General features: G+C 41.5%; 6 protein-coding genes across 10 annotated transcripts; 4 read left to right on the top strand and 2 right to left on the bottom strand.

Annotated features, from left to right (window-relative positions):
* Window positions 1–15,577: 15,577 nt before the first annotated feature.
* Window positions 15,578–23,904, top strand: Apela (apelin receptor early endogenous ligand). The gene is made up of 3 exons (XM_026395810.1): window positions 15,578–15,653; window positions 16,950–17,039; window positions 23,839–23,904. Exons 1-2 carry the CDS (start codon window positions 15,578–15,580, stop codon window positions 17,036–17,038), a joined length of 165 nt encoding a protein of 54 aa, XP_026251595.1. The 3' UTR covers window position 17,039; window positions 23,839–23,904.
* Window positions 23,905–33,903: 9,999 nt separating this feature from the next.
* Trim61 (tripartite motif containing 61) lies at window positions 33,904–35,325 on the top strand. Its single transcript, XM_026395806.2, has one exon. It carries the CDS (start codon window positions 33,904–33,906, stop codon window positions 35,323–35,325), a length of 1,422 nt encoding a protein of 473 aa, XP_026251591.2.
* A 16,977-nt stretch (window positions 35,326–52,302) lies between these two features.
* On the top strand, window positions 52,303–55,371 carry LOC144250128 (centriole, cilia and spindle-associated protein-like). The gene has a single exon (XM_077792592.1). The coding sequence runs from the start codon at window positions 52,303–52,305 to the stop codon at window positions 53,035–53,037; it is 735 nt and encodes a 244-aa protein (XP_077648718.1). The 3' UTR covers window positions 53,038–55,371.
* Trim75 (tripartite motif containing 75) lies at window positions 54,469–100,037 on the top strand. Its single transcript, XM_077792460.1, has 2 exons — window positions 54,469–54,533; window positions 98,445–100,037. The coding sequence occupies exon 2, from the start codon at window positions 98,649–98,651 to the stop codon at window positions 100,035–100,037; it is 1,389 nt and encodes a 462-aa protein (XP_077648586.1). The 5' UTR covers window positions 54,469–54,533; window positions 98,445–98,648.
* On the bottom strand, window positions 71,182–72,600 carry Trim60 (tripartite motif containing 60). The gene has a single exon (XM_026395850.2). It carries the CDS (start codon window positions 72,598–72,600, stop codon window positions 71,182–71,184), a length of 1,419 nt encoding a protein of 472 aa, XP_026251635.2.
* A 4,255-nt stretch (window positions 100,038–104,292) lies between the features above and the next one.
* Window positions 104,293–133,842, bottom strand: LOC113187812 (transmembrane protein 192). 5 transcript variants are annotated; one of them, XR_013342401.1, is made up of 7 exons: window positions 133,732–133,842; window positions 127,727–127,873; window positions 122,090–122,354; window positions 112,486–112,620; window positions 110,048–110,150; window positions 108,928–109,239; window positions 108,087–108,281 (listed from the first exon to the last, which is right to left on the bottom strand). XR_013342401.1 is itself a non-coding variant. In XM_077792583.1 (6 exons), the coding sequence occupies exons 1-6, from the start codon at window positions 133,756–133,758 to the stop codon at window positions 104,837–104,839; spliced, it is 690 nt and encodes a 229-aa protein (XP_077648709.1). In that variant the 5' UTR covers window positions 133,759–133,842; the 3' UTR covers window positions 104,293–104,836. The 5 variants fall into 5 exon arrangements, 4 of the variants coding, with proteins under 4 accessions (XP_077648709.1, XP_077648708.1, XP_077648706.1 ...); XM_077792583.1 differs by lacking the exons at window positions 108,087–108,281; window positions 108,928–109,239 and adding an exon at window positions 104,293–104,849; XM_077792582.1 differs by lacking the exons at window positions 108,087–108,281; window positions 108,928–109,239 and adding an exon at window positions 104,870–105,252.
* Between the last annotated feature and the right edge of the window lie 10,337 nt (window positions 133,843–144,179).

Raw genomic sequence — 144,179 nt, 5'->3', positions numbered from 1 at the left:
TACCAGGGATTGAACTCAGGGGCACTTGACCACTGAGCCACACCCCATCCCTTTTGTATTTTATTTAGAGACAGAGTCTCACTGAGTTGCTCAGTGCCTCACCTGGCCAATACTGAGACTGGCTTTGAACTCGCAATTCTCCTGTCTCAGCCTCAGGAACTGCTAGGATTACAGGCATGGGTCACTGCACAGGGCTCAAGAAAATATTTTTAAAGGAAAGAATACTCCAAAACAGTAATAGTTACTGCCTAGAAGTAATAGGATTATAAATCATTTTTTCTTCTTCCTCACTTACACATTCTATGAGCCTGATTAAGTTTGGAGTGGGTGCAAAAAGATGTAACATTCTGAAATTACCAAATGTAAAAGAAAAAGTTCAGATATTTGGGGTTGGGACTGGTAATGCCACTTGTAAGGTTACTATAATATATCACATTGGACTCTTTGGTTAGTTCAGAAAAATGTCATGGAAGATAACACAAGCAGTTTTGTCAATATGATAAAATAGTAATTGGATTAAAATACATCCTAATGCTTAAACATTAAAAATTCCAAAGAAAACAAAAATAACATGAAAGTATTGACCTTTTCAATACCCCTTCTGTGAGTTTGTTATTTTAAAAATCCGGACACAGTTTTTAAATCAAAGTAGCAATTAATTCCAATAGACCAAGGTGTTTGAGTTTCTCAAGGTTTACAAAAATCCCCAGAGTGCATACTACCAATCTAATTTATAAAGCACACAGAGCAAAGTTTATACATTTGCGTAAAATAAATCTACTGGTCATTAATCCAGAGGTGACTTTTGTCACTTGGCAGCTGTTTTCTGATCTCTGGACCCAAAAAGAATGGACAGTAAATTTGAATGGCTCCCTCTGACTGGCATTTTGTGATCTACCAGGCAGGTCTTGATTCAGCCCAGGGCGGTATTGTCTGTTCTGTATGGATACTAACAAAGTACTTTGTGGGAATTGACCCCTACCTTTGTCTGAAAGCTGCACAATTTAGATGCTTTCACAAAAGAAGAAAAATAACATCCCAACTACATTACAATAGGAACATTTTCCCCAGAACTTAATGCTGAGCCATAAAAATGGAGTGCTTCATGGGTGGTCAGAATACAGAAGCAATACAAGGAACCGAAGTTTGTAGGTACACGCCTATAATCCCAGCTACTAAGAGGCTGAGGCAGGAGGACTGCAAGATTGAGGCCAGTCTCAGCAATTTATTGATGCCCTGTCTTAAAATAAAAAATAAAAGTACTAGAGATAGGGCTGGGGAGAATGCTTGGTTGGTAGAGTGCCTGCCTTGTATGCACAAGGCCCTAGGTTTGATCCCAATACCACACACACACACACACACACACACACACACACACACACACACCACAAAATAGTACTGCAGGTGGAGCTCAGTGGTAAAGTGCCTCTGGGTTCAATCTCCAGTACCACCCCCCACCCTGCAAAAAAAATACAAAGACAAAAAAGAAAAATTTTGAAAAGACAATAAAACATTAGCAAAATGAAGTAGTTCCAACATGACTCAGGATGCAGAGATCTGAGATCTATTTACCAGAAATATTATGAAAGGAAAATGGTCTTCCCATCACACAGGTGCTGAAATGGAGATTGTGATTATGGAAAGGACTTTTTAATATTTGAATTTTAAATATGGGTAATAGAACTACTTCAATAATATGGACTCTATTTATTAGACATGACTTGTTTATCCTATTTTTGTAACCAAATGTACCCTCTCTTACATAGAAGTCCCTGTAAAAATGTATACGAGCTAATCAGTTTTAGGCCACATATAAGCTCTTGTACCATGTTATGATGGTGCAGGTTTCAACTATAAAACCCAGCCCTTGTTTAACTCAGTATAAAAATGTACTTCAGGGGCTGGGGATGTGGCTCAAGCGGTAGCAAGCTCGCCTGGCATGCGTGCGGCCTGGGTTTGATCCTCAGCACCACATACAAACAAAGATGTTGTGTCCGCGGGGAACTAAAAAAATAAATATTAAAAAAAATTCTCTCTCTCTCTCTCTCTCCCCTCTCTCACTCTCTCTTTAAAAAAAAAAAAAATGTACTTCAGGAAGTATGAAGCATCCCCCCCCCCCCCCCGTTTTTGTTCTTCTTTAAAAGATGTGATTTTGCTGTCATCCAGACTGGCCCTTAATTCCTGGGTTCAAAGGATCTTTCCTTAGCTCCGGAGTAGCCAAAACTACAGGTGTGTGCTAGGGTGCCAGGATTTCCATTCTCTTTACCATTTTACCCTCATCTCCCATGGGCATTGAACCGGGGACTTCCTGCATGCTAGATGCTAGGCAAGTGCTCTTTACCACTGTCCTACATCTCCAGGTTTTTTATTTTTTCTTTGGTACTGGGGATTGAACAGGGTGGGGGCGGGGGTGTTTACCACTGAGCTACATCTCCAGCACCCCCCCCCTTTTTTTTCTTTTAAGACAGGGTCTCACTAAATTGCTGAGGCTGCTGCTGGGGTTGTGGTTCAGGGGTAGAGCACTTGCCTAGCATGTGATGCACTGGGTTCAATTCTCAGCACCGCATATAAATAAAATAAAGGTTCATCAACCACTTAAAGAAGAATTTTTTTTTTTTTAATTGCTGAGGCTGACCTCAAACTTGCTATCCTCCTGCTTGCCTCCCAAGTCACTAGGATTTCAGGCATGTGCCACTACACCCAATCTAATTTTATTCCTTTTTTTAAATTTTTTTTTTGTGTGTGTGTGTGTGATTGTGTAACGACAGCATGCCTTTATTTTATTTGTTTATTTTGTCTGTGGTGCTAAGGATCAAACCAGTACTTCACACACACTAGGCAAGCACTCTGCCACTGAGCTACAGCCCCAGCCCCCCATTTCATTCTTAAAGTAGAGAATAAGTATTTTTTCTCACCTCAGGCACTTCCTTTCTGATTAGAGTTACACTGTTAACAAGTTTCTCCAAGTATATAACTTTTAAAAATCATCAAAAGTAAAGAAATATGGTCTCGGGCTGGAGATGTGGCTCAAGCGGTAGGTAGCGCGCTCGCCTGGCATGCGTGCGGCCCGGGTTCGATCCTCAGCACCACATACAAAGATGTTGTGTCCGCCGAGAACTAAAAAATAAATGTTAAAAAAATTCTCTCTCTCTCTCTCACTCTCTCTTTAAAAAAAAAAAAAAAAAGAAAAAAAAAAAAAAAGAAATATGGTCTCCAAAAAATAGAGGAGATAGTGCCCTCCATAGTAATTCTTTCCTGAAATTCTCTTTCCACCTGTTTTGGTGATATAAATTCTCCTGCATCAGATGAAAAAGAAAAATGAGGGAGGCTAAAAAAGAATCAGAGAAACACAGCAGAGATTCAGTAGAAAACTTAAAGGGAAGACGTTTATCTCCTCTGTCAATTTTATTTTTAAGGTGACTTTAAGGAAAATAACACTCCACTGTCCTTTGCTATACACAGGAGGAAACACTGATCTGTTAACCACCTTCTTTGCCTCTCAGTCTAAGGTGTGATCAAATGACTAGCAAAGAATTTCTAAAAAAAAAAAATTAAGTTGTTTGTATGACATGGTCACCCTAGCTCTGCAGATTCTTCAAATGCATTTAGCTTGTGCTATTGTTTCGGTGTTAGCTTTTACCAGGGACACTCAGGTTGTGTGGCATTTACATTTGCAAAATAGATCTTCCTTAAAGTAAACAAGCAAAGAACCATTGAAATTCCTTCACACCAAAGTGCTCTCTTTTAGCTTCCCTTTGTCCTGCTTCCTCTTCTTCTCATTCTGTCTTCCCACTTTTCCCTTTTACTTCCCACTTTATTCTTTTTCTTTTCAAATGACTAGATCGCCACACACATTTTACCCACACCATGCCACACTCACTGCATCTGCTACTGATCGGCTTCTTCCAAAAAGGACACAGGGTCATTCAGAGGAGGCATCCTTTAGTTTGCATGCAGAGATCTGGCAGACTGGCTGAAATTGGTAGGAGTAACTATCATTACAACTCTGCAGAAAATTAAGTAATTGGATCCATATGTTCTGGCTTACATGCTTTTAAAAAGAAATTAACTTCAACATGTAGTTCTGGCTTCAGTAAGAAAGGGTTCAAAGTAAAAGTACACACCTATGACTATTAATCTAACTTACTTCTTGACAAGTCTTTTATAAAGACCTTATATTCATAGATTTTTGCATTTGTGCTATTGAGTAATTGGATGTTTAAAAGCTATTTAAAAGAAAGTAGTAGCCTAACCTAATAATGAAATTGTTTTAAGTTCATACATACATACGTGCAGTCATATTTATAACACTGTAACAACATTATTTCTGAAAAATAGTATTTGACTGGGAGTTGAGTCAGAAATCCAATATGAAACTTAAAATTTAGATAAAACTTTAATAAAAGTACAAAATAATTTTCACTCCGAATGCCAAGGGCAACACCATAAAGTTTAAAGTGTGGTAAGTATTGTTTTATGCCTACAGAGAGAGATAACTAGCAACTAAGAACAGAAATTCTGGGGTCTTCCTATCTGGTTCCAAATCCTAACTGTTTTTTCCTACTCCTGTAACTTTGGAAAAATATCTCTTCTCTCTGTATCTCAATTTTCTAATTTGTTATATAGGCACATAGATGGTTATTTTTAAAATATTAAAGAAGTTAATTCAAGCAAAGTTCCTGTAACAATGCCTAGCATATAATAGGGGCTAAAAAGATGATCTTTCACATTAAGGTTGCTTCTAACAAAAACCACTGCTATGCACAGTTTTTCTATCATTAACTTGCTCTGGCCTTCAGCAAGTCATTTAATGCTAGTTTTCTCATTTGTAAAAAGGAAGCAGATTAAGCTTAATTTCTAACATTCCTCCTAGATATATTTATTCTATGACCTTTACTGGACTCTAAAAGCACAAAAGGTAGTTTAAATATGCTGTATATGATATAGGCTAAATAAAACTAAAACAGTTACAATAATTGAATAACTAATTATAAACATTTGTAGTTCGGGGACCAAATCTGGGGAATACAGAGATAACAGAATAATAATAAATAATAATAAGACATCCCTTCTAGCCACATTAGGAGACATGACAGAAAACTGTATCCAACATTCTTTTAAAATAGCCAGTTAACACACAACAAGGGGCAGGGGGAGTTCAGAGGATTAGACAAAGGGGAATGAAGGGAAAGGAGGGGGATAGGAATAGAAGAAATAGTGGAATTAATCTAACATGACTTTCCTATGTACTTGTACAAGTACATAGTGAATCTTCACATCGTGTACATCCACAAGCCTAGGATCCTTATTAGAATAAATTATATTTCATGTTTGTACACATATGTCAAAACATACTCTACTTTCATGTATAACTAAAAATAAGTAAATAAAATAAAATTTTTTAAGTAGCCTATGTTGTCATTCACTGTATAAAGGAGAGAGTTGGCAATTATTCTGGACTAGTTATCAGGATGAAAACCAGAGTGGCAATGCCAGAATATCCTGGGAAAATATTAAAAGGATAGAATTCTCTGTCAAAATCAAAAGGATGAAACCCTGGAAATTAATCAAAGATTTTTTTGCACTTTATTAACTATGCATTAATTACAATGTTACCACTCTAATGTATTTGAGATATGGATATTTTATATTTTTCTTTTTCATAAAATGTAATGAAATCTCTGGGACTGGGTTTGTAGCTCAGTGGTAGAGCACTTCCTAGTATGTGCGAGGCCCTGGGTTCACTCCTCAGCACCACATAAAAATAAATAAACAAAATAAAGCTATTGTATCCAACTATAACTAAAAGCTAAATATTTTTTAAATGTAATGAAATCTCTGCATGTGTTAAGTGCTCATTTCATGTTTATTAAATGAATTCATAAACCCTCTAAAGTTTCCAGCTAAAGGAAATCAAAGCAGACCTAAAAGTTAGTGATTCATAGAACTCTGGAATCTGTCAACACAATATCTAAATGACTCACCTTTTTTTTTTGGTGGGGCAGGCACAAGGGTTAGAGGGATAAGGGGTACTGGGATTGTACCAAAATTGCTGAGGCTGGCTTTGAATTTGTAATCCTCCTGCCTCAACCTCCCAAGCCACTACGATTACAGGCATGTGCCACTGCACCTGGCATGTCATGTTATTTCTATGACACCAAATCACCTTCACTTTTGATCATGAACAAAATCATCCAACAGAAGATTCAAATACAAAGTTTCTGTTCTCTAGTGCTAAACTCTAGGCCCTTCAAACTCAATAGTTATACAAAGATTAAAATTTTTATGAGTCTCAAAACTTTAACCATTTCCTTTAATAATTTCCAGCGCAGCCAAGAGTGGTGACGGTGCAACTGTAATTCCAGAAAGTTGGGAGGCTGAGGCAGGACTGCAGATTTGAGATCTACCTCAGCAATTCCTTAAGCAACTTAGTGAGACACTCTCCAGGAAAAAGAAAAAAAAAAAAAGACCCGGAGATGTAGCTCAGTGGCAAAGCACCTCTGGGTTCAATCCCCAGTACCAAAAATAATAATAATATTAATTAATTAATTGATTATTATTATTATTCCAGCAAAGCTAGGCCTGGTGGTGCAAGTCTGTAATCCCAGCTACTCTGGAGTATGAGGCAAGAAGGACAGCCTCAGCATATAGTGAGATCCCCCATCTCACAGCAGAAAAAAAAATTTTTTTAAAGGGCAGGGGAGGTAGCTCAGTGGTAGAGACACCTGGGTTCAATCCCCAGGACCACAAAAAAAAAAAAAAAAGAAAGAAAAGAAAAAGAATTCCAACACAGTTTATTAGCAGTTTTATATATATATAATGATTCCAATAAATGATAATTGTTGCTTAGGAGTCAGTTGGGTTTATTATGAAAATTCCCAAGTCTGTTTTTGACAAAATATGCCTATAAAAAAAGTTTAAAGTAGGGATGGAAAGAATAGACCCAAATGTGTTTCACTGATTATTTTTTATTTATTTATTTTTAGTTTTAGTTTTTTTAAGAGAGAGAGAGGTAGAGAGAGAGAGAGAATTTTTAATATTTATTATTTAGTTATCAGCTGGTACAACATCTTTGTTTGTATGTGGTGCTGAGGATCGAACCTGGGCCGCAGGCATGCCAGGCGAGCGTGCTACCGCTTGAGCCACATCCCCAGCCCTCACTTATTATTTTTTAGAGAGATATATTACTAAGTAGAATCTCTTCTATTCAATCAAATGGTTCTTTTTTATCTTTTTGCTCATTATAAAAATACACAAAGATCACCAATCTCCCTTTTAATGTAATAAAATAAAGAAAAGTCTTCTTGATATTATTCTGTCAATTACTTTAGGTCAGTAGCATGGATAAGAGCCACCACAAGGTAGGGGCAATCTGAAAACTTCATATAAGCTGTTGCTACCTCTGTTATTTTTGTATTCGACATAGTTGAGAATCCGTTACATCCATGACTGTGTTATTTTTTCAAGTTTGCCAGACATATGAGGGTTAGGAAGATACCCATACTCTCAAAAATGTGTGTCTTTTTTAGAGTTATGGGTTCTTATGAAAATATATGCTTTGGCTCAGATATCAGCTTGATGCAGCATTTATGAGGACTAATGTTTTTTCAGCCAGCACATATGCTCAAAGAAGATCCTGGGAAATTTTTCAGTATTAAATTAAATGTTTGACCATACTCAATATTCTAATTTTATGCAGTTGAGATCTCCAACATGTCTAATTCACCATTTCCTCTAATCAGGGGTAAATACAATTTTGGTTACACAGTATTTGAAACTAATAAATTTTCATTTACTATGATTCTATCGTCTATAAATTTGGATGTTAACTTCCTCCTTAGTGCTAATTTAAGACCACAAAATGGCAGCAGATAATTAATGTAGTCTTAAGAAAACTAAAGTAGGGAATGAAAACTAAAAAGCATTGGATTGGTCTAGATCCAGAGTGGTCAAAATTGAAACAAGGATCAAAAGAAAAATGTATACCTAGCCACCCACACCTGTACACCTGTCACCCTAGCAACTCAGGAGGTTGAAGCAGGATGGTTGCAAGTTCAAGACCAGCCTCAGTCAGCACTCAACAAGATTCTCTCAAAAATAAAAAAAAAATAAAAATAAAAAAGCCGGGTGCAGTGGCACATACCTGTAATCCCAGCAGCTCAGGAGGCTGAGGCAGGAGGATCTTAATCAGCCTCAGCAATTTAGCAAGGCCCTAAACAACTCAGTGAGACCCTGTCTCTAAATACAATATAAAAAGGGCTGGGGATGTGGTTCAGTGATTGCATGTCCGAGTTCAATCCCTAGTATCAAAAAATTTATATATATATATATATATATATATATATATATATATATATATATATATATCCTTAATCCAGTTACTTAGTAAGCTAAAGAAGGAGCCTTGTCAATTCAAGGCCAGCCTAGGCAACTTAACAAGACCATGTCCCAAAATTTTTTTTTAAAGTTTAAAATAAGGGGGTGTGGGTGCTAAGGATGTTAGTGGTAAAGTGCTTGCCTGAAAAGTGCTGGATTCAGTCCCCCGAAGAGGGGGGAAAAACAAAACCCTCCTGATTCCTATACTCAATGAAATTGAATATGAATTTGATAGTTCTAAGCTCCAGTGAAGATATCAACAAGAGAAAGTACAAGTCTCTCCATCCAAGAAGTTTTTATTTCTGCAGGATTCCACATGCACTAAAGAAACTGTCTGAACAGGAGGAAGGTATTATGGCCCACAAGGGAGGCATTCAGTACTACAATGGTGAAAAGGCTATGATAACAGAAGAAATTGTCTGAATCCCCAGAACAAAATTAAAATCACTTTCAGTTGGCAGGAATCAGGAAATGCTTATAGAGGAAACCTAATGAATTAATTAGAAAATGTCATTAATTGGATAAAATCTGATGAATAAACATTAAATCAGCAAGACAGGGTGTTGCATGTTTGTAATCAAGATTAAGGTCAACTTCAGCAATTTAGCAAGACCCTGTCTCAAATAAAAAGGACACAGGATGTAGCCCAATAGTAGAACACACCTGGGTTCAATCCCCAGTACCACAAAAATAAATAGACGATAGATAGATAGATAGATAGATAGATGATAGATAGATAGATAGATAGATAGATAGATAGATAGATAGATAGATAAAATTCAAGAGTAGAACTATGGCCAATCTTATAACTGAACACAACGGGGAGTACAAGCCAAAATGCACAATCAGGAAATAAGAGTGGAGACTTCTTAGCTGAAGTAAGAACAACATTGGGCTATTTCCAAAGTAATGATCCTCAAGGAATGGAAATGGGTGTTTATTCATATTGCTGTAGGAAAGCACTTTAGAGGCCACACATTTCTGAGCATGCTCCATTTAAGGTCACAGTTTAAAAAAGGAAATATGGCAGATGCATTTCTGGGCATGCTCAGCTCAAATTCATAGAGCATGGGTTCAAAAGGTTAAGATGGCAGACACAAACACTTCTGGGCATGCTCAGTTCAAAATAATCTGAGCCAAAGTTTACCTTAGATCACCTAAAAGAATGAATCAGAGTGATTTGGTGACCTTGGCTGGTCTTCCACAAGTTATTCCAACAAAACCTCTCTATTCAGTCCTGGGCCTCTTATTCCTTTGATTTTATCTTTGTTTCATCTAAGAGTCAAAAAATAAAACAAACAAAAAGGACAACTCTGAAGGTAGCAGCTTCCCGAATTAGTTAAGGATCCCTCCCTACTTATATACCTAGTACCAAGCCTAGAACACAGTAGTGGTTTAAGGTACTCAATTAATATTTGCTGAATTTATACCCCACCTCCTCTTTCTGAAGTACTGGAAATTGAACCCAGGTTCTTGTGTATGTGAAGCATGTGCTCTACCACTGAGCTACAAGCCCTTCCCTGTAGACCTGATCTGGAATGACTGAATTAAACCCTGAAAAAAGGAAAATTGGGACCAACAGCAGATCTTTCCAAAGGAAAAAAAAATACATAGCATGAACCAAACAAGAACAGAGGAAAAATGAGAGCAAAGAGTAGTCTAATTTGGATAAAGTGATATGTTCATAGAAAAGATTGTATTTGAAAACTTAGTGATTTTGGCCTGGGGGCATAGCACACTGGTCCAGTAATTGCCTAACAGACACAGGCCCTGGATTTGAATCCCAGCACTGGGGGGAAAGAAAAAAGTTTAAAGATCCGATTTGAGACACACCAGCTTCAGTAAAGTGGTGAAAACTAGTCAAGATCAAGGGGATGTCCTATGAAAAGGTGGTGAAGGAGTAGAACAATCAGGGTAGACTCTTATTTCAGACATCTGGCAAACGGAGGCTGAATACAAATGAGCAGAGAGAGAATTTTAAGTTGAACGGAGTACTTCTGTAGGGAAGGAGAGAGGTGCAATGAAGAAAGATCAAACACTCAAGTGGGAAAGAAGATGAGAGCTAGGGAAAGATCTCCTAGGACAAAGGAGAGCACAAGATCAAAATCAAAGGGATAAGAGGCCCAGGACTGAACAGGCTTCATATTAACTTTGATATTAAATATTTAATTTGGGGCAAGTCACTTAATTTTCTGAGTTCTCTCATCTGTAAAGTGCATATAAAACTTATAAGAGTACGATGTGGGGCTGGGGATGTGGCTCAAGCGGTAGCGCGCTCGCCTGGCATGCGTGCGACCCGGGTTCGATCCTCAGCACCACATACAAACAAAGATGTTGTGTCCGCCGAGAACTAAAAAATAAATATTAAAAAAAAATTCTCTCTTTCTCTCTGTCTCTCTCTCTCTCACTCTCTCTTTAAAAAAAAAAAAAGAGTACGATGTGTAAATAACATAACTTTGTTAAATACCTGATAGACAGTATACCACTGTAAAATAAGTATGTTTTATTAAATTTCGTGTGTGTGTGTGTGTGTGTGTGTGTGTGTGTGTGTTTGTGTGTAGCAGCCGTATAGAAGTGGAGCACCCTTAGCCTTGAGTGGTGGAGGTGTGAGACAGGTTTCCCCTGAGTAGAAACAGGTGGATCTCCCCTCCCTCCACAGGGAGTGGGCGTTACCCAATGGGAGTGGGCTGCCTTCTTGTTCCTATACCTTTTTTGGATGGAATGTTCTATCGAATGGCTCTCTTCAATAAAAACCAGGGTTCAGGGTGTGCTCACTCTCTCTTGCCAGCCTTTCTGTGTTTTTCTATTGTCCCCCCTGTGGGAGCTTACAGTTGGAGGTGGAGAAGCCATCCTGAAATGCCCCAAGTAAAAGGTATTTTCTGTGTCTGTGTGATTCCTTGGTGCCAGCCCAATTCACCCAAGTGACCCTCGTTCCAAAGCCCCCACAGGACGCGGGCTACAGGGCTACATATATATACACACATCTACAGAATTTATGTATTATAGAATTGTATAGGTTTCCTAGGGCTGCTATAACAAAATGTCACAAACTGGGTGGCTTCACAGTAATTATTCTTTCACAGTTCAAGAGGCCAGAGGTCTAAAATCAAGGTGTCAGTAGGACTGATTCCTTCCATTGACTGAGAAGGTGAATGAATCTGTTCTGTGCCTCTGGTAGTTGTTGGCAATCGTTGGCTTTTGTTCCTTTGTTTGTAGCAGCATAACTCTAATTTCTACCTGTGTCACCTGGCAATCGTGCTGTGTAGCCCTGCATGTCTCATCTTTTTCTAAGGACACCTGTCGTACTGGATTTAGAATCCAACCTATTCCAGCTCAATTTTGACTAATTACATCTGCAAAGACTCTATTTCCAAATGGGGTCACATTTTTAAGGATTTTGTTTGTTTGTTTGTTACCAGGGATTGAACTCGGGGACATTTGACCACTGAGTCACATCCCCAGACCTATTTTGTATTTTATTTAGAGACAGGGTCCCACTGAGTTGCTTAGCACCTCACCATTGCTAAGGCTGGCTTTGAATTCATGATCCTCCTGCCTCAGCCTCTCGAGCCGCTAGGATTACAGGCTTGCGTCACTGCACCCAGCACATTTTTAAGTTTTTAAGTTCTACATTGAAATAAATTTTTAAGGTTTGAAGGGATACTATTCAACCTATCATAAGAAATATATTGTTAATATCTGTATTTTGCCTTTTTTTTTTCTTGGTACTAGTGATTGAACCCAAGGGTACTTTACTATAGAGCTATATCTTCAGTCCTTTTTACTTTTAATTTTGAGATAGGGTCTCACTAAATTGCTGAGGCTGGCTTTGAACTTGTGATCCTCCTGCCTCAGCCTCCTGAGTTATCAAGGAGATTACAGACATGTACCACATGCTTGGCTTTTATCTCTATTTTTATAATAGCTTCAATAGACTACTAGACCTTATAACAAAAGATAATAGTTGAGAGCTCAGGTCATGGAATTTGGATCCATCTATTACTCTTTCCTGTCAGTTTTCTCATCTGATGAATAGGTGAATATTGCTTCCAAGTGTTTTGGGGCCGATTATATGATATATGAAACACACTTAGCATGATACCTGGCCCAGAGGGCAATATTGGGTTCATTCATTGCAGGTTGACACATGGTAGAAAGGTGGAAGTTGAGATTACTGTTCCAAAAAGAGTCATGTTTTCATATATTTACAGGCTAAACATATCATTTGCAGAGCCAGCTGCATTGCTCTGACTTAACACTTTCCTGCCAAGATTTCTCCACACCTGGTTATTCAATGCTAAGTAAGATGAATGATTTACCACTATTGTTGACTCACATTCCACAGAAACACTGGATCACTTACCATTGTCCCTCAATGTTTGTCATTTCAGTTTGTCCATCAACTCTATAATCATTTTACTACTACACTTTAAAAAGTAACCACTTAAACATCATCATCTTCTTGTTTTTTTTTTGTGGTGTTGGGGATCAAACCCAGGGCCTTGTATATTCGAGGCAAGCACTCTACCAACTGAGCCCATCATCCCCAGCCCCCATCATCTTCTTTTTTGAACAAATAATTTAAAATATATAAGATAATATTTAAAATTTCATAATTTTAATATATTAGCTCACTAAACCTTTATAACTCTTTCTTTTTTTTTTCATGCACCATCTTTTATTCAATAACATGTCTTGAAGAGAATTTTAAGCTATTAATAAGCCAGCCTTTAAAGAGATTGCTTTTGGTAATGGGGATTGAATCCACAGTACAACTCTTTCAGTAGAAAACTGAGTGTTTTGCCTGGTGCATGGCACACACCTGTAATCCCAGCAACTCAGGAGGCTGAGGGAAAAGGATCCCAAGTTTGAGGTCAGCCTGGGCAAGTAAGGAACACCATCAGCAACTCAGCAAGACATTTGCAAAATAAAAAGTCTGGTGATGTGGCTCAATGGTAAAGTACCTCTGGGTTCAATCCAAAGGAAGGAAGGAAAGAAAGAAGGAAGAGAAAAGATCAGAAAACCAAGTGTTTTACTACAGTTTTTAAAAATGAAGAAATTAATGTTCTGTATGGTTACATAACTAAAACACTGTTTTTGTTTTGTTTGGTTTGGTACAGGGATAGAACCCAGGGGTGCTTAACCATTGAACCACATCCCCAGCTCTTTTTTATTCTTTACTTTGTGGCAAGGTCTTGGTAAGTTACTGAGGGCCTCGCTAAGTTGTTGAGGCTGGCTTTGAACCTTCAATCCTCCTGCCTCAGGCATGTGCCACTATGCCTGGCGCAAGTTCTTTTATCTCGAGTGGTAGAGATGTGATATAATTATAACTTCTATAGCACTTATATATATTAGCCATTTTCTAGGAATTCATTGCAGATAACCTGGTAACAAAATTAAACAAAAAATTAATCAATATTCGCTGTTGGTGGTAAGTTATTGTCATATTTATAAAAAAGACTAGCTACTATACCTTTGAATAAAGTTAAACTTGACTTGACATATAGATTACTAAAATCTATGTCTTCTATTGGTTTGCTTGAATTAACACTCAATTCTTTGCCATTCATAAAGCCCTTCTGAATCATGAGTTCTAATTCTTGTATTCAATTGATTTTATGGAGAGTGTACAAATATAGCAAAGTAGTATTCTTTAACACTGTTCCTAGTCCTCAAACAAGCAAAAATTCTCAAGACTTTAAGACAGTGATTTTTTTTTTTTTTTAGAGAGAGAGAGAGAGAGAGAGAGGGAGAATTTTATATTTATTTTTTAGTTTTCAGTGGACACAACATCTTTGTTTGTATGTGGTGCTGAGGATCGAACCCGGGCCGCACACATGCCAGGCGAGTGCGCTACTGCTTGAGCCACATCCCCAGCCCCAAGACAGTGATTTTTAAGAAATTTTTTATGCTCTTGCTTGTTATAACTGCATGGATAACTAGGCAGATAGGAAATTTTTTTATAAGTCAATTTGTAAAATCAAGACAAAATTGCATTAATTTAAAAACTTAGGAAGCCCAAGCTTGTGTACCAACTACCTGAATCTAAAGAAAACAAACACAACAAAATTCTTGGCAGTTAATTACAAGTTACATATGCTTTAGATTTAGTGTTTTGGATCTATTTGTATTTCAGAGTGTAGCAACACCATCCTTTTGGTTTAATTTATAATAAGTGCAGTAATTTCCATCTATAACAGCTATATATTACATATAAGGAAATACTTAAAAAGAGGTCTTGGTGCATATACACAAAAGACAAGTCTAAACTGCTTTTCTTTCTTCTGAATTCACTGGGAAATGAACTAGAAAGTTCTACATCTCTAATTCCTGTGACGTGATATGTTAGCCTGGTCTTCCACCACATATAAATTTATAACAGAACACAGATTTTATGAGTTTGTGGCTTGACCAAATTTCCTTTTTTAAAATCGTGGGCATTTGCAGATGAAAATAATTCCCGTTACTTTTTAAATTGCACTGTAGAAAAATAAAAATATAAACACTTTGCAGATTTCAGAACATTCTAAACCCCAGAACTCTTTAATGATACAAACCCACATGAATTCAGCAATTTGGAGATTTAGTATAAATAGTCACCCCTTTGTAGTAGGTTTGTTAGAGATAAAGCAGTTCAGCACATGTTCCCACAAAGCATTTGGGAGTCTTAAGTTCGAGCTTCAGAATTCCTTCTGAAAAGGACAAAAGAGAGACTTCCTGTCATTTCCATTGGTTTCTGCATGTGGGACCAATATGGGCAATGCAAAGTTTAAACAGATGCAAATGGTGAGGGGAGGAGGCAGTGTCATGCCTTGTTTTACATATTTCTCCATATCCAGGCTGAATTTAAGTCACTCTCCGCAGAGCTTCCAGAGTAGACTTCCCACTGAAGTTACTGCATGCTTGAATGGTCTATTTCACCAATATTTGCTTATGGAAATAAAGGGGAGTGACTGGGGAGGGGGCAGGGAGGAGGAGATGAGTGGAGGAGGGGTTAGAGGCTGAGGGAGCCTCTGACCACAGCACAGCGCACCAGTAACCTTGTCTGATGTGATCATTAACCTTTCTGGAAAATGCAGCTGGCAGTCCTCTGAGGTTTGTCATTAGAATGTGAGGAGAGCCACACAGATATTGCACAGACTATTTACAGATTGTTTAGTTTACTTTAAGAGCTATTACTCCACTTGCTTGTGGCAGGAAAATGAGATTTCAACAATTTTTGTGTGTTTTTTTAATTTTTGTGATGAGTCTTCTCCTAATCAACGGACAGAGACCAGGTAGGACTTTCATACATTTGTATGGAGTAACTTGTTTTTATGCCTGTTTATGTCTCTGGTTCTGAGTACAACTGTGTTTATGTTGAGAGAGTTGCTTAGGCGTGTTTGCAATAATATTGGGGGTAAATGTGTAGGATTTCTGAAGTAATGCCATCCTGCTGGTGACAGGATAGATCTGAATATATGAAAAAGCAATTGTATGTTAAAGTATTGCTAAATATTTTACCACTATTTTTCTAAATGCAAAGAAAATCTAAATCTAAGCTATTGAAGATGGGTTGTTCTTACAAATAGAAAGAAATGCAAATCTTAGTTTATTCATTAAAGAGTTTAATAAATCAACAACTTTTAATTAGAATGCAAAATTCAGAGCTGTTTCATTCAAAGAGCATGTAGCTGGCAGAGGAGAGCAATGTTAATTGAGTGTACAACATGTAAAAATCATAGCATGGCAAAATGTAGATGAAATCATAAAATGAGTCAATAGTTGCAATTTCTAGTTACATAATAGGTAGATCACCTAAAACAAAGAAAGCACAGTTTGTAGTATTGTGTTTATAGAGCCAAAAATGTGCATGATCAAGACATATAATATTAAATTTACCTGACATCTTTTTCAAGAATGTGTTATATTTAACCAACAGGAATTTAGTAGACAAAATTATTTGAATGTATTTTTACTTCAAAGCCAAATGACTTAGATTTTAAAGTACCAGTAGGTAAAAAATTTAGAAAGTTAAAGTTTTCTGACACACAAAAACTGCAAACCCAAGCTTTAATAGAAAGGTGATAATCCAAATGTTATATTTACTTGATAATGTACTTCTTCAGTAGAACAGAAATGGTACATAACTTGTTAAAAACTCAGACTTTTAGTTAATTAGAAGTTTGATTGGCATGAGGTTATTTTCAAATGATGTCCCAGGCTGTCCTTTTACATAAGAAAAACAGACCAAGTCAGCAACTCAGAAAGCAGCAACTGCTATTCAAACCATTTCTTCTTTTCCAAAATACCAAACACTGGGCAATGTTCTATGACTAAGTTCCTATATAAAAGAATATTTAGGAAGAAATTACATGAAAGGAGGAGGATATTACTATTAAGATCTTGCTATTAACACTGTTAGGAATCTACTTTGTGTATATGCATCAGATTATTTATGCTACAATCATCTATGAACAAATGGCAAATAAACACAGAACAGTTTGACTGCAAATATAATTTTATATTCTCCAGATTATACAAATTGATTTTTTTTAAAAAAGGCTCCTAATCTTTCTTTTTCCTTCCTTTAGCTAATTTGGCCCTGAGAAGAAAACTGCACAGACATAACTGTCTTCAGAGGAGATGTATGCCTCTCCATTCCCGAGTCCCGTTTCCCTAAGGTATTTATGATAGAAAATTGTTTTACTGCATTTAGTTACCTATTCCAAAAAATGCATTTTTGTATTTTGTAATATGTAATTATAGCTTATGATGACATAAAAGTTTCAGGAATGTGTACTAATGAATGAAAGAGGGAATTGATATGATGTTTGGGAATTACTTTTATAGTTAAAGAAGAAGATAGACTAGAGTAAAAAAAAAAATCCTGATATTGTTGAACCTAAGTGATAGTCAATACTCTTGTATGTGGTTGAAAATTTTCATAATTAAAAAATCAGACATCAGGAGAATTTAATTATAAACAGTATCTTTCAGGGTTTTTAAAAACATTGAAAAACACATTTTCCATTTAGACCTCTATGTACTTGAGAGCATATTTACCGAACACCACTATAACAATACCAACACTTCCAAATTTCCAGCCTCAACACTTCCAAATTTCACATATAAATCAATTTAATATTAATGGCATGGCAGCTTTCCAGCCTCACTAACAGTACTGGTCTTGATGACTGCATCTTTAAGAATAAATTCAGAATAGAACTTTGCTCCTCCTTTTTGTTTTATACTCACTAAAAAGCCAATGATTTTACCACCTCACTTCAGTAATACTACTGGCATCAGTTTTCAAACAGTGCCCAAGTTTAAGTCATTTCACACTAAAAACTAACTTGACATCCTATTGTAATTATTTTAAGCTCTTTGATTCATTTAAAATATGTCTTCCTAAAGAAAATACATAGAAATATCCCACAGCTGGTTAACATACACAGGCATTTGCTAAATTAGCTTTTTCAACTGGTCTGTAAACTCTAGCTTTTATGGCTTTGCTCATTCAGTGCAAAGAATATGTGCTTTTCATACCCAGTGGAAGCCTTGTAGTAGGAAATTAAATGAAGTGATAAGCATTTATCAGAGGACTGAGACAAAAAGCCAAGATATCTATGCCTTATCTGCAACAAATTACTCTTTGCTATCGAAAAATGTAAAGTAGGTTGGGTGGAAGAATCCAGAAGAATACAGTGGGGGTTGCTAAGAAGAAGGCAATTCACAGTGACAGAAATATGCTTTAAAAGGATTACTATGTTAAAATATCCTTTGGTGTGCATCAGCATTCCAGCAGTGTTTTCACCTATGTAGGTGAGACTGAAAAGCTGGGCTTATAAGGAGTGAAGAACTTCCAGATTTTCCCAGCACTCCTCTGTAAATAACAAAGAGGAGAGGAGGCATTTCACAATTGCAAGAGAATTCCTGTATATACAAAGATGCCTTGCAAAATACAAACACAAGTCCTTAGTTAGCCATAGGTTATTTTGTCTTTCACCTCACACAACCTACCATAAAAACTGAGCTCCAAGTAAACAAGATAAGAGTAGTGAAATTTGAAAACCTAAGGGAAATTTTGACTTGCAAACCAAAGGGGAATTTAAATACAAGCTATATAAACCTTTTAATAATAACAGTCCTTCACAAAAGCTAGCTGATAGTTTTGTAGAACTGCTCAGGTTACACATCCATTTTTAGTGTTTAGGCTAGTCCTAGATCCAGCTACAGTTCTGTGAAGACTATATGAAAGTCACCTGTTGGAATCTAGTGATTATTATAATAGTCAGTGGAAGATAAACATTAAGGTAATTCCTCAATGTGTTAGTCAGAACTAAAAAGTACTGCCTTCAGATTTGACAACACAACACACTTCTCACTGTCCTGAATACTGTCTCACTTTCCATGTCTTGAAAAAGCCACTCTGACAAGTAGGTAAAGACCCAAATAGGATCTAAGTAGTGGACTCTAAGGCAAAAACCACCCTTTCATTTCTCCCTTTTTCTACATTTTTTACATAAAATCACATGTGGTTGATTCAGCTGGGTTAAGTGAGACTGTAAAAAGACAGATAAACAATTGACTTTGGAAGTTCTCCAGATTAACCCATTAGAGTGATTTAGACCTTTAGCTCATTTGATCAAATGACTTATCTTTACTCTGTATATTGTCCTTTTTTTTTTTTTCTTTTGTGGTGCTGGGGATTGACCCCAGGGCCATATGCACATAAGACTGAGCTACATCCCCAGTCCTGCTCTGCATATTATCTTTACTCTGTTCCTTTTGCAGGCTCCTGGAGTCCTTCTCAGTGATCCTCAGCATGATTTCCTACTTTATATAACTGAGTCAATTAAATAGAAGAACTATGCTGTTTACAGTGCATTTCCTTGATATCTGTTTTTCAAATAAATGTTTTAACATTACCTTCAGCTCTAAGTGAGAAGAGCAATGGGAGAAAGGATGTCAGGAAACGGGAACTCACAGATTAATGAGGGAACTACAGAGTGGGAAATAAAATAGGGGCTTAAAATTCGAGTATCTTCCCTCTGCCAACTGTACTTTCTCATTACATCAATGCCTTTATTTATAAATATGCACTCTAGATAACTACATATCTTATTAGTAATACTCTATTCAGTTCTTTTTTTTTTTTTTTAAGGTACCAGGGATTGAACCTAGGGACATTTTACCATTGAGCTATGTCCTCAGCTCTTTTTATTTTTAATTTTGAGACAGTCTCATTAAGTTACTTAGGGCCTTGCTAAATTGCTGAGGCTGGCCTCAAACTTGTAATCCTCCTCCCTCAGCCTCAAGAGTCTCTGGGATTACAGGCATGCACCATAGTGCACAGCCTCTATTTTTTCTTAATATTTATTTTTTAGCTAGGATTATAGCTCAGTTGGTAGAGTGCTTGCCTTGCATGCACAGGGCCCTGGGTTCAATCCCCAGGACCATCAAAAAAAAAAAAAAAAAAAGAAAAGAAAAAAAAAGAAAAGAAAGAAAGTTATTTTATCTATTTTTATGTGGTGCTGAGGATTGAACCCAGGGCTTCACATGTGCTAATCGAGCACTCCACTGATAAGCCACAACCCCAGCTCCTCTCAATTTGGCTTTTTAATAACAGTTGTAATGTTATGTTCATGTTAGAAAAGTTTATTTCTAACAGTATAAAAGAACATAAAGTCAGAAGTTCCTTGCCCTCGCCTATCGTTCATTTTCACTTCCTAGGCGTAATGGCTTTGAAAATGTACATGGTAATACACCATTTTAAATTACTTTTTTTTCAGACTTGCTTTCCATTCAAAATGTCTCTAATTCTCTATTTTGTATCTTATTCTCACCTCCTTGACCAGACCTCTGCTCTGCCTCCCAGCTAATTCTCCAGTCATCCTGTTGTCCTGCCATTTCTCACCCCATTCTGTCTGTGGGGCTTCCTGAAGCCCAGCTCTGCCTTCAGCACAGATTTCCACTTCAGTGAAACACTTCATCTCCAACTTTAGCAGGACTCTTAGGAAGAACTCTTCTGCTCATTTTTTAAAACCTATGATATTCAACCAGCTATATTTCAAACATTTGGTCACCTCTAGTTCCCTCTTTTGTTTTTGTTTGTTTTGAAAAGCTAGGGCTCAAACAATCCAGGGGCCCATGTGCTAGGTGAGCACTGTTATACACTGAGCTGCACCCCCAGCTAGCTTTCTTATAGCACTTCTAACTTCCTCTTCCAACTCACAACAGGAAAAAAAAACTCCTTTTCGTGGAGAAAAGGAAGATTATGAAGCATCTGTGACCCCATAGTGCTCTCTAGTGACCAAAATTAAAAATAAAAAATCTTCTCACAGGCAAATTTCTTGAAATAGAGGCTGTTTTCTTTTCCTCGCATTTCACTCTGAGAAAATTCCTGTAGACTTCCTTCTGACTACAGTTCAGTTCTGATTTGTTACATCACTATAGATCAAATGGTGGAACAGATTTTCCTTGGCTTCCATGATACCATGCTTCCTTTTGTTTTTCCCTGGAATAAATGACTATTCTTTTTAGGACCCATACGGGTGGCCAAATGCCTCCTTGGAATCACCTTAGCTGCTCTATAGGCACCTCGGGCCCATGTCTACAGCATATGTGCAAATCTCTACTATGGCTTCTCTCAGACTTTCTCGAATCTGTTCCCTGTTCCATTATCATATTCAGGAAGACCTTCCCTGATAACTCTTCTTGTGAAATGACAATACCTTGCCTCACTCAAGATACCCCATCCCCTGGTTTGCTTTCTCCATAACACCCATTGTCATCTGGCACATGTAACATATGTTTACTTTGTTACTAGGTTTAGTATTTGCTTCTCTTCATTACAAGATAAGTGCTATGAGAACAGAGATTTCCCTCTGGTCCCAGCTGTGTGCCCACTGACTATAGTAAGCTTTCTAGATATATCTGATGAATAGGGCTGGGGCTGTGGCTCAGTGGTAGAGCACCCCTAGTACCACAAAATAAGTAAATAAAATAAACTGTAAATCCAATCATGTTACATCTTGATGAATATTGTTAACTTCCCCCACGACTTTCAGAACAAAGAGAACTGACATAATTTGGCAAACATCTCTGATAAGGTATACCTCTCCAGTCTCATCTATCACCTCTTTCTTTTCCCCTCCTGTTTACCAAAGGGGACAAAAACAGACTGTTTACACCATCTGAATTCAAGCTCTGGCCACATAGCTCATTCTGGTGAACACTGGCAATTCACTGACCTTCTCCAACTCTCCTTCCCCTTCTACATCTGCAGAATGGAACTAGTTATGTACCTGTCTATCATAAGACTCTGTGGGCACATAATGAGTGCTAAATAAACAGTACCTAGAGTTCTTATTATTGTTACTTCAAAAACAATCCATTCTCCACCTCTTGCTGCTCTTCAAGCTACACTTCTGCCTATTCTTTACTTTACTATCATTCATCCTACAGGATAATTCCCTTGATTTTTATACCCCACCAATTTTATTAAATGCTCATTTTTTGCTTTCAAAGCATTATTTGCATACTTTCTGTCATAGTGCTTGATCCGCTGCATAGTAATGTGTTAACTGACTGTAATCTACTCCTACTCCTCTACCCTGCCCTCTGTATACTGTGAATTCCCTGAAGGGTGGGTTTTATTTATTTTCATATCTGCAATCCAATAAAGTGCCTGGAACACAGTACACATTCCATAAATGTCCCCAAAAGGAATAAAATAAGGCCAGGCACAATGGAGCCTACCTGTAGTGCCAGCTACTAGAGAGTTGGAAGTGGGAGGTCAGTTTGGGCAACATAATGACCATGTCTTAAAAAAAGAAAGAAAATGAAACTTTTTCTTATTATGTTAGCACTTAAGACTCACTGTTATCATACCTGAACACAATTTTCAGTTTTAATTTCTAATATTACCTGCCAAGCCACACTGATTTCCTATTTATATGCTGGAGACCTCTTGTTTTCGTTGTTTTGTTTTTCCAACATTTCACCACATGTATTTAGAGACCTTTTGACTTCTATGAATTCCTTCCCTTACTTTATCAAGTCCAGACTCTTCCCCTCCCCCATGTTCTCTTCAAATCCCATTTTCTTCATGGGGACTACCTGGCATTAATTAAAACACTGTTCAGTGCCAGCAGGGTGGCACAGCCCTGTAATCTCAACTGTCAGGAGGCTGAGATAGGAGGATCCTGAGTTCAAAGCCAGCCTCAGCAAAAGCAAGGTGCTAAGCAACTCAGTGAGATCCTGTCTCTAAATACAAAATAGGGCTGGTGATGTGGCTCAGGGGTTGAGTGCTCCTGAGTTCAATCCCTGGTACCCCCCCACACACACACACAAAAAAAAACTTCATTCTCCCAATGATAAGTTTATGAGATTTGTTGTTGTTCTGAGCCACATCCCTAGCCCTGTATATTTTCATTTTTGAGACTGGGTCTCTCTAAGTTGCCCAAGCTGGCCTCAAATTTGCCATCCTCCTGCCTCAGTCTTTTGAGTACTTGGAATTGCAGGCATGTGTCATCAACACCCAGCTCATTCCAAGCCTTGTTTTTTTTTTTTTTTTCTTTTTATTGGCACATTATAATTATACATAACGGTGGGGGGATTTGTTATAATATATCCATACGTGTACACAATAAAACAGTATAATTTGATCAGTTTCAAACCCCAGTACCTCCCCTTTCCTTCCCCTCCCTCCCCCTGGTCCCCTTTTTCTATTCTACTGGTCTTCCTTCTATTTTTTTTTTATTTGTTCTAATTAGTTATACATGACAGTAGGATGCCTTCTGACACACTGTACACAAATGGAGCACAACTTCTCCTTCCTCGGGCTGTATATGGTGCAGGATACACCAGTAGTGTAATCATACATGTACATAGGATAATAATGACTGTCTCATTCTACTGTCCTTCCCATCCCCACAGCCACACCCCTCCCCTCACTCCCCTCTGCATAATCCAAACTTCCTTTTTTCTTCCCTACCTTTCCCAACTTTGGATCAGCATCCGCTTATGACAGAAAACATTTGCCAAGTCTTGTTTTTGGTTTTTGTTTTTGTTTTTTTGAGACTGGCAGCTTCTAGTTAAGTTGCTCAAACTGGCCTTAAACTTGCAATCCTCTTGACTCCGCCTCCCAAGTCACTGGTATTATAGAGTATATCATCACACCTGGCAAAACACAGAATATTAACAGAAATTGTTCAGATTGCTAATGGAGACAACTGAGCAAATAAAGATTATTAGGTGAAAAATAATGTACTGTACTAATTTCTTTAATATCTTAAATTCAGGCTTCTAAAGAAACAGGAGCTATATTTATACCAAAGGTAAGGATATATAAAGGTGCTTCAAACACTGAAAAACACGTACTTTTAGAACTCTTTTGTCTATTAAAAAAAATAGCAAGGGTAAGTTGGTTTACTGGATAATACATCTTATTATGATGTGTTTTCTCGTGTCTTTCAGATATAGAACTCTGCAGCTGATTTCATTAGGTGTACCAGAAGAAGAGTGAAGGAGAGATCTCAACCACCCAAAAGAACTTCACTGTGGCAATAGGGGGATTGGTTACACTTCATCAGACAAAAAGGAATTGTTTGAAAGTACCGGAATGGTATTTTAGTTCATAGGACTGCCTTCTTCCTGGTTATTCATTTGCCTGCATAACAAAAATCACTCATCTTTTTTCTGCAATTATTCTTACATTGATTAAAAAGAAAAACATCTTTTAATGTCTTAGAACACTCTATAGGTAAAAAGTGCAAGAATTTAAAATATTTTTTTATATTCCTATAATCTCCAAAAGTGTGTTGTATATGTTTAATTCTTAAAATAAATGCTAAATTGGTGAAATGAGTTAGACATTATTACCCTAAGTACATGTATGAAGACACGAATGGTGTGAAAATACTTTGTGTACAATCAGTGACTTGAAAAATTGCGCTCTATATGTGTAATAAGAAATGGATTGCATTCTGCCATCATGTATAACAAATTAGAACAAATAATTTAATAAAAAAAAGAAATGCTAAATCTAAAATCAAGTGCACTGACTGGCTTTGAAGAATATGAAGAAAATTCTTGATTAATTATTTATACTGAACGACTAAGAAAAAAACTATTTGTATTATATGATAAATTTTAGTGTTTATAAAAGTACGGTTTTTATTTTATGAATAATATTCACTAGAAGTCCAGAAGAAAGCATAAAATACTAATTGTAGTCCATGTTATTTTAAAAGGGAAATGTTTATTTCTCAAAAATTTTTTCTCATCATGTAATTTTAAGAAGCCACTTTATTTTCCTTGAATGTTTTGTTTTATGGCCTGGATCATTTTGTATAGATAGTTCCTTAAACAGCCTGGCTTAGTTAACATTAAAATAACAGTTATGCAAGCAGGCACAGTGGCACATGCCTATAATCCCAGCAGCTCACCAGGCTGAGGCAGGAGAATCATGAGTTCAAAGCCAGCCACAGCAACTTAGCAAGGCCCTGTCTTAAAATAAAAAAGGGCTGGGAATGTGACTCAGTGGTTAAGTGCCCCTGGATTCAATCCCCTATAAAAAAAAAAAAAAAAATAGTTATGCCAATGATGCCCTAACATGACAAAAATCTGTATCTAATAGGTGACTGTTTATCATTCTGATAAGCTTTGTTTTGATGCTGTTCAACCTGTGATAGATATACAAATAAAAAAATCAGAAAAAAATTAGAAATATGATTACCCAAAAAGGAAAACTATTATCTAGATCTGAATAACTAGGTATTCCCAAGTGGTTAAATGTTATTAGTTTGTATTTATTGAAAGACTGTTAGCTTAGTGACACAAAGTTTAAGTTAATTCCAGATGATGAGTTTACAAAATCATACCTTGAAACTTGTAAACATTGTAAACATTATAGAGTAAGAAAAGATATTAAATTAGTAATCTTTATTTGCTAAAAATAGCAGTTTGGCATTAATGTTAAAGAAAATGAAACAGAAAAATCTCAAAATATCATGGAGTTTGTCTTCCTGTCAAGGTTTATTTAAAAATGTCTTTTGGAATAAAAGGTACTTAAGGCACTGAAATTAAACTTATATATAAAATTGTTTATCTCATTAAGTTAGATGTTATTGGGGAACTCCTAAATAATTTTCTGGATAAATTATAATTCCTTTCCACAAGTGCACCTTGAGTAGAAACATAAGCTATTGTCAATTATATGTATATTTAAAACAAACTCACTTGTATACTATACATATAAAACACTTTATACAATTCAAATACATCTCATTCAATAAAGCCTGTATTTTTCAAGTATGAATTCTCATATTCACAGAAGAACAGTTAAAAATCAGCCTTAATAATGTAATTAAGTGGCTATTGATTTCTGCTCCTAATAATTTAATAAAACACTTGGTGACTTGAGTGTCTGCTCTGTGTGTGTGTGTGTGTGTGTGTGTGCGCGCGCGCTTGCAATCATGACGAATGCAGGGTGTGGATACTAGTGATTAAACCCAGAGGTATTCTACCACTGAGCTATATCCCCAACCACTTTAATTTAATTAATTAATTTACTTAGTTTTGGCTATGGAGATTAATTTAGGGGTGCTACATCCCAGGTCTTTTTATTTTTTATTTTGAGATGGGGTCTGCTAAATTGCTGTGGCTGGTCTCAAACTTAAAATCCTTATGCCTCAGTCTCCCAAGACACTGGAATTGCAGGCATGTATCACCAGGCCCAGTCCTATTTATTTAGTTATGTATTTGGGTACTAGGGATCAAATCCAGAGAGGCTTTACCACTGAACTACTTCCCTAGCCCTTTTTATTTTCTGTTTTGAGATGGGATCTCGCCAAGTTGCTTAGGGCCTAAATTGCATCCTCCTGCTTCAGCCTCCCAGGCCTCTTGGATTACAGACATGCACCACTGCATCCAGCTCCTTTTACTTTTTTTTTTTTTTTTTTGAGGAGGTACTGGAGATTTAACCCATTGGATACTTTCCCAACTCTTTTTTTTTTTTCCCCAACTCCTTATTTTGAGACAGGGTCTCACTAAGTTGCTGAGGCTGGCCACTGGTCTTGACTTGTGATCCTCCTGTCTCAGTCTCCCAAGCTGCTGGTATTACAGGCATGTGCCACCATACGAAGCTATTTTGTATTTTGAGACAAACTGCCAAAATTGGACTTGAATTTTTTATTTCCCTACCTCAGTTTTCCACCTAGCTAGGATTATAGGTGTGTATCACCACACCTTGCTTTGTTATCTTTTCTCAGTATAAGAACTATTCAGTCTTACAGCTGGGCATGGTGATATGTGCTTGTAATCTTGGGAGGCTGAGGCAGGAGGATCACAAGTCAAAGCCAGACTCAGCAACTTAGCAAGACTCTCTCTCTAAATAAAATATAAAAAAGAACTGGAGCAATCCAAAAAGACCAAAGGCCAAATGTTCTCACTAATATGCAGATGCTAACACTCAATAAGGAGTGGCGGGGCAGAAGAGAACAGAAGTTTACTGGATTAGACAAAGGGGAATGAAGGGAAGAGATGGGGAATGGGAACAGTAAAGATAGTAAAATGAATCAGACACGCCTGTAATCCCAGCAGCTCAGGAAGCTGAGGCTGAGACAGGAGGATAATGGGTTCAAAGCCAGCCTCAGCAACTTAGTGACACTCTGTCTCTAAATAAAATATAAAGCCAGGAGCAGTGGCACACACCTGTAATCCCAGTGACTCAAAGGCTGAGACAGGAGGATTGAAAGTTCAAAGCCAGGATCAGCAAAAGTGAGGCACTAAGCAACTCAATAAGACCCTGTCTCTAAATAAAAAACAAAATAGGGCTGGGGATGTGGCTCAGTGGTCGAGTGCCCCTAAATTCAATCCTCAGTACCAAATAAATAAATTTAAAAAATTATAAAAAAGGGCTGAGGATGTGGCTCAGTGACTGAGTATCCTTGGGTTCATTCCCTGGTACCAAAAAAAAAAAAAAAACAAAAAAAAAACAGCCTTTCTCTTTTAAAAATTGCTTTCAAGTGACAAGAAAAACACAAATTTCAGAGTTTTTAAGTTTTACAAAGAATACAAAAGCAAAACACTTAAATTTTGCTCACTCTAAATTTTAGTTAATTATTTCCTAGTGCTAAAGATCTAACCTGGGACCTTTACATCCTAAGCAAGTGTTCTACCACTAAGGCCTTGCTCTAAATTTAATTTCTGCCCTCAAACAAACAAAGACATTTTTAGATGAATTAATAGATAATGTGTAATACATATGAACAAAACACTTTTTATATGTATAATATATATACATGTGTGTATATTTATATATCATTTATCATGTCTGACACTGTTCAAAATGCTTTAACTTATGAAAACTCATTCAATACTCAACAATTTCAAGAGATATGCTGTACTATTATTATTTTTTAAGAGAGAGAGAGAGAATTTTTTAATATTTATTTTTTACTTTTCAACGGACACAACATTTTTCTTTGTATGTGGTGCTGAGGATCCAACCCGGGCCAGACGCATGCCAGGTGAGCACGCTACCGCTTGAGCCACATCCCCAGCCCTGCTGTACTATTATTATTGCTCCACTCTTCATTTTATTTCTAGATAATAAAACAAGCACAAAAAGATAATGTGTAAAAGGTCCAACGAGGTAAAGGAGCCTAGATTTGAATTCCTGGAAGTCTGGTTCTAGATCCTAGTCTTTTTTTTTTTTTTTTTTTTAACATTTTTACTTTATTTATTTTTTTTATTGGTTATTCACAACATTACAAAGTCTAGATCCTAGTCTTATCTACCATTCCTTATCTTCACAGAATTGCAGACATTGAGAATGTGGACTCATATATATACAAATACATTTCACAACACAAAAATAAGTCTGTTGTGTGTCCTTGCTAAAAACCATATGGAATTACCAGAGACAAAGATTACAAAGCATCTCAGGAGTAACAGGTATGAAACATATTCCTTGGCTGATAAACTAGTTTACACTCTAATAAACTGAGAACAGTTTCTGTGGAAGAGTAAGAATGAATGCCAGATTGCTTCTGAACTCCTCATGCCAACTCTAAAAACAATTGGTCCAGAAGAAGACTCGAGTCAATAATAATCAACTCTATAGGTTAATTAGCATCTATCAGCTAGTCTGGCCCCACCCCGTATAATTACGAGGGACCCTACAAAGCATAATCAGCCTTTCAAGATTCAGGGCCATACTGATGGGGTTCCTATGTTAAGTAAATTTTATGCCATTTACTGTGACAGGAACTTATTTTCCATATGATGATATTTAAGTTGAAACAATTCTCTCATCCCACAGAGAAAGAACAGAGATGAACTGCTACCACTAGTATTTCAAAAGGTCTAGCAACCAGGACTTAATATCTTTTGACTTTCTAGTTCACACTTGTAACTGCTCATGCCCCCTCCTTCTAGGATCTCTTAAAGGTAACAAAAAAAACCATTTCCTTTCAACTATAGCTAGTCATCCTTTCAAAGATGTGTGACATCATGTTTAAAATATTTCACTAAGCTGGGTGTAACGGCAGATGTATCGAGTATCGATTCCAGATACTCGAGGCTGAGGCGGGAAGGTCACAAGTTCAAAGCCAGCCTGGGCAACTCAGTCCAGAGACCTCATCTCAAAATAAAACATAATAAAAGATGCAGCTCAGTGATAAATGGCTCCAGGGTTCAATCTCCAGTACCGCCTCCCCCCAACACACAAAAAAGAAATCCTCAACTTTGTCTCAAAGGCCTTGCACTGACTCGGGCCTACCTCACCCCCCACCCAAAGCCATTTTCTACGCCCTGCCCCTATTACCCTTGAAAGGTGCAACCAATTTACAGTCATTCCTCCAATTCGCTTAAAAAACGTGCCCTCCTTAGGAGAGACCAGAGTGAACTGGAATTGGTGGGAGGGGGCTAATCCAGGAGTCAGGGGACAGACACACCCACCCATTGAGATGCAAACTAATCCAAAAAGGGACTGGTTCCTCCAGGATTTTCTGGGTACACCCCGCATCCAGGTGACCTTGCTCCAGGCTACTGAAGCAGCTTCTCTGCTCAACTCCACTCCCTTACCCTCTGAGAGAAGTCTGAGAGAAGGCCGGGCGAAGCTTTCAAAACCAGCCTGCAGCCTTCCTTTGGGCCTCAGGTTACACACAGAGATATCATAGTACGAATCTGAAATGGGTGTGCCAGGAATGAAACCGTCACTTGAGGGCAACCGGGAGATCCTCACTGAGCCACCCGGCTCTGCCCAGGAGCTCCTCACGCTCTCCCCCGCCACAGAGGATCATGGAGCATGCGCAGGCCCAATCCCCGCCCACTTTGTAAGGAACAGCCAATCACCGCGCGGGTTTAACATCGAGCCCTGCTCTGGGGTCCTCGGGGTTCCCATCACACGCCCCTGCGCGCTGCCGGCTTACGACGGGTCCCTCCAGAGCTGCGGAGCTGCGGAGCCGTTCGCTCCAGGTAAGTCGAGGGGTTGGCCGAAGGAAGCCAGGCAGTCCCTGAGGTGAAGCCTGTCTGAGCAGTGGCTTCGTGGGCCGAGACCACGAGCCAGTCCGCAGGGTCTGGTGGAAAATCAGCCCAGACAGACAGCCGGGTTCCAGATCAGTGGGCTAACAGCGAGGGTAGGGGGCCTTGGTAATTCAACTTTCAAGAAGACTTTTGAACTGAATGAGAATTAGTGAAGTGATCACCTTCAAAGAATTACTGTACGCCTTTGGAGTTGGGGCCGTGGAGGTCAGGGAGTGGGGTGGTAGCCGCCGTTTGAGAACCCACCACCCTCCATCACCTGCACCTCTCGAGTCATCCTTCAGTCCTCGCAGGGGCCTTACGGGTAGGAATGACCTTTTCACATTTATACATGAGCAGGTTTAGGATCGGTTGTGGTTTAAACAGAACTGGGAATCCGCCACAGATTTTATTTATTTATTTATCGAACACTTAAGCCACCAAGAACTTCATAGTCAAGTGGGGGTTTGGACCCGCTAGATAATGAACGGCAAAAGTAGCCAGATATGGTAGTGCACGCTGGTCATCTCTGCACCTCTGGAGGCTGAGGCAGGAGGGTGGCGGATTTGAAGCCAACCTGGGCAATTTGGCGAGATCTGTCTCAAAATAAAAAGAAAAGAAGGATTTTGGACGTAGCAAAGATCAAGCTGTTGTGTGGTGACCAAGGCCTGGAGGCTGAAGCAGGAGTATGGAAAGTTTGAGGCTGCCTGCAATTTAGTGAGACCTTGTCTCAAAATAAAAAGGATTGGGGATGTGGCACAGTGGTTCAATCCCCAGTAGAGAAAGAAAGGATTGATTCTGCTACATAGTTAGGAATTGATTGGAGGCACCATTGTGTATCCAGGAATTAGAATGGTGATAGTGCCTACAGACCGGTTCCGTTTCTGCTCACTTCATGACATTAAAAAGGAGGAAAGGCTGATTTGTGTGTGTGTTCTAGGAAAGGGTGACACAATAATCCTGGGAGTGAGTGTGTTTTATATCCTTTGCACTATGCCAGAGTTCCTTTTCTATACATACTTTCTTTAAAGTATTGTATTCTGATTTTATACGTTTTCCACGTGTTCCCTATGTGACAATGAGCAAGATTCTATTTTGGTAGTGGGGATTGAAACACTGAAATGAAGATAATGAAATTCGAAGGTTTCTGAATGATAGGCTAAGGGAAGGAAACTTTGTCCTGATTAGGGGAGTTATCAGCAGGAAAGATTTAATGGGTTTATTAGGGTACTGAAGACTAAACTCGCCCTAAGGACTTGGCAAGAGCCTGTCTCAAAAAATAAATAAATAAAAAGGATTGGTATTGTGGCTCAGTGGTTAAGTGGCCCTGGGATAAATCCCTGGTAATGAAAATAAAAATTAAAAATAAAAATCACTCATGGAGAAAAAAAAAAAAGACTAAACTCGGGGATGCTTTAGATGCTTTACTACTAAGTTTTATTTGCCCCCTCCCCCCAGTCCCTTTTATTTTCAGATAAGATCTTGCTAAATTATTGTGGCTGTCCTCAAATTTGCAGTCCTCTTCCCCTAGCCTCCAAAATGCTGGGCATTATGGGCATTTGCCACCGGCCTGGCAGATTTAATCAGTTTTACAAGTGAAGGCTTCAACCCAGCATGGTGGCTCACACCTGTGATCCTGAGAGGCAGAGGCAGGAGGATTGAAAGTTCAAAGCTGGCTTCAGCAATTTGGTGAAGTCCTGAGCAATTGAGACCCTGTCTCAAAACAAACATTGAAGCCAGGCATGGTGGCCCATGCCTCTAATAGCAGCTGAGGCAGGAGTATTTCAGGTTCAAGCCAGCCTCAGTAATTTAGTGAAGCTGTAAGCAACCTAGCGAGACCCTGTCTCAAAAAAAAAAAAAAAAAGTAAAAAGGGCTGGGGATATGGTTCAGTGGTTAAGCATCCTTGGGTTCAATCCCTGCTATCAAAACCAAAAAAAAAAAAAATTTTTTTAAGTTAAAAAGAGCTGGGGATGTGGCTCAGTGGTTAAATAAAGTGCAGGCTTGAGCCTAGAATATGACTAAGTGGTGGAGTGCTTTGTGGGAAGGGGGAGAAGCAATGGGCAAATCTAGAACTTGGGTGGACCTTAATTGGATCCAGATTGCATTATATGCCAAATGAAGGCTTCATTGGCCAAGAACGGTGGTCATATATTAGCTACCATTTACATTATTTTTTTTTTACAGAGAGAGTGAGAGAATTTTAATATTTATTTATTTTTTCTTAGTTCTCGGGGGACACAACATCTTTGTACGTGGTGCTGAGGATCGAACCCGGGACGCACGCACGCTAGGCGAGCGTGCTACCGCTTGAGCCACATCCCCAGCCCACCATTTACATTATTTTTTAATAACAAAGTGTTATAATTTTTATTTTACAGTTTAAAGAAAGAAGATTCAAAAAAGATACATAGATTTTCCTGAAGATAGGTAAGTAAGTGAGCCGGGATTCAAACATGTCCTGTGGGGTTTTTTTGTTTTTGTTTTTGTTTTTGTTTGTTTTTTTCAGTACTAAGGATTGAACCCAGGGCCTTCAGCATGCTAGATAAGCACCTAGCCACATGCTTAGCCCTTAGTGTTCTCTTAATATTAGACTTTATATAGCCTTTTGCTCTGATAGCTCTTGCTTGTGCAGATCTGAGACACTGAGTCAGACCATAAGTTTGGAAATAATTTATAAATGGAAACTTTCTAGTCCCGTGGCGTTTTTTTTAATTCTGCTGATATAAAGAGAAAGTATGTATAATAAAAACAATTTACTTAAGAAACAAAACAAAGCCAACTTCACTTGTCACAACCATGCCCATGTTATTACTCTTACTATAATAAGGAAAGTTATAAGGAAGGGGAGAAGAATAGAAAAAGCTGAGAAAGTGTCTGGTAGTGTGTGCAGGAAGGGGAGACTGTTGTGTTGATGGTGAGGTAGCTTGTAAACTTGATGGAAGGTTTTTTTTTTTTCTAATTTAGTTTTTGTTGTTTTCTTAATCCTTTTGGAGGAATTTAATTTTTCTTAAATTTGGGTTTGGAGTTTGTTAGAAATAAGCCAGGGAATTTTCTGCCTTGGATTTTTATTTGAAAATGATATCTGAAAAATTCAAACCTATAGAAAAGTTGAAAGTATATGCAGTAAACCTCAGCATATTTTTGCTTGGATTCACCAATTGTTAACTTTTTCCACATTTGTTCTCTCTCTTCCTTTCTCTATTTATTTATTTGTGGTACTGGGAATTGAATCCAGGGGCACTCTGAGCTACATTCCCAGTTCTTTTTATTTTTTTTTTTTTTTATTTTGAGATAGGGTCTTACTAAGTTGTTGAAGCTGGTCTTGAACTGTGATCCTCCTGCCTCAGCCTTCCAAGATGCTGGAATGATAGGTAAGTGCCACACTGCACTGGCCTCTTTTTGTTGTTGAACTTTATGAAAGGGAGTTGCAGCCATCTAGATGGTACCCACCCCACATGCTTTAGTACATGTGGGGACATGAACAAGACTTTTATATTTCTTGCCTATGATAATTGTATTATACCCAAATAACCATACAATGTTATATTTTATAGTCCATACTAAAATTCTCATGTTTGGCTTATTCCATGTGAATGTTTTAATGCATTGATGATTATAGAACAAATTTTTAATTTAAGCATCTTTTCTCACCCATAGGAAGGATTCCTCATTGTGAACCAAGGTTACTTCTTTTGAGCAAGAAAAGTCTTAAGCTTGACTTCAGATCATTGAGTGGGATGAGCAGCCACCCAGCTAATATGTGCTAATATGCAATAGGTTGTAGGCTCAGGAGCATACTTGGTAGTAGATTCGGGGGCTTGGGTAAGTCACAGAAGGCTAAACAGGTTTTTAAAGGCTGCCATCAGCGAGCTGAGGCAATTGAACCCAAAAGCTAGTCAGTTTTGAAGTTCTAAGGGAAGATTTCTACCGCTTACCAGGTCTTGAACTCTATAGAGCCAGGCCCTCCTGAAGGAAATACTACTTTGTCCACCACCTTTGTTTATCCAAGGCTAATGGAGTTTACAACTGTCCTGGCAGACCTCCACATGGAGGCTAAGTGTCCCATCTGTCTGAAGCACTTGAAAAACCCAGTGACGATCCACTGTGGGCATAACTTCTGTCTGTCCTGCATCAGTCTGTCCTGGAAGGATCTAAAGAATAGTTTCCCCTGCCCTTTTTGCCACTTTGACTGTCCAGAAAGGAAGTTCAGGAACAATTACCAGCTGAGTAACTTGGCTGAAATTGCTAAGCTACTCCCATTACGAAGAAGCAAGAGAAAAAGACAGGAAGGAAAGTTTATATGTGAGAAGCACAAACAAGCTCTGACTTTTTTCTGTCAGAAAGACCTAGAGGTTTTATGTCCGCAGTGTCGTTTCTCCATTGATCACCAGCATCACACTATTTGGCCCGTAAAGAAGGCTGCCCTCTATCACAGGAAAAAATTGGAGTGCTGCATTGACCCATGGAAGGAGAAGGTGGAACAAATTGAAAAAACGATTAGTATGCAAAGTAGAAAATCCCTGGAAGTGAAGAAAAAGGTAGAACATAGGAGAGAAGAACTCAAATCTGAATTTGAACAAATTGCATTGTTTCTTCAAAATGAGCATGAGACTGCTCTTAGGCAACTACAAGATGAAGAGATGGATATTTCAGAGAAACTGCAGGAAAACTTGACACAGCTTTCAGATCATGCCTCCTCATTAAAATATCTATTGAAGGAGATAGAGAGCAAATATGTAAAATCAGAAGTGAAATTACTGGAAAATGTTAAGAGTATCTACCACAGATGTGAATCCTCAAAATGCCCTGAAACTTTTTCATTCAAATTAAAAGATTATGTTTACCAGCTTCCTCCACAATATTCTGGCCTAAGTAGAATTATCAAGCAATTTCACGTAGATATAGTTCTAGATCCTGAAACAGCCCATCGGAACCTTATTATCTCTGAAGACAGAAAAAGTGTGCAATATGGAAGTATGAGAATAAGACCTGATCATTCCAGAAGATTTTATCTCTGCCCGGCTGTTCTAGGTTCTGAGGGATTTCATTCTGGCAGACAGTACTGGCAGGTAGAAGTGAAAGACAAGCCTGAATGGATTGTGGGTGTCTGTAAACACACTCTTTATAGAAGAAGGAAGATTCAAAGACAAACAGTTGTAGTACAGGATGGATTATGGGGAATTGGGCATTGTAGTCAGACTAATTATGTTGCATTGGGTTCTGAGGAAATTAGTATTCTCCCAAAAGTTACACCTAGTAAGATTGGTGTTTTTTTAGACTCCGAAATGGGTGAGGTTTCCTTTTATAATATGGATGATAGAACTCTTCTCTATACTTTTGATGATGATCTCACAGAAACGCTTTGGCCTTATTTCTGCACTGGAACTGACTCAAAACCTCTTAAAATCTGTACAGTAACGGATTCTGATTGGTGATGTATTCGAAGATTTCTTTTTCTTTCAGTTAGTGGATATAACTGAGCCAGTGAATCTTGTTGACAGTTGCTTTTTAAAAAAATGTTTTTACTATAAAAAAAAGTGACTATTATTTCATATAAAATTTTAAGCAAGTTCATAAAAATGTAGTTCCTGATTTATAGGCATATTATGGGGTCTAATTAGGAAATGCTTTAGAAATTCTTAGATAAACTATTTGGGGAAAAAATGTATTACTTTGGAAAGTATTACTTCAATGATTGTTAATAAAAGTGAATTAGATTTTTTTTTCCTGGTATTTGCCTACATATTTTCCCTATAAGAAAAATAAGGCCTTTATTAAATGCAAACATAACCATGCATGGACCATACCTGCTCTGTAAAGGTCACCATTTTCAACTTTTATCTGTTTACCCCTATATTTTTGAGTCATGTTTTTAGTCTTGTTAGCTTGCAGTGCTGGGGATAGAACCCAGGGGTCCTTCACATACATCAATCATATTGTCTATTCTATTCTGCTGCCCTTCCTATCTCCCCTACTCCTCCCCTCCTCTCCCATCATTTCTCTCTATCCAATCTAATGTGACACACTATTTTTTTTCTCATCACAACATCATATATGTGTTCTGTATAACGATGAGGTTTTCCTTCCATCATCTGTGCAATTTCCCTTCTCCCTCTTTTTCCCCTCCCACCTCTCTTCCCTATTTAGTGGTAGTCTTCTCATGCTCTTCCTCCCTATCCTATTTTGAGTCACCCCCCTTATATCAGAGAAGACATTTGTTTTTTAGGGATTGGCTAACTTCACTTAACATAATCTGCTCTAATGCCATCCATTTGCCTGCAAATGCCATGATCTTGTTATTTTTTAGTGCTGAGTAATATTCCATTGTGTATAAATGCCACATTTTTAAAATTCATTCATCTATTAAAGGGCATCTAGGTTAGTTCCACATTCTAGCTATTGTGAATTGTGCTGCTATAAACATTGATATGGCTGTGTCCCTGTAGTATGCTCTTTTTAGATCTTTTGGGTATAGTCCAAGGAGGGGAATAGCTGGGTCAAATGATGGTTCCATTCCCAGCTTTCCAAGCAATCTCCATACTGCTTTCCAAATTGGCTGCACCAATTTGCAGTCCCACCAGCAATATATGAGTGTACCCCCCCCACCATCCTGGCCAGCACTTATTGTTGTTTGACTTCATAATGGCTGCCATTCTTATTGGAGTGAGATGGTATCTTATTGGAGTGAGATGGTAGTAGTTTTAACTTGCATTTCTCTGATTGCTAGAGATGGTGAGCATTTTTTCATGTATTTGTTGATTGATTGTATATCCTCTTCTGAGAAGTTTCTGTTCAAGTCCTTGGCCCATTTGTTGATTGGGTTATTTGCTTTTTTTGTTTAACTTTTTGAGTTGTTTGTATACTCTAGAGATTAGAGCTCTATCGGATGTTTGAGGGTAAAAATTTGTTCCCAGGATGTAGGCTCCCTATTCACCTCGCATATTATTTCTCTTGCTGAGAAAAGACTTTTTAGTTTGAATTCGTCCCATTTGTTGATTCTTGGTTTTAACTCTGTGCTATAGGTGACTTATTAAGAAATTTGGGGCCTGCCCCCACGTGATGAAGATTAGGGCCAACTTTATCTTCTATTAGATGCAGAGTCTCTGGTCTGATTCCTAGCTCCTTGATCCATTTTGAGTTGACTTTTGTGCATGGTGAGAGATAGAGATTCAATTTCATTTTGTTGCATATGGATTTCCAGTTCTCCCAGCACCATTTGTTGAAGATGCTATCCTTTCTCCATTGCATGTTTTTAGCACCTTTGTCTAATATAAGGTAGTTGTAATTTTGTGGATTTGTCTCTGTGTCCTCTATTCTGTACCATTGGTCTACCAGCCTGTTTTGGTGCCAGGATCACAGGCTTTTTAAAAGTATTTTATTTAGAGACAGGGTCTTGCTAAGTTGCTGAGGCTGGCTTTGATCCTCGTACCTACCTCAGCCTCCCAAGTCAATGGCGTTCGAAAGCACATCTTTTTGTCATATTTATCCCTGAATATTCACTCTGCAGCCATACTAGAGATTGAACCTAGGTGCACTCAACTGCTGGGATACATCCCAGCCCAATTTATCTTCAGACAAGGGCTCCCTAAATTGCCCAGGCTGGTCTCAAATTCCCAATCCTCAGCCTACCAGCTAGTTGGGATTACAGAGGTACACCACACTCCTGGCTTTTGGTTTTTGTTTCTGCAGTACTGGGGTTTGAATCCAGGGCCTCTCGTATGTTAGGCAAGTGCTCTACCACTGAGTTATATCCCTAATCTAAATTTATTTTGAGAAAGCTAAATTGCCCAAGCTGGCCTCCAATTTGAAATCCTCCTGTCTCAACTTCCTGTGTAGCTTGGATTACAGGCATGTACCACCATGTCTGGTGTGCACCCATGTGTGGGACTGTGTTTGTGTTACTGGGGATGGAATCCAGGGGGCACTCTACCCCTGAACTTCATACCTAGTCCTTTCTGATTTTGATATCGGATCTCACTAAATTGCCCAGGCTGGCCTCAACCTTTGGATCCTCCTGCTTCAGCCTCCTAAGTCTGGAATCACAGGTGTGCTCCACCAAGAGCTAGGTCTGGGGTGTGCTTATAGGCCCAGCTGCTTATGAGGCTGAGGCAGGAGGATCACTTAAGCCCTAGAGTTAGAGGACAGCCTGAGCAATACAATGAGACTGTCTCTCAACAAAAAAAGTTTTATTTTTTGTTTTGTTGCAGTACTGGGGCAGGGCTGTGTTTTCTCTCCAGAATTTGGAAATTTCCAGAATTCTTTTTGTTACTAATTGCTCATTTCATCCCATTATGATGAAAGATTATCTCTTAAAATTTGCTAAAGTGGTGGCACATCACTACAAGGGAGGCTAGGCAGGAGGATCTCGAGTTCAAGATCAGCCCAGGCAACTTTCGAGACCCTGGTTCAAAAATAGGGGTTGGGAATGTAGCCAGTGGCTCAACCCATAGTACCACAAAAAGAAAAAAAAAAGGAATATTTGTGCTAAAGTATAGCTTAAGTGATAGAATGTTTGCTAGCCTGTGTGAGGCTCTGAGTTTGAGCCCCAGCACTACAAAAAGGAACAAATAGAAACATTTGGGTCTGGGGTATAGCTTGGTGGTAGAGTACCTGCCCAGGAGATCCTAGGTCTGATCCTTTCAGCACTGAAAGGAAAACACAGTGAAGAACGGAAAATAATAATCACCCATGCCCCAGTTCGACACATTGCAGTGTGCAGAAAGACCCCTTTGACTTGGAGAAGGGAGGGGCAATTAAACACAGGCCTTAGCTGGTAGGCACACCTATAATCCCAGTGGCTCAGGAAGCAGGCAGGAGGATTGTGAGTTCAAAGCTAGCCCCAGCAATTTAGCTATCTCTAAATAAAATATAAAAAGGACTTTGGATGTGGCTCTCCTGGGTTCAATCCCACTATCCTCTACCTATCCCCGTCAACCTCCCCCCCAAAAAAAAACCCACCACAGGCCTTAGGCTTAGAGCTCAGTATTAGGCCCCTCATAGTAAAGCCCAGTGATGGGCAGAGTGCCACGGCCCTTGGTCCAGTACCTATAGACAAAGCCTCTAGAGCCTCCCCAGAGCCAGGTAAAAATCTTGATTTCAGGGAGCCAGACTTGTATTTCAGACTGCAGCACTGCTGGCCACGTGATGGACCTGTATGGTGTCCTCAGCATCTGCCTTGGTGATCAAGGAATGGCTTCCAACATCCACATCGGGCACAGCATGGAGAAAGACTTATCTACTGATAAGACGGATGAGGGCTGGGGATGTGACTCAAGCGGTAGCGCGCTAGCCTGGCATGCGTGCGGCCCAGGTTCGATCCTCGGCACCACATACCAACAAAGATGTTGTGTCCGCCGAGAACTAAAAAATAAATATTAAAAATTCTCTCTCTCTCACTCTCTCCTCTCTCACTGTCTCTTAAAAAAAAAAAAAAATCTTAAGACGGATGTGAGTGGAGGACTTTCCTTGGTACTCAGTGCTGGGCCAGTGAAACTCAACACTAGGCAGAACTCATTGGTCCCTTCCCCAGGCTAGCACACAAATTTGGTCTCTGGATCAAGCGCAACACCTTGCAGAGACTGCAGCCCCAGTAAAATGTACTTATGTTCCAGCCTAACATCACCCCTCCTGGCTGCAGTGGTCTCAGGCCATAGGAGATGACAGTAGCAGGCAGGTCATAGCATCATGGGCCTTGGTCTCTGTAGCTTCAGGTTTCTGGGTATGATCTAGCATTTCAGTGGCTCTGGTGGCAAAGGGACTGCCCACCTCCTTTCTCCTCCCTCCTCCCACCCAATCAGCACAACACAGTGATTGTCCATATAGGGGAAGAACAAGAATGTGGACACAGATATGGCTGTGAGTCCCAAATAGTATATGCCATTGAGGCCCAGTGCTGGTCAGAATTCCATAGTACCAGACTGCAGGCCAGTGACTGTAGACAAGGCATCAGGGTCCATCCTGCTCCAGGTGGAGACACATGGACCCAGTGGAGATGGACTACCCTCTCCAGACACTCCTCAGATGCATCCTGAATAATAACACTGCAGATTCAAGGCGAGTGTGTGTGTGTTGATGGGAATTGAACTCCTATACATGCAAGGCAAGCACTCTATCAACTGAGCTATTTCTCCAGCCCCAAGGTAAATTTTGACTTGGGGCTCCCACTAACACTAAAATGGTTGTAATATACCAATTGTAGTATCAGGGCAAATCTGGAAATTCTTTTTCTTTTTGGTACTAGGGATTGAACCCAGAGGCACTTTACCACTTAACTATATCCATGGCCCTTTTTAAATTTTTTTGTTGTGAGACAAGTTCTCGCTGAACTGCTGAGGCTAACCTGAAACTTGCAATCCTCCTGCTTCATCCTTTGGAATCCCTGGAATTACAGGCCAGCATCTATGTGCCCTGCATAAACGTGGATTTAGAGCACCATCTAGTGATCAATAGTAACAATGATCACGGGCTCAGAGAACATTAAACAGCTGGCTTAGATTTTTATGGAAGGACAGATTGAAAGAAAGTCACGCTGAAGACTGGAATAAAAACCTGGTTCTTCAAAGCCTGAATAACATTGTGTGCCAATAAAGGATCTAGCAATTTCTGTGATATCATGAAAATTTAAGAGAGATCAGTAGAATTGAGGAAAGGAACCAGAGGAAAAGAAGGGAAAGGGGAAATACTGGGGAATGATATTGGCCAAATTATACTGTTATATTGTGTGCATGTACAAATATGAAACAATAAATCCCACAATTACATGCATCTATAATACACCAATAAAATATGTGGAAAAAAGTTTTTTAAAAAAAATTCAATTCTGAGGAAAAAAAGTTTCTGGGAACTATTACCTCACTGAAGGGACAAAACACCAGAAAATGATGGTGATGGCTATGTGTGATCTCTTTCACAGAAAATTCAGAATAGTCATTTTAAGGGGAAAAGCACAAGATTTCCTGAAATCAGTTTAATTAAGGTTTATACATTACCTTAATGACGCTTCACTCAAGATGTGGTGGCACACACCTGTAGTCCCAGCTACTCAGGAGGCTGAGGCAGAAAGATTACTTGAGCTCAGAAGTCTGAGGCTAACCTGAGCAACATAGCAAGATCTGACCTTAAAGAAAGAAAAAGATGGGGCTGGGGATGTGGCTCAAGCAGTAAAGCGCTCACTTGGAATGTGCGGGGTGCTGGGTTCGATCAAGATGTGTCCACCGAAAACTGAAAAATAAATAGTAAAAAATCCTCTCTTTAAAAAAGAAAAACAAGACACTATATATTCCTGGTTCATAGTTCAAATCCTGCTAGCTCTTTGAACATGGCGTTGGCACACAGGTGGTAACCACTTTTCTTGTCACACCTTTCTCCAATGTCCTCATAACCCTTCACATTCAGTCTCCCAGAGTCCTAAAGCAAGCTGTGTGTCCTTGATATGGCCATCAATCTACCTCCTCGGTATTGAGATCTGTTTTTAAGTAGGGAATATTCCTTTTCATAGTGAGAATAAAGCAAACAAATGTCAAAATCTTTGAAAAAGTCACAACATGGTGTGTTAGCTTTTCATTGCTGTGACCAAAATGCTCCACAAGAACAATTAAGAGGAAGGAAATTTCCTTTTATCTCACTTTCAGAGGTTTAGTCCTTGGCGGGTTGACACCATTGCTCTGGGCTCAAGGTGAGGCAGAATATTCTGGCAAAAGGGTGTGGTCGAGGAGCACTGGATGCAGAAAGAGGGAATGGGACTTCAAGAAGGCACCCTTCCAGGGCATACCCCCCAGTGACCCACCTTCTCCAGCCATGTCCTGCCTGCCTAGTTACCACCCTGGTAGTCCACTCAAACGAGAATGGACTGATTAGGTCCAGCTGTCACAATCCAATAAATTCACCTCCCAACATTCCTGAATTAACACAGATTTTGAGGGACAGCTCATAACCAAACTATAAGACACAGGTAGAATCTTCTACCATTCCCCTGTGTTATTTTGGAGAGCGATCAAATTACCTAGACACTCGGAAAATGAGCATAACCTTAGGGCAAGGAAGAATTCTGTGAAAGTTTGTTTAGTGATTGAGTTCTCTGGATCCTAGTCTGAAGAAACTAAAAATGGGAAAAGAAGAAAAATATTAATTTGGTTTGCATGAGTGTCCCCCAAGGATTCTATGAATATTTAAGAACATTTAAGCCCTACTGGAAGGTCCTTAGGATGTAGGAGGGGACATGCCCTTGGAAGGGAAAATGGAACCGCAGGCTCTTCCTCTGAGTCTTTTCTGCTTCCTAGCTCATCATGTGAGAAGTTTTCTCCAACACATGCTCCCCACCATTGTTATCTAGCACCTCTCCTGAGGCCCAAAATAACGATGCTACTCAATCTTGGAATGGAACTTGAAGAACCATATGCTAAATATGCTTACATTAATTGCCTCAGGTATTTTGTTATAGTCATATGAAGCTGGTTGATACAATTAACCACCAAAGATCCCAAATGAAACAGCCAAAAGCCATGTGTATGTCTCCATCGAAGAATATAGAGTATTACAGAAGGTGCTTGTGTGTGGTGGGGGATGCAGGGCAGAAAAGGACTCCACCAAAGACCACAGGGTTTTCTTCACAAACCTAGAGGGTGTCTTCTCTTGAGGCTTTCTTTGACATCTTTTTTTTTTTTTTTTTTTTTTTTTGAGAGAGAGAGAGTGAGAATTTTTTAATATTTATTTTTAGTTTTTGGCGGGCACAACATCTTTGTATGTGGTGCTGAGAATCGAACCCGGGCCGCACGCATGCCAGGCGAGCGCGCTACCGCTTGAGCCACATCCCTAGCCCTGACATGTATCCTAAGAGTAAGTTGGAGAAGGATGTTGGGAGGCCAGATGGGAGGCTGCTGCAGTAGTGCAGATGAGAAATTATGTGTACCTGATCTAAAATGATGCAAATGAAAAATAAAATGAAATAAATGATACAAATGTATCACACAGACTTGAAGATATAGGAGTTGATTATGAAGGGTGAAGGCATGGAGAGCGGCTGTGTGAACATGGTATGGACCTCGGGGTAGCTGGAGATACTTCTCCTGGGGTAGGAAACACTATAAAAGCGTAGGTGTGGGGAGAAAGCAAAGTCAAATATAGGCCATATTGGGATATTGGAGCCACTGCAGGGAAATCCCAGCAGAAAAATTCAGCATAAAGTTGGAAATTCTGAAACTTAGGGGAGAGGATTCCTATAGAGGCAAAGGATAGGAATCTTTCACCAGGTGTAGTGATGCACACAGGTAATTCCAGCAACTCAGGAGGCTGAGCAGAAGGATTGTGTATATTCAGTGCCAAATGAGGTAGCTTAGTAAGACCCTGTCTCAAAATAAAAATAATTAAAAAAAAAAAAGACTGGGGATATAGCTCAGTGGTAAAGTGCCCTTGGATTCAATCCCCAATACTGCCACCACCAACAAAAATAATAATTGAAGCTGAGCATGGTGACACATGCCTGTAATCTCAGCGGCTCTGGAGGCTGAGGCAGGAGTTTGCGAGTTCAAAGCCAACCTCAACAAAAGTGAGGTGCTAAGCAACTCAGTGAGACCCTTTCTCTAAATAAAATACAAAACAGGGCTGGGATATGGCTCAGTGGTTGAGTGCCCCTGTGTTCAATCTCTGGTACCCCAAAATAATAATAATTTAAGATCTTTAACTAGATCAACTGGTATAAATACTTAGAACTAGATTGAGTTCAGGCCTGGCTATAAGACCTGGGGTATTATGGGGAGCCAATCCCAAAAGCACTCCAAATTTTAAATCAAAAGCAAGCTTTATTTACCTGACCAGAGACTGTCACCCACCTATAGAGATTCAAGCTCTGTGGGAGGACAGCAGCTTGCTGGTACATCCAAGGAGAATGTAAGCACAAAACCCACAACTCAGTGACTTGCTTATCAGCATGTAAACTAGCCAATCACAGAAATTAAAATATTAATAAGTGGGACCTGTGGGCTCTAGGCAGGACTGGAATTTTCCAGTCAGCAAGCAAGTGATAAACAGAAGCTAAAAAAGCATTAGCTTTATAGTTCAGTTGACCACAATCCCGGGTTCAAGCTGGTGCTAGAAAGTTGTATCCTGAATTTGGGTGGGGGTCGGCAGGTGAGAATCTACTTCAAAGTCAAGTAGACCCACAAGGGCATTCAAACCCAGGATGTAGCTTGCCACGACCACCCCTGTACCCTGAGTAGGGTAAAAATTGTGGGGTACAAAGTACAGAAAAACAATTTTTATAAGAAAACAGCTTTCATTTCAGTTTCTTAGAAACCGCTCTTATAACAGTTTTTTATAGAAGGCAGCAAAATGGGTCTTGGGCCTGTCTGACTATTCTTGCTTTATAATTGTCTTATCTCACTTGTCAAAATCTTATATCTATAATCTAATTTTTTACTAATCTATACCCTATAACTTACACTCTTATTGATTGAATTTATCAGTTCACACCATAACAGGGGATGTGACTTAGTGGTGAGCACTTGCCTAGCATGTGCAAAATCCTGGGTTTAATCCCTAGCATCACCCAAAAAAAAAAAAAAGTTACAGTACTAATGCTCTGAAGATTAGTGAGTTAATAGACACCAATTATTTAAAATAGTGCCAGATAGTACTTCTTGGGGGCTGATCCTTTTCTTGATTTGTGATGTGGTGCAGAAACTGTACGTAATATCTCTAAAATGAAATTGAGAGCCACTTTATGTTTCCCATGACCCTGCCTTCAAAACAAACAAATGTTCCATGTTAAATACATCCTGTAGACTAAGAGACTTCAGGAAAGAGTGTGTCTTTCTCTACCTGTAATATGTAGTCAGTCATTTGACTCCACCACGGCTCTGAAACTCTTTTTAAATTTTAATCAGTGATCTGGTGTCCAAATACACTAGTATGCATTCCGTCAGAATTTCAGTTTTCTCAGATTTTTCAGGAACTTGCTGACTGGTATCGTACTACATCTTCTCAGCTTAGCAGATTACTTAACTCTCTGTCTTCTCTCTTTCCAGTTGACTCCTGGAATTTTAAATTTATTTTTAATATATTTATTTATTGGTACTAGGAATTTAACTCAAGGGGTTTCTACTACTAGGCTATATCCCCAACCCTTTTTGAGACAGGATCAAGCTGTTGCCCAGGCTGGCCTTGAATTTGTAATCTTCCTGCTTTAGGCTCCTGAGTTGCTAGAATCCAGATGTGCACCCGACACCAGAGAATTCTTTATTCCAAGTCTCCCAGGCAGAACAGGCTCTATCAGGCAGTTGCATATTGCATGACACTGCAGGGATATTTTATTGGGGGAGGGGGTAGATCCAGGCTTCCCTTCAGGCCTAATAGCAAAACCTTGGGCTTGGAATAGTCTGGGAATTCTGACATGTTACACCCATTGCTTACAGAAAACCCATTCATAGAGGAGCTGAACACTGTCAGATCTGCATTTCTAAGCCACGTCTCTTTGATCTCACACACCCCAGGTAGGCATCTATCTAATTTAACTCTTCATCCAGCTGACTTTGTGTGCTGTCACTAGACATAAGGCATAAGGCACTGAAATTAGAAGTTTGTATTGTGAAGATCCCATTCATAGCTCCTGCCATGGGAGAAGTCCAAGGGCCAGAGAAGAGAGTATGTGGTTGGAGGACTTCCTCCACGTGGATGGCTATCCATTTAGAATATAAGAAAGGTTTTTATTTAAAGAACAGGAACAATAAAAGAGCTTAGAGCAACTCATGGTTCAGTTTCCATGAAGCATGAGAATAAGTTGCTGAAGCCTATACAATAATGTCCCTAGAGGTGTAGATTAGAAAAATTAGATAATTATCTAATATTATTATCTAATAATATTATTATTAATATCTAATATTATTATCCAGATGTGCACCCGACACCAGAGAATTTTTTTTTTTTAAGAGAGAGAGAGAGGGGGACAGAGAGAGAATTTTAACGTTTTATTTTTTCTTAATTCTCGGCGGACACAACATCTTTGTTGGTATGTGGTGCTGCTGAGGATCGAACCCGGGCCGCACGCATGCTAGGCGAGTGCGCTACCGCTTGAGCCACATCCCCAGCCCCAGAGAATTCTTTATTCCAAGTCTCCCAAGCAGAACAGGTTCTATCAGACAATATTGCAATCCAGATTCTGGAAGATTCTAGAGCCTTGGGAGGCCAGACATTAAAAGTGGACTGATTTGTAAATAACAGCACAAATGGCCTTAAGCAAAAAAAAAAAAAAAAAAACCTTTTGGGGTGTACTCAGGATTGAACCCAGGGCCTCACATGTATTAGCACTTTCCTACTGAGCTATATCAACAGCCCCTTAAACAAATTTTATATTGTCTCCAGAATCCAATAATGTCCAAAAGATGTTAAGCTCATCTTCACATTGGGATGCTGAGAGCCACAGCCGAGTCTGTATGGCCCCTGGCATTTTGCCAACAGTATTGATTGACAGGCAAGGCGTTAATATCCGCCTCTGCCGCTACTTTTGAGTTCTAGCGCTAATTTTGAGTTCTCGCGCTATTTTTAGTTCTCACGGGGATTCCCCGGGAGTTCCCATTGGTTGGCGAAGTGCAGGAGGAGGGTTTTCCCGGAGAGAATTTCCGGCTGGGGGTTCCTGGAGGAGCCTCGTGGCTTTCGGGAGGATTCCCCAGGAGTGTGTGTGAGGTTTTTTCTTGCAGTAGAAAAAATAAAATTTGTTCCTGCTTCAGTGGCTCGTGATTTGTGCCCAGCCAGACTGCGGCATTGGGATGTTGAGTCAAAGGTATTTCTTGACAGTGTCAGGGATAGAGGTGCTTTTAATTTACTAATGTTCAGAAATTCAACCAAATAAAAGAGAAAAAAATTCCCCCTTCAGTACTGGAGATAGAACCCAGGGGTGTTTCACCCCTGAGCTACTTCCCCAGCCCTTTTTATTTATTTTGAAACAAGATCTCACCAAATTGCCTAGTCTGGCCTCAAACTTGCAATCCTCTTGCCTAACTTCAAATTGCTTGGATTACAGGTGAGAGAATCTTGTACCAAGTGTGAATCAATGACCCTTTGTATAAACTCCTTTATCAGCATACCTGGGTTTTAAATGAGTGTCTCCAATGAATCTTTTTTCTTTTGTGGTACTAGGGATAGAACTCAGGAGTGATTCACCACTGAGCTACATCCCCAGATTTTTTTCTATTTTGAGACAGGGTCTTACTAAGTTAATGAGGGTCTTGCTAAGTTGCCAAGTCTGTCTTAAATTTATAATCCTCCAGCTTCAGCCTCCCAAGTCACCGGGATTATAGGGGTGCATCAGTGTGCCTGGCACGTAGAGCACTTGCTTAGCATGTGAGTCCTTGGGTTCAATGTCCAGCACCACAAAAATATATAAAAAAGAAATAATTGAATAGTGATGGCTTTTCACATATTGACTATTCTTGCTTAACATAAGTGACTTCATAATGAGCTCACATATGAAACGGGGTATATTCTAACACCCAGGTGCTCTATAGAACAAGAGCCAGTGCCAATCAGTCACAGCTTAGATTCTTCCATTAGATTCTACATTAGTCACACTTAGGGAGGAATCTAGTCACACTTAGGGAGGAATCTAGACACAGTTAGTTCAAAGCCAGACATAGATCTGAACTGATATAGGACCTAGAGACACATGATAGACCTGAATCCATACTCTTGCCCCCAAATGCCAAGAGTTATAGAAACTTCATAGATCAAAGCTGGGAGCTATGGTACATACCTATAATCTCAGCAATTTGGGAGTCTAAGGTAGGAGGATCACAAGTTCAAGGCCAGCCTCAGCAACTTAGCAAGACCCTGACTCAAAATTTGAAAAAGTACTAGGGACGTTGCTCAGTGTCCCTGGGATCAATTCCCAGTGCCAAGGCCAGAGAGAATCTGTGTATCTGTTAAATCTCATCCTCTGCAGAACTCAGCAAATGCAATACAAAGCAGCAGAGCTAAAGTGCACTCTTGTCAGACACTGGAGCCAGTTAGCAAGTTCAAGTCCAGTCTCAGCAACTTAGCAAGACCCTATCTCAAAAAATAAGAAGAGGGCTGGAGCTGGAGCTCAGTGGCAGAGCACTTGCCTAGCATGTGTGAGGCACTAGGTTCAATCCTCAGCACCATGAAAGGACAGATGATGCCACACACAAAACATGACAAATTATTCCCAAAACGGTTATGGGGAGATTAAGGTGGAAAGAAAGAAAAGGAAGGAAGGAAGGGAGGGAGGGAGGGAAAGAAGACTCAATGGGGTTGTTATGGAGATCACAGCGTGGGCTGGTGTGAAGATTTAGACCTCCTACCTGTGCCCAAATAGGGAGCACCTAGACTTTGTTTTGCCCTGGTGCCTGGTGTGGAGCAGAAGGGAGGGTCCTGAAAGATTAACAGCCAGCCAACAAAGTGGAATCAAAATCTTTATTACAAGTACCCTACAAGAGCATAAAATAAAATATAAACATAGGAAATGGTCCTCCAGGCCAGTTCATAATTCCCGACAATAGTTAATTCCTCTCTGACAATAGTGATTGTAAGAGATTCTGAGGAACATTCAATAGAGAAAAAAGGCACAAGTGTTTCTCTAAAGTCTTTAGTCAAAGTACTCATACATGATCTGCTATTCAAATTATAAAATGAAACCTCTCCCAACTCATAATCCAGAAAAACTCCAATCCACCTGACTTGTTTGACTTGTGATACATCTGTGGACTGCACAATTTGCCAGAAACCATTGCTGGGACAAACTGATGTCAAATCTTTTCCAGAGGATTCACTATACACACCTAAGGACCATTCATTCACCTGTGCCTCTCACTTCTACTTGCCAAAAAATGTCTCCCACTTTCAAATCTCTCATGACTCCAGGCAGCTGCAAAGAAAGTAGATGGCTGGGGAGATAATCGTTTGAGTTCATCATTTCATATTTCAGATTAGGGTGGGAGGTTTGAGAACTTAAAGTCAAATTTATTTGAAATGTGCTGATCATTTTTTTCAGATCAAAACAACGTAGAGGGGAATCATAACTCTGTCTTGAATTCATATGAAAAAACTGCTGGGGGTTTTATGTCGTTGTACCTGCTGTTAATGCTTCTAATACTTCCAAGTAAATCCGGGTCTGCTTGTATATATTTCTCTCTTACTTCATTTAATAGGCTTTCTAATGTGGCTACGTGGGCTAAAATTTGGCTTTTGTTTTCAACTAATTTTTCTTCGACAATCGTCTCTTCTATAATTAGCCTTAGCTGTGTTTTAATATGTTCCTTTCTATAGAAGTCTTTAAGTTCTTCAAATTCAGTGTGTAATTCCTTCTTCCAATTTCCCATCTCCCATCTCCCTTTAATGCATTTTGAAACTTGTAGTTCACACCCAATTTCAGCACCTTCAATTTGCTCCCTGGGGAGCTTAATGTGGTTTTTGAGCTTTGTCCTGAGAAGGAGCTGCAGCTTGATTAATGGGTGTCAGGTCGTGATCCTGGTGGTTGGAGGAGACTCTGCACTGGGGACACAAGAACTCCAGGACCTCCTCACAGAACAAGTCCAGAACCTCACTGTGCTTCTCACCCAGGGGTCTCCTCTTAACTCTTGGATCAGGCAGCCTCATGACAGTCTGAACCATGTTGCATAACTGGGTGTTTTTTTTTGAGGTTCTTGGTACAGCAGTGATGGAAACAGACAGGACAGGGGAAGATATCCTGTAGATCTTTGCAGTGCTGGGAGATGCAAGAGCAACAGAGGTTGTGCCCACATTGAATAGTCACTGCATCTGTTAGATAACCCTGGCAGTTGGGGCAACTGGCTGCTGTATGAAGCTCTTCCAGGAGGGCTTAAAGGCCATTGTGCATAAAGATGCCCGAGGTGACCCTTTCCAGTAGGTCTCCAGGAACTCTGAAGTGAGAAGCCAGCAACCCCTCAGCGTTCTCTCCTGAAGTCAGCCAGAGTCCCAAGAGACTATGGCCCTATGATATCTGACAGGTCAGCTGACAAGGTTTCTTCAACATAAAGAGAAAAAAAGTAAACAATCAAGCAATGAGTAGCATATATTTCAATCACAAACATATCTCCTTTTTTCCTAATTTAAATATGAATCTTTTAGTAGGTGCACTGGTGAACACCCATAATCCCAGTGACTTGATAAGCTGAGGCAAGGAGGATTACAAATTCAAGGCCAGATTTAGTAATTTAGCAAGGCCCTAAGCAAGACCCTGTCTCAAAATAAAAATAAAAAGGGATGGGGATGTGGCTCAGTGGTAAAGTGCCACTGGGTTCAATTCCCAGTACCAAAGAAAAATGACACACCAGGAATAGTAGCATCCTCTTGTGCCAGGCTGTGAGGAGAATCACAAGTTAGAGGCCAGCCATGGCAACTCAAAGAGACCCTGTCTCAAATAAAATACTGGGGGTAAAGTTCCACAGTAGAGCACTTGACCAGCATACATGACTACTTAGGTTTAATCCCCAGTATTTAAAAGAAAAGAAAAGTGGCTCTATACTTTAGACACTCATACTGCAGTATTTAAACATAAAATTGTATATAGTATAGAATTCCCTTCAAAAAATTAAGGGGTAGTCCAGCCACAGTAGCACATGCCTGTAGTAGTGACTTGGGAAGCTGAGGCAGAATTACAAATCTGAGGCCAGCTTCAGCAACTTAGCAAGACTCTGTCTCAAAATAAAAAATACAAAGGGCCAAGGTGTAGCTCAGTGGTAAATCCCCAGTACCAAAAATGACCAAAATATTTGAGTGGGTAGGGCTGGAGTATAACTCTGGAACAGCACATACAGAGTGGATCAGCCCTAGATGCAATCTTCAGCCCTTCCCCAGGGAAAAAAAATTATGGATAAAAAGACTGGAAACAAAATTTTGTGGATACATATTGGACTAATAAACCAATTTTTCAAATTTTATATATATAAAATCATATATATTTAATATTTTATATATGTGTGTGTGTATATATATATATATACATATATATATATATTACACACACATACATACATATTTCTTTTTTTGTTTGTACCAGGTACTGACCTCAGGGATGTTTAAGTACTGAACCACATTCCCAGACCTTTTTATTCTGAGACAGGGTCTTGCTAAGTTGCTTAGGGCCTCAGGCTGGTTTTGAACTTTCTATCTTCCCCCATCGGCCTCCCACCATGCCCAGCTCTAATTCATATTCTTTAAAACTTTGTTAAAGGCTGATCATTATTGTCAACGTGGTTGCCTCCATTCCAGCCAGTTTAGCTCCTTTTGCTTTCCATCTCAAAGCTCCCAGCGACAGTGAATTATTATTATTATTATTGTTATTATTATTCTCCTCCTCATCCTCCTCCTTCCCTCCTCCTCCTCCTCACAGTAATCATAATTGGGCCACTTTTTCTTCTATCCCAACAGTGTCCCTGAACATCCCCAATCCCATATTTCCCAAATTAAAATTCCCCTAATTGCATTACATTTGTGATAATAATAATAATAATAATAATAATAAGGCTAGGCACTAAGGGTCTACCTGCTTATACCTTATATGGGTTTAATTCCAGTCCTGACCTCAGACTGTGACTTGGGGGCTGATTAACATCATCACCCATGCATTCAGGGACACAAGGAACAAGGATAACATCTCTCATTCTCCCTTTTAGTTTGGTGTGAACATAAACACCAATGGAGATAGACTTGAAATATTTCAATTTTGAACATGGGAATGTAGTATGGCACATAATTCAAGAATTTTTTAAAAATTGTATCCACTTGTCTTGTTTGACTTAATTTTAGATTTTCTGATAATTCTTAAACACTTTTCACAAAATTTGATTAAATTTAGATTATAAATTCAAGGCCAACCTAGGCAATTTAATGAGTGTATGTCTCAAAAAATAAAAAGAGCTGAGAATGTGACTCAGAGGTAGAGTGTCCTTGGGCTCAATTCCCAGTCTAGTTTTTAAAAGGGGCTGGAGCCAGGCATGGTGGCATATGCCTGTGATCCTAGAGACCTGGAGGGTGAAGCAGGTTCACAAATTCAAGGCCAGCCTTAACAACTCAGCAAGGCCCTAAGCAATTTAGCAACACCCTGTTCCAAAATAAAAAATAAGGGCTGGGGATTTGGTTCAATGACAGAGTACTTACATGAGTCCCTGGATTTTATCCCTTACATCAAAAAACCCACAAAAGTTTATCATTAATAATTCAGGTAGGAGAAAAGGCCCCAAAGCTGAGCATGGTGGCACACACCTGTAAGCCCAGAGATTCTCACTCCGAGTTCAATTCAGATACTAAAAAGAAAAAAGAAAGACCAAGGCTGGAGTGGTAGAGTATTTGCCTAGTATGTGTGCATCTCCAGCTCTGCAAGAATTGCAAGATAAAAAGGGAACCACGGAGCGGCGCAGAGCGGGCCGGCGGCGGATCGCAGCACCATGTCACCGGGCAGCGGGGTCAAGAGCGAGTACAGGAAGCACTACCGGGAGCCGCGCTGGGACGAGTACGCGCCGTGCTACCGCGAGCTGCTGCGCTACCGCCTCGGCCGCCGGCGGCTGGAGCAGGCGCACGCGCCCTGGCCCTGGGAGGCCTGGGGCCCGGACTGCGCCTCGGACGACTCGGCCTCGTCGTCGGCGTCGGGCCCCGAGGAGGCCTCGGGGGCGCGTGAGGAGCCCGAGCGGCCTGTTGGGGAGCGGGGCGCGGAGGCCGGGGACGAGCAGGACGCGGCGCAGCCAGTGAAAGAAGTCGACGAAAAACCCGAACAACAAACCAGAGGGAAGGAGGCGGACAGGTTACCGGCTGGTGCCAAACCCCGACAGCAACCAAGTGCCTTATTTGCTAGAGGAAGTAGGAAAGCCGTCAGAAGCCCCCAAAGGTCATCCACTAAAATAAGAGAAAACCAGCACCCCTTTGCTCTTTACGGCTGGGGGGAGAGACAGACAGACACCGGAAGCCACAAGACCCACAACGTCTGTGCCTCTGCCTCGGTGCAGGAGATTCACGAGTCGGCGCTGCGGGCCCGGAGCCGGAGGCAGGAGGAGAAGAGGAAGCTGGCTGCTCAGCGGCAGCGTGCGCACTCGGTGGAGGGGCCGAGGGGCAGGACAGCGAGGGCCCCCCCTGCAGAGAGCCCCTGGGTGACGGAGTACATGCACTGCTTCTCAGCCAGGGCCTAGAGCTCCCCAGGGGCCAGTCTGTCTGTGACCCGGATCTGGCCGAGAGACCTTGACCATGCAGGGCCTCTCGGAGAGCTGTCCTGTCCTGTCCTGTCGTGAATCTCATCACCTACGTCAGCAGCAGGGCAGAAAGCTGAAGCCAAAGACACTTGGTTACCTGTGAAGACAAGCCCCAGGCCCCTGGTATTCTTGTTAGAGTTGTGTCTGAGCATCTTAGCTTTGAGGTACTGACACCAGATGCCTTTAAACAACTATGAGGCTTCCGTCCCCCTCTAGGTGGCACAGGTGGGATGTGTCACCCACTTTAGGGGCCTCCAACTCACACTTGCGAGGTCCCCGTCCTGCACGAGATTTGTGTTTACTGACACATGTGGTTTCCTTTGTGAGAGAGTATCCAGCAAGTATCACTCCCTGTGACCTCGGGCCCAGTTCTCCCCAGGATCTAGCGTCCATCTGTGGTGAAGCAGGGCTGTGATGGCTACTGCAGGTACAGAGGTGCTTGTGTTTCAGCTCACACCAACCTTCACACGGGTGGTGTGTTCAAGGATTGGGCTGGCGAGGCCTGGCTTCTCTGGATGATCTCCTGGGTGCTCCCTCAGCAGTTTAATAGCCACACACATTCTAGTAGACAAGGCCACTGTGTGTAGGTGGTTATGCAGTTGCTGTGAGCCAGTTCACCTCTCTTTAATGCTGTAGCATTTCTCTTCAGAACATATAAGATATAGCTGGCCACGGTTACAGGCTGTGGATTCTAGCCTCTTCTGCAGTAGCTGGCAGGACATGTAGAATTCGGGCCCTGGAATCGCATGGAATGAACTGAGACACTCTCAGAGACACTGCCCACCTGCCTTCTCCACTCTTCCTTCTGCAGAACTTGGTCTTGGTGGTTTGTGGTGTTCCTGCTTCAGGTTGAACTGATTGTGTTTGGTTCCTGGCCAGATCTTACCTACACCTTACAGGAGCTTGGGGGCCTGAGCACATGCAGCTGTGTCTCAGCAGGGCTGATCCTTTTGTGCATTTGCCTCTAGGATGGAAAATGGTCTTCACACTGATTTCTCAGGTGCTGGGTGGGTCTCCCTGCTGACGAGGCCTGTCCAGGAAGGACGAGGGCAGGTGCTCTAGGGGAACGAGCAGGTCCTGCAGCTTAGCCCCTGCGGGCGTGAGTGGAAAGTTGGTGTTGGACTTGAGGCTTGACATGCCTGGGTTTTCACTCAGGGTCTCTCAAGTCCGCTGGCACACAGACTGGTCTCACTCCACATAAATTCACCATCTTGTCACTGTGTCGAGCTGTGAAAGTGCCTCTTAGAGCCTCCTGAGTGCTGTGGTCCTGAGGTGAGTCCTGTATGGAGAGCGTGCCTTGTCGTGGAGGAGTGTGCTTACCAAGAAGTTCTACATGGTATCTGACACCCTGGCTATGAGTTCTAGTGAACTTTGATTTAACCAGTCACACATCTTCAAACGCTGTGGGAACCTGTGGGTCACAGAACCCTGGCATGGTGACAGTGTGGCTCAGGTGGTTTCACCCACTGGCTGAGCATCATGTTGCATCTGACTGTGTTGGAAAGTCAGCTGGGCATGGCACCTGGCACCCCACTCCTCCAGCCTGTGTCTGCCGGATGTCTAGGAAACACACTTGTCTGTGCGTTTTCCCCAACTCCAGGCCTGGAAGGCAGATTGGCAAGTCTCCCTTCTTTATTAATGAAGATGGATGGACAAGGTAGTTAAGGGACTTCTCATGTGCATGAACAACCAGTGGCTGAGTGTGGTAGCTGTGGTCCCTCCTGTCTGAGCCCTCGATGGTCGAGATCCTCCTCTTCCCTTTTCTCAAGGGCACAGTTACCTTTTGAGCCTATGAATTTTTAAAAATTGTGACAATGTGACATTCCTACTTTCTTCTTTTAATGGGAACTGATGTGGTGGTGATCATGTTCCTAATTCTTAGGACATGTTGCAAGACAGGGAGATAGTGTAAAGCTGCCTTCAGGTTGGAAAAGTAGAACTGGTTGGACCCAGTGTTATTTAAATGCTACATAAAGTCTTTTTAAAATTTTGGCTTTAAGTTCTTATTAAAATAATTTGCCATAAAAAAGGGAACCACGTATATACTATACATAAAAGATTAGCATGTATGTAATCTTCAATAAAAATAATAAAAATCAGATACCAATATATAAAACCTAAACTGTAGAATTCATGATTAAGAAAATGGGTTAAGAAAACTAAGAAGGAGCCTGTCAATGTCACATCCCTATAATCCCAGAGGCTCTGGAAGCTGAAATGGGGGGATCATGAGTTCAAAAGCCAGCCTCAGCAACTTAGTGAAGCCCCAAGCAACTTAGCAAGACCCTCTTTCAAAGTAAAAAAATAAATGAATAAATAAAAAGGACTGGGAATAAGTGACTCAGTGTTTAAGGTTTAATCCCTGATATAAATAATAATAATAATAAATATAATAAAGGAAGAAGGTCTAGGGGCAAACTCTGTGATAGAGCACCAAAAGAATAGAGTACACTTCTGGTGTGGGGCAAGTGCTTGCTCAGAAGCAATGTGTGCTTTCCTATGTCACCTCCCATCGAGTCCATGGGACCAAGAAACATACAGAGATCTTGGGGCCACTGTCCACAGTAACAAGTGGATTTTCCATCCACCTCCATTTATTACAACCTCCTCTGGACACACTCACACTGTCCATTGTGCTAGTCAGGTGTCTTTAAAATGAATCAAATCTCCACTTCTCAGAGCAGCCTCCCATGTCAACCCAATTAGGGCAATCACCCCATTTTTTTTCCTTCATGGAGGGTGATAAGGTATGTATATCAAAGGATTGCATACCTTCAGCCTAGACCTGCAAGATTTCCTCCCAGGTGTGGTCCCAGATCACTCAGCTGATGTCAACACTTTACTGGGGATCCTGGCACTGCCAAGCAGGGAGCTGGAACTATCTTTTGGGTTTTTTTTTTTTTGGGGGGGGGAGGGGCTATCAGGGATTAAACTCAGGGGCACTTAACCACTGAGCCACATCCCCAGCCCTGTTTTGTATTTTATTTAGAGACAGGGTCTCACCGAGTTGCTAAGTACCTTGCCATTGCTGAGGCTGGCTTTGAATTCATGATCCTCCTGCCTCAGCCTCCCAAGCTGCTGGGATTACAGGTGGGGGCCACGGCACCCTTGCTGGAGCTATCTTTTTATCCTCAAGGTATAAGGGCATTAGAGCAGGCACATCGGTATCCACAGCTACTCCTATCCTTGCAGATCAGCAGTGTCCTCCTTGGTTCAGGTCAGTCCACACAACACATTATAACCTTTCCTGTCACCTTGGTTTCCCAAACTGGCCCTTTTAGGATTTATAATACTATGGGATGTTTCCTTTCCTTTACCCCATTGGACACACTCCAGATGCAATCAGTATGGGGGAAATGTCAGTCTCCCACTGACATTTCCCACATTCCTCTCTGATAGCATCTTTACACTAGAGGTAGGGTGAGGGTGAGAAGGGCCTCAGGAATGGGCCACTGAAGCTCTGACTCCCCACTGGCTAACTCTATTGAAACAGTTCTAGGACTTACTCAAACTAAAAAGTTTTTTCTCAGCAAAAGAAACAACAAGAAAGGTAAATAGGGAGCCTACATCCTGGGAACAAATCTTTACTCCTCACACTTCAGATAGAGCCCTAATATCCAGAGTATACAAAGAACTCAAAAAATTAGACAATAAGATAACAAGTAACCCAATCAACAAATGGGCCAAGGACCTGAACAGACACTTCTCAGAGGAGGACATACAATCAATCAACAAGTACATGAGGGGCTGGGGATGTGGCTCAAGCGGTAGCACGCTCGCCTGGCATGCGTGCGGCCCGGGTTCGATCCTCAGCACCACATACAAACAAAGATGTTGTGTCCGCCAAAAACTAAGAAATAAATATTAAAAAAAAAAAAAGTACATGAAAAAATGCTCACCATCTCTAGCAGTCAGAGAAATGCAAATCAAAACCACCCTAAGATACCATCTCACTCCAGTAAGATTGGCAGCCATTATGAAGTCAAACAACAACAAGTGCTGGTGAGGATGTGGGGAAAAGGGTACACTTGTACATTGTTGGTGGGACTGCAAATTGGTGCAGCCAATTTGGAAAGCAGTATGGAGATTTCTTGGAAAGTTGGGAATGGAACCACCATTTGACCCAGCTATTCCCCTTCTCGGTCTATTCCCTAAAGACCTAATAAGAGCATGTTACAGGGACACTGCTACATCGATGTTCATAGCAGCACAATTCACGATAGCAAGATTGTGGAACCAGCCTAGATACCCTTCAATAGATGAATGGATAAAAAAATGTGGCATTTATACACAATGGAGTATTACTCTGCATTAAAAATGACAAAAATCATAGAATTTGGAGGGGAATGGATGGCATTAGAGCAGATTATGCTAAGCGAAGCTAGCCAAGCCCTAAAAAACAAATGCCAAATGTCTTCTTTGATATAAGGAGAGTAACTAAGAACAGAGTAGGGACGAAGAGCATGAGAAGAAGATTAACATTAAACAGAGATGAGAGGTGGGAGGGAAAGGGAGAGAGAAGGGAAATTGCATGGAAATGGAAGGAGACCCTCAGGGTTATACAAAATTACATACAAGAGGAAGTGAGGGGAAAGGGAAAAATAATACAAGGGGGAGAAATGAATTACAGTAGAGGGGGTAGAGAGAGAAAAGGGGAGGGGAGGGGGGATAGTAGAGGATAGGAAAGGCAGAGTATGGCAATATGTAAATCAATGGAAGTGTAACTGATGTGATTCTGCAATCTGTATTAAAAAAAAGATTGGAATTACAAAAAAAAAAATATTTCCTTAGTTGTAGATGGACACAATACCTTTATTTTATTTATATGTGGTGCTGAGGATTGAACCCAGTGCCTCACACATGCTAGGCGAGTGCTCTACTGCTGATCCAAAACCCCAGCCCTGATGGTTACTTCTTAATTTCATTTTCTCTGAATCACCTCTTTAAAAAGCCCCTGAATACTCTCTTTAAAAAGCTGATGGGCAGACTCACATCCTTTGGGACAGGAGTCCCCTGTGTTTCTCCTTTGCTAGCAAAGCAATAAACTGTCTTTTTCCTTTTTCTCAAAAAAAAAAAAAAAATGTCACAAGTGCCCAAGTTGATAAACCTGCCTTAGAGGATCATGGTGATGACTGCAGTGTTCACAGGAACCAAGAACACTCAGGTGCAAAGCCCTGGAGGGGAAGGACTTAGTGCGGTGACTGGTGACCAGGCTGTCAGCCCTTGGTAACACTGGGCCATGCTGTGTTGAACTTGGCACAAGTGTCCCTGCCAAGTATGAGGAGTCTATTGGAGGACGTGTGACAAGCTGATATTTACCCTCCTCATAATAGGAGGAGGAGGAGGTGCTGTCAGGGCCTTTTTAATCAGGCCTCATTGGTATGCTAATGAATCCTCCATGTAGTAATTGTCTTATGTGCTGTTTTGTAAGGCCACTGAAGTTTTTCCGGTCCCAGGCGAATTATCAGCTAACTTCTGTGTTCATTCAAATGGAAGGGTAACTGATGTGATGCAGCAATCTGTATACGGGAGAAAATTGGGAGTTCATAACTCATTTGAATCAAACTGTGAAATATGATGTATGAGGGACTATGTAATGTTTTGAACGACCAACAATTAAAAAAAAAAAAAAAAAGTTCACACCATCTTTATAGAGAGAGAGTAAACATTTCCTCCTCTGTAAAAAGACCACATGACAAGATGAGGGCATGCTGGTCTCTGTCCTAGAACCTCTACAACAGAATGACCCGAAGAGCTTTGGAAAACTCCAGGATTCTAGGATAGACTCCTGGCAATTTGCGGGTTGGAGGTAGAGGCGCTTGGGAGTCTGTACTTTTTTTTTTTTTTTTCCCAAAACTTCACAAAGTTATGAGTAACTGGGTTTCTGAGCCACTGGACTCAATGAGTGATAGGACCTTGTTACAGTTTGGATGGAAGGTGTCCCCCAAAAGCTCATGTGCGAGACAATGCAAAAAGGTCCAAAGAAATGACTGGGTTGAAAGAGTCTTAACCCAATCAGTGAATTCATCCCCTAATAGGAATTAACTGAGTGGTAACAGGTGGTAGGGTGTGGTTGGAGGAGGTGGGGATTGAGGTGTGGTTGGGGGGTATATATTTGTATCTGGAGAGTAGATTTCTCTCTCTCTCTCTGCTTACTGATCGCTGTGTGAGCTGCTTCACTCTGCCCATTCTTCCTCCACAATGTTCTGCCTCACTGTGAACCCCCCCCCCCCCAGGAATGGAGCCTTCTGTCTATGGATTGAGACCTTTGAAACTGTGAGCCCTCAAATAAACCTTTCCTCCTCTAAAAAAAAAGAAACAGTTCTAATTTAATCAGTGATCTCATTTCTAGGTCCCTGGAGTACTCCAAAAAGCCCTGATCTTTTTCTCTGGCAGGCAGATGCAGCATTTGCTGACTTAACTTGCCAGTTCCTTCTCAGAAACAGCAGGTTTAACTCTTTCTGCCCCTTAAAGGAAGTACTTCCACCTGGCATGGGGCTAAACCCCTGTAATCATGGCCACTCTGGGGCTGAAGCAGGAGGATTCCAAGTTCAAGCACAGAGCTCTGGGCAGTTCTTGCCCTCCTTCACCTTCTCCAGCAGGCCCAGCTCCCTCTCCCTGAGCGCTTGAGTGCTTTGCATAAGCAGATCCCCCAGTTCTCTCCAGTGCTGTTGCCAGCTCTCAGCTCCTTTGTCACCTCCTCCTGATCCAGCCAGGAATCATCCTTTAACTCTCATTTCTACCAACATACACACACCTAGAGGTCCCCGTTCCTCCATAACCATGACCACCAGTCATGCGGGCCATGACTGTGTGTCCTCATTGCCCAGCCTAACCGGATGCAGATCTTAGCCAGGTTCCAGTGTCTCTGAGCATCTGTTAGTAGCCCTCTGGGTCGATTAAGGAAGTCCAAGATCTTACAGGGCCTGAGGACTAGGGATATCAGGGCCCCCAGGGCTCTTATCCCCATTATCACAAACCTCCCTCACAACCACATGCTGGAGGGTCAGACCACAGTGGCTTCTCATCAGCACTCCGAGCATGGGCAGACATGGATGAGTCCCTCTCCCCACCCTATATTTTGGGCAAGATAGGATCTGGTTATATCTACTTCAGCCATTTTATGTTTTCAGGCAATGCTCATTGAAGAGCAGGAAATCATAATCAACAGCATGTGTCTTATATAATTAATTCGGTGCTGGGAATCAAACCCTGGGCCTCAAGTATTCTAAGCACATGCTCTACTATGGACTTATACCCCCCCCCAATCCTACCTTTTTTCCCCTGTGGTACTGGGGATGAACCCAAGGATGCTCTCCCTTGAGTCACATAGCCCCACCCTTTTCATTTTTTATTTTGAGACAGGGCTGACTAAATTGCTGAGGTTAGCTTCAAACTCAATGCTCCTGCCTCAGCCTCCCAAGTCACAGGGATTACAGGCATGTGCCACCACATCCAGCTTCTAGCATGTTTCCAAATAACCCGTTTCCATGCATGGCTATAATCCCAGTACTCTGGAGGAGTCTGAGGCAGGAGGATGGCAAGTATGAGGTCAGTCTTGAAAACTTAGCAAAAAAGTTTCAAGAAAAAATAGGGAATATAAGTACTTTGTATTAGACAAAGGGGAATGAAGGAAGGTATGGGAAATGGGGATAGGAAAGATAGTAGAATGCATCACATATTACTATACTACGTGCATATGATCATGCGACCAGTGTAATTCTACATCATGTACAACCAGAAGAATGAAAAGTTATATTCCATATATGTATAATGTCAAAATACATTCTACTATCATATATAACTAATAAGAACAAATAAAAATATATTTTTAAAATTTTTTAAAAAGCACTGGAAATGTAGCTCAGTGGTAAAGTGTCCCTGGGTTCAATCCCCACTAAAAAAATAAAATAAAAACAAGCTGGGAATAGTAGCGCATGCCTGTAATCCCAGCAGCTTGGGAGGCTGAGAGAGGAGGATCAAGAGTTCAAAGCCAGCCTTGGCAAATTAGCGAGGCATTAGGCAACTCAATGAGACCCTATTAATAAAACACAATAGGGCTGGGTATGTGGCTAGGTGGTTGAGTGCCCCCAAGTTCAATCCCTGGTACCAAAAATAAATAAAATAAAAACATGTCAGGTACAGTGGCCCATGCCTGTAAGCCCAGTGGCTCAGAAACCTGAGGAAAAAGGATCATGATTTCAAAGGCAGCCTCAGTGATTTAAGAAGGCCCGAAGCAACTTAGCAAGATCCTGTCTAAATAAAATATAAAAAGGGATGAGGATGTTGCTCAGTGGTTAAGCTCTCTGGATTCAATCGCTGGTACCAAAAAGTTAAAAACAAAAATAAATAGAAAACAAAATAACAGGACCCTGAGTTTGGATCCCCCTTGACAGTTTTTCCTGGCACAGGGGGCACTCAGTAGCCTCCAGGCCTTCCCACACCCCAGCCTCACACACCACAAGGGCCCATCTCTCCACTTACCTCCAAAGGGCAGCTCTGGGAGGGTTTAGAAGCAGTTCTGCCAGACAAGTCTGTGAAGCAGGGCTTGTCCCACACTGAGTCTTCAGTGGTAGGAGCTCGGCCTATATAGACCACTAGGAGAGTGGGTATTAGGTCTCCACCTGCTGAAGATTGGTGGCTCCTCCCTCCTCAGACTTGTCTCAATCTACCAAATTGCTGGGATTACACCAGCAGCTGAGGAGAGTTCAGAGGCCCTGGTTGGGTGGGGAGGGAAACTCCTGTGATCCAATCAGGCTGGTGGGCCCACCACTGTGTTGATCTCTTTTACATCTTCCTAAATCTGCATTAGTCCTCTCAAAACACTCACATCCCAGCCCAATTTAGTGGTTCATACCTGTAATCCCAGCTACTTGTGAGACTGAGATAGGATGGCAGATCAGGGTAGCCTTGACAATTTATTGAAATCATGCCTCAAAATTGAGCCACATCCCCAGACCCCCTCCACATCTTTTACTCTTTGAATTTTCCCCCCAGTACTAGGGCTTGAACGCACAGACTCCAATGTGCTAGGCATGTAGCCTACCACTGACTAACACCCTTAGTTTTCCTACTATTACTTTTTTTTTTTTTTTTTTTTTTTTTTTGCAGTACTTGGGACTAAACCCAGGAGTGCTATGCCACTGAGCCACATCCTCAGCCCTTTGTATTTTATTTTGAGACAGGATCTTGCTAAGTTGCCCAGGCTAGCCTTAAACTTGCAATCCTTCTGCCTCAGCCTCCTGAGTAGCTGGGATTACACGCATTACTGCTATGTCCAGCTCAGTTTTTCTAAAAGGTACTTATTTTCTACACTGAGAGGGTCTGCAGAAATTAAACCATAAATGGAAAACAAATAATTTTAGGTAGCATGAAAATCAAGTTGTTTCTTGTCATTGAAACACAAATCTGAACACACACACACACACACACACACACAAAGAGGCATTGCATATTGTTTTCAGAGATTACATCTAGCAAAAAAGAAAACACATCTAGCAACGTACACATTAAAATTTGTGTAATAGGGCTGGGGATGTGGCTCAAGCGGTAGTGCACTTGCCTGGCACGCGTGCGGTTCGGGTTCGATCCTCAGCACCACATACAAAGATGTTGTGTCCGCCGAAAACTAAAAAATAAATGTTAAACTCTCTCTCTCTCTCTCTCTCTCTCTCTCTCTCTCTCTCTCTCTCTCTCTCTCTCTCTCTCCCTTAAAAAAAAATGCATAATGTTGCTAGGCATGGTGGGAAGATGCCTATAATCCCAGTGACTTGGGATGCTGAAACAGGAGAACGGCAAATTCAAGGGCAGCCTGGACAATAGTGAGACATTATCTCAAAACAAAATAAAATTAAAAGGGCTAAGAATGTAACTCAGCTGGGCGGGCGGTGGCACATGCCTGTAATCCCAGTGGCTCTGGAGACTGAGGCAGGAGGATCGCAAGTTCAAAGCCAGTCTCAGCAAAGGTGAGGCTCTAAGCAACTCAGTGAGACCCTGTCTCTAAATAAAATATAAAATAGGATGTGGCTGGGATGTGGCTCAGAGGTTGAGTGACCCTGAGTTCAATCCCCAGCACCCCAATAATAACAATAATAAATAAATGGCATAATGCTAATTTCTTTTTTTTTTTAAGAGAGAGTAAGAGAGGGGAGAGAGAAAGAGAGAATCTTTAATATTTATTTTTTAGTTCTCGGCGGACACAACATCTTTGTTGGTATGTGGTGCTGAGAATCGAACCCGGGCCGCACACATGCCAGGCGAGTGCGCTACCGCTGAGCCACATCTCCAGCCCCTAATGCTAATTTCTAATATCCTATCTTCCCTAAGCAAACGTCTTTGAAGCAAGAATCATCGGCATTTTACTGTTGTTTTTGTTGTTGTTTTGGCACTGGGGTTTTTAACCCAGAGGTGTTTTGCCATGGAGCTACACCACCCAGCCCTTTTTATTGTTTATTTTGAGATAGGATTTCACTAAGTGACTTAGGACCTCACTAAATTGCTGAGGATGGCCTGGGACTTGTCTCAGTCTACCAAATTGCTGGGATTACACACAAATACAATTGATTCAGCTGAATAGAATCTTCCCCATCTTAAAAAAAAAAAAAATTGAGATTAGTTTTACTGTGTGTGTGTGTGTGTGTGTGTGTGTGTGTGTGTTGTGTTGCTGAGGATTGAGCCCAGGACCTCACACATGGTGTAAGCAAATGTTCTACTACTGAGCCACATAACTCAATTTCATTTCTTCTTTAAAAATTTCTTCTGTTTGTCCCCCCCACGCCACTTCTGGCACTGGGGATTGAACCCAAGGTACTTTACCACTAAGACACATCCCCAATCCTTTTATTTTTTGAGACAGAGTCTCATTAAATTGCTGAGGCTGGCTCGGAACTCAGGCTCCCAAATTGCTGCCACTGTACCCATCCACTGTACCCATCAAAGATTTATTTTTGAAAGATTCCAATGCTTGAGAATGCTGACCATGCAAGCATCCCTTGTAGACAAAAATCAATCCATCCATCTTCAGGAAGCAGAAGACAACCCTTCACTTTTTTTTTTTTTTTTTTTTTTTTTGGTACCAAGGATTGAACCTAGGGGTGCTTAACCATTGAACCACATCCCTACCCAACCCTATTCCTCCCCTGCTCCCCACCTTTTTTTTTTTTTTTTTTTGAGACAGGGTATCAATTGCCTAGGGCCTCACTAAATTGCTGAGGCTTGCCTCAAACTTGCAATCCTCCTACTTCAGGACCTCAGGGGTTAAAGGCCTTTGCCCCTGCCTGGCTCAAACTCTTTACTCTTTTTCTTATCTCTCCCCTCGAACTAACTCCCAGGCTATAGACAGGCTATAGACGATGTGCTGTATTTCAGGCTGCTAATCAGTGTCGAGATAATGAGCACTCCAATTTGTTGAATATATAAATCATCTGTAGTGGTCCTGGTCTATGATCCTAGCTGCTCAGGAGGAATAGGAAGGATTCCAATTTACCCAGGGCAATTTAGAAGCATCCTGTCTCAAAAGTTTTTAAATACAAAGGGCTAGCTGAGCATGATGGCACACACCTCTAATCTCAGCAACTCACAAGGCTGAGGCAGGAGAATCACAAGTTTGAGGTCAACCTCAGCAATTCAGTGAGACTCTGCCCTAAAAAAAAAAAAAAAAAAAAAAAAATACAAGTACAGTGGTGTATGCCTGTTATCTCAGCAGCTCTGGAGGCTGAGGCAGGAGGATCAGAAGTTCAAAGCCAGCCTCAGCAACTTAGTGAGGCCCTAAGCAATTGAAGGAGACCCTGTCTCTAAATAAAATCTTAAAAAGAGGGGGGGTAGGGATGCGGCTCAATGTTTAAGTACCCCTGGATTCAATCCCCAGCACCAAAATGAAAACCAAAAAAAAAAAAGGAAAAAGAAAAAGAAAAGAGCTGGGGATGTAGGTAAGTGATAGAGTCCCCTGGGCTCAAACTCCAGTACTGCAAAAAAAAAAAGTAAATAAATCATAAAATGCAAATTTCACATATTATTTATTGAAAGTTCACTATAAAACAGAAGCACTTTACCATTGAGCACTATCTCAGGACATTTTTCTTTTCTTTTTTTTTTTTTTTCGTACCAGGGATTGAACTCAGGTGTCCTTAACCACATAACCACATCCCAGCCCATTTTTTATATTTTATTTTGACACCAGGGTCTTGTTAAATTGCTTAAGGCCTCACTAAATTGCTGAGGCTGGCTTTGAACTTGTTATTAGCCTCCCTCAGCCTTCCAAATGGCTGGAATTACAGTCGTGTGCCATTGCACCTGACTAGGACATTTTATTTATTTCTTTTTGGGGTACTGGAGATTGAACTCAGGGGCACTCAACCACTGAGCCACATACCCAGTCCTATTTTGTATTTTATTTAGAGACACAGTCTCACTGAGTTGCTAAGTGCCTTGCCATTGCTGAGGCTGGCTTTGAATTCATGATCCTCCTGTCTCAGCCTCCCAAGCTGATGGGATTACAGGCATGCACCACTGTGCCTGGTTCTTTTTCTTTTTTTTTTTTTTTTAATATTTATTTTTTAGTTGTTAATGGACCTTTATTTTATTTATTTGTATGTGATGCTAAGAATCGAACCCAGTGCCTCACACATGCTAGGCAAGTGCTCTACCACTGAGCCACAACCCCAATCCTTATTTCTTATTTTGAGACAGGGTTTCACTAAGTTGCACAGACTGGTCTTCAATTTTCAATTCTCCTGCCTCAGCTTCCCAAATGGCTGGAACCACCTGCTGACACAACATTGTATTTGTGTATTTATTTATTTACACAGTGACACTGGGAATTGAACTCAAGAGTCCTTTACCTCTGAACAGTACCACCAACTCCCTCTGCCTTGCTCCCTGGCCCTTTTTCTTTTCTTTTCTTTTCTTTTTTCAATACCTTTATTTCATTTTTATATGGTGCTAAGGATTGAACCCAGTGTCTCACATGTGCCAGGCCAGTGATCTACCAGTGAGCCATAGCCACACAAACCCCACTCAGTTGCTTAGCACATTGCTGTTGCTGAGGCTGGCTTTGAACTTGCAATCCTCAGGCCTCAGCCTCTCCAGCTGCTAGGATTACAGGAGTGTGCCACTGCCCCGGCGCTCCATGTGGTTAATTGTTTTTATTTTGGTTTTTTTTTTTTTTTAAAGTTTTCGTTGGACACAACATCTTTGTCTGTATGTGGTGCTGAGGATCGAACCCGGGCCGCACGCATAGCCAGGTGAGCGCGCTACCGCTTAAGCCACATCCCCAGCCCCTTAAGTTTTTTTTTTTTAAATATTTATTTATTTTTTTTTAAGTTTTCGTCGGACACAACATTTTTGTTTGTATGTGGTGCTGAGGATCGAACCCGGGCCACACGCATGCCAGGCGAGCGTGCTACCGCTTGAGCCACATCCCCAGCCCCATGTGCTTAATTTTGTGTGGATGGCTCACATCATTCAGCTCTTACTTGTGACCCATCTTACAGATTCTGATACTTTAATGACATGTATATGAAAGTTTTTCACACTGAAAGTATACAATTATGGAAACATCTGATGAAAATAAAACTTTGTTAGCTTGACACTTTCCTGAAACAAAACCTAACAATCTTAACATTTGCTGTCATTAACCAGGTTCTACCAGAGGTGCTGGGGACCCATGTAGAGTGTACTTAACACACCACTTCAAGCTGATGAAGTGGTGGTTGTAGAGCTGTGGTTTTTACTCTATGGGAAATGTGTCAGGGCTTCTTTACACTGAGAGGTTTAGGGCTTAAACCAGTGTTAAGTCTGGTGCCAAACTATAGTGGAATTCAAATTCACATGATGTGGATTTAATTAACAAGTTAACTTACTAGAGTAATCCACTTTGCTCTATTGAATTGTCTTAAAATTTCCTGTTTTATTTATTTATTTTTGAATTTTTTAATATTTATTTTTTAGTTATTGGCGGACACAACATCTTTGTATGTGGTGCTGAGGATCGAACCCGGGCCACACGCATGCCAGGCGAGCGCGCTACCCCTTGAGCTACATCCCCAGCCCAAATTTCCTGTTTTAAACAGCTACATTACTTGATTAAAACAATGTTAATTTTAAAAAAAATACAACTTAGACTATATTTCAAAATAAAAATATAAAAGGGGCTGAGGATGTGACTCAGTGGTACAGTATCCCTGGGTTCAATCCCCAGTACCAAAAAAAAAAAAAAAAAGAGGAGTTTCAAAATATTCAATGGAAGCCAAAAACATCCCTTACTGGGGCTGGGGATGTGGCTCAAGCGGTAGCGCGCTCACCTGGCGTGCGTGCGGCCCGGGTTCGATCCCCAGCACCACATACAAACAAAGATGTTGTGTCCGCCGATAACTAAAAAATAAATATTTAAAAAATTCTCTTTCCCTCTCTCACTCTTTAAAAAAAAAAAAAGAAAGAAAACATCCCTTACTAGAGAATTTTAGTTGCCGGAAGAGGAGATGGAAAGTTAAATCAGATCTGTATAAAATGTGCAGAAATGGGTACTGCCCTCAGAGTCTGTACAATGGGACAAAGAAATCTCCCTATTTATAAGCTTGAGTGGGTTCTGATGTTACCATATTGGTGAGCCAAGAAAGGAGACCTGGATTGAGGAAGACCCATCTCTACAATGTCAGGAGTTGTAACTCATGACAGGTGGATATTGGGCACACATAGACTGATGGAGCAAAACCCATAACCCTGATTCCCTTTAATATGAACAGAATAACAGACAAAACCAGTCTATGGTTTTAGCAGCGGGTATAGTGGTTATCTTTGGGGAAGAAAGTGGTGGTAATAATGGTGACTGACCAGGAAGTAGTGAAAGAGGACAGATGATCCTTTATATTCTGATCTGGTTGGTGGATACAAGAGTGTGTTCTGGGCGGGGGTTGTGGCTCACTGATAGAGTGCTTGCCTAGCACATGCAAGGCACTGGGTTGGATATTGTGCCCATCTACAACTAAAAATATTAAAAAAAAAAAAAAAAAAAAAAACTATTCTTTGTGATCATGAATCAAGCTATACAAAATGACTGGTTTGTGCTGGGCATGGTGGTTACCTCAGCAATTGGGAAGCTGAAGCAAAAGGATCACAATCTTGAAGCCAGCCTGGGCAACCTTGTGAGACCCCATCTAGAGATTTAAAAAAAAAAAAAAAAAAAAAAGGAAGGGGCTGGGGATGTAGTTCAGTGGTAGAGAGTGCTTTGGCTCAATCCCCAGCACCAAACAAACAAAAAGTATCCATAGGTAAAATGGGGAGATTTGTATCTTCAAATAGGATTTTGGCAACTGTGATAAAGCCAACCCCACTTTTTTGGGGGGTGGGGGTAGTACTGGGGATTGAACCCAAGGGCACTTAAGCACATCTCCAGCCCTTTTTATATTTTGAGACAGGGTCTTGCTGAGACTGGTTCTGAACTTGTGATCCTTCTGCCAGTCTCCAAGTTGCTGGGATTACAGCAGTGCACCGCTACACCCAGCTTAAAGGCCTTTTGTACCAGCACCTGGAAACCCATGGTTAAAAAAGAACCAACTTTAGCTGAGCACGGTGATGCAAGCCTTATAATGCAGCTGCCTGGGAGGCTGAGGTAGGAGGATCACAAGGATTCTCCAGGTCAGCCAGGTCAAATTAGACTCTGTCAAAATTTAAAATGGGGTAGGAATGGTGGGGATGTAGCTCAGTGGTTCAATACAGGATGGGGTTGGGGTGCAAAATAAATGGTTTCAACATGTTACTTTGTGTTACTTCAACTTGTAGTAACATAAAATCGAACCTAGATTCCTGGTTATAGATTAGTTATATGATCATACATGTGGCACATGGTAGGGCCTAAGCTTCTGGTCTTGATGATCCTTCAGGCTAAGGAACCATGCCTTGTGGTTACAAGTGTGGACATTGAAAGAAGATCTGGATTTGAGTCCTGGCTCTATCACTTTGTAGTATAACCATCCTGGACCTCAAATTGCTTTCACTATGAGAGGACAGAACAGACAGTATAGGATAGTTGAGGGAATAGAGCTAAAACCTACACTTAGAACTTTCTGTGTTCTAAAATACAACCAAAGCAGTCAAACCAGTCAATGCTGAGATCTGAACAGTGTGGGCTATTATGAAGGTAGATTCTACAATTGACTTTACCTCTTACCAACCCTGGGCCTATATTAAGTGCCACACCCATGTGTACACAGCTGCAATTTGGCAGAGAAAGTGATGGGACATAGAATCTGAACTCAGTTTGCCTTACGGCTCACCATGTTTCCAATGGCAGGCTCTGTGGTCACCTTGGGGTTTATAAAAATACATATTCCCTGGGGCTGGGGATCTGGCTCAAGCAGTAACTCGCTCCCTGGCATGCGTGGGCACTGGGTTCGATCCTCAGTACCACATAAAAATAAAGATGTTGTGTCCACTGAAAACTGAAAAATAAATGTTAAAAAGTTCTCTCAAAAAAAAAAAAAACATACATATTCCCTGACTTTGTCTATGGAATCAACATGGAAAGATGGTAGGAATCCAAAGTGGGTGTTTGCCTTTTTAAATATTTTTTTTCATGGAAGCCTTACATATATACAAAAATATGCGGAATCATTATTATACAGCTTGATATAAGAACAAAGCTCTGAAATCACCAATCACAAGTTCAGGGGCTGGGGATGTGGCTCAAGCGGTAGCACGCTTGCCTGGCATGCGTGCAGCCCAGGTTCGATCCTCAGCACCACATACCAACAACCAACAAAGATGTTGTGTCCGCAGAGAACTAAAAAATAAATATTAAAAATTCTCTCTTGGGGCTGGGGATGTGGCCCAAGCGGTAGCGCGCTTGCCTGGCATGTGTGCAGCCCGGGTTTGATCCTCAGCACCACATACCAACAAAGATGTTGTGTCCGCCAAGAACTAAAAAATATTAAAAAATTCTCATTCTCTCTCTCTCCTCTTTAAAAAAAATAAAAATAAATAAATAAAAGTTCTCTCTCTCTCTTTAGAAAAAAAAAAAAAGTGCTTCCTTTAAAAAAAAAATTTTCAAAGCCAGCCACAACATCTTGGCAAGAACCTGTCCCCAAAAAAGTAAAAAGAGCTAGGGTTAAGCTCTCAGTGGTTAAGCACCCCTGGCTTCAATCCTCAGTATCCAAAACAAAACATTTTAAGCAAGAGTGATTTTTTTTTTTTAATGAATGCAAAGAACAGAATGTGAGGGAGATGAGAGCAGCAATGAATGGACCAGTTAGATAAGGGAACAGTGGACCAGGTGAGAGATGCTGCTGCCCTGGTTTCAGAAGGGGAACATGAGACTGAACAACAACAACAAAAAAATCATTCTCTTTGACCCAGCATGAAGTACTAGTATTGGTGACACATTTGCAAGTCACCAAAAGGCAGCTGGACATGCTGACTTGCAGCTGGAGAAATCTTCATGACAGCTACATACTGAAAAATCTTATGGGGCTGGGGGTATAACTCAGCAGTAGAGTGATTTCTTAGCAAGCACAAAGCCCTGAGTTTGATCCCCAGCTCTGCTAGAAAGAAAAAAAGTTCTATTAAAAAGGTAGGAGGTGAGGGGCTAGGGCTCAGCAGTAGAGGGCTTGCCTAGCATGTGTTCAATCCTCAGCACCACATAAACAAATAAAATAAAGGTTAAAAAAAAAAAAAAAGGAGATGGGCTAGGGATACAGTTCAATTGGTAGTGTTTACCTCACAAACACAAGGCCCTGGCTTCAATCCCCAGCATCAAACACAGAAAAAAAGGTAGGAGGTAAGCATGACACTTAAATCAGGTCGTACAACTTTAATGATGATTTGCTTAAAAAAAATGTACAAGCAATTTTAAAACAAAATATTTTATTGTACATGTTAATTCTCAAATATTTAAAATTAGAATTCAAGGAACTTGACAACTGCTATCCAGAACATCTATGAAATTGCATTACTATCTGTTTTTTTATTTGCTGAAAATAAGGGAGGAAAAATCTATTCTGGTTTTCAGTTGTAAAGCCCATAAAGATTCTAGAAATGAGATTAAATTTACTGTTAGTCCTAAAAACTAAAAAGAATAATCTACCAGGTTCTTTATCTTTCATGATCCACTGGTAAGATTTTAAGAGGTTTAGAATCTGTTCCAACATAGAAATAAGGCCATATGGTTTTGATTTTGGTTAAAGAATCACTGAAACTATATAGGAGAGACCTATCATCCCCATTATAAAAGGAAACCTCACCCAATTCAAAATCCAAAAAAATGCCTATTTTACTGGGTTTGGGTACTGGCAAAAGCTGGGTTTTCTTGGGACCAAACACCACATAACCACTCTCAATATACCGTCCAATTGCCCAGAAGCCACTTAGGACTGATGGCAGATTCCTCCAGTTCCAAAGAAGATAGTCTTGACAGACACCTACTGTCCATTGAGGTTTGTTTCCCACGTCAACCTCCCAGTAATGTCTACCAGAGTTAAACATCTTAGAACCCAGGACAGCAGGGCAGAGATAAAATCTCCTTGAGTTATAACAGTCAGTCTGTTTTGTTCTTCCGAACGTCACACTTTTTCTGTCCTCAGAGACAATAAGCTGGGGATATGCTGTGTTGGGGTCTAAACTCACATCTCTATGAAATTGCTTTATGATTCTCTTTAAGCCAGAATACTGTGGAAGAAGACTGAAGCCATAGTTGTTTAATCCGAGTGACGAAAGTTCAGGGTGTTTTAGGTTTTGATACCTCTGGCGTATGCTCTTAACATCCTTTAGTAATGCCAGGTCTGACTGCACACACTTGCCCTTTATTTCCTTCATTAAGCGTTTTAATGTGGACATGTGATCTGAAAAAGTTACAAGGTTTTCATTAAGTTTTGATAAAATATCCAACTCTTCATCTTGTATCTGCTTAAGCAGAGCCTCTTGCTCATTCTGTAAACATAGTTTAATTTGCTCAAATTCAGTATTTATTTCTTCTCTCCTATATTCTACCTTCTTTTTCAGCTCAAGAAATTTCCTACCTTGCAGAATTAGCACTTTTTCAACTCGTTCCACATTATTCTTCAATGGCTGGATGCTAGATTCTAGAAAACGTCTTTGGAAGGTGGCAGCTTGCTTAATGGGACAAATGTAGTGTCTCTCATGTTCAGCAGAGAAACTGCACTGGGTACACAAAATCTGCAGATCCTTCACACAGAAAAGGGTCATAAATTGATTATGTTTCTCACAGATAGCATATTCTTCTTGCCTCTTCCTCTTGCTCTTTCTGATCCGGAGTAGTTGAGCAATTTCAATAAAATTACAGAGCTGGGGGTTCCTTCTGAACTTCCTTTCTGGAAACCCAAATCGGCAGACAGGGCAGGGAAAGGCATCAGTTAGATCCTTCCAGGAATCATTGAGGCAGTCAAAACAGAAGTTATGCCCACAGCTAATGGTCACTGGGTCTTTCAAGTAATCCATACAGATTGGACAACTGCAGTCCCTTTGGAGGTCTGCCAGGGCGGACACAAACTCCATTGAGCTGTGAGTAAAGTTGGTGCACAAGATAATACTTCCTTGGGAAACCTGCCTCAGGTCTAAATGTGAAGTATGAAGTAGATAACCCTCCAAACCCACGCACACAGACCAGATGTAGATTTTACTGGCCTGGCATGTTGGTGGATGTCAAAAGTCTTATTTAGATCTCAGCACTTTAGCTCAGAGGATAAGAAGAATTCACAGCTTATCATTAGCCCATCTGCACTCAAGTTTAATGACTTTCTTCAAGAAAGCAGCCACAGACCTAATGGACCAATCATTCCTGTGGGTGAGAAAATATTTTTAATTTCAAAATGTCCTGGATTTGAAACCATGATACAACAGTTGATTGAGACAAGAATTATCAATAACTGTTACCTTTACAATGTAGAGATGGAAAGAATGCCACCATAACCAATGAGAAAAACTGATGACCTAAAATAAGAAAAACATTACCATCAATAAATAATAAAAAAAAAATTACCTGTATCTAATCATAGGGAAACAATCACAAAAATCCAAATCACAGTGATTCAGTAAGACAATGATATTGGACTGCATAAGTGACAATGATGCCCAAAAAAATGAGGCAGGGAGGAGCTGGGGATGTAGTTGAAAGGGAGACTGCCTGCATAGCATGTGCCAGGACCTGGGTTCCATACCCAATAAGACAAAACAAACAAAAGCTTGGGGCTGGGGATGTGGCTCAAGCGGTAGCGCGCTCGCCTGGCATGCGTGCGGCCCGGGTTCGATCCTCAGCACCACATACCAACAGAGATGTTGTGTCCGCCGAGAACTAAAAAATAAATATTAAAAAAAAAAAAGCCAGGTGTGTTGGACTCCACCTATAATCCCAGCCACTTGACAGGCTGAGGCAACAGAATCCCAAATTTGAGGCCAGTGTGAGCAACTCAGTGAGAGACTGTCTCAAAATAAAAAAAAAATAATAATAAAGGTATGGGGAACACCGAGTTCAATCCTCAGTAACAAGAAAAAAGAAGGGCTAGTACAGCACTCATGACTTCAATCCCCAATACTGATATATATATATATCAATATATATATATATTGATATATATATATATATATATATATATATATATATATATGGTAGAAAGTATCGGATACTGGATATACTCATTATTTATTATTTTTTCAGTACTTGAGATCAAACCCAGGGGCACTCTACCACGAGTTACATCCATAGACCTTTTTATTTTGAAACAAGTTCTAAGTTGCTGAGGATCTCATTAAATAGCTAAGGCTGGCCTTGAACCTGTGATCCTCCTGCCTTAGGCTCCCAAGTAGCTGGAATTACAGGGCACCTGGGCAACTCAGTAAGACACTGTCACAAAATAAAATGGTTCAGGGATGGGGTATAATAAGTTCAATCCCCAGTACAGAAAAAAAGAGGAAAGAAAATTCATCAGGCACTGTAGTCCTATATATAGTGATATCTGCTTGCCACATTAACCTTTACCATAATCCTTTCTTGCTAGAGTGCATCTACGATTAATTTGTATTAAATAAGCCAGGATCACTGCTGTGGATGTGAACTCCTGTTCTGTAATCTTCCAATACCTGTCTTTTCCTCACAGCACCTCACAGACCTTGTCTCCTCAGGGAAACTGTCTCCACTCTCCAATCTGACATTCTCCCACTTTCCTGCTTTCTTTCATTCTCCCTTCTCTCTACTTTCAATCATGGGACTCAAACATAATTCTGAAATTGTCTTCTACATGTATTTGTTTCTCTTTTGGCCTTCACCAGTAAATTGAGATAGATTGGAAGTTTGTAGTGCATCTTACTCCTTGGGAAATGGCAGAAAATTACTTTTAAGAGAGAAAGCCAGATTCAGTGGCCCATGCCTGTAATCCCAGAGGCTGGGAAAGTTGAGACAGGATTTTGAGTTCAAAGCCAGCCTCAGCAATGGCAAGGCACTAAGCAATTCAGTGAGACCCTGCCTCTGAATTTATTGTTATTCAATAAAATTGACATTGTGGACAGTCACATCCATGTTTCAGCAATCTAGCAAGATGTTGTCTCGACAAAAAAAAGGAGGACGAACTAAGGTTGTAGCCCGTTGGTAGACTGCCCCTAGATTCAATTCCCAGTACCTACAAAAATTGATCAAAGAATTTTAAAAACACCCTGTTAGAGCTGGGGCTGTGCACTTGCCTGCCTGTGAGGCACTAGGTTTTGATTCTCAGCACCACATATAAATAAATAAAGGTCTATCAGCGACTTTTTTAACAAACAAACAAACAAACAGCCAGGTGTGGTGGTGTACGCCTATAATATCAGCAGGGGGGGGGAGGGAGGGAGGGGGAGAGGGAGAGGGGGAAAGGGGGGAGGGGGAAAGGGAGAGAGGGAATGAGAGGGGGAGGGCAGGGCGAGGGGAGGGGGAGGGGAGGGAGGGGAGGGGGAGGGGAGGGAGAAGAGGGGGAGGGGGAGGGGAGGGAGAAGAGGGGGAGGGAGAAGAGGGGGAGGGAGGAGAGGGGGAGGGGAGGGAGGAGAGGGGGAGGGAGGAGAGGGGGAGGGGGAGGGAGGAGAGGGGGAGGGGGAGGGAGGAGAGGGGGAGGGGGAGGGAGGAGAGGGGGAGGGGGAGGGGAGGGAGGAGAGGGGGAGGGGGAGGGGAGGGAGAAGAGGGGGAGGGAGGAGAGGGGGAGGGAGGAGAGGGGGAGGGGAGGGAGGAGAGGGGGAGGGGAGGGAGGAGAGGGGGAGGGAGGAGAGGGGGAGGGGGAGGGAGGAGAGGGGGAGGGGAGGGAGGAGAGGGGAGGGGGAGGGAGGAGAGGGGGAGGGGAGGGAGGAGAGGGGGAGGGGAGGGAGGAGAGGGGGAGGGGAGGGAGGAGAGGGGGAGGGGAGGGAGGAGAGGGGGAGGGGAGGGAGGAGAGGGGGAGGGGAGGGAGGAGAGGGGGAGGGGAGGGGGAGGGGAGGGGAGGGAGGAGAGGGGAAGGGGGAGAGGGGAGGGGGAGCTGGGGATGTAGCACCCTGGATTCAATTCCCAGGAAAAAACAAACCAACCAACCAGGATACAGTGTGCATCAAAATAAATCCTGGACACCAGAGGGGCATGGTGGTGCACGCCTGTAACTCAGCAGCTTGGAAGGCTGAGGCAGGAAGATCCCAGGTCTGGGGATTTGGATCAGTGGTTAAGTGCCTCTGGGTTCAATCTCCAGCACAAAAAAACATGGACACCATTCTCATTTTCTGGCTCCCTATAACCACCAAACCACCAAAACTACATTTGTTTTTGTCAACCTTTAATTGAGAACACTATTGAGTGTGGCGGTTCATGGCCTGAATTCTTCCCTATTTCTGATTCTTGTAACTACACACCTTGGGCCAGTGGGAGCTCGGAGCTCATTAAACATTATCTAATAAATTAAACCTGTTGTGAATGCCCTTGCTCCCAGGCTTCAACCTTTATTACTTTAGACGATACTTAACATAACTGACCTAAACTTTCTCATCTGTAAAATTACTACTAACTTCCTACCTAGAAGACCCCTGAGCAGAGTCAAGGATCCGCTAGGGTAGTGCTGGCACTGTAAGGTAACAGATCCTTCCCTAACACCTGAAATAATTCTTTGACGATCACGTGGCCACTCCCCAAATTGGTGTTCCTCCAAACCTCTCCTCCAGGCCCTGTTGGGGAACAAACCCAGGGCCTCGCGCACACCGAGGGCCAGCATTCTACCACTGAGCTTCACCTCCAGTCCTTCACCAGTTTTTTAAAGTTTTGCAACAGGTTCTCGCTAAACTCTCCAGGCTGGCCTCCAACTTTGTTCCTCCTGCCTCGGCCTCCAGGGCACCTGGGATTACAGGCTTGCGCCACCTGGAATCCTGAATTTCCCAAAAGAGGATTCCACAGAACTAGAGGAGACCCAGTGGGGAACAAGCCGCGAACCCAAGGCTTAAGCAGTTTGTTAAGCTTCCCGCCAAGTTCTGGGGGCCTTCTTCCTACAGCTTCCCCCCCCCCCCTTACCTGGAGCGAGTAGAACCGCGGATCCCAGCCGAAGGACCGCCGTCAACTCTGAACCGACCCAGAAAGGGACCACAGCACCACCACCTCCCCCCTCGGAAGTGCACTTCGTGCGCACAGTGATTGGCTTGTCCCTGGAAGTGGGCGGGCAAAGAACTCGCGCATGCCCAATGAGGCTAATTGGAGTGGAGCCTCCCATTGGAAGAGATCCTTAGGAGGTTTAGGCGTACCTCCTTCAGTGAGGAGGTCTCGGTAGGTCTCAACTGAGCCTCTCAGTCCCGTTGGGCTGATTGATCATTAATTGATGCTGAGCTTAGAATCTTGAGGCCCTGGATTCAATCCCCAGCACCCCTCCACCCATCCCCCATGATATGGTCAACTTTTTCATTACTGTATTCTTCTTTTTGGGGGGAGTGAGTATCAGGAATTGAACTCAGGGGCCTTCTACGACTGGGCCACATCCCCAGCACTGCTTTGTATTTTATTTAGAGCCAGGGTCTCACTAAGTAGCTTTAGTGCCTCACTGTTGCTGAGGCTGACTCTGAACTCGCAACCTCCTGCCTCAGCCTCCAGAACTGCTAGGATTACAGGCTTGTGCCACCGCCCCGGCTGGTGTTTTTATTTCTATGAGACCAGCTGGAGGGTCAAATTAAGACCAGGACTACTCCTAACAGGCTTGTTTGAAAAGCCTTATTTCTATAGAGCCATCTTCCCATATGGCTAGAAAGTTGGAGAGTTCTAATCGCCGCTCCTTCGCTGGTCTGGGGTCACATGGTAGGGTAGGTGAGGGAGTGATTGGTTTTGAAAAGCTAGAGGAACAATCAGCTCTTTTTTTTAAAGAGAGAGAGAGAGATTTTCTTAATATTTATTTTTTAGTTATTGACAGACACAACATCTTTGTATGTGGTGCTGAGGATCGAACCCAGGGCGCACGCATGCCAGGCAAGCACGCTACCGCTTGAGCCACATCCCCAGCCCACAATCAGCTCTTTAAAATGCAAGAGGACCGATCATCATTTAGGTTGTGGGAACCAGGGACAAAGAATAAAATCCTCCAACCCATTGGTGCAGAAGATGCCGACAGCATAATGGATATCATAGCCAGAGGCTGAGTGGGTGGATCTGTAGTGTAGAATTAGGTGTCACCCTAGGAATTTAGGCTTCCCAAGGTCTCTCCGAAAGAAGTGACACTTAAGGTGGATTTTAGGGATCAAACTTGAAGACAAAATTTTCAAGGCTGCAGTATGAGAACTTGGGGAGTGCTGGGCACGGTGGTGCACTGTAATTCCAGAGGCTCTGGAGGCTCAGGCAGAAGGATTGCAATTTCAAAGCCTACCTCAGCAATTTAGTGAGATCCTAAAACAACTGAGTGAGACCTTGTTTTGAAATAGAAAATAAAAAAGGGCTGCAGATTTGGCACAGTGGTCAAGGGCTCCTGGGTTCAATTCCTGTTACCAAGAAAGAAAAAAAAAAAAAAAAAGAACTTGGTGGGGCACGCGGTCTTCTTAATTTTTTTCCCCCCTGTACTAGGGACTGAGCACAGGAGAGCTTCACTGCTGAACACATCCCCAGCCCTTCTAGGATTTTTATTTTGAGACAGAGTCTGGTTAAATAGCCCAGGTCATCCAGGAACTTGTGATCCTCTTGCCTCAGTCTCCTGAGTTGCTGGGAACTACAGATGCGTGCCACCACACTCAACTAGGAGTGTCTTAATTCTTATAAACTGGTACATGAGCCTGGAGCAGTGACTCACGCCTGTAATCCCAGGGGCTCAGGAGGCTGAAGCCAAGGTCCAGCCAGCACCAGCAACTTAAAGGAAGGAAGGGAGGGAGGGAAGGAGGGAAGGAAGGAAAGGAAGAAAACAAAAGAGAGAGAGAGGGGGGAGGGGGCCTGGAGGTAAGAAGAATAGTAGAATGAACTGTGTACATATATGACTATACAACCTGTGTGATTCTACACCATGGACAACCAGAAGTGTGAGAAGCAATACTTCATATAAGTGTGATGATGTGTCAAAATGCATTCTACAGTCATGTATAACTAATTAGAACGATTTTTTAAAGAGCATTAAAAAAGAAAGAAAATTAAAACATGGAGAGGAATTTATGGATTAATGTAGAGTTAAGCTATATACTATAGATTTAGAATGTGGCTCAGTGGTAGAGCACTTGCTTAGCATGTGAGTGGTCCTGTGTTCAATCTCATATCACACACACACACACACACACACACACACACATTTTTAATTAAAAAATTTTTTAAAAAGGGCTGGGTATGTGGAATCCGTGGTAAAGTGTCTGGGGGTTCCATCCCAGTACCAAAAAGTAAAATATATGTACCGGCAAGCTGCTTTTCCATGTGGCTACCCCTAGCTTAGGTCAAGCCAAAGGCTCCAGCCTGTAACCCTCACTGGTTCTTATTAGCCTGTGGCCCCTCACTTAGATGCTCTGCTCCCAGTAGCAGCTTCATGATATCAGAGGGATAACTGGAGACTCTCAGTTCCTCTTTTCCCTGTAGGCAAAAAAGCAAAACAAAACAACAACAACAACAACAACAAAAACAACCTGGGTTCAAAGATAGAGACTCTTTGGTTTAAGTTAAGAAGGGACAGGCCAGACATGGTGGCACATGCCTGTAATCCCAGCAGCTCAGGAGGCTGTGGCAGGAGGGTCTCTAGTTCAAGGCCAGCCTCAGCAAGGAGGCACTAAGCAACTCAGTGAGACCCTGTCTCTAAATAAAATACAAAACAGGACTGGGGATGTGGCTCAGTGGATAAGTGCCCTGGGTTCAATGCCCAGTACTGAAAAAAAAAGCAATGATGTTGGATTTTTTACCCTTTTGTACTTGATTTTTTTTTTTTCTTTTTTATTCTAGGGATTGAACCCAGGGCACTTTATCATTGAGTTACATACATACCCCCACCCACCAGATCTTTTTAATTTTTAATTTTTTGGTACTAGGAATTGAACCCAAGGCCACTTATCCACTGAGCCACATCCCTAGTTCTTTTCAAAAAAATTTTAAGACAGGTTTCCCTAACTTTTTTAGGGTCTCCATAAGTTGCTGAGGCTGGCTTTCAACTTGCAATCCTCCTGCCTTAGCCTCCTGAACAGTTGAGATTGCCAGCATGTGCCACTGCCCCTAGGGAGCCCCTTTTTTTATTTTTTGGTACTAGGGATTGAACCCAGGGGTGCTTTACCACTAAGCCACATTCCTGGCCCTTTTTTTTTTTTTTTTTTTTAAAGAGAGAGGGAGAGAGAGAGAGAGAGAATTTTAATATTTATTTTTTAGTTCTCGGCGGACACAACATCGTTGTTGGTATGTGGTGCTGAGGATCGAACCCGGGCCGCACGCACTCCAGGCCAGTGTGCTACCACTTGAGCCACATCCCCAGCCCAATATTGTCTGCTCTTAACAGCTAGTTCATGAATCAATCCTTGACCAGCTACAAGTGGCCCTGGAACTCCTGGCTCCCTGTCTTTTGTCACTGAGGCCAGTGGCCTCTTAGAACATCAAGACTACCCTTCAGTGACAAGGAGACCTTCAGACAGGAAAGAAGGTGAGATTCAAGGGTGTATCTACTTCTCACTCTAGAGTACCCACCAAGCTACCTCCCAAGAAAGTCCACCTGAGTCCATACCATCAGTAACAGTATGCTGGTGCAGATCTCCAGGCAGAAGCCAAGTGCCCCATCTGCCTGGATGACCCGAAAGACCCAATCACCATCGAATGTGAACACAATTTCACTCCTGCATCCAGCATTACTGGGCAGATCTGCAAGACGGTTTCCCTTGTCCTATCTGTCATCATCATTGTGAGGAAGGGCACTGTAGGAGCAACACCCAGCTGGGAAGGATGATTGAAGTTGCCAAGCTCCTCCACCTCAATATGAGCAAGAAGAGGGAGGACGAGACAAGCTTATGGAGAAGCACAATGAGGCCATGACCCTTTTTTGTGAGGAGGACTTGGAGCTGTTGTGCGCCCTGTGTGCTCAGCCCCCTGACCACCAGGACCACTACATGAGGCCCATCAAGGAGGCTGCCTCTCACCACAGAGAAACACTGAAAAGTTATATTGAAGCCCCGAACAGGCAAGTGGTGGACATTGAAAAATTACTGATCACCTGGGACCAAAATCAATTAGAACTGAGAAAGAAGATGGAACACCAGAGACAGAAATTCTCCTTTGAATCTAAGTATCTGAACCAATTTGTAGAACAGGAGCAACAAGCAGTTTCTGCCAAGGTTAGACAAAGAGGAGAGGGATATTGAAAAGAAATTCAATGCAAACATGAAAGCATTTTCAGACCACATTTACAAGATGAAAGATCTAATGATGGAGGTGACAGAAAAGGGATGATGTCGGAAGTGAAATTGCTGACGGATATTAAGAGCATCTTCCACAGGTGCGAAAGCCTCAGATCCCCAGCTCTCTTGTCCTTGCAGTTAAGGAAAGTAAAGAATTCATCCTTCCTTTGCAGTTTTCAGCTCTCAAGAAAATAAGAAGTTTAGAGAAGAGGTTACCCTGGATCCTGAAACAGCACATCCTTATCTGCTTGTCTCTGAGGATAAAAAGTGTGTGACATTTGTGCAGAGAGAGGAATTTGTTCATCTGAATCCAGGGAGATTCATGGCTTATCCAGTGGTTCTGGGTTCGCAGATTCTGGCCGACATTACTGGGAAGTCCAAGAGGATGACACGCCTGAATGGATTGTAGGGGTTTGTCAAGGCTCCATTTCCAGGAATGAGAAATGGTCACTGTCATGTCTGAGCAGATGCTGGACGATTGAGCTGTACAATGTCATTTATGTGGCTCAGTGCACTGTCCCAGTCACTCTATGGCTAATGGAAAAACCCAGATGGATTGGCATTTATCTGGACTATGAGTTCGGTGAGATTTCCTTTTTACAATTTGAACAACAAGTCTCACATCTAATCTTTCAGAGATACATTTTCTGAAGCATTAAAGCCTTATTGCTGTATTGGCTATGATTCAAAACCTCTTACTATCTGAGAAGTGTCAGATTTGGAAGGGTGAAGATGCAGCATTGCTTCATCTTTCTGCCATTTATGGAGAAATAGCAGTGAATCTAGCACCAATTTTGTTTTCTTTTTTTTATTTGAGGTGAGAGTCTCACTATGTTGCCCAGGCTGGTCTCCAACTCTCCCTGTGTCCTGCCTCAGCCTCCTGTGTAGCTGGGATTACAGTTGCACACCACCATGCCTGGTCAGCATCAATTATTATTATTTTTGTACTGGGGATTTAACCCAGGGGTCTTAAATAAACTGATGGCCTTAAGCGATCCTCCCACTTCAGCCTCCCAAGAGGTTGGGACTATGCCACAGTCTGGCTGCAGCAAAATAACCGGGGTGGGGGGGGGGGGTTGACGAATAACTTGTGTAAGTTGATACAGCAGGAGTGGAAGCCATTTATTGTAGGACAGGAACGTATTTATACATTCCACACAGCTTATCTAATTAACATAAACTAAATACATCAGTCAACCAATAAGGAATCTCCACACTTAATGGCTCGCTGGCATTACTTCACAGACCACTCCCTCTGGCATTTTGCCAGGTGCCATCCAGACTTGTTTACAGACTCTAACAGGACTACTAAAAATTGGGCATGTGCTACCACACTCAGCATTTTTTTTTTTTTTTAATTTTGCTTCAAAGGAACAGAGGATGTGGGAATGGACAGATGTGGGAATGACCTGGAAGTGTTTCTGGAATTTTAAGATGCGAGAATAAAAATTGTAATTTTGCAACTCAAGTAAATTTGGTATAGATGCATGTTTTTACACACCGATATATTTACATATTTCATCAGTTCCCTGGAAATTCCAGGTAGAAGACATCACTGTGGGAGACAATTCTCCTAGGGTCTCCTATTCCTCAGGTGTTAGGAGCAAGGCAACAATTGCTCCAGACCATTTTATTTATTTTATATTCTAACAATTTTTAAGCACCTATTATTTTTTTATTTTCCCATTAGTTATACATGACAGTAGAATGCATTTCAACTCATTGTACACAAATAGAGCACAACTTTTTCTGTGGTTATACATGATGCAGAGTCACACCATTGATGCAGTCATACATGTACATAGGGTAATGAGGTCTGTCTCATTCCACCATCCTTCCCACCCCACACCCCATCCCCTCCCCTCACTCCCCTCTGCCCAATCCAAAATTCCTCCATTCTTCCCCTGCACATGGATCAGCATCCACATATCAGAGAAAACATTTGGCCTTTGGTTTGGGGGGATTGGCTTATTTTCCAGACCATTTTAAAGGATAGAGATGTTACCAGCATCCAGAGCAAAGGTCAGGTTTGTTTCACAGAACAATAAAGGTTGGGCTGATAAGAGTTCTAGCATGCATGAGATCCTGGATTCCATCCTAAGCCACACACACACAAATAAAACAGAATAATAAAGATGATGTCTCATTCCAATACAAGGTTCAGTCTATTAAGAATTTGAGTCAGGGGCTGGGGATGTGGCTCAAACGGTAGCGCGCTCGCCTGGCATGCGTGCGGCCCGGGTTCGATTCTCAGCACCACATACAAACAAAGATGTTGTGTCTGCCAATAACTAAAAAATAAATATTAAAAAAATTCTCTCTCTCTCTCTCTTTAAAAAAAAAAAAAAAAAAAAAAAAAAAAGAATTTGGATCACACCTGTAATCCCAGTGACTTGGGAGGCTGAGGCTGGAAAAATCTCAAGGTTGAGGCTAGCCTCAGCAACTTACTAAGGCCCTGTCTCAATAAGGACTGGAGATGTAGCTGAGTGGTAAAGCACCCTTGGGTTCAGTTTCCAGTACTACAAAAATAAATGAAAATATAAAGGATTTTAGTTGCTATTTGTCAAGCAGGACATACTAAATTACACTTTTAACATACATGGCAAATAATTGTGAAGGGACACAGCCCTCTGTATCCATGGGTTCTACATTCACAGATTTAATCAACTCAGATAGAAAATATTCTTTTCAAAAGTTACATCGAAGTATATGTGTACTTTGTACTTAGCTCTACAATGGCTCCAGGCTGTACTAAGCACTATACTGGGAATCTGCAGCCTGGGCAAAATAGTGAGACCCTCCCTGTCTCTTAAAAAAGACAAACAGCTGAGCACAGTGACATACGCCTGTAATACCAGCAGCTTGGGAGGCTGAGGCAGGAGGATCCTGAATTCAAAGCCAGCCTCAGCAACACTGAGGTGCTAAGCAACTCAGTGAGACCCTGTTTCTAAATACAAAATAGGGCTGAGGATATGGTTTAGGGGTTGAATGCCCCTGAGTTTGAAAAACCAGCCTCTATCTCAGAGCAAAGCCTGTCCAAGGAAGGGACATCACCTTTGTCCTTGGAAAAACCCACAGAGCACTCCTAGGCACATTCCCACCCTGCTAAGTTGTTTATCTACAAATAACAGTAGAGATCTGCTGCGCCAGGTGTCCCTGACTCAGTCAGGCTAGGTGGGGATCCATAGCAGCCCCCTATCAACCACCAATCAGCATGAGACAGGGAAATACCTGGGATGCCAGATGACCCTCCCAGTAGTTTATGGTGGTTGATAAAGTGTTGGGAAACCATGTAGTTCAGCACATACACCCCCCTTGGCTTAAACCAATCAGTTCAAATGAATCCCCCTTTTGTACTGACCAATCACCCCTACCCAACTTGTTCCTGCCAGTGAATGTACTCATCATGTTTTAGAGTTGTTATTTGATTTTCCCGCGGTGTGTGATGATTTGCTATGATCTATGTGAAGTCCCTGCCCTCTCCAAAGAATGTATAAAACTGCTGCCAACCCTGGGCTCGGGGCCTCTCAGCGTCACCAGTTGCTGTGTGTGCGTGGAGGACCGAACTAGCTCACAATAAACACCTCTTTGCTGCTTACATCGATCTTGGGTCTCTGGTGGTCTTTGGGGGTCCCAAATTCGAGCATAACAAGTTCAATCTCTGGTACCCCGCCCCCCCCCAAAAAAAAAAGACAAACAGTTGGGTGTGGTGGTGCATGCTCATGATCCTAGTGGCTCAAGAGATTGAGGCAAGAGGATCTCAAATTCCAGGCTAGTCTCAGCAACTTGGTCAGACACTAAGCAACTTAGTGAAACCTTGTCCAAAACAAAAAGGATTGGGGATATAGCTCAGTGGTTGAATCCCCAGTATCAAAACAAACAAAAAACCCATAGGGTGCAGTGGTGCTTGCCTGTAATTCTAGTTTATAATCCCAGCTATGCAGAAGGCTGTACAGAAGGATGGCACATTCAATGACAGCCTGAGCAATGTCGTCTAGAATGCATCTCAGTGGTACAGCACCACTGGGTTCAGTTTCCAGCACTGAAAACAAAAACAAAGTTCTAATCAGATAAAAAGCCAGTAAAATGAAATGTTTAGTCTTATCATAATATAAAACGTGATTTTAATGAGCGAGATCGTCTTTGATTGCTTTGAGGTTTTTGACATTGTACAGTTTTAGAAAATGGGTTATTTAGGAAAAATAGATCAGGTGCTTTGGACCTGCAGCTAATCCCAGGTACTCTGGAGGCTGAAGCAGGAGGATTGAAAGTTCAAAACTGCCTGAGCAATTTACAAGCACCCTGTCTCAGAAAACGAATAATTAAAAGGACTAGGGACCTATTTCAGAGGTAGTACTTACATAATGTGTTATACCCTCAATTCAGTGCTCATTATTAGGGGGGAAGAGCAACCCCACAATGTTTAGGGCAATGTGAATAAATAGTATTTTTAGGGAAGAAAGTCCTGTTTTATTTAAGTTGTTTATTTGTTTGAGTGCTATGGATTGTTGAACCCAAGGCTCCATGCATGCTAGGCAAGTGCTCCACCACAGAGTATATCCCCAGCCATATTGATTTGAATTTAAAAATAATTTTGATTAACTTTCAGTATGTCTTTATCTAGAAACTTAAGTACTAAATGTAATACCTAGAAAAAAATCTTATATTATTCTTTTTTAAAAAGTATATTTTTAGATTGTGGATGGACACAATAACTTTACTTTGTTTATTAAATTTTTTATGTGGTCCTAGGGATCGAACCCAGTGCCTCACCTGTGCTAGACAAGTGCTCTGTCACTGAACCACAACTCCAGCTCCCTACAATATTCTTTTTAATATACTGAGTGTAATATGGAATAAGGCACAGAAAAGCAGTCACAAACTGGAAAACCTAAATAAAATTTGTGCTTAATAGCACAGATAGTTGTGCGGTGGCCCACAATTGTAAACCCAGCAATTTGGGAGGCTGAGACAGGGAGATCAGGAGTTCAAAGCCAGCCTCAGCAAAAGTAGAGGTGCTAAGCAAGTCAGTGAGACCCTGTCTCTAAATAAAATACAAACTAGGGTTGGGGATATGGCTCAGTGGTTAAGTACCCCTGAGTTCAATCCCCAGTTCAAAAAAAAAAAAAAAAACTACAATTAAATAAATGAAGGGAAAATGAAAGAATTGGGAAGAGGAATGAGCTGGAGCTTGGGCAGAATCAGGGAAGTGAAAAAATTATACAAGTTTGGTCAATAAAGAATTCAGAGCCGGGTGCATTGGAGTAATAACATAATGCCAGTGACTTGAGAGACTGAGGCAGGAGGACTGCAAGTTTGAGGTTAGCCTCACTAATTTGGCCAGGCCCTAAGTAACTTAATGTGACCCTGTCTCAAAATGAAAAATTTAGAAAGAGAAGTGGGTAGCAACCAAGCCATTGATGAGGGGGCATGCAAATTGTGCTTCACTTACAATGTATAGCAGAGCATTTAATAAAATATAAGGCTGGTATTTATTTGAAGTTATACAGTGTGACTTTACATCTGTTGGAATAGAAAATAGATTCTGTTGAATATTATAGAGGCTGTACATGTTTTCTTCTGTGTTTAAATTCTTTACAGTTTTTTGGTTTGGTTTTATTTTGTTCCCACCCCACCTCCATATCCAGAATTGAACTTGGGCACTCAACCACTGAGCCACATTCCCAGCCTTAATTTGTATTTTTTTAGAGATAGGGTCTCACTGAATTGCTTAGCACCTTGCTGTTGCTGAGGCTGGCTTTGAACTTCTGATTCTCCTGCCTCAGCCTCCAGAGCCACTAGGATTGCAGGCATGTGCCACTGCACTCTGCGAATTCTTTGTACTTTTTCACATTTAGTACAACAAAGTTGAAAGGGGGGGCGCTGTAGATATGGCTCAGTGTTTGAACACCCCTGGTTTAATCCCAGGTACCAAAAATACAAAAGAAAAGAAAGATATTAGATCAGCCATTTCTACTAGCTAGCAATTACAGAAGTTAGGATTCTCTTCTTCTACAGAGTCCTGATGATTACATTTCTTTTCTTTTTTTTTTTTTTTATGATTACATTTCAAAAGAATGGCTTTCAGGGTTTTGTAGTTGGTTGGTTGTTCTGCTGTACTGGGGATTGGAACCCAGGACCCCCTGCATGCTGGGCAAAAATTAGCACTATGCTGTATCCCCAGGCCTCTGTTTTTTTTTTTCTTTCTTTTAATTTTGAGACAGAGTCTCCCTAGATTGTCTAGATTAGCCATCAATTTGTCATCCTCCTGCCTCAGCTTTTGGAGTAGCTGGGATTAGAGGCATGCAGCACCCTATGGGCCTGGCTTTCAAGTTCTTGAGAATGACACCTGTAGGTCCTAGTGTATGTCTACATATTCATCCCTAGGTATCCAGGAATTGGTTTGGGGGATTGTGAACTTGTTCTAGGAACCCCTGAAGATACTGAAATGCATAATTGCGCATGTCCCTCATGAAGAGTGAAGTGAACCAGCAAGGCACAGTGGCACCTATCCATAATCCCACAGACTTCGGAGGCTGAGGCAGGAGAGTCGCAAGTTTGATGGCACACTTGGCAATTTAGTGAGACAGTGTCTCAAAATAAGAAGGGTTACAATGGAGCTCACTGGTAAAAGTGCTCCTGGGTTCAATCCCAGTACCAAAAAGAAGAAAAAAAAAAAAAAAAGAAAGAAAAAAAAAAAGGCAGGCCAGACCTGATGATGCATGCCTGTAATCCCAGCAAGTAGTGAGACTGAAGAGGGAGGATCCCAAATTCAAGGCCAGTCTCAGCCATTTGGGGAGATCCTGTCTCAAATACAAATAAAAATAAATAAATAGGGGCTTTGGCTGGGGCTCAGGGGTAGCGCACTTACCTGGTATGTGTGAGGCACTGGGTTTGGCTCTCAGCACCACATATAAATGAATAAATTAAATAAAGGTTTATCAACAATTAAAAAATATTTATAAATAATAAATAAATAAATAAAATGATGTAGTGAAAAAAAGAATAAAATTGCATATAATCTATTTACATCCTTTGTGTACTTTAAATCCTATTATTATTATTATCATTATTATTATTACTGAAGATTGAACCTAGGGGTGCTTTACTACTGAGCTACAACCCTGTCCCAGTGAACAAGTGTTGGAGTTCCTGCTGTTTACCAGTGCAAGTCCTTCCTTCCCCAAATGCTGAAGTATAACACCAGAGAAGCACTCGAGGCAAGTGGAAGCTTTATTTTTTATTTATTTATTTATTTTTTAAGAGAGAGAGAGAGAGAGAATCTTTAATATTTATTTTCTAGTTCTCGGCGGACACAACATCTTTGTTGGTATGTGGTGCTGAGGATCGAACCCGGGTCGCACGCATGCCAGGCGAGGGCGCTACCGCTTGAGCCACATCCCCAGCCCTGGAAGCTTTATTAAAGGACAGCAGAAAAGACTTCCTCCAGGAGGAAGAGAGAGACCAGAAAGGCGGAGTCCGTCCGTGGAATGGGGAGGTCTTCTTTTAGTCCTCCCACATTCCTGTGCTTTGTTCCCCTCAATCCTGCAGTGACAGAATGCAGGTGGGAAGCCAAAGAGTGGAAGACTGGTGGAATGCTGGGGCAGGGAGGTGCAATCTGGGCAGGAAGGGCCCTGGGTAGGTGGTTTGATTAGCACCTCTTTGTTTGCGGAGAGCTACTTCATTAACAGTTCTTTAGGATGGGTTCCAGGCCTTGGGGACATTAACATTTCAATTTCCCCAGGTGCTCTTCTGGTTTCCTTGACTGCATTCTCCATAATGGTCTCCATTTTCTTACTGGATATTAGACCCCATTTACCTAACTACACTAGCTACCTATCTTTTAATCTGGCTTCATTTGTACAGGTTTTATATTACAGATGAGAAAAACAAAATTCAAGGGGGCCACATGTAACTTGTCCAGGATACCCGAGTTAATAAACAGCAGAGCACAACTGAAATATTTAGAATCTGAAAAAAATTACTAGTGATGTCTGAGTGAGATATAGGTTTGAGAGTTGTTAGTGCATTGACAGTAGTGTATCTAGGGGAATATGTGCACCTTGAAAAAGACAACCAGAGTATACCCTCTGCAGTTCTCTGATAACAGATGCTACCACCTATCTCCACTTAGTTCTTCTTTTTCAGAAAGTATTAAAATTTATTAATTGGCTGGTGTGGTGGTGCATGCCTGTAATCCCAGTGATTCAGGAGGCTGAGGCAGGATGATTGCAGGTTCAAAGCCAACCTCAGCAACTTAGTGAAACTGTAAACAACCTAGGGAGATCCTGTCTCAAAAAATAAAAAGGGGGGCTGGGGTTGTGGCTCAATGACAGAGTGCTTGCCTGGCATGTGTGAGACACTGGGTTTGAGTCTCATCACTGCATATAAATAAATGAATAAAATAAATGTTCATCCACATCTAAAAAAATTTTAAAAATATAAATATATAAAAAAATAAAACAAATATATAAATGTATTTTTTTTAGTTGTAGTTGGACACAATACCTTTATTTATTTATTTATTTATTTTTATGTAGTGCTCAGGATCGAACCCAGGGCCTCGCACATGCTAGGCAAGCCCTCTACCACTGAACCACAACCCCAGCCTCCTAAAAAAATATTTAAAAAATAAAATAAAAAGAGGCTGGGAATGTGGCTCAGCATAAAGCATCTCTGAGTTCAAGTCCTCATACCAAAAAAAGAGAGAGAGAGAGAGAGAGAAATTGCTTTGTGTGTCTGTATGTGTTTTGAGATGGATGTGTAGGGTGGTCTCAAAGTTTTGTGCTCAAGCCTGGTGCTGAGGTGCATGCCTGTAATCCCAGTGATTCTGGAGGCTGAGGCAAGAGGATCATGAGTTCAAATCCAGTGTCAGCAATTTTTTTTTTTAATTTTTGTAGTTGCAGATGGACAGAATGCCTTTGTTTATTTTTATATGGTGTTAAGGATTGACTCCAGTGCCTTACACACGCTAGGCAAATGCTCTGCCACTGAGATACAGCCTCAGCCCCCAGCGAGGTCCAAAAGTACCTTGGTGAGAACTTGACTCTAAATAAATATAAAAAAAGGACTGAGGATGTGGTTCACTGGTTAAGCACCACTGGGTCCAAACCCTGGTAGCAAACAAAAACAAGACAAAAACATTGGTGTGCTCAATTGATCTTCATACCTCAGCCTCCAGAGAACCTGGGATTATAGGTGTGCACCACCATGCCTGTATTTTTTGGTACTAGGGATTGAACCTAGGGACCACTGAGCCACATTCCCAGCCCTTTTTATTTTAAAATTTGAGACTGGGTCTCCCTGAATTTTTTAGGATCTTGCTAAATTGATGAGGCTGGCCTAGAACTGACAAGTCTTCTGCTTTAGCCTCCTAGTCCCTGAGATAACAGGGGTGTGCCACAATGCCCAGGCCCGCTAGCTGTTTATAGTTCATAGAAACAAAAACAATTTCGTCCTTTTCTTTTGGTCTCTTTCCAGGAATTGAACCCAGGGGCATTTAACCACTGAGCCACATCCGCAGTCCTTTTTTATATTTTATTTAGAGACAGGGTCTCACTGAGTTTGAAAAACCAGCCTCTATCTCAGAGCAAAGCCTGTCCAAGAAGGGTGCCTGACCTTTTTCCTTGGAAAGACCCACAGAGCACTCCTAGGCACATTCCCACCCTTCTAAGTGGTTTATCTACAAATAACAGGAGAGATCTGCTGCCCCAGGTGTCCCTGACTCAGTCAGGCTAGGTGGGGATCCATAGCAGCCCCCTAGCAGCCACCAATCAGCATGAGACAGGGAAATACCTGTTCCCGCCAGTGAATGTGCTAATCATGTTTTAGAGTTGTTATTGGATTTTCCCGCTGTGTGTGATGATTTGCTAAGAGATGCTATGATGTATGTGGGGTCCCTGCCTTCCCCAAAGAAGGTATAAAACTGCTGCAAACCCTGGGCTCGGGGCCTCTCAGCGTCACCAGTTGCTGTGTGTGCGTGGAGGACCGAGCTACCTCGCAATAAACACCTCTTTGCTGCTTACATCGATCTTGGGTCTCTGGTGGTCTTTTGGGGGTCCCGAATTCAAGCATAACAAGTTGATTTGGGTCTGGCTAAATTGCTGAGACTTGATTTTGAACTCAGGAACCCTGAGTCACTGGGATTAAAGGTGTAAACCACCACACTGGGCTCACTTTCACTCTTAAGACTGGAAACCTTGGGGCTGGGGATGTGGCTCAAGCGGTAGCGCGCTCGCCTGGCATGCGTGCAGCCCGGGTTCGATCCTCAGCACCACATACAAACAAAGATGTTGTGTCTGCTGAGAACTAAAAAATAAATATTAAAAAAAAAAAAAAAAAAAAAAAAAAAAAGACTGGAAACCTCGCCCTGTTTTGCATTAAAACCCCCTAAGGGAAAAATTCCTGTAGTTCTGGTCTTTGATCTTTCTCTTTATCCACAGGGTGTGGGCTGAAACTAAAATATATTAGTTAATAGGTGGGAGGCTGCAAAATTGAGACAGAATTACCTATTCTCAGAGGTGCAAATTAACTACAAAAAAAAAAAAAGAAATTATATTGGTTGGCGCATGGTGGGGCATGACTATAATCCTTGTAACTCTGGAGGCTCAGGCTGGAGGATCAGGAGCTAAAAGCCAGTCTCAGTAATTTAGCCAGCCCTTTGGAATTTAGGGAGATCCTGTCAAAAAAAAAAAAAAAAAAAAAGAGAGAAACCTTGGGATGTAAGTCTGTAGTAAAGCACTCCTGAGTTCAAAATCCAGGACCAAAAAGAAGCTATCATGGATCTTGGAGGTGTGGCTTGGTGGGAGAGCACTTATCTAGCATGTAAGACCTTGGTTTCTATTCAGAGTCCCCAGGGATTAGGGGAGGAAGCAAAAAAAAAAAAGTAAATAACCACCAAATTTACCTTACTTGGTTATTAGCAGGAAGATCCCCAAACTCTTAGGTCAAGACTAAGTATACTTAGGCTGGGTGGTGGCAAGGCCCTGGATCAGATCCCTAGTACTAAACCCCCCTTCAAAAAAAGACAAGGACATTTAAGTATTTGACAAGGGAAAACCTCCCCCAGCTTCTCTCCCCTGCCCCTCCCACTGCCTGGGTCTACCTGGGTGGACTCCTCCCCGCAGCTCCTTGTATATAAATGGGTGTTTCAGATCCAGTGGGCAGCTTCTTACAGGACCGGGAAACACCCCTTCTGGGGCCTTCGACTCCAGGTAAGCAGTGAGCTGGGACTAATGGGTGCTGGAGGCTGGAGCATAGTAAGAAAGACCCATGATCCCCTGCTCTGTGCCAGGAGGGAGACCCACCTCTCCAGGGAATCAACTGTATCAAGCTATTTACTTTTGGGTGCTGGGAACTGAATCCAGGCCCTCCTGCAGGGTAGGCCAGTGCTCTACCTCTGAGACACACAGGGCCAGACCTAGCCGGGGCTACTCAAAATACTGTGCCCTCTGTTAAGGTTCAAGTTACCTAGATAGATGCTTGCCACTGATAAGTTAACCCACGGACTACTCTGTTGGATGAAGACAGAGAAGGAGACGACTGATGTCTGTGTGAAAATACCCGCAGAGGTGCTGGTCTGAAGGGGTGGTTTGTGTTTAGAGGTAGGGGGAATGGAGGGATTGAACCATTCAGGACCCTGATACTGTTACAGATCTGGGGGCCTGTGGGTTGAGCCAGGGAAGCCACTGGAGCCATTGGGTGCCGATCCCTGTAAACTTCACCAGAAAGAATTCAAGAGACACAGCAAAAAGTAAGCAAAAGTTTAATAGAGTGAAAGGAGAGAGTTCTGTACAGCACACGGACTGCACAGAGAGGAGCGTGGGGTGCTCTCGGGGCTGGAGTCTTTAAGAAACTGAGTCCTTTGTAATTGCCTTGGTTTCCCCGTCTCCTTTGTTGGTTTTTACCCTTTGGATAGCCCTCAGAAACTTCCTATGTGAAAGCCTGGATATTCTGTTTCCCAGGTGGTTGGGACATAGTTGCAAGAGATGATGTTGGCATTTATCGGAAAACCCCAGTGCCCCTTGTCGGGTTATCATTAGCCGTAGCTGGGGGTCTTGATGTACCAGACCCTACTTTTCGGATACCTTCTTAAAGTCCTCAGGGTTTTAAGTAATAATTCCCTCATGGTATTAAAGTTCTCTGTAGCTGAGGAAGGTCAAGCATTCCAGACCTCACTTCCCAAAGCTTACCTGTTTAGATACGCTTCCCCACAGTTTCAGTTTTATGGCCCCTAGATTCTTCTTGATGCACTCACCTGTTCATAACTATAACTGACCTACCTCCCAATAAACCTGGTGCTTAGACTCTTTTTAGGCTTTTTTTTGTTTGGTTGGTTCCTAGGATTGAACCCAGGTGCGCTTAAAACCACTGAGCCACATCTCTACCCTTTTTTTTTTTTTTTTTTGAGACAGGGCCTTGCTAAATTACTGAGGCTGGCTTTGAACTTGTGATCCTCCTACCTGGGCCTGTTGAGCCTCTGGGGTTACAGTCCCCTGCCACCACAACTGGCAAATTTAACTACATTTTACAAAGTGGACACGTCTGCTACTGAGACTAGAAATTGGATTAGGAGCCAGACATGGCACATGTCTGTAATCCAAGTGACTGAGGCAGGATCACAAGGTCAAGGCCAGCCTCAGCAATTTAGGGAGACCCTAAGTAATTTAGGAAGACCCTGTCTCGAAGTAAAAAAGGCTGAGAATGTGGCTCAATGGTTGAGTGCCTTGTTCTATCCCCAGAACTGCCCACCCCCCCCCCAAAAAAAAAAAAAGAAAAGAAAATTTGGATTCTGAGGCCCAGGGAAGTGTGAGATCTAAAGGGGCCCAGGGAAGTGTGAGCTCTAAAGGAAGCTCCTAGGAGGTAAGAGAGGAAACTGACAGGGCCTGCTGTCTGCGGACTTCCTGGGGTCATCAGGGACAAACGTACTTTGCTCTGTTAAAGTTCCTGTGTTTGAGTAGGAAGTGCTTCCTCAGGCCCTTCTGGGGAAGTTAGATAATAGACAATCTGCCCTGCACGGTGGTGCATGGCTATCATTCCAACAGCTCAGGAGACTGAAGTGGGAGGATTGCAAGTTCAAGGCCAGCCTCTGCAACTTATCAAGGCCCTAAGCAATTTAGTGAGACCCTGGGTCAAAATAAAATGTAAAAAAGGCTAAGGATGTAGCCTAGTGGTTAAAAAAAAGAAGGGTGGGGGGGACCCTCAACCTATGTGCCACTTTTTTCTTTTTCCTTGTGCTGAGGATCAAACCCAGGACCAGAGACCAGCTAAGCAAGCACCCTGCCCTGGAGCTACAACCCCAGCCCTGCCTGCCTTTTCCATACCACAGTGTATTGTGTGCATCTTTCTATATCAGTATGATTGTCACTATCTTTTCTTAAAATTTTGCTTGCTGTTGTCTTGTATAGAATGTGTATTCTGTGAATAGAATGAAGTTTATTTAGCCCATGCTGACAAAAGACCTTGTTTTTTTTTTTTACTGAAATAATCTATATTAAAGGGTAATGTCATTTTTAATTTTTTATTGTTCACAGTATAGCTCCCCATTTTTTTTAATTGCACAATTTTTTTTCTTTATTTTTCATAAACCAATGCCTGATACAAAGGCTGGCTGCTGAAGAATGGAAACCTGTTTCTTCTTCGTGCCTCAAACTAAGCATTGAATTTATCTGACAAGGCGAATAAGGCCTCTTTAATAATTAATGGTACACACATGAAAATCCTTTATGATGCATAAGTGTTTTGTTACACAGGGTACAAAAATACTTTCACGTTGTGGTTGATTTTAAGGTTTGGAAAGAACAAGGAACAGTGGTGGGGACAGGGCGCCCTGTGGTGAGGTCAGCAAGATGGGCAGAGGAGGGGGCTCTCTTATAATTATTGGTCCATCTGAGAAGGAAGCAGAGGACTGATTGGACAAGACAAGGCAAATGTCCTGTGGTGGTTCCTGAGCCTGAGCCTGGAAGTGTGTGAGCTGCACGGGTCCTGGGGGGGGGGGGGGGAGTGGCCACAGGGCTCAGGCCTCTCTGAAGCCTGGTGGGTGTAGGGGCCTGGTGTGGAGAGGGGGACCAGGCACCATAAGCTGGGACCTGTTGCTATGGAGACCGTGAGAACAAACTGTAGACTCACATGTACACCAGTGTCTTAATTCATGCCAGAAAACATGCAAAATTAAATGCCTCATTTTCTTGGGTGGGGGGGAGTTAAGAAGCATGCTGGAGGGGGAGGTCAGGTCAGGTCTTACTGGGTGTCCCAGCAAGAAGGCCTCAAATCCTCCAGGGAGGCCTTAGAGAAGGGTTTGGGGTGGAACAAGCCTGAGGAAGAGGGAAAGGCACAGGAAGCAGTTCACTGAGTCAGGTTTAAGATTCAGTCTCCAGAGAAGCAGCAAGTCTGTGCAGGTTGCTCATGGTGAAGGGGAAGGGCACCACCCGCCTCGGCCAGGATGGTTTTGGTACTGGGGATGGAATTCAGGGGCACTCTACCACTGAGCCACATCCCCAGCCCTGTTTTGTATTCTATTCAGAGACAGGGTCTCACTGAGTTACTTAGTGCCTTGATTTTGCAGAGGCTGGCTTTGAACTCTCATCCTCCTGCCTCGGCCTCTGGAACCTCTGGGATTTCAAGAATGCACCACTGTGCCTGGCAATTTGTATGTTTTAAATACTATCCGCCTTCTGGGTTTCACTTCACTAGTAAATAAGTCTTTTGTTGAATACATTCAACTATAGAGAAGCAAAGATGAAAAACATAAACAAACTGTAGTAGATGTGAATTTGGAGCCATCAGAAAAGCTTATTTTAAAATCCAAAATGGCCAGGTGGGATAGTGCATGCCTGTGATCCTAGCGGCTCGGAAGTCTGAGGCAGGAGGATCATGGGTTCAAAGCCAGCCTCAGCAATTTATTGAAGCCATAAATAAGCAACTCAGTGAGACCCTGTCTATAAATAAAATATAAAAAAGGGCTGGGGATGTGACTTAGTGGTGAAGTGCCCCTCGGCTCAATTTCCAGTACAAAAAAAAAAAAAATCCCAAACTAATAAGGTCTTTCTATAAATTATTTATATAGATAGAGGGTTGAACTCAGGGCACTTTACCACCAAACTACATCCCCAGCTCTTAATATTTATTTCATTTTTAAAATTTTTTTGTTTTAATTAGTTATACATGACAGTACAATGACCTTGACATAGCATACATTTGAATCAGATGGGATATGATTTCTCATTTTTCTGAATGTACAGGTTGCAGAATCACATTGGTCATGTAGCCACATATATACACACAGTAGTAATAATGTCTGTTTCATTCTATCCTTCCTATCTCCCCAGCCCCTCCCCTCCCATCACTTCTCTCTACCCAATCTAAGGTGACACAATTGATTTTTTTTTTCTGTCACATCATCATACATGTATTTTGTGTAATGATGAGGGTTCCCTTCCATCTTCCATGCAATTCCATTTCTCCCTCTCTTTCCCTCTCACCTCTCTTCCCTATCTAGAGGTTATCTTCTACTCTGGCTCTTCCTCCCTACCCCGTTCTGAGTCACCCCCCTTACTTACATTAGAGAAGACATTCAGCATTTTTTTGGGGGGGATTGGCCAACTTCACTTAGCATAATCTTCTCTAATGCCATCCATTTCCCTGCAAATGCCATGATCTTGTTATTTTTTAGTGCTGAGTAATATTCCATTGTGTATTAATGCCACATTATTTTTATCCATTCTTCCATTGAAGGGCATCTAGGTTGGTTCCACAGTCTAGCTATTATGAATTGTGCTGCTATGAACATTGATGTGGCTGTGTCCCTCTAGTATACTGTTTTAAGGTCTTTTGGGTATATTCCAAAAAGAGGAATAGCTCGGTCAAATGGTGGTTCCATTCCCAGCTTTCCAAGCAATCTCCATACTGCTTTCCAAATTGGCTGCACCAATTTGCAGTTCCACCAGCAATATATGAGTGTATCTTTTCCCCCACATCATCCTCGCCAGCACTTGTTGTTGTTTGACTTCATAATGGCTGCCATTCTGACTGGAGTGAGATGGTATCTTAGAATAGTTTTAATTTGCATTTCTCTGATTGCTAGAGATGATGAGCATTTTTTCATGTATTTGTTGATTGATTGTATATCTTCTTCTGAGAAGTGTCTGTTCAGGTCCTTAGCCCATTTGTTGATTGGGTTATTTGTTTTTTTGGTGTATAACTTTTTGAGTTCTTAGAATACCCTAGAGATTAGAGCTCTATCTGTGTGAGGGGTAAAAATTTGTTCCCAGGATGTAGGCTCCCTATTCACCTCATATTATTTCTTTTGCTGAGAAAAAAAAAACTTTTTGGTTTGAATTCATCCCATTTGTTGATTCTTGGTTTTAATTCTTGTGCTATAGGTGTCTTATTAAGGAACTTGGGGCCTAACGCCACGTGATGGAAATTAGGGCCAACTTTTTCTTCCATTAGGCGCAGAGTCTCTGGTTTGATTCCTAGATCCTTGATCCATTTTGAGTTAACTTTTGTTCATAGCGAGAGAAGCGGATTCAATTTCATTTTGTTGCAAATGGATTTCCAGTTCTCCCAGCACCATTTGTTAAAGATGTTAACCTTTCTCCATTGCATGCTTTTAGCACCTTTGTCTAATATAAGGTAGTTGTAATTTTGTGGGGTGATCTCTGGGTCCTCTACCATTGGTCTACCAGCCTGTTTTGGTGGCAGTACCATGCTGTTTTTGTTACTGTTGCTCTGTAGTATAGTTTAAGATCTGGTATAGTGATACCACCTGTTTCACTCTTCCTGCTTAGAATTGCTTTAGCTATTCTGGGTCTCTTATTTTTCCAGATGAATTTCATAATTGCTTTTTCTATTTCTGTGAGGAATGCCATTGGGATTTTGATTGGAATCACATTGAATCTGTAAAGTGCTTTTGGTAATCTGGCCATTATTTATTTGTTTGTTTGTTTGTTTATCTATATTTTTAGTTGAGACAGGGTCTTGCTAAGTTGTTGAGGGTCTCCCTGAATTGCTAAGGATGGCCTTGTATTTGTTTTCCTCCTCCCACAGCCTCCCAAGTAGTTGGGATTTCAGGCATGGACTACTATAGTCCTCTGTATTTTTGGAAGGCAAAAGTGAGATCCTTATTTACCTGATTTCCAGAGTGTGGGCTACTATGGGTATATAGTTCTTTGATAGAGTACCAGCTTACAAAGTGTGAAGCAAGAGGCCTTAGGTTCAATTCCCAGAACCCTCCTGCCTGCAAAAAAACCCCCACAAGTTTGGGGTATCAAGTTCTCCAGGTTACAGAGCGAGGTACCCAAGCCTGCATTCTAGCTCAAGTGTGGTCCGTCTGGGGCCTGTGTCCTTTCCACAGCTCCAGCAGGGGTGACTGGTGGTACAGGTGCCACGGAGACTGGTGCCAAGTGGGCCTAAAAATAGGAATGGAGATGAAGAACTAGGGATTGGTGAGGACCATCTGTGTTCTGCCAGAACATGGTAGTGGGTGAAACCACCCAAGGAAACAAGTTGCTGTTGTTCTTTTTTGCTTAAGTGAAATTTCTTCTCCTGCACAGCAACTCTGAGCTGCCAAAGGCTGGAAGAGCGGCTGTGATTGGCTGCAGGCCTCTGGAAGAGACTTCCTGTGGCATCTGGAGTTCAAGGGTCTGCTAGGACTTCAGGGGCTGTGAGAACCAGGGGGCTCAAGTGCGACCATCTGGCTGGAGTCCACCCACAAAGCCAATCCTAAAGAAAGCCCACCTCAGTGCAGAGCCAGTCCCATGGAGGTGTTGGCAGCCCTCACGAGACTTCAGGAAGAGACCAAGTGCCCCATCTGCCTGGATAACCTGAAAGACCCCATCACCATCGACTGTGGGCACAACTTCTGTCGCTCCTGCATCCAGCAGTCCCAGGCAGATCTGCAAGAGGGTTTCCGTTGTCCTGTCTGTCGCCAGCAGTGTGATGAAGGGCACTATAAGATCAACACCCAGCTGGGAAGGATGATTGAAACGGCCAAGCTCCTCCACCTCAGCGGGAGGAAGAGGAAGAGGCAGAGCAAGCAGAGCTTGTGTGAGAAACACCAAGAGGTCCTGAGCCTTTTCTGTGAGGAGGACCTGGAGCTGTTGTGTTCCCTCTGCGCTGGGTCCCCAGACCACCAGGGCCACTACCTGAGGCCCATCCAGGAGGCTGCCTCTTATCACAGGGGAATGCTTGAAAGTTACATTGAGCCCCTGAAGAGGCAAGTGGCACATGTCCAACAATTAATAAGCATTCAAGGCAGTAAATGCCTGGAGCTGAGAGAGCAGGTGGAACAGCAGAAACAGAGATTATCCTTTGAATTGGAACAACTGAGCCAATTTTTAGAGCAAGGAAAACAGGCAGCTCTAGCAAGGTTAGTTGAAGAAGAGAAGGACACTGAACAGAAACTCAGGGAAAACATCACAGCATTTTCAAACTACGCTTCCACACTCAAAGGTCTCCTAAGCAAGGTCACAGAGCACAATGTGTTGTCGGAGGTGGAATTGCTGTCACAGATGAAGCACTTCTACCAGAAGTCTGACACGGAGGTCAGCCCACCAGTCTTTTCAATTCATTTAAGGAGGGAAGCTTACAATTTTCCTCCCCAGTATTCTGCTCTGCAGAAAATAATTAGAGAATTCAAAGCAGATATATTTCTAGATTCTGCAACAGCCCACCGTAACCTGATCATCTCTGGGGATAAAAAATGTGTCCGACACACGAAGAGAAAACAAAACGTCCCTGATCTTCCATCTAGGTTTACAGTCAACCCGGTTGTCCTGGGTTTTCCAGCTTTCTATTCTGGGAGGTATTTCTGGGAGGTGGAAGTGGGAGACAGATCTGAGTGGGCTATTGGCGTCTGCAAAGCCTCTCTGTCCACCAAGGCCAGGCGACCATCAGTCCAGCAGGGATGCTGGAAGCTTCAGCAACTGAAGGATGGCTATGGAGCTCCAGGAGCTGTTCCAGACCCTCTGCTGTTAGAGGTGAGAGCCAGACGCCTTGGCATTTTCCTGGACTATGAGCTGGGTGAGATCTCCTTCTACAATATGCCTGAGAAATCTCTCATCTGTACTTTCACAGACACTTTTTCTGAACCTCTGCGTCCTTATTTCTTTATAGGACCTGGTTCAAAACCTCTCAGAATCTGTTAAGGGAAAAAATTGTGAATGAAAAAGCCCCACCCCCCCCAATAGGCTGAACCATTTTAACAAAATTCTGGGGTTTTTTTTGTTTGCTAGAGATTGAATTTTTTTGTACCTTGTTGATATGTACACTTTTTTTTTGCTTTTATGTATCAGTTAAATTTAATGTTAAGGAAAAGAAACCTCTAGTTCTTGCTGGTATGTAAGAAGGTTGTTGGTCATTATGTTGTAGTTTAGTACCAGGGATTGAGCCAGGGATGCTTAATCACTAAGCTACATAATTATATGTAATAGTAGAATTCATTGTGACCAACTCAGAAACTCAGAACCGAAGGTGGAATGTTCTCTCTGGTATGCAGATGCTGAATCACAATGGGGTGGGAGAGGTTCACCTGTTTGGACAAGGGGGAGTGGGGGGAAGGGAGGGGAGATGGGAATGGGAAATACAGGAGAATGAATCAGACAACCCTTTCCTATGTTCATATATGAATACGGACAGGGCCAGTGTAACACCATAAAAATGGGAAGTTATACTCCATGTATGTATAAAATGTTAAAATAAAGAGGAATTGTAACATTCATATGCATCCGTTCATTCATAACATAATTGGTCAACTTCATTCCTTGACACCCTTTTCCTTTCCACCTCCCTCCCCTGCTTCCTTTACTCCACTGGTCTCCCTTCTACTTTTATGAGATCCCCAATCCCCTTTCCCATGATCCTTTACTTTGGAGTCAGGCTTATTTCACTTCACATGATGCTCTCAAGTTCCACTGGCTCTTGAGGGCCTTGAGGGCTGCAGCTATCCTCCAGGTTCCCACAGCCCTGCCTCCTGGTCCAGCCTCAGATCCTGGGGTCTCCAATCCCCTGGTAGTCCTTGGCTGTGTCATCGGCCTTCTCACAGGATTCTCCCTTTTCTTGTCTATAGCTGAGTCCTTTTGGGCGACCAGCAGGACACAGCAACAGGTGCTACTGATCTTAATCCTATGCTTTTTGCTGACCCAGATGACCCCTGGCTTCCTCTGCAGTCACTGTCCTCTTGTGTGCACTTCTTTCCTTCTTTACCAAATGATAAGAGTGTGGGGCATTTTGGGGGACTAAGTCATTTTTCTGCAAGGTCTGCATTTTTCTTCTTGGAAGTCTTTCTTCATTCTTCATCTGTACTTCCCAACTCCTTTGGAACAAGATGCTAATACAACTATGATTCCTTTTACAGATTGCCATTCCCAATAACGTGAAGCTAAAACTTTGGTTTTAGAGGTCTCAGTCCAGACATGGTCAGCTTCATTGCTCTGGTCTCAAGGTGAGGCAGAACATCACAGCAGAAGAGTGTGGGGAAGGAAAGCAGCTCAGAGCATGGCCATAGCTTCCGATAACTTTTTTTTGTGTGTGGGGGGGATTGAACCCAGGGATGCTTAACCACTGAGCCACATACCCCCTTTTATATTTTATTTAGACAGGATCTCACTCAGTTACTTAGTACCTCCCTAAGTTTCTGAGGCTGGCTTTGAACTCACTATCCTCCTGCCTCAGCCTCTTGAGCCTCTGGGATTATAGTTGTGTGGCACCAGGCCTGGCTGCTTCAGTTAATTCTTTTTTTTTTTTTTTTTTTTTTTTTAAGAGAGAGAGGTGTGGGGGGGAGACATTTTAATATTTATTTTTTAGTTCTCGGCGGACACAACATCTTTGTTGGTATGTGGTGCTGAGGATCGAACCCGGGCCGCACGCATGCCAGGCGAGCGCACTACCGCTTGAGCCACATCCCCAGCCCCAAACCTGGGGTCTTGTGCTTGCTAGACAAGCACTATTCCACTGAGTTCAGTATTTTGTGAGACTGGGGTTTTGCTAAATTGCTCCAGATGGGCTTGGACTTGTAATCTTCCTGCCTCAGCTTCTCAAGTAGTTCCAGCTACCACATCTAGCTTTACATTACCTTTTTTTTTTTTTTGGTGGGGAAGTGGGATACTGGGAATTAAACTCAGGGACACTGTGAGGACCACTGAGCCACATCCCCAGCCCTATTTTGTATTTTAAAGACAGGGTCTCATCGAGTTGTTTAGTGCCCTGCTTTTGCTGAGGCTGGCTTTGAACTCGAAATCCTAATGCCTAGGCTTCCTGAGAACCGCGTCCAGCCCTCTCGATATTTTATTCATTTATTTTTGTGGTATTGGAAATTGAACACAGAGGTGCTCTACTCCTGAGCTACATCCCAGCAACACCCCACCCCCACTTTTTTCATTTTGAGATAGGATCTAGATAAGCTTTTCAGGCTTCCTAGGATGCTGGGATTACAGGCGGGCATCATTGTGCTGGCTATTTTGTGTCATAAATTTGCACTTCTAAAAATGACCTTAAAAGTGATCCCTCAATTTAGGACTTCATAAACAGAAAGTCCTAGGCTGGATTATTTTATAGATATGCTTTAAGTGTGTGTGAAAAGTCATTTTCTACTGTAAAACAAACAAAAAACCCCACTGAGGTTAGTAACATTAAGCAGATAATTGAGTGCTCATTTTGTGCCAGACACTGTTGTAGGTTTGAGGGAGACAGTCATGAGCCCCAAATGGAGCTTACCCTTTAGTCAGGGGTCAAAGTACCTTACACAGTATGGTAGGTGGCAAGTAAATAGAAAACAGGCAAGGGAGACGGAAGGGGTCCAGGTGGGGATGGACGTGGTGATCAGAGATGAGCTCCTTAACAAGGTGGTATTGGAACAAAGATTTGAAAGAGATAAAAGATACTTGGCAGTTGGCCATTTCAGGTCCAGGCAACAAGTGCAAAAGTCCTGATTTGTGAATGTGCATGGCAATCCACAAAGTAACAAAAGCTGAGAAAGCAGAGGGTGAAGCAGGAAAGGGAGTGGGGGTATGAGGTAGAGCAGACTTCCCAGGGCCCTGTCACTGTTGGGGCTTTGGTTTTTACAGAGAAAGACTCTTAGCATGGCAATGTATGGTTAGAAGAATCTGGGGCTGGGTATGGTGGCACCTGCTTGTTATCCTAGCAACATGGAAGGCTGAGGCAGGAGGCCATTTTCAGCAATTTAGTGAGGCTCTTAGCGATAAACAAACAAAAAAACAGATGTAGCTCAGCAGTTACCCCCATACCAAAAGATTTGGCTGTTGTGTTAAAACAATATTTGTATGTTGGTGTTTGGCCGGGAAAGTGATTAGAATCAGATAAAAACATTAAAAAACTCAATCCAGCCAGGCATGGTGGTGCAAACCTACAACCTCAGTAATTGCAGAGGCCGTGGCAGGAGGGTTAAAGATTTGAAGCCGGCCTCACCAACTTAGCAAGACCTTGCCTTGAAATAAAAACTAAAAAGGGATGTGGATGTATCCTCAATGGTAAAGTGTCCTTGGGTTCACTGGGGGAAAAAAAAATTCAATATTCGGAGCATAATGTGTAGTTCAGTGGTACAGTGCTTAGTGCTGGCTGTACAAGGACCTGGGTTTGATCCCCAGGATCACACATACTATTTCAAGAACTTAAAAGATCAGAGTTTTGTCTTAATGATTTATAAAAGCATCTCTGACCAGACTGTGAGATCATGAAAATATCTCCACTAGATAGCCCTGTTAAAAGGATAGCCCTTTTGGGCTGGGGCTGAGCGATAGCATGCTTGCTTCGATTCTCAGCACCACATACAAATAAATAAAAAAGGTCCATCAACAACTGAAAAAAAAAAAAGACATTTCCTGTAACTCCTGGGGAAGGAGGACAGGCAATTCATTTCCTTTGCCAGTTGATTTTACTCCAAGGCATAGTTCTCAGCATGAGTGCTCCAAGTAGTTTGAGCCTACCAAAACCAAAAGTTGGTTGTCTATTGTCTTCACTTCCATTCTTCCTCCATCATCCACTCTCCACCATCCTACACCAGTAAAGTGCAGATTCAAGACAGGAATGTTTTCTGTCTCAATGACCCTGGTTTTACCAGCACCTGGAACACTCAGCATTGTTGGCTCTCAGCTAAATGTTAACACTGAACATGGAACAGACATATTAAGTTACTAAGGGTTAATGGAGATATTTTCCAGGCTGAGACAACTAGGGGGATTCTACGGGAATCCTCCTCACTAGGATGCTGTCAAACATTCTACAATGTACAGGACAGGCTCCCCAAAGAAAGAAAGATCCAACCCAAATGCCAGTAGATGCTACAGTTGAGACAGCTTAGGGGAAACTGGGGGAAAAAGACAAAAGCATTGATTCAGACAAGACTTTTTATTTATTGGGGGAGGGTACTGGGGATTGAATTTAGGGATGCTTTACCACTATCTATCCCCAGTACACCCCCCGTTTAAAAAAAAAAGGTAGCTTATCTTACATAAAAGTATAAATCCTGGAGCTCTGCTCTGGGTAGGTTAGATCCCATCCATGAAAGGTGTTTGGAACTATCTGTCCACTGGTCTGGATTTGGGTAACAGACTTCTGTCAGGAGCCATGACTGGGTCAGAAGGTACTAAGAAGATCAATGCCAGCCATACCCCCTCAGTCAAGGCATTCTGGGAAGAGAGACCTATCTGGGCTGGTGGGATCATGTTTTCTAGGTAAGGTGTGAATTTTCACGAGTTCTATGCCATAGGGAATGGAGGCCCAAGGAGGACCAGAATCCCCAAGATGCATCTGTTGTAAGGCTGGGGCTCCCTTCATAAATGCACCACGGGGCACCAGCCACAGGGGCATCAGAAGGCTGGTGCAGATCATGGTACTGGTCATCTGCATTTCCAGAACTTGGTGGACCAGCATTTGCAGCAGTTATGGGTAAGGGGATCTCCTCCTCCTTCAGGATCCAAGCCTCCTGAGTTCACCTCCCCAGGCTTAAAAAAAAAATACACACACACACACACACACACACAGTTTTAAGACAGTTTCACCAAGCTGCAGATTGGCCTTGAGTTTGTAACCCCCGCCCCCATTCAGCTTCCCCATTGATGGGATTATAGGTGATTAAGTGTTTGAAAGAAGAAAAAGAGTCTGTGGTGGCCCCCCACATGACATCACATCCCGTGTGGCTTTAGGAAGTCTTTTGTGTGAACTTTATCACCAGTGCTGGGGGAAGAATAAATTAGGCTTCAGTACCTGAAGAGCAAAAAGCAATAGAATTCCAAAAAATTAGAACACATTTTCAACAAACATATACCCACCTATAGTTCTAGCACTCAGAAGGCTGAGGCAGGAGGATCTCAAGTTCAAGGCCAGCCAGGGCAACTTAACAAGGGCCTGTCTCAGAACAAAATAAGGAAGGACTGGGGATGTACCTCAGTGCTTTTACAGTGTTTACCTAGCATGCATAAGGCCCAGAGTTCAATCTTTAGGGCTGCCAAAACAATAATTATAACATTATAATATGTTATCACCCAGGATAATAATATGACAATACTTATTATACAATAATCATATATAATTATATATAAATAATGATTATATAATAATCATTATTCTGGGAGAATATTAAGCAGAAGACTTTAATACACATCATAGAAGATTTATAAAAGGCCAAAGAATCTGGCAAATTCATCAGTTTCATTAGTGTTTGAAGAAATGCAATTTGAAACATTTCATCCAATGGGCAGGGATTACAGAATGACAACAGCCACAATTGATTACAGGGTAGGAAAAAATAGCGGTCCAAATAGGTATAAATACTTGGTAGAATTTCAAATCATTGCTTTTGTTTATATTTTTCAATGTCTCCATTAAAAAATAACAAGCTTTTAACTTTATGTCATGATGCTATTGTCATTTGGATCACACATGTACATCTTTATATTTACATATACACATATATAATCACAATTAAATGTTCTTATACCTGCCCTTGTTCAGGGCTATATCTTTTTGCTACCATCTTTCCTCCATTTCAAACTACAATCAGATCCCCCTAAAAGTGACATTGTTTCCTTGATTGAAATCTTTCAGTGGATCCTATTATCAATATAATAAGTGCAAGCTCCTCAGCATATGATCAAGGCCTCCAAGACCTGAAGACCCTCCGTTTCAAGTTCTATACAATGCATTCTATACAATGTGCTTGTGGTATTTTGTAGCTATCTGCTTTGCTTCTTTACTGATTAGTTTGCCAGGAATTCCTAAAACCTACCACCCAAGTGTATCCTCTGACTCGGTGTTCCTATAGCTATCTTTTCTTCAGTACCAGACACTGAATTTAGGAGTGTTCTACCACTGAGCTTCATTCCCCAGCCTGTTTTGAGACAAGGTGTCAAGAAGTCGTTGAGACTGGCCTCCAACTTGTGATCCTCCTGCCTCAGCCTGCCCAGTAGCTGGGATTACAGGCCTGTGCCACTGTACCCAGCTGTGCACCTATATCCAGGGCTTACTGCAATTATTGCATTTAGAAGAGCCTAGAAATCATTACCTTCTTTAGAATGTAAACTGCAGGCCAGGTTTTAATTTTTTATATCCACAATGCTAGCACAAAACTAGTCTGATGAATAGAATCCCTAACATTTATGTCCATTTTCCCATTCTGCTATTACTGAGACTTACTTTTGTTTATTGTTTGAAATGTTCCTTACTGAGTTTAGAAAAGTGTTACCCATGTTCATCAAGTACATCTCAGAAACTGAATATATCCAAACTGCATTTTAAAATAAATATTATATCTTTAAAATTACTGATGGGAGCTAGGCATAGTGACATGCATCTGTAATCCCAGCAATTTAGGAGACCGAGATAGAAGGTAACAAGCTCGAGCCTCGCCTGGGTGACAATGAGACCCTGCCCCAAAATAATAAATAAAAAAGGCTGGGAATGTGTTCAGTGGGGTACACCATTGCCCCCCTCCCCCCATACTGAGGATGGAACCTGGGGTGCTTTACCACTGAGCTACATACCCAGTCCTTTTTATTTGAGAAAGGGTCTCACTAAGTTGTCTGGCCTTTAGCTTGTGATCCTCCTGCCTCAGGTGTCTGAATCTCTGGGATTATGGGTGTGTGTCACCAAGCCTGGCTCAAAACCACTGGTGTTTTAAGGAAAACAACTGGATGCAAAGGTTATAGGCTCTTCCAAAATGTAGAAACAATTTTCCAGAGAAAGCAATAGCTTTGAGACACCTATTAAAAAGAAAAGAAAGGAAGAGGGAGGGAACTTAAAATTTAATTTTTTTTTTTTTTTTTTTTTTTTTTTAGTATTGGACCCAGGGGTGCTTAACCATTGAGCTACATCCCCAGCCCTTTTTATATTTTATTTAGAAACAGGGTCTCATTGAGTTGCTCAGGACTCTAAGTTGCTGAGGCTAGCTTTGAATTCACAATCCTTCTGCTTCAGCGTCCTGAGCTGCTAGGATTACAGGCGTGGGCCATCACACCCGGCTGGGAATTTAGAATCTAAATTTTAAAATACAATTTGGCTTCAGTTTGTGAATGTCACTATTTTGAGGATTCAACTGTATTTACCTGCAGGTGACACATAATCATACTTATCTTAGTAGAAAAATTTTAGATGCCACAGCAATGGCTGTATCTAAAGGAAACAGGTATCTGCTCTCATATGTAACAGATCCAATGAACACATTCCTCGTATCTGGTCATCCAAAACATTCCTATAAAGCTATGGATAGCTGTCAAGTCACAGTATTCATCTACTGACTACACATAATCACTGCATAATCACAAATATCTCCTCCCCCCATACTGAGCCTTCGACAACAACAAAAAAAATCGAAGGCAGCATGTAGAGGTACTGAGAGCAAATTGATAAATTAAAGGGGTGTGTTAGGAAGAATGGAGAAATAATTCCATTTACTCACAAAAATACTTTTTATATCAAAAACTAGGTATGTTTAGTATCTGTATAGAAACTGATATGACATTTTATTCCCATCACAATTTTTACATATAATCCAAGTCTAAATAAAGTGCTTTTTTTTCTATTTATACAGATTTAAAATCATAGAAGGTTCCATTTGTATACTGAAATTAATGACCCAATGAAAGGATAATTAGTACAGAAATACATGGCAACTTCTTGAAGAAGAGCAAAAATAAAGTGAAAGACATAAATCCTTTAAATTTTTCAGCTTTTGCCAATGGAAGGTACTACCAAGGTAACAGGTATTGCTGGTTGGGCTCACACTGGTCCAGGTAATTTTCCTATCTTGTTTCAGAAGAACAGAACAATGTAGAATTTGTATTGTTGATCACCCAGTGAGGCCTTGGTCCTACAGAGAAGAAATTCTCTACAAAAGCTGCCTGGGGGCTGGGGGTGCAGCTCAGTGGGAGAGAGCTTGCCTGGGGGGATGAAAAAAGAGGATGTGACTGTCAGTTGTTATTCAATATCACATGAACATATAAAATACACAATAAGGGTCTGCAGAGAAAAAACATTAACCATAAGAAATAATGACTCCTTTCATCAGCTTAAGAGTTGGAAGAACTTGTGGGGTGTGGTGGTGCACACCTGTAATACCAGTGCCTTAGGAGGCTAAGGCAGGAGGATTACAAGTTTAAGGCCAGCCTCAGCCAACTTCATAATACCCTGTCTCAAAATTTAAAATAAAATAAGACTGGGGACATAGCCTACTGGTAAAGTACCCGAGTTTAATCCCCAGAAAGAACTTATTTAAAACCCCTGGGTAAAATAAATTATGTCAATTTTACTTTACAAATAGCCATATTATCACAGGGCTTTTTTTGGGGGGAGCAGTGAGGGTGTTGCTGTGGATTGAACCAGGGGCTTGTGCATGCTAAACACATGTTCTACTGCTGAGCTACATCCCCAGCTATTAGAGGGATCTAATATCACGTAGAAAAACTGTTGGCCATGGGATAATTGAACTGTACCCTTCGATCCTAGGAAAAACCAAGAAGTTCAATTATTTAAAAATGTACAAAACAGACATTCTTCTCAAGTTAGCAAAGTACTTCTACAAAGTACCTTTCAAATGATCCATAAGCCCCATCTACTAAACAGCCACACAGGTGAGAACCAAGTTCAAGTTTCCAACACGCTACACAATGTTTTTCAGCAAGGCCTGTGGTTCCCTATGGCAGCAGGACAGGTCGTCCTTCAGTCTGAGGTTGCTCTGAACTCTTCAGCCTGTGAGCCTCTCATGTCCGACTTGGCTGAGAGGCTAGGTCTGAGCAAGTGAGTGCCAACAGCCGCTTACTCAACAGGGCATTGTGTCGCTTCAAGTACACTATTATGTCTCCTTGCTTTTCAACAATTTCTTCTAGGCTTGAAATAGTCCTCCAAAGAAAAAAAAATCAAGATATAAAGGAGTTACATGTATTTATCAATATCATCTGTTTATTGTAAATGAATCCTCACCTTGTAGTATTAGAGAAGTCTACCAAAAAACACCCATAAAAATGTTTTTCAATTAAGGAAGGAGTAACCCACAGTATCAAAAGCTTTGAGTGGAAGTTGAGCATGATGGCACATGCCTATAATCCCAGTGGCTCCAGAGGCTGAGGCAAGAGGATCACAAAAGTTCAAAGCCAGCCCCAGTAACAGCGAGGCACTGAACAACTCAGTGAGACCCCGTCTCTAAATAAAACAGGGTAGAGATGTGGTTCAGTGGTTGAGTGCCCCAGAGTTCAATCTCCAGTACCAAAAACAAAACAAAACAAAACAAAAAAACTGGTACTCAATGGATAAGTACCCCTGGGTTACAAAAACAAACTTCCAGTGGACCAGGCATGTTGTCACACACTTGTAATCCTAGCTATTCAGGAGGCTGAGCCAAGAGGATCACAAGTTCGAGGTCTGCCTAGATAATTCAGCCAAACCCTATCTCAAAAGAAAAAAAATACTTTTTCAAATAAAAAATAATGGAAAAGAAAAGACCTCTGAGAGGTTGATACATGGTTAATCTCACTTTCACATCACACATATTTGGTAAATCTACATATGTTAATTTAGACTTGGTTTGACCACAACTGAAAACAAACTAAACATAATTAAAATGGTATAAATGCCTAATCAAGCCTCAAATGGTTTCTAGGGAAAGCAACTTTTAATTCTTTTAAGTTTTAATTTCTCACTTAAACCTTACCTTAATCCCGTTTCCGAGGTAATATTGCTGTGGTAAGCATAGATTTTTTCTTCTTCAAGTACATCAGGCTGTGGTTTGGCTCTATTAAATTTTCTAATTTTCACTAAAAGAATAAAGTCATTATTATTCAAAAGTTCCTATTTTCATTTATTCAAATTACATGAATTGGCTGTTGTTCAGCTGGTTTATTCATTAATGTTCTCAAACATTTCAAATTCTACCAATCTGATACTAAGCACTGGAGAGAGAAGATTATTACTGGCACTGATAATAACAACAGACGTTTACTGTGTACTCAATGCATGAGATACAGTTTAAGGATTGAATCCAGGGGCATTTTACCACTGAGCTATATCCCCAGTCCTTTTATTTTTTGAGACAGGGTCTCACTAAATTGCTAAAACTGGCCTCAAATTCCTAACTATCTTGTCTCAGCCTCCCCAGTCAATGGGATCACAGGTGTGTACATCCTCCTCCCTCGGCTCAATAAAGAGGCAATAGCAACTTCCTATACAAACAGGGCCTAGCCAGACCCATCCAGTGATAAAACTGGACAGACCACACCTGCCCAAGGTCACTTGCTTTAGAAGCCTCCAGCCATGCAAACCCACACCATAGGCTTCATTTCCCATTAGCTCAATGCCATCAAGTTAGCTGCACCTCAAAGTCATTGTCAATTCCTCATCTGAGACAAGGCTAAGGACGCGGGTCCCCTTTTCTTCCTAGTGTAACTACATTGATTAAAGTTTATTTCATGCTTTTCACCATTTCCTTTTCTCTCTGGTTTTCTGGGCGAGTGGAGGGACCCAATTTGCTGGATCCCCAGAGTCAGGTCTCTGGCCTTGGACCCTGCAGCAACTCACTCACATTTACAAACTAATCACTCTTTGGTATTATAAACCTCCTCCTGTTGGCCTCAAGGACACACACACAAAATCAGTAAAATGAAACTTAAGGCCCAGGTGACTGCCTGACAACCAGAGAAATGATTTCTTTCAAGTGGATACATTCATAGTAACAAAACCACTATTAGCTCAATGCCACCAAGGTAGCTGCTATTATGGACAGACTGCACAGCCTTAAGCAGAACTGAAATCTAGATTTCTCCAGCCCTGAATTTGTTGTTAAAGTGTCCTTGTAGCCCAGTGCAATGGCACATGCTTGTTATCCTAAACCCAGTGATTTGGAAGATTGAGGCAGGGGGTGGTTGCAATTTAGAGGCCAGACTGGGCAATTTAGCAAGACCCTTTCTCAAACAAAAAAGGCTGGGAATGTAGCTCAGTGAGAATGTGCTACTGGATTCAATCCCTAGTACTGCTAAATAAATGAAAAAATAAAATAAAAAATAGTATATAAAAACATTTTAACATATCTAAAGTTTATTCAATTTTACCTCTGAGGGTTTTCAGAGAGCGAAAGACATTTTTAAACTCAGAAAATGGGTTCCTAAATGGCTTACCCCAAAACAAGTTAGAGGTAAATGCAATTTGCATCTATAATTAGCTCATATATTTAATTATCTTGTATTACTTTTATTTTATGTTTGGATACCAGGGACTGAACCCAGCACTTAACCACTGAGCCACATTCCTAGCCCTTTAATTCCTTCTCCCTCCCTAATCTCAGGGGAAAACAGGATTCTTTTCTTCCTCATTCTAGGCAGAGTTATCTGTCCTTGAGCACACACCCATTACAGGAATTAAGTAATTCAGACTTTGGGAATGGCACCAGAGAAATGATTTCTTTCAAATAGTAACAATAGTAACAAAACCACCATTAGCTCAATGCCACCAAGTGGCACTGAAATGACTATCTTCCAAACAGACATGTGAATTACAAACTCAGAGAACATGTGATATGTAGCCTTTGACTGTCTCTTGCTCCTGCTGATGGGTAAAACCAGGCTCTGGAACAGGAGTCCCCTGTGTTTCTACTTTGCTAGCAAAGCAAGAAAACTTCTTTTTCCTTTTTCTCAAAACTGTGTCCTTGTTATTGGATTGGCATGGGGACAAGGACCGGGCTTTCAGTTAACACTGCCTCAGCCTCCGAGTCGCGACATTATAGGCACACACCATCACACCAGACGGTTGCTTTTATTTTTAAATATCAGAGTTATACTTTGGTTGACTTTAATAGAAGCAAAAAGTTTATCAGGCTTTTTTCTGTTTTCAAATGAAAAGGCTTCACTTTAGTTGACAAAAACTTATTGAAGACACAAACTTGGAAAAGTGCCTCACTGGGGGCTGCAGGTGTACCTTTTCCCCATTGGTTTGAGAGAGGAGCCTGGATGTGACCAGCAGTGGAAGATACAGATGCAAAAAGGTTCTCAGATACACAGGGAAACTTCCTTGTCACTAAAACAATGGTCTATGCGTCAAACTAGGAGGGAAAAACAGTTAAGTAAAGGTCTTACAAAATGGAAAAATGGCAATTCTCACCTGCATAAATGAGCAGACAGGTCACGGAGCAGAGCAGTTCCAGGGCCAGGACGGCCAGAATGAGGTCAAGGTACAACCTGCTGGGCTCAGGAAAAGAATGCTGCATGCACAGTATGAGGAGGAGCATCGTGTTTCCTGGGAAGGAGAAACACACGAAGCATGAACTGAGAAAGTGTAGTGGGCCTTCATCCTTGGCACAGAGCTCTGAAAACCCTTGTAGTTTCCTGAGTGACAAGAGAACACCTTTTGTTAGAATTGGTTTTTGTACAGTTCCTAAAAAGCCTTGTAATGTCTTCATGTAACTGTGGTCCACTTTATGCTTTGAATTTAGCCCTCGCTGCTCTGCCACAGCAACTTATTTTTAAAAATGGACATGTTTCTTTCTCTTCCTCTCTCCCTGTTCCTCCTTAATCTCAGGGGTGACAGGATTACCTCCCCCCTCCCTCCATTCTAGGCAGAGGTATCTGTCCTTGAGTGCACACCCACCACAGGAATGAAGTAATCCAGACTTTGGTGATGATACCAGAAGATCTCAGAAATGACTATCTCCCAAATGGACAAGTGAATTACAACTCCAACCGAGTACACATGGAATGTAGCCTTTGAGTCACCTCTGTAAAAGCCCCCTTCACCCCCACCCCCGTTCCTGCTGATGGGCAGATCACAGCTTTTGGGACAGCACCCTATGTTTTATGTTTTTCCTTTGCTAGCAAAACAATAAACCTTTTTCCCAAAACCGTGCCCTTGTTATTGGATTGGTATTGAGGACAAGGACTGAGCTTTTAACAATAAATACTTCCTGCTTCGCAACTTATTTTTTAAATTATTCTAATTTGTTACATGACAGCAGAATACAAATCAATTCATATGACACAAACAGCACAATTTTTCATGTCTCTCGTAGTACGCAAAGTACAGTCACACCATTTGTGTCTTCATACATGTACTTGGGGCAATGGTGACTGTCTCATTCTACAGTCTATCTGTTATGCTCGAATTCGGGACCCCCAAAAGACCACCAGAGACCATGTAAGCAACAAAGAGGTGTTTATTGTGAGCTAGCTCGGTCCTCCACATGCACATAGCAACTGGTGACGCTGAGAGGCCCCGAGCCCAGGGTTTGCAGGAGTTTTATACACTCTTTGGGGAAGGTAGGGACTTCACATACATCATAGCATCTCTTAGCCAATTATCACACACCATGGGAAAATCATAAAACAACTCTAAAACATGATTAGCATATTCACTGGCGGGAACAAGTTGGGGAGGGGTGACTGGTCAGTACAAGAGGGGGATTCGTTTGAACTGATTGGTTTAAGCCATGAGGGGAGTACGTGCTGAACTTACTTCATGGTTTCCCAATAAGCTATCAACCACCATAAACTACTGGGAGGGTCATCTGGCATCCCAGGTATTTCCCTGTTCTCATGCTGATTGGTGGCTGCTAGGGGGTTGCTATGGGTCCCCACCTAACCTGAGTCAGGGACACCTGGCGCAGCAGATCTCTCCTGTTATTTGTAGATAAACAACTCAGCAGGGTGGGTATGGGCCTAGGAGCGCTCTGTGGGTCTTTCCAAGGACAAAGGTCACGCCCCCTTTCTTGGACAGGCTTTGCTCTGAGGGAGAGGCTGGCTTTTCATATCCTACCCCAAGCCCCCTCCCTTCCCCACTGCAACTTATTTTTAAAACAGACATGTTTCTTTCTCTTCATCTCTCCCTGCTCTTCCCTAATCTCAGGAGAAACAGGATTACCTTTCTTCCCCATCCTAGGCAGAGTTATCTGACCTTGAGTACATACCGATTGCTAGAACTAAGTAATTCAGATTTTGGGAATGGCACCAGATAATCTCAGAAATGATTATCTCTCAAATTAACAAGTGAATTACAACAGGAGAATGTAGCCTTTAAATCGTCTCTTTAAAAAAGCCCTGATTCCCCCAGATGGACAGAATCACAACCTTTAGAACAGGAGTCCTCTGGGTTTGTCCTTTGCTAACAAAGCAATATAACTTCTTTTTTCTTTTCAAAACCATGTCCTCCTTATTGGATTGGCATCAGGAACAAGAACTAAACTTTTAGCAACAATATTACCTATTTCTACGAAACCATTCATTCAGCTTATCTACTTTTTCTTTCTTCTTTTTTTTTTAAATTCTAGCTGGGGATGGTGGCACATGCCTGTAATCCTAGCATTTTGAGACGCTGAGGCAGGATGATCCCAAGTTTGAGGCCAGCCTCAGCAATTTAGCAAGGCCTTAAACAATTTGGTGAGACTGTCTCAAAAAGCAAAGAGGGCTGGCCAGAGTTCCATCCCCAGTACCTAAAACCAAAACAAAAATTCTTTTTTTGTGTGTACTGGGGTTAGGGCCACATCCCCAGCCCTACTTTGTATTTTATTTAGAGACAGGGTTTCACTGAGTTGCTTAGCATCTTGTTTTTTGCTGAGGCTGGCTTCAAACTCACAATCTTCCTGTCTCAGCCTCCTGAGGCACTGGGATTACAGGCGCCAACAACTGTGCCTGGCTCAAAAATTCTATGTATTTTAAAAATATACTCCTTAAAAAACAAACAAACAAAAAACAAAAACACCTTCACTTCATTTGTTTTATTTGTATGTGGTGCTGGGGATTGAACTCAGTGCCTCAAGCATGCTAGGCAAGCACTCTACCACTTAGCCACAAACCCAGCCCTCAAAAATTCTTTCTAATTAATTAATCAAGTACTGTGGTGCTGAGGATTGAACTTAAGGTGTCAAGCATTCTAGCAAGTGTTCTACCACTACATCCCCAGCCTTATTTATTTTTTCTTTTGGTATTAGGGATTGAACCCAGGGGTGCTTATCCAATGAACCACATCCCCAGTCCTTTTTATTAAAGATGGCCTCACTAAATTGCTGAGGCTGGCTTGGAACTTGCAATCCTCCTGCCTCAGCCTCCAGAGCTGCTGCAATTACAGGTGTGCACCACTGCTCCTGGCTTCTATTGTTTTATTTTTGAGGATCATTTTAACCTCATTTTGTAACAAGGGTTCACTTGATCCTTTGAAACTTAGATTTTTTTTTCTTTTTCCCAGTCTTCTTCCTGATCTCCTCCCTGATCTCTCCTACCTAATTTCATTTTCTCTGAAGCACAATAAAAAGGCCCCTGTTCCTGAGGATGGGCAGTATCAGAGCCTTTGGGACAGGAGTCCTCTGTTTCTCCTTTGCTAGCAAAGCAATAAACTTTCTTCTTCCTTTTTCTCAAAACTGGCAACAAATTCGCCCTTTTACTCTGAAGAATGTCAAAGAAAACTTTAGAGACACAAGTGATTCTTAGAATTTCCTAAAAGTTATTTAGCATATTTATCTACATCTGATGTAGGGGAAAACAATGCTTATTTAATTTTCTCCCATTTGTACAAAAGGAATGACTCTGAACCAAAGATACCTCTTTTTTGGAGGGGTGGTGCTAGGGATTGAACCCAAGGCCTTATGCATGCTAGGCAAGCACTCTACCAACTGAGCTATATCCCCAGCCCCACAGAGACATTTTTAAAAGGACCTATCAAAACTAATTACACAGCCAGGCGTGATGGCACGCCTACAATCCCAGCAGCTGGGGAAACTGAGGTAGGAGGAACTCGAGTTCAAAGCCAGTCTCAGCAAAAGTGAGGTGCTGTCTCTAAATACAAAATAGGGCTGGGGATGTGGCTCAGTGGTCCAGTGCTCCTAAGTTCAATCCCTGGTGCCCCCCAACTCCAAAAAAAAATAATAATTTAACAAAGCCCTATGCCTTCCCCTTATACTCTTTGTAACATAATTTTGTGAATTAAGATAAACAGACAACAGAGTACTAACATAAACCCTCTGCACATAAATGAAACAGCATGCAAAGGATTTAAGGTACTGAGCAACCCCACATGCAGCACCCTGGTGGGTCACAGGCTGTGACTGGGAGTTTATGGTGCATGAAATCTGCAGCCTGGAAGGAGAGGGGCATGCTGAAACAAAACATTCCCTAAAATGGTACGTGCTGTGGACAGCACACAAGACCTCTCAGTCAGGAAGTACTGCCCAGCATGATATCTTAGTTCAGACCTAGATCCTTGCCCTGGGGTACTATAGCAGCCTCCTTAACTGCCCTCTCCAGCCATGGCCAGAGTGATCTTTCCAACTCTCAAAACTCTCAGCAAAGCCTTCCCTTCCAAGGCTGCCTCTCTCTAAACTTGTGGCAACCCTCATGATCTGGCCCTGGATGACTTCTTCAGGTCATTCTTCCTGGCTTAAACTCCTCTGAGTCCACTTCCTTAGAGCTCAGTAGAAGCTGGGCAGTGTACACGCCTACAATCCTGGTGACTCAGGAGGCTGAGGTAGGAGGATTGCAAGTTCAAATCAGCCTCAGTAATTCAGTGAGGCTGTAAGCATCTTACTGAGACCCCAAAATCAAAATCAAAAATAAAAGAATGGTTGGGAATGTGGCTCAGTGGTAAAGCACTGCTGGGTTCAATCCCCGGTAGGGTGGGGGGGAAGAAGAAAAAAGCTCATTAGTTCATCAGAAACTTTCTACGTGACAGCATACAATATACAACCAGTTTTCTTTGTGTTTTTATAACCACAGACATAGGCTGTGTGTTTCATTTCATTTGCTATTAAAGAAAAAAAAAAAAAAAACTATTAGAGCTGGTCCTGGTGTTGCACACCTGTAATCACCATCTCAGGACGTTGAGACAGGAGGATCTCAAGTTCAAGTTCAGACTGGGTAACTTAGATCTTGTCTCAAGATAAAATAAAAAGGCCTAGGGATGTTGCTCAGTGGCAGATGAGGTACCTAGGATGTGCAAGGCCCTGTTCAAATCCCAGAACAGCAAAAAAAATGAAATAAAAGTTTGGGCTGGGGATGTGGCTCAAGCGGTAGGTAGCGCACTCGCCTGGCATGCGTGCGGCCTGGGTTCGATCCTCAGCACCACATACAAACAAAGATGTTGTATCCGCCAATAACTAAAAAATAAATATTAAAAAAATAAAAAAAAAGTTCTTGGAAGAAATGAGCTCCTGTGGGCTGGGAGACAGCTCAGTGGTAGAGCATGTCCCTAATATGTGCAAGGCCCGAGTTCAATCCCTAACTGTCCACCTACTGAAAATAACAAGAAGAAATAAAATAAAATCTCACAAAGCCCTGGACTCTTCCACTAAAAAACTAGAGAAATAATACTGAGCACCCAGGGTTTTTGGAGGAAGTGAACTGACAATGCCTAAGTGTTCAGCAAGTGATATATTTCATTATAACAATAATTCTGGGAGCTGAGGGTGTGGCTCAGTGGTAGAGGGCTTGCCTAGCAGGCATGAGGCCCCAAGTCTGATCCATAGCAATGCATGTAAATATATACCACAGACCCAGGCACATTCCATGAAGCCTCTCCTCCACAGCAAGTCTATACAGAAGATTTAGCCAGACAATGTTACAGTGAAAGACCTTGCCCCTCTGCCTCCCTGAGCCCAAGAGCATCAGGCCCAGGCCTCAGTGAGAACCCTGCCAGCAGGAATTTCTATGATAGCCTTGGGCCTCCTGAGGAATGTGAGGCCAGTGAGAGATAAGAGTGTATAGGACACAGCCACTAGTCACTGTGTCCTCAGGCATACCTACCTTCCTTCTTTTTCCAAAATAATAAAAATAAAAAAAATTTAAGTAGTTTGGCACCTATAATTCTAGCTTCTAAAAGGCTGAGGGAGGAGAATCTCAAGTTCAAGGATAATTCAAGGGCTGGGGATGTGGCTCAAGCGGTAGCGCGCTCGCCTGGCATGCGTGCGGCCCGGGTTCGATCCTCAGCACCACATACCAACAAAGATGTTGTGTCCGCCGAGAACTAAAAAAAAAATTAAAAAAAAAAAAAGGATAATTCAAGTTAGTTCAAGGACCCCATCTCAAAATAAAATAAAAAGTGTTTGGGATACAGTTCAATGGTAGAGCATTTCCTTGTTTGTGTAAGATCTTGGTTTCAATCCCCAGTACTGCCAAGAAAAAAAAAGTCTGGTTGTTAAAAACAGATCATTATTAAGAATCACATACCCAGTGTAACAAGAGGCTGAGGCAGGGGGATTACAGGTTTAAGGCCAGCTCAGCAACTTAGCGAGACCCTGTCTCAAATTAAAAAAAAAGAAAAGAGTTCTTGTCTAGCATGCATGAGCCCCTGTGTTCAATCCCCAGCACCACACACACACACACTATTTCAAAGACCATCATTTGAGAAATAGTATATTTGGTGACAGACAGGAGATCCGTCAGTCAAGATCCAGGTTTTTGCTTTTATCTTTATGTTATAATGACATCTTCTGGCCAAAAAAGAGTGTTACACACCAACAGCTGAACGTGGAAACCAAGTTCATCTTCAAAAGATAGGAAGCAAAAAGAACCTCCCCCAGGAGCTTGGGTTGTGGGTCAATGGTAGAGTGCTCACCTAGCACACGTGAGGCACTGGGTTCAAACCTCAGCACCACATAAAACTTAAATAAAGACATAAAATATATGGCACCAAAACAGTCTGGTGGATAGAGGACACAGAGACTAACCCACAAAACTACAATTACCTTATAAACTACAATTACCTGACAAAGGTGCTAAAAGCATGCACTGGAGAAAAGATAGCATCTTCAACAAATGGTGTTGGGAAAACTGGAAATCCATATGCAACAAAATGAAATTGAAACCCTTTCTCTCATCATGCACAAAAGTTAACTCAAAATGGATCAAGGATCTAGGAATTAAACCAGAGACTCTGCACCTAATAGAAGAAAAAGTAGGCCCTAATCTCCATCACATGGGACTAGGACCCAATTTTCTTAATAAGACACCTATAGCACAAGAATTAAAACCAAGAATCAACAAATGGGATGAATTCAAACTAAAAAGTTTTTTTCTCAGCAAAAGAAATAATATGTGAGGTGAACACGGAGCCTACATCCTGGAACAAATTTTTACCCCTCACACATTAGATAGAGCTCTAATCTCTAGGGTATGCAAAGAACTCAGAAAGCTAAATCCCGCCCAAAATAATAACCCAATCAACAAATGCGCCAAGGACCTGAACAGACATTTCTCAGAAGAGGATATACAATCAAACAACAAATATGGGGGGGGGGAACCCCATCATCTCTAGCAATCAGAGAAATGCAAATTAAAACTACTAAGATACCATCTCACTTCAGTCAGAATGGCAGCCATGATGAAGACAAACAACAAGTGCTGGTGAGAATGTGAGGAAAAAGGCACACTCATACACTGCTGGTGGGACTGCAAATTGGTGCAGCCAATTTGGAAAGCAGTAATGGAGATTCCTTGGAAAGCTGGGAATGGAACCACCATTTGATCCATTCCTCTTCTCAGACTATACTCAAAAGACCTTAAAAGAGCATACTACAGGGACACTGCCACATCAGTGTTTATAGCAGCACAATTCACAACAGTTAGAATGTGGAACCAACCTAGATGCCCTTCAATGGATGAATGGATAAAAAAAAATGTGGCATTTATACACAATGGAATATTACTCAGCACTAAAAAAGATCATGACATTTGCAGGGAAATGGATGGCATTAGAGCAGATTATGCTAAGTGAAGTTAGCCAATCCCCCCCACCAAAAAAAAAAAATGCCTAATGTCTTCTCTGATATAAAGGGGTGACTCAAAATAGGGAAGAGAGGAAGAGCATGGGAAGATGATTACCTCTACATAGGGAAGAGGGGTGGGAGGGAAAGGGAATTGCATGGAAGGTGGAAGGAGACCCTCATTGCTATACAAAATACATGTATGAAGATGTGAGAAAAAAAAAAAAAAAGAATAGCGTTACTGTTACCCTAGATTAGGTAGAGAGAAGTGATGGGAGGGGAGGGGAGGGGTTGGGGAGATAGGAAGGATAATAGAATGAAACAGACATTATTATTACTGTGTGTATATATGTGACTGCATGACCAACGCGATTCTGCCACCTGTGTACTCAGAAAAATGAGAAATTATATCCCATCTGATTCAAATGTATGATATGTCAAGGTCATTGTACTGTCATACGTAACTAAGTAAAACAAATAAAAAAAAGATATAAAAAAATAAATATTGCATCATAGTTAAAAAAAAAAGAAGCTCCCCCCAGTGAAGATCAAACAAGATCACCATCTCCATAAATACTTCCCTCTCCTTGACAGTGTGGCACTTCGCTTCCACTGAGAACTTCACTGAGGAGATGAGCTTGCAGCTTGCCCTTTAAACAGTGCACTCACAAAGCACAGAAGAAAAATAAAAGATTTAGTGAAGTTGTTTTTCTGGGGAAAATGAAGTTCTTTTTTTCTTCTTTGTGATATTGGGGACTGAACTTGGGGCCTTGCACATGCCAGACAAGCATTCAGCTACATTCCAAATCCTTTTTTTTTTTTTGGTACCAGGCAATTGAACTCAGGGGCCCTCGCCACTGAGCCACATCCCCTGCCCTCTTTTGTATTTTATTTAGAGACAGGGTCTCACTGAGTTGCTTAGCGCCTCACTTTTGCTGAGGCTGGCTTTCAACTCTCGATCCTTCCACCTCAGCCTCCTGAGCCATATAGGTGTGTACCAGCATGCTAGGCTCCATTTGTTTTTTGTAACGGGGATTGAACCCACGGGCGCTTTGTCACTAAGTTTATCTACAGTCCCTTTTATTTTTTATAACGAGACCCTGTCTTAAATTGCCTACGCTAACCACGAGTTTACAATCTTCCTGCTTCAGCTTCCCAAATCACTGGGATTACGGGCATGCGGCACTGCACCCAGCCTATATTTTATGTTTAGACAGAGTCTTGCTAAATTGCCCAGAGTGGCCTCGAATACGAGATCCTCCTGCCTCAGCCTCTCAGGTAGCTGGGTTTATAGGCTCAGCCACCAGGCCTGCTAGAAAAATGAATTCCTAATCTGGATTCAGAATATTCAAACGTTTACTCTGGACTCCAAATGAGATTCTCCTAAAAAGGTAAGTCAAAAGTGCCTAAAGAAATTCAGTTTACTTCCACAGCCTTTAAAATGTATGCAACAATAAAGAAAATCAAGCATTCATGTATTCCCAGTCCTAAATGAAGCTTCTGATCGTACCTTCATAAATTAGGACCTGTGTGTTTTACAAGTCTTATTTTGGATACTAGATTTTTTTTTTTTTTTTTTGGACCAGGGATTGAACCCTGGGGCACTTAACCACTGAGCCACATCCCCAGTCCTTTTTTATTTTTTATTTTGAGACAGGTGAGTTGCTGAGGCTGGCCTTTAATTTGTGATCCCCCTGCCTGAGCCTCCTAAATTGCTGGGATTACAGGTGTGCACACTGCACCTGGCTACTGAATACTGTATCTTCTTAAGCTGAATAAACCTGCTGATACCAAAAAGGGGAGAAAGATCTACATTGTACACAGGGACACACAGATGCCATGTCCACAATAAATGCAAATTTCAAGTGAAAACCAAGTGTATAAGAAAACCAGACAGTGGCCATGACACACAGCTCTCTTACAACACTGAGAGAATGCACTGGGTCATACAATCCAACTTCACGTGTCCTTTCTGCTGTCATTTGGCTACTCAAGGCCCAGAGACGCCAAGAAAGCTGGGCTTACCGGTGGAGTGTGTCACCAGGGCGAGGCTCTTCAGATGCCTTGTGGCACGGTAGATCTGGTTATAGCCGCGGTTCCTCACTTTGCTGTGGTGATACTGAATGTAGCGTTCCAGAAGTAAGTGCAGAATCCACAAGATGACTTTTCCTAGGATTATGACTGTCTGGACTTTCAGTGGGTTGGTGTAGTTTCCAGGGCACTTGTCCTCGTTTGGGTCAGGGTAAGAACAAAGCACACCTGTCAAGAACGCTAAAATAACAAACACAACCTGGGGAAAGGAAAGCAGCTGATGAATACTCAATATATGGAATTAGGAAACAATAATTGCCACCCCAGGAAATACTCTGCGCCCATAATTCCTACTATCCTATTTTTATAAAAAAGTCTGAAAACTTTTTTTTGTATCATTAAAAATTACCCCAAATCCCATCTAAAACAAATGCTAATGTAATGCTCAACAGTTTCTTGCTACCTCTTTTATTAAAAAGAGGGTAAGTGTTTTGAACAACTAATAAAAAAATTAAAAAAAAAAAAAAAGAGATTAAGGGGCTGAGGTTTTGGCTCAGCGGTAGAGCGCTCGATTCGCAAGGCCCTGGGTTTGGTCCTCAGCACCACACAAAAATAAATAAATAAAAAGTTATAAAAAAATTTTAAAAAGGTAACTAATAATAATCATGGTTTAAAAAAGTTTAGCTGAGTGTGGTGGTGCACACATGTAATCTCAGTGATTTGGGAGGCTGAGGCAGGAGTATTAAAAGCCACCCTCAGCAACTCAGTGAGATCCTTATCTCAAAAAATAAAAAGGTCTAGGAATGTGGCTCAGTGGTAAAATGCTTCTGGGTTCAATATCCAGTACTAAAAAAAAAAATAAAATAAATAAAGTCTAACTGACTGGTGCTAGAATATAGACACATAAGACTTACTTGAAAACTGCTAACTAGGGCTACGGTTGTGGCTCATTGGTAGAGCAATTGCCTAGCACATTGTGAGGCACTGGGTTCAATCCTTATCATCACATGAAAATAAACAAAATAAAGGTATTATATCCATGAAAAAAAAATTGCTAACTAAACTGCAAATTGCTTTTGGAGAATAATTTGGAAATGTCTTGACCCAGAAAATCTACTTTAAGGTCTCTATTGCTCCAAAGTTAAAGTACAAATACCCAGAATACTGGGATACAAATATTTATTATAGTACTTCCTATATTTGCAAAAACCTGAAATTGCCCATATATCTGCCTATCTACTACGAAATGCTTGAATAAATTAAGACATACCCACCCATGTTATAGAATATTATGCACCTGGAAAAGAATTAACTAAGCACTGGACACAGTGATGCATTTCACCAATCTCAAAGACTCAGGAGGTTGATGCAGGAGGATTGTAAATTTGAGGCCAGCCTCAGCAGCTTAGTGAGGCCCTAAGCAACTTAGACCCTGTCTCATAAATAAAGACTGGGAATGGAACTCAGTGGTAAAGCACCCCTGAGTTCAATCCCCAGTACAATAAAACAAACACACAAAAACAACTCTGTGTATTGGTTTGCCTCTCTCTGATATGTTAAGATTAAGCAAGTTTGTTAGAAATGCACACACTGGAGCCTGCCCTAATCCTCTTTAAGCCAAAATCTCTGGGGATGCAACCCAGCAATCTGTCTTTTCACAAGCCTGTCAGCAGAGTCTGATGTGTGAATCTGAGAAACACTGTTAGAAACACACAGGGGTTGGGGATATAATTTTTTGTTAGAACACTTGTCTAGCACACATGAGGCCCTAAAACTCAGGGGTACTCGACCACTGAACCACCTCCCCAGCCCTATTCTGTATTTTATTTAGAGACAGGGTATCACTGAGTGGTTTAGTGCCTAACTGTTGCTGAGGCTGGCTTTGAACTCTTGTTCCTTCTGTCTCAGCCTCCCGAGCTGCTAGGATTACAGGCGTGTGCCACCGCACCCGTTGATCCAATTTTTTAAAAGTGGGGTAAATCCCTTTGTATAGGTGCCAATATCTTTGTATATATTTGCATTTATTTATTCATTTATTTATTTATGTACTGGGGATTAAACCCAGGGGTACTTAACCACTGAGCTATATCCTCAGCACCCCCCCCCCTTTTTTTGTATTTTATTTAGAGAGAGGGACCCACTGAGTTGCTTAGGGCCTTGCTAAATTGCTGAGGCTGGCTTTGAACTCTCAATCCAATGGCCTCAGCCTCTGGAGCTGCTGGGATTAAAGTTGTGCACCACCACACCTGGCTATTTTCTTTCTTTATTTTTGTAGTACTGGGGAGTGAACTCAGAGGTACTCTACCACTGAGCTATACTCCCAGCCCTATTTTAAATTTTGAGACAGGGTCTAAGTTGCCAACGCTGTCCTAGAATCTGAAATCCTTCTGCCTCGGCCTCCAGAGTTCCTGAAATTACAGGTGTACCACTGCATCCATCAATATTTGCATGAATTTAACAAAAGGCAGTGAAGAATATCAAGAAACTGAACTCACATCAGGGAGAAGACTGACAAAAGAGAAAGGGAAGATCACGATTTTACCTTTATACTTTAGCGATGCTTACTTGTTACACAAGGATATATGATTCTGTGATTTTTAAAAACATCAAATATAACAGTGGGCATAGTAGTGTATGCCTGTAAACCCAGAGACTCGCAAGCCTGAGGCAGGGGATCAAAAGTTTGAGGCCAGTTGGGCATGGTGGCACACGCCTGTAATCTCAGGGGCTCGGGAGGCTCGAAAGTTCAAAGCCAGTCTCAGCAATGACGAGGCGCTAGGCAACCTGGTGAGATCCTGTCTCTAAATAAAGTACAAAATAGGGCTGGGGATGTGGCTTAGTGGTCGAGTGTCCCTGAGTTCAATCCCCAGTACTGATTAAAAAAAAGTTTGAGGCCAGCCTCAGCAATTTAATGAGGTCCTAAAGCAATGTATCGAGAACTTATCCCAAAAAATAAAAAGGGGTGGGAATGTAAGTCAGAAGTAAAAGCACCCCTAGGTTCAATCCCCAGGACTAAAACAAAACAAAAACAAACTTCAAAACATCATTAATCTGGATGCCATGTCAGTGGCACATACCTGTAATCCCTGCTACTTGGGTGGCTGATGCAGGAAGATCACACACTGAAGGCCAGCCTCTGCAACATAGCCAGAATCTGTCTCAAATGATCTGCCTCTCCCCACCCATCCTTTGATAATGGGGACTGAAATGAAGGGGTGCTTTACCACTGAGCTACATCCCCAGCCCTTTTTATTTTTTTGTTTGAGACAGGATCTTGCTAAATTGCCACACACCTGTAATCCCAGCAACTCAGGAGGCTAAGGAAGGAGGACTGAAAGTTTGAGGCCAGCCTCAGCAATTTAGTGAGGCCCTGAGCAACTTAAGGAGATCTTAAACTCAAAATAATGCCCATCTCCAGTCTCAAAAAATGATTGGGGATATAGCTCAGTAGTAGAGTGCCCCTACATTCAATCCCCAGTACTGTAAAGAGAAAAAAGAAGCTATCACTACCATTCACTGCTAAGCATCTAAAAGCTGGCAATATGAGCACAAAATAAATTTACTAAAATGCATAATACAGGGCTGGGGTTGTAGTCAGTGACAGAATGCTTGCCTACATGTGTGAGACACTGGGTTCGATTGTCAGCACCACATATAAATAAGTAACAAAGATCCATTGACAACTAAAAAAGTATTTTAAAAAATGAATACTATAGACACATACCTGTAATCCTACCTATGTAGGAAGCTGAAGTAAGAGGATAGCAAAATGGAACCTAACCTGAACAACTCCATGAAAACCTGTCTTTAAAAAAAAAGGGGGGGGGGCGGGCTGGGGATATTAAGTAGATCAATGATCAGTGGTAGAGTACCCCTGCTTCAATCCCCAGTATTACAAAAAAGTTACAAAAACAAAAACAAAAAAACAAAACAAAACAAAAAAAACTAAGCACAATATTTGTCAAAGTGATTTGTCAAGAGTAATAATATGGAGAGTAAGTATTACAATTCAAGATTCTTAACACCACAAATCAAAATGTTGAAAATATATCCCCTATAAAGTAATACAGTGTACACTGAATCCAAGAACCATAAAAGACATTAATTTTTCTTTTAATTTCTTTCCTTTTTTGGTGGTACCGGGGACTGAAACCAGGGTCATACACATGCTAGGCGAGCACTCTGCCACTGAGACACATCCTAGCCCTTTTTATTATTACTTGTTCTTTTCCTTGCTCTGCCCCCCTCCCTTTTGGGAGACAGTCTTGCTACACTGCCAGCTGCTCTGGAACTCCTGGGCTCACGTAATCCTCTCACCTTAGCCTCCCAAGTAGCCAGAACTACATGCACAAGCCACTACACCTGGAAACTTTTTTTAAAAACACTTAAGATTTTGTTAGTCCCCAAATTAAGGCAACCAATCCCACCATATCAAAGAAATATAATTTAATATGAAAAGGTCTTTAAAAAGTAATGTGTGGGTATATATTTTAAAAACTACTAACAGGAATATGAAAAATTGTGGTATACATGTGTATTAAGAATTGTAATGCAAAAAAAAAAACCCCACAAAGTACATGTATAAAGGCATTAAAAAGATACTATGTAGTGCACAATAAATATATTTACTCTTTTTCAATTAAAAAAAAAGAAACTACTAACAGGAACATTCTATACAAAATGTTGTAAACCTGATTGTTTTTTAGTCAATAGTGTAATAATGAAGGTTATTCTATGTTAATATATGCACACTTCTTTTATAACAGTTGCATAATAGTCTACATTCATGGGACACATAAAATGTCCCCTGGATAGCAGATAGTTTGCAGTCTTTTTTTTTTTTTGGTAACAGGGATTGAGCCATATCCCCAGCCCTTTTTACTTCTTATTTTGAGACAGGGTCTCACAAAGTTAATAGGGCCTCACTAAGTTGCTGAGGCTGACCTTGACCTTGCAATCTTTCTGCTCAGTTTCTTTCTTTTTTTTTTTTTTTGAGAGAGAGAATTTTAATAATTATTTTTTAGTTTTTTGGCGGACACAACATCTTTGGTTTTTTTTGTATGTGGTGCTGAGGATCGAACCCCGGCTGCATGCATGCCAGGTGAGCGCCCTACCACTTGAGCCACATCCCCAGCCCTCTGCTCAGTTTCTTGAGCCACTGGGATTACAGACATGTGCCACCACGCCGCATAGTTTGCAGTCTTAATGTGATAGTCAATATTGCTCCTAACAATATCCTTATGTTTGTGAAAATGTATCTATTATAAATTCTCTCAAGTACAGGCATGATCAAGAAAGCATGTGGGGGCTGGGGATATGGCTCAAGCGGTAGCGCGCTCGCCTGCCATGCGTGCGGCCCGGGTTCGATCCTCAGCACCACATACCAACAAAGATGTTGTGTCCGCCAAAAAAATAAATAAAAACAAACAAACAAAAAAACAGGCTGGGTATGTGACTCAGTAGTTAAGCTCCCCTGGGTCCAACCTCTGTTACCAAGAAAATAAATAAATTAATTAATTTAAAAAAGCATGTAGATTCTAAATATTGACAAATTTAAGTCCAATTGCCCTCTGAAGAGCTTCAATATTTTTAAGGACATCACCACTGGAGAGATCCCCTCTGGCAACTTACATGGATAAACAGAAGAAGATTTGCTATGATGACTGTAGGAAGAGGGTGGAATCTGGGTCTAAAATGAGCTTGTAATGAGTGATGTGGGAGAAGCTGGGCATCCAGAAGTGGGTCCTCTTCAATACTCTGGATAATGTCCAAGGAACCCTGCAGTAAAAAAAAAAAAAAAAAAAAAAAATCAAGTTATGGTCACTACTTTCTGGAGTATGTTTCCAAGACAAATCCACCCAACTATAACAACTTTTAAAACTATGATACAAGTTAGATGCAAAAGCACATACCCTTCCTAAAGTCAATTAAAAAAAATACTTCCTTCTAGATAAGTACTATAAACAAGAAGTATTAAAATGTGTAGGGGAAATTTAAATTTTTTTTCCTTTTTTTTTTTTCTTTTTAAACAGTACTGGGGATTGGACCCAGGGACCTTTTACCACTGAGCTATATTCCCAGCTGTTTTAGTGAGCTTTTTTGTTACTATGATCTAAAGAACCTGACCAAAACAACTGTAGAAGAGGAAAAGCTTATTTAGGGCTCACAGTTTCAGAAGTCTTAGTCCACAGATGGCCAGTTCCCTTCCTCCTGGCTCGGGGTGAGGCAGAACATCATGGCGGAAGGAAAAGTGTGGCAAAGGGAAGCAGCTCATTGGGCAATCAGGAAGCAGAGACTCCCCTCTCCAGATACAAAATACATACCCCATAGCCACGTCCCCAATGAACTGCTTCCTACTGCCACACCCCACTTCCTCCAGTAACCACCCAGTTAATCCCACCAGGGATTAATTAACTGATTAGGTTAAGGCTATTACCCAATCATTTCTCCTCCAAATCTTCTTGCAATGTCTCACATGTGAGCTTCTGGGGGACACCTTATATCCAAACCATAACACTAGCCCATTATTTTTTTTTTTTAAATTTTGGGATGTGGTCTTTCTGAGTTGTTGAGGCTAGTCTCAAACTTGTAATCCTCCTGCCTGAGTTTCCCAAATATTGGGATGACAGGAGGGTGCCACACCTGGTGGGCACAGAAAGTCTTTTAAATTTTTTTGTATTGGTGATTGAACCCAGGAGTGCTACCTCTGAACTTCATCACCAGCCCTTTTCATTTTAAGACACAGTTTCGCTAAGTTGCTTAAGCCCTCACTAAGCAGCTGAGGCTGGCCTTGAACTTGCAATTCTTCTGCCTTAGCCTCCTAAGCAGCTGGAATTACAGGCATGCGCCACCATGCCCAGCCAGAGAAAATCTTAACTCAGTTTTTTCTACAATTCACAAACAAGGTGATACATAATGAGATTTAAATAAACCACTTCTTCACACTCTCAAAACTGATCAACTTTATTTATTTTATTTGGTAGTAGGTGGGGATTGAATCCAAGGAAGATTTACCACTGAGCTACTTGCCCTGCCCTTTTTTACTTTTTATTTCAAGACAGGGCTTTGCAAAATTACCCAGGCTGGCCTTGAATTTGCAATCCTCCTGCCTTAGCCTTTGGAGTGATGGGATTACAGGTGTGCACCACATGCCCCGCTAGATAGCCTTTTGTTGTCTTGTGGCAAAAGCAGCTGAAATTTATTCACCTCAAATACAATTTTATTACCTGCAGTCTTCATGCTGTGCTTCACATTTCTAGACTTCTCATCCTATATATTTGCTACCTTCCTCTGACTTACATCTCCCCACTTTCAACCCACCATGGGGCTTTTTTTTTTTTTTCTTTTTTGAGTACTGAAGATTGAACTGAGTCACATCCCAAGCCCTTTTTATTTTGAGACAGGGTTTTGCTAAATTGCTGAGGTGACCTCAAACTTTCAATCCTCCTGCCTGAGTCTTCTGAGTCACTGGGATTATGAGCGTGTGCTACCACACCTGGCTATGATAGCAATTCTTTTAAAGCGTCTCTCCGGTATTCCATAAAACTTTGAAAAGCTGATGGAGACTTATAAGAATGCTTAAAACAGGGCGGGGTGTAGCTTAGTGGTAGAGAGCTTTCCTAGTATGTGTGAGGCCCTGGGTCCCATCCTTAGCAACACACATGCCTAAAAAATAAACTTTCAGTCTTGTTAAGAATATTAACGAGTACCAATGGAGGCAGATCATCCTGACGGACCTTCAAGGAGTCTTCAGTTTGTAGAAACCATATTTTCAATAGAAACAACTAGTTTTTTAAAAAATATATATTTTTAGTTGTAGATGGACATAACTTTATTTTATTTCTTTATTTTTTTATGTGATGCTGAGATTGAACCCAGTGCCTGACCCGTGCTAGGCAAGTAGTGAGCCACAACCCCAGCCCCAAAACAACTAGTTTTGTTTTTTTTTTCTTTTTTTGAGATGGGGTCTCTCTGTGTTTTGCCCAGGCTGTTCTTGAACTCCTAGATTCAAGGATGTTGTTGCCTGAGACTGACAAACTCTGGCACGAAGGGCGTCAGCTTGGAGGCCCAGCTTGAAAACAGCTAGTTCTACTGTCACTGAAGCAGCTGACAAAGATTGAGTTCCTGTGGGATGTAAAATTTTCAGTTAGTCATATTTAAAGGTACTGTCTTGACAGGTACAGTACTTCCATGTCTCTCTTGCATACAAATGAGCCATAACAACCTCTCAAACTCAGGCCCTTACTGAAAATTGTAATTTATAGGTGCTGTGCCTGAGGTAAAAACACAGAAGATTACATTTTCACTGGGGTTTCAGATAGAGACATGATAAACTAGACAAGACAAGGACATGTAATGGAATATATTGCAAGGAACCTACAGGGAAGCAGTTAATAAACAGGCAAATGAAAAAAGAGATGTTGCAACAGGGTTAGATCAGGTAACTGCATTAGAACGAGATGGAAATGAACTTTAGTGGGCAAGAGAGGAGCCTGAAAACAGAATCCAGACACAGAATAAGGGAATAGTGGAAGGGAGAGCTGTTGGGCATTAAGATGACAAAGATGAATAACCAATCTGAAGCACGACCCAGATCTGGGGTGGGCTCCCCACTTTCCAGTCTCAGGCATCCAAATGCTGCCCTGCAAATCTTCCTAATCTATGCCTACACAGCTTCCCACTTCGGTACAATTCTGATTATTTCTCTTCTCTTTGTGACCCTTCTGCTTGGAGTTTTCAAGTTGTCAATAATAGAGTCATGAAAGCTCTTAGCTAATGTCTGAGCATCCTTCCTTGACCAGATGGGGCAATTCCCACCAGGGAGCCTCCCTGAGTACCCCAAATCTGGATCACCCCAGCCCTCTATGTCTTCTAAAGCATTCTGTGCTTGCCTGTATCACACTATTCAATAATGATCTTTGTATTTATTTGTCTTCCTCATTAGGACCCATTAACTTCCCACCTCTAATTTGTCTTGCAGAATGCTAGCATCCAACAGTATCTCATGGCCCCACTCTGCAAACATTTGACGGATGGATGAATGTCCCAAACCTTGTCTCCATCTCAGCTATGTGTATCACCAGACTTCTGTGCTCATTAGAAGAGATCATTTGGGCAAGGGACAGAGAATCAACTCTGACCCAAACTACTTTTCAGGATTTGCTTATTGCCATCTCTCCCTCCTGATGCTCACTACTGATTGTTCCCATCTCCCATGAAATGTTTTCAATCTCTATACTGTCTCTACTTGTTCTTCCCTACCTGTCAAACACTTGTCACAGCAAATGCTGCATTCTCTGTGACACTTACCCAGCTTCTTCATCTAACATTGCAGTTTTCACCTCTATAAGTTCAAACTGGGTCTACTTTATACTTCTTTATTTCTGCATCAGCTTTTGAACATACAGAAAACAGTTACATGTTGTCTTTGCTATCTGTCTCTGTGTTGTTTCTGAATCAGTTTCAAATGACCCACTATAGGTCATATTTTCCTGTCTTAGGCAAGCCTTCTATTATTATCTATTGTTTCTGCTTATGTATTATCTCTTCCCTCCTCTTTTGTGACAGTGACTATTTCCTTTGGCAACCCACTGACATTTCTGCATTGTAGGGGTATCCTTCATACATTTCCTTTACTCTCCTCAGGCCTAAGGAGGATGGTTAGGCCAATCCACTCTGTGCACAGGAAAGGAAAGGCAGACCACTGCTGCGGTAGATTCATTCCAGAGTAGACCCGGAAAGGACTTCACTTAGTTCTTAGATCCTTTGAGCTGCTCTTATTTGAGTCCTTTCAGAGACCCTGGTGTTCATGCACTCTGTATCCTTTCAAATAAATCCTTGTCTTTGTAAATTAGCCATTAGTTTACTGCAAACAATGAATCCTAACACACAGTCTGACTCTTTAAGACATTCAAGCTTCTGGCCCATAATTTTTAGCTATTTACAGAACACTAGAAATCATATATTAGATGTACCAAAAGCAGCAACTTACTCAGATCTACAGTAATTTAGCTATACATTGTTGGTGAAACATTGCTCTTCAATTGTCCAGTGAAAGTTTTCTATGATTGTGCTACTAAGACTTAAAGACACAGATCTAAGAACTCTGGGGGCAGCTAAGCACCAACTAATAAACACTGCATGTGCCTTTTTCTAAGTCTCATTTTCCTTTTAGATATTTTCCCATATATTGTCAACTCAAGAATGTCACCCTTAAAAATTCAGAAACAGGGCTGGGGATGTGGCTCAAGCGGTAACGCGCTCACCTGGCATGCATGGGGTGCTGGGTTCCATCCTCAGCACCACATAAAATAAAATAAAGATGCTGTGTCAACCGAAAACTGAAAAATAAATATTTAAAAAATCCCCTCTCTCTCTTAAAAAAAAAATCAAAAACAAAGGATTTACTTTATATATGAGTGTCAAATATACTTCCAGGTGTTACAGTTAATTATTTAACTAATCACCAAGCTCTTATAGTGCTGGGACACTGCTTTTCCTGATGCACTCATTCAGGATTAAAATCACAGTAATATTGCTATTAGTTTATTAACAGCAACTTGGGAGGGTGTGGCAATTTCAGCAATTTAGCCAGGCCCTAACTTAGAAAGACCCTGTCCTCTCCCAAAAGAGGGGAAAGAAAAAAAAAAGTGCCAATGGGCAACTAACTTGATTTTGGGCAATACACGTTTCCTTTAAAATTGTACACTGGGTGCGGTGGGACACACCTGTAATTCCAGGGACTCAACAGGAGGATTGCAAATTCGAGGCTAGCCTCCGCAAATTAGCGAGGGCCTAAGCAACTTAGTGAGACCCTATCTCAAAAATAAAAAGGGGTGGGGAGAGAGCTTACAGGTAAAGCGCCCCTGGCTGGGTTCAATCCCTAGTACCTAATAATTAATTAATTAATTAATTAATTAATTAATAAAATTGTCTTAATAAACTTAAAGACAATAATGTTACCATTGCAATAATGGTAACATTCTGTACCGTACACACTGTAAACTGGGGTACTGGATAATCTAGTTCGGATCTAAAATTTTAAAATCTATTTCTACAACGCCTAAATTCAAAACAGCACATGACACTGTTTTTCTCCAATGGGGGTTTCCGGGAGGTGATAGCGACAGGTCTACCCGCGGGACGCTGGCGCCCAGCCGCAGCACTGCTGCTACTCCAGGGCCAGTGACCTCCGGAGCCCACCCTGGAGAGCCCACAGGAAGATTCGCCCCCTGTGCCCCTGGACGTTCAAGTCGAGCGCAGCGGGACCATCTCCGGGAGGAAGGCTGTCAGGCCAGACGCGCATCACGTGAAGCTCCCAGTTCCGGGGCCAACGACGGGCGCCACATGTGGGCTGGCGCCGGCCTGGGACCCCCCACCCGCACGCCCATCCTGCAGGATCCCACCCCGACTGCCACCCGGGGAAAACAGGCCCGGGGCCGGCGTGTCGCGGACGCCACAGCGTACCCGCGCCTTCTCCCTTAACCCCGCGCCCCGGGCAGGCCGTGCGCAGGCGGCGCCCCCTCCGGCCGCGGTCGCGCTGAGGCTTCCCCAGCCCCGACAGTCTCCGCCCTGTGCACCCCAGCACAGGAAGAAGAGATTCCGGGGACAGTCGCCCAACACCTCCGTGCACTCACGTCTTCTATTCTCACCCCCGCCGCCATTTCCCGACGCCGGAGGCCGAAGCCCCCTCCAGCCTGACCTCTCCACCTGCGCCAAGGCGCCACAGGCCCAGGAAAGTCGCCACCTTCTGGGACCTGCGGCCCCCGCCCCGGACACACCCACTCCGAGTTAGCCCCGCCCTCGCGGTCCCTGGCCCCGCCTCCTCACTGCCGATTGGCCGAGGCGGAGGGAGGGGCGTGCCGCGCCCCGGAGTCCGGACCAGTGGACGGCTGCTACCTCCGGGACCTACCAGTTTCTAGGGATTCCAGCAATGGCCTCTCGATCCGCTGTTGGTCAGAGGCTTGGTCTTTAAAGAATGTGTTTCTAGTCCAAAATTGAAGTATTCTAGGCCTCCACTTTCCTCTTTAAGACATTTTAAGACTTTTTCCTGTCTTGTGGAGTATTTGTTTGCGGGCACAGTTCTGTGCTTAGGTAGAACCAGCGGCAAAATCCTGCTCTACCAGTAGAGGGGACAGGAAAAAAAAGAACCAAAAAAAAAAAAAAGGCTTTCAATTTCCATTATCAGATTTTTCCAATGAGAAAGGAAACAGTTCGGATGGGGGACGGGAGGCACTGGGGACTAAACCCAGGGGCATACTACCTCTGAGCTATGTCCTCAACCCTTTTTAAAAGTCACTATTATTTTATTTATTTATTTATTTTTAGCTTTGTACAGTGGCAGTATCGTAGCCAATGAGATTTATTTTATTTAGTTTTATTTTTGAGACAGGGTCTCTAAATTGCCATGAGCTTGAGATCTTCCAGCCTCAGACTTCTGCGTAGCCGGGATTACAGGTGTGTTCTACCGCAGTTGCCGGCACAATATGGAATTTTTAGCACTTTTTAAATGGAATTTTAGAAACTTTAATGAAATTTTCTGAAAATACATAATTGCAAAAATAGGTGAGATTTTATGGTAATAGCAGCTCACAGAGAAAAACTTGATCCCAGAGCATGTACATCTTTATACTTTTAAATGTTTATTTGTACACTGAGTATATTATGATCTTTGCTAATGGTGTTGGTGAAACACTCACGTGTCAGCAAAGAGAAAGATTGTGTAAGACTATGTGATGTAAAAATCTCATAATCCTGAGAGTCTATGAATTATTTCTCAAGCGCCCTTTCTAGACATACATTCCCCCTCAACATTCCATTTTGAAATTGTCACGCCTACAGAAATGCTGAAAGACTATTACAACAAAATCCGTGTATCTCACATTGATTCATTAGTTGTCAATTTTATGCCACAATTGATCTGTGAGTGTGTGCTTATACAATTTTTTTCCCCCCAGACTTGTGGTCTCCCTATGTTGCTCAGGCTGGTCTTGAGCTCCTGGACTCAAGGAATCCTTCTGCCTCAGTCTCCTGAGTAATTGGGACTACAGATGTGTGACTACAGGCATGGGACACCCCTTGGGCCTTGCCACCTTTTGTTTATTTTTCACCAACCACGGTCTAACCAAGGTTCACATGTGGCATTTTGTTGTTATGTCATGACATGCATTTTAATAGATACAGCACAGAGATTAACAACAATATCCTAAAATTAGTCATGAAAGTTTGAATTCTGTATCTTACTAAACATGTGATATTAGGCACTTTATTTACATTCTCTCGGACTCAGTTTCCTCATCTGTAAAAATGGAAATCTCCCATTTCAGAGAGATGTGTGTGTGTCTGTGCGTGTGTGTGTTTTACAAAGGGTTGAACCCAGGGGCATTTAACCACTGAACAACATCTCCAGCCCTTTTTTATATTTTATTTAGAGGCAGGGTCTCACTAAGTTGCTAAATTACTGAGATTGGCTTTGAACTTGCAATCCTCCTGCCTCAGCCTCCTGAGCCACTGGGATTACAGGTATCCACCACTGTACCCAGCCAGAGAGATTTTTGTTTAAAGAATATACTGCATGTAATGTTCTTCATTCATAGTCATTGTTTTAATAATATAATCAATCATATTATTCAAATAGCTCAGTGAATTGTTTTGGAGATAGACATTTTTCAAAATAAAGAAAGTTTGGCTGGGCGCAGATGTAATCCCAGGAGAGGCAGGAGAATCTCAAGTTCTAAGCTAGCCTGGGCAATTTAGCAAGACCCTGTCTCAAAAACATTTTTTAAAAAGAGCTGGCAGGAGGTTGTAGCTCAGAGGTAGAGTGCCCCTGGGTTTAATGCCTAGTACCACAAAAATAAATAAAGTTTGGGGGCAGGGAAAGATAATGGTCTATTTGGTAAGTTAAAGGGCATACTTACACTTTTGAATAGGAATAACATATGATTACCCAGTATAAATCAGAAGGGACAGTGGATTTTGAAAACAGAATCCTGAAGTTTGCAATATTTTATGATGGGGAGTTGGTGGGGAGGAGTGAGGTGGTCAGGCTAGGAGGTGTACTTCAGCAGGAAACTTGGACCTCTAAGAAAGAGGATGAGTGGGAGAAAAGGATGCTGTCTGGAAATCAAGGGTGCTCCTATAAAACAAAGAGGGGGAACATGATCCATCTTATCATTTGGGACTGCCATGAAAGAATAAGTGATATAAAAAAAGAATAGGTGCAATTCCATATTTATTATGTCAAGGTCAAAAGTTAGAAGGGAAACAATGTTACTAAAAGTCATTGGGACTCATTCTCAGGGAATTCAAGCAGAAGCAACAGGTTAGGGGCTGTAGATGTAGCTCCCTGATAAAGCTTGTGCTTAAGCATTAAAAAACAAACACAAACACCACAACAGGTCATGTGCAAACACCCCTTCTCAAATGTATGGCACTTCAGGCACAGGTGGTATATATAGGGAATTAAGATTTAGCCATCAACAGGTAATGTCATTACTAAAATCTCAGCCACATAATGCTTTAGTGATTGTTAAAACAATTTATTTTCTTATTTAATTAGTGGTGCTAGAGATCAAACCCAGGACCTTGCACATGCTAAGCGCACATTCTACCACTAAGGTACGTTTCCAGCTCTGTTAAAGCAATTTGTTTATTCATTTATTTGTTAAAGCAATTTAAATAAGCATATCCCTGTAAGGAAATTATATTTACCATAGTGTTAGTTACTTCATTTTTGCACGATTGAAGATCTGTTGGTGAAGATTCTTGCATTTGTTTATGAGGAGCAAAAAGAGAACTAGAGAACCTGTTTTGCTATCAAACGGTTCAGGATTAAACGTTTTGAATGTGAAATCCTGTCTATTCTTCAAGTGTTGTTACTATCAGTACTGTTCAAGGCACAGTGATTGGGCCTGATTACAAATATTAAAATATTAAAAAATAGCTCATTAACTTTTTCCCCCCAGTGCTGGGAATTGAACCCAGTGCCTTGTGCACTCTAGGCAAGCACTCTACAAATGAGTTAGATCTTCAGCTCAGGTTACTGATTTTTTTCCAACATCAAAATAAAATGTATCCTTAATTCAATGCAACTTCTGTTATTTAGCCTACTATACCTACTATCAAATATCATGTTAATATAGGTGCTTAACTGATATTATTAATTTTAAAGTAGAATCTGCTTAGCTCCAGATATTGATGTTAACAGGCCTTTTAAATTTATTTTCTTTTTCTTTCTATTTTTCTTTGTGTGTGTGCGTGCGCACGAGCGTGCGTGTGTAGTACTAGGGATTTAACCTAGGGGTGCTCTACCTTTAAGCTACATCCCCAGCCCTGTTTTTTTTTTGTTGTTGGTTTTTAAATTTTGAAAGAAGGTCTTGCTAAATTGCTGAGGCTAGCCTCAAACTTGCGCTCTTCCTAACTCAGCCTCCTAAAATTGAGGTTACAGGCATGAGCCATTGCATCCCATTTGCTTGCATACTTATTTCTTGGTTTAACTTGCCTTTTAAGTCAAATTTTGGATTGCAGTGGGTAGAAGATGTGCTTAGCATATACAAGACGCTCAGTTTGATTCCCAGCATAAAAATGAATGAATGAATAAATAAAAAAATTAATAAATAAGAATTTAGAGTGAATAGGCCCTCGGTAGATTTTCCTATAGTTCTCCAAGCTTCCCTTTACCCCCTTCAGTAACAAACACATTCTGGCTCTGGATAATGCTTTGTGGCTAAGTCTCTCAGAACACGCAGAGACTCCCCCCACCCCCACCCTTGAAAATAGTTTTTCTATATAGAAACTTAATGATATTGAGAACAATTGGAAATAGTCCACAGTTTCCATTTATTTATTCCATAAAGGTTTGTGCCTTTCATAGCACTGTGTACCATAAATAGAATTGAGTTGTAACCAAATATTTCAAGTTTGCGTGACAAAGGACTCTTGTTAATGGTTCTTGGGACTTAAAATTTCAGGCTTTATCCAGTCCTTCCTCCCTCATTAGTGACTTGTTTTCTCCTAAAGTTCATGTGATCTCAAATCCTGACATTTACAAATGCATTTGTTTTCGAAGGCAATTTTTATTTTTGCTTCACTGACAAATTTGGGGGTGAAAGTACAAATTTGCTAAAATTTTCAAAAATTATTCATCTTCAGAGAAATATCAAATATGTGAAGTATCAGGCCCAAACAATAATGTTCTTTAAAAATTTCAGGAAAAAAAACAGAAACTCAGGATGATAATCAAAGTTGTGACCTTCATGAAAATCAGAGCTATTGTTTAGTAATTACAAGAGCTGTGTTGTTCGGTTCTCCATCACTGTGTCAAAACACCTAAGAAAATCAATGTAAAAAGGAGGAAAAGTTTATTTTGGTTCACCTTTTCAGAGGTTTCAGTCTATGGTCACTTGGGTTTTGTTGTCTCTGGGCCTGTGGTAAGGCAGAGCATCATGGCATGATGAAGGAAAGCCACTCCTTCATGGCAGCCAGGAAGGGGCAGGAGAGGAGCCGGGTCCCCAGTGCATATATTCAGTGACCCAGGCCCTGCCTCCTAAAGTCTCTCCCACTCCCAGTAGTGCCACCAGCTAGAAACCAAGTCTTTAACACATGAGAATTTGAAAGACATTTCCAGACTCAAACTTAGACAAAGTCTGACCTTATTTAATCTCTGCTCACTCCTGATTCTACTTGAATGCTAAACACCAGGCTTTAACAATTTCATGGGAGGATTTCCCTATATCAGAAAAAATCAGAAGATACGCTTAAACTTTTTGTAGTGACATATCCTTTGTGTTCTAGATGTGGAACATAATTTTATTTTTGTCTCAGTGACTAATTTGGGAGTGAAAAAAAAAAACAAATTTGCTAAGATTTCCAAAGATAATTTATTTTTAGATAGATGCCAAATATGTGAAGTATCAGGCCTCAAAATGTCTTTAAAAGCTTTAAGAAAAACACAGAAACTTAGAATTGAATCTAGGAGGTGTGCTTTAGTAGGAAACTTGGACCTCTAGGAAAGAAGCTGAGTGAGAGAAAGAATGTTCTCTTGGGAATCAAGAGTGGTCCTTTAAAAGGAAGAGAGGGAACATGATCCATCTTATCATTTGTTTGGGACTGCCATGAAAGAATAAGTGGTATAAAAAAAGAACAGGTGCGATTCCATATTTATTATGTCAAGGTCAAGAGTTAGAAGGGAAACAATGTTACTAAAAGTCATTGGGACTCATTCTCAGGGATTACAAGCAGAAGCAACAGGTTAGGGGCTGTAGATGTAGCTCCCTGATAAAGCTTGTGCTTAAGCATTAAACAAACAAACAAACACAAACACCACAACAGGTCATGTGCAAACACCCCTTCTCAAATGTATGGCACTTCAGGCACAGGTGGTATATATAGGGAATTAAGATTTAGCCATCCACAGGTAATATCATTACTAAAATCTCAGTCACATAATGCTTTAGTGATTGTTAAAGCAATTTATTTCCTTATTCAATTAGTGGTGCTAGAGATCAAACCCAGGACCTTGCACATGCTAAGCACACTTTCTACACTAAGCTACATTTCCAACTCTGTTAAAGCAATTTATTTATTTATTTATATTTGGTAAAGCAATTTAAATAAGTGTAGCCCTGTAAGGAAATTATATTTACCAAAGTGTCAGTCACTTCATTTTTTTTCATGATTGAAAATGCATATGCCCTAATCTGTATGTTACTGCAGGAAGATATAGCTTAAAAAATTAGTTTTCAATATTGTGTGTGTAGGGTAAAAACTATTCAGATATATGCTTTTGAATATTTGTGCACATTTCTTGTAAGACTACACAAAAACCATTAATAGTTACTTCTACTCTATAGGTCTGGAAATGAAGAATGTTTTCCTTTCAGTTTAACCTTTTGTGTATTCTATTTTTTTTTTTAAACCACATGTGGGTTTTTCAAACTTACCTAAAAAAAGTTTTTTGTTTTTTTTGTTTTTTTCAACTGGGGATTGAACCCAGGACACCCTATCACAAGATACATTTTCAGCCCTTTTTAATTTTTATTTATTACACTTAGTGTGTATATATGTATGTATGTATTGGCACTAGGGATTGAACCCAGGATTGCTTAACCACTGAACCAAATTTCCAGCCCTTTTTATATTTTATTTTGAGAGAAGGTCTCATTGAGTTGCGTAGGGCTTCACTAAGTTGCTGAGGCTGGCTGGCCTTGAACTTGCAATCTTCCTACCTCAGCTTCCCAAGTTGCTGGGATCACAGGATTATTACCATGCCTAGCTTTAATTTTAAATTATGCAAATAGGTGGATGCAATGGTGCATGCCTTTAATTCCAGCAACTTGGGATGCTGACGTAGAAAAAATCTGAGGCCACCCCTAAACAACTCAGTGAGACTCTGTCTCAAAATAAAAAATAAAAAAAGGTGGGGATGTAGCTCAGAGACAAAATGCCCCTGGGTTCAACCCCCAGTACCAAAAAAAAAAAAAAAAAAAATCCTATAAATCTCATGACTACACATTAAGCAGTTTGTTGTGTCTCTCCAGATTTTCTTTGTATATTATAATGTATAGTTACATGTTAAAATATTTTGTTTCTACAATTCATATAAAATTATATCATAACTATTTTGCTGTATTATGGAGCTGGAGCTATTTCCTTTTCATTTTTTTCTTTTTTTTTTTTTTTTTGCACACACACACACACACACACACACACATTCCTCACAGGTTTACCTCATTTTTAAAAATTGCCGGTTTTTTCCCCCCTTTTCTTTTTCTTCTCTATTTTGGTCCTGGGGATCAAATCCAAGGCCTCACACATGCTAAGCAAGTGAATTACCACTGATCTATATCCCCAGCCTAGTGTTCTTAATACGAGTATAGTTTAACCAGTCCACAAATATTGGATATTTAGGTTGCTTTCAGTTACTTGATTTTTTTTTTTTTTTTTTTTGATACCAGAGATTGAACTCAGGGGCACTCAACCACTGAGTCACATCCCCAGTCTTATTTTGTATTTTATTTAGAGATAGGGTCTCACTGAGTTGCTTAGTGCCTCATTTTTGCTGAGGCTGGCTTTGAACTTTTGGTCCTCCTGTCTCAGCCTTCCAAGGCTCTGGGATTATAGGCGTGCACCACTGCTCCCGGTGTTACTTGATATTTCTATCAGTGCTATAAACAAACATTTTTTTTTTTTACTTTCTTATTCATGCACACTTTATGCCTCTTGGAAAATATGTGGAGGTGTTGTTCTAGAACAGGTAAATCGTTTAAAAATTTAAATCGTTTAAAAATCATTTGAAAGAAATTGTGCTTTGGAAAGCCTGTGGGAAAATTTCTTTGAAACATAAATATCCAACAAGAAAAAGAGAAGATATATTTAAAAGAGTAAGTTGTCTTTCTTTAAGCAGTTGGAAAGGAGCCAAAACAAACAAAAATGGGGAAAAATGACTTAAATACCTGCATACATTTTTTTTTCATTTGTTCTAATCAGTTATATGTGTCAGCAGAATGCTCTTCAATTCCTTGTATGCAAATGGAGCACTATTTTTCACTTCTCTGGTTGTACACGAAGTAGGGTCACACCATTCGTGCAATCATACAAATACCTTGGGTAAGGACATCCATCTCATTCCACCATCTTCTGAATACCTCTTAGTCCACTTGGCTGACACATGGTTGATGTTTTAATTACAAATGTTAAATAAAAATTTGAGAACTCTAACAGAAAAAAATAGATAGGAATATGGCGAGGAATCCTTAGGGACTCTGGACAAAAAGGAATTGGTGAGGAAAGATTTCCTCAGCACTGGGCAGGCTGTGACTTGAGAATCACCCAACCTGTCCATCAGAAAAAATGCCTGTCACGTGTTCCCAGCAGCTAGTTGCAACATGCCATCTCCTTCTTCTTTCCTAATAGCACCCTGTCTGCAGGCATTTGAAAGAAACAACCAAGAAAAAATTTAAAGTGTTTTCTTCTCCCCTCATATTTTATACATTTTAACTGACCTTTATCATTTAACGAGTGAGAAACTAGCAAAGTTAAATTCAGAGGTTTAGAGTTTAGAAGGGCAAAAAGAAAATAAAAGCCTTTCTCATTGCTTTAGATCCTAGTTCACAACATGCTTCTGTCAGAAACTCCCCAATAATAATTATTTCCTAATCATTAAGAGTTTCGTGGTTGGGGCTGGGGAGATAGTTTAGTTGGCAAAGTGCCTACCTTGCATTACAAGGCCCTGGGTTCAATCCTCAGCACCACACACACACACCCCCCCCAAAAAAAAAAAAAAAAAAGAAAAGAAAGAAAAAAAAAGTCTCATGGTTATGTCTTATTCTCTCAACTAAACGTTAGGCCCTGTACAGTGTATCCATCACAGCAATGAACACACAACCAACAGCAGTTGAATTGGACTGGAAGAGAAATGAAGGCAAAGGTATACAAATAAGATATTGAGGGAAGGTAAGGAATGGGATAAATGAGTCAGATGAATAGATTAGAAAGAGAGAGAGAGAGGGAGGAGGAAGAGAGATGAAAGAAATGGTAGAAGAAAGGAAAGATGAGCACAGTGTGGAACAGTGTGGAAAAGTTCAGGAGGCTTTGAACACAGTGGTCGCTGTCCTTCATCAATTACATCACACTGTCCATCCTAAGAGCCATGTGAAAGGCACTGGTAAGGGACACAGGAAAATAAATACTCTAGTGTGCCCAAGGCCAGGCAGGACAGGTGCCAAACACAAACTCAGACACAACATTCTGACAGTGAGTGTTACATTGAGCCAGGCGGAGTGACAGTGTCCTCTTGGCACCTTACCAGGCCCCCAACAACAGCAAAGGTGTGGTTTGTGCAGGGTTACTGTGATTTTTGCCTTAGATTTACTGCCTTATTTCTCTTATCCCACCACCGGATTTACTACTGGAAACTTCAATGGCAACCTCAGAGTTTCGTAAACAGCCTTAGGGGAGAGGGGACAACTGCTTCTCAGGCCACCAGTTTACGTTCACCTCAAACCTGTTATGTCTTGAGCAAAACAAATTCAGCTGCAATTTTAGGGATGAAGTGAAAAAGTTCTTTTCAAAATGTCCACAGGGCCTACTTTTCTTTGATCTCAAATTATATGATACACATATCTCTGTCTTCCATCTCTCAATACTTAGAAATTGTCTTATTGTTTTAAGAAGGTTTTTTTTTGTTGTTTTTTTTTTTATACCAGGGATTGAACCTAGGACTTGGGTAAGGACGTCCATCTCATCCCACCATCTTCTGAATACCTCTTAGTCCACTTGGCTGACACATGGTTGATGTTTGAATTACAAATGTTAAATAAAATTTTGGGAATTTATGTGCTTAACCCCTGAGCCACATACCCAGCCTTTTTTATTTTTTGTTTTGAGATAGGGTCAAAACACTTAGTCACTTAGTCACTTGGAGCCTTGTTAAGTTGCTGAGGCTGGCCTTGAACTTGAGATCCTCCTGCCTCAGCCTCCTGAGCCACTGGGATTATAGGAGTGTGCCACCATGCACGGTTTAAGAGTCCTTTTATGCTGAGCTCATCTCACTATGTCAGCCTGTCCCCCTTTCCAAGACAATGTGGTGTTGAGGGAAGAGCTTTGGAGTCGTGAAACTCAACTTGAACTCCAATTCTATAATTCTCCACGAGCCTCACTTTACTTATCCGCAAAGTGGATACTTACAAGGGGACGGCAAGGATTGAATCTCTTACTCTAAGCCAGATTGGCACACCCTGCGGAACTAATGAAATTCTGGCTTCCTTCCTGTCTCCCCCCCGCAGGCCTCCCACTTCTCTCTATTGTAAACTGCTAGAGAGGAGGGGCCTGGTGCACACAGTTCTCTCTGTGGGCAGCTAGCACTGCACTGCATGTAATTAAGTATTTAATAAATGCTTTTTGATTAAGTTCGGCATCATCATAGCAGGAGAGAAGCACTCTGCTCAATCACTGTGATTAGATGTTTTTCTCTGGCAGAAGTTCAGATGGCACCAATGCTAAATTCAGAGCGTTGTTTTGGCACATCACATAATGATGCTTCAATTCATTTCTCCCTGAGATGGGATGATAATTCTCACACCTGTCT

Source organism: Urocitellus parryii, chromosome 14 (assembly GCF_045843805.1).
Source record: "Urocitellus parryii isolate mUroPar1 chromosome 14, mUroPar1.hap1, whole genome shotgun sequence".
Classification (NCBI taxonomy): domain Eukaryota; kingdom Metazoa; phylum Chordata; class Mammalia; order Rodentia; family Sciuridae; genus Urocitellus; species Urocitellus parryii.
This window is presented reverse-complemented; position numbering and strand designations above follow the sequence as displayed.

Excerpts from the sequence above, each read along its gene's own strand:
- Trim61 (XM_026395806.2), top strand. The coding sequence starts at position 33,904 with ATGGAGTTTACAACTGTCCTGGCAGACCTCCACATGGAGGCTAAGTGT.
- LOC113187812 (XM_077792580.1), bottom strand. The coding sequence starts at position 133,758 with ATGGCGGCGGGGGTGAGAATAGAAGAC. Across the intron at positions 127,874-133,731 it reads CGGGGGTGAGAATAGAAGAC|GGTTCCTTGGACATTATCCA; the intron begins GTGAGTGCACGG and ends TTTTTACTGCAG. Across the intron at positions 109,240-110,047 it reads ACCTCGGAAACGGGATTAAG|GACTATTTCAAGCCTAGAAG; the intron begins GTAAGGTTTAAG and ends TTTTCTTTGGAG.
- Trim75 (XM_077792460.1), top strand. The coding sequence starts at position 98,649 with ATGGAGGTGTTGGCAGCCCTCACGAGACTTCAGGAAGAGACCAAGTGC.
- LOC144250128 (XM_077792592.1), top strand. The coding sequence starts at position 52,303 with ATGTCACCGGGCAGCGGGGTCAAGAGCGAGTACAGGAAGCACTACCGG.
- Trim60 (XM_026395850.2), bottom strand. The coding sequence starts at position 72,600 with ATGGAGTTTGTGTCCGCCCTGGCAGACCTCCAAAGGGACTGCAGTTGT.
- Apela (XM_026395810.1), top strand. The coding sequence starts at position 15,578 with ATGAGATTTCAACAATTTTTGTGTGTTTTTTTAATTTTTGTGATGAGT. Across the intron at positions 15,654-16,949 it reads AATCAACGGACAGAGACCAG|CTAATTTGGCCCTGAGAAGA; the intron begins GTAGGACTTTCA and ends TCCTTCCTTTAG.